The following is a 136623-nucleotide window of genomic DNA, read 5'->3' on the forward strand; positions in this document are numbered from 1 at the left end:
TGGAAACCCTTTCCACAGAGAACCCTCTGTGTTCTACATGGAACCCAGAAGATTTCTACCTAGAACCAAAAGGGTTATACATGTACCTGGAATCAAAAAGGGATCTTCAAAGGGTTCTCTTATGGGGACAGCCAAATAACCATTTTAGGTTCTAGATAGCACCTTTTTTCATAACAATTACATAAATATTTATCAATTAAGAGCTCACCTCTTTGGTTGAAGGACTGAAGCAATTCCCGGCACTATGTTGGCGTCAAATGGTATTTTATGTCCTACGGCTGAACATATTAAATTAAAGGTCGTTAATATTCTCCACTCCAACATTTGCCCTCAGATGCACCGACAAAGATCTCCCCATCTCGGTCTCCAACTCGGGCAGTTGGTTTTTAATTGCATCTTGAAGACCCTCCATCCTGACACTGGTTTAAGGAGAACACAACGAGTGATGCAGGGAAACAAAGAAACCTGACACTTTATAAATTGGTAGTGGGTAATAATTACTCAGACTATCTTCATTAACACACACATAATTAATCAGAGACTCTGGTATAAAATGAACCGCGACATCGATCAGTGACACAGACTGATACACCCCAACAATAAAATGAACATGTGATTCTGTGACCAATATCAGTGAGATCTTTCCAAATGTGTATCTGTCATCATTTTCTCCCATTAGAACAAGGCCTTTAGTGTGTTTTTACTTTGTATACAATTTTGAACATCTACAGTACTTTGCGAACACTTTTGACTGTACAGCTCCCTGAATGGCGTTATTAATAATTGCACCACAAATTAATTCATGACACCAACAACTTCAATACTATGTGGAAACAATTGGCAGCTGCATAAGTAAGACTGGAGTAACTGGTGGCTCTCAGACAAGTTTTCTGGCTCACTCCTTGAAGCAGGAGTGCTTGCTCTCAAACCTTGGTGTCCACAATCTAATGAGTCGCCCAAATTGCAGGATGAGGTCGTGGTAGTGCAACAAGTTGTGATGCTTTGGTGCAAGGTCACTCTACCCACAAGCAAAACTGTAGTTCGCCACATTTCTGTTTTTTTGCATGAGTAATGAATGCAGGGGCAAACATCTGTGGTGTGTGTGAGAGAGAGAAAGAGCGCTGTATCCCATTGTTGAAACCAAGACTGTTCTCAGGGAAGGTCTGCCGGTTTTGACTATCAGAAGTTGCTTTTCTTAGCAGGTACTACTGTAAAGAAATAAACTAAGAGTCATTTTTACAGGAGGCTTAAAATTAATAACAGTATTTTCCAGCATTTTACCCATATGCAGTGCAATCTACAGCATTAATGCTGTAAAACACATTTAAGGTGTTTTACAGTGGATTCTACAGTGTTTTACTGTTGAAATTACAAGGAAAACCAACATAGTAAAGAACATAATTAAAGCCGTTTTTATTGAATAGAAAGAAGTAACATATATGAGTAAAAATAAATACTTTCTTGCTGCATTTCCAGACAGTACACAAGTACGAACATAGGAGACAGATCTTTTTGAATAACTTCCTGTTCAAACAACACGTTTAGTTTAAAAACATTTGAATGCACAATGGAAGTACAGTATTATTGGAGAAAGTATTTTTCACCAAATATAAATCATACATATATATAAAAATATGTTGCAAATCTAACATACAAAAAAGCCTATTGATTAATAATGTTCTAAAATGCTTGATAAAATAATACATCTCAAGCAAGCCTTATACAGTGCCTTCAGTAAGTATTCACACCCCTCGACATTTTACACTTCTTGTCACTGGCCTGCACACAATACCCCATAATGTCAATGCGGTATTATGTTTTTACAAATGAATTAAAATTGAAAAGCTGAAATCTCTTGAGTCATTAAGTATTGAACCCCTTTGCTAAGGCAAGCCAAAATAAGTTCAGGAATAAACATGTGTTTACAAAAGGGACATTGAATATCCCTTTGAGCAGGGTGAAGTTATTAATTACATTTGGATGGTGTATCAATACACCCAGCCACTACAAACATACAGTGCCTTGCGAAAGTATTCGGCCCACATGAACTTTGAGACCTTTTGCCACATTTCAGGCTTCAAACATAAAGATATAAAACTGCATTTTTTTGTGAAGAACCAACAACAAGTGGGACACAATCATGAAGTGGAACGACATTTATTGGATATTTCAAACTTTTTTAACAAATCAAAAACTGAAAAATTGGGCGTGCAAAATTATTCAGCCCCTTTACTTTCAGTGCAGCAAACTCCAGAAGTTCAGTGAGGATCTCTGAATGATCCAATGTTGACCTAAATGACTAATGATGATAAATACAATCCACCTGTGTGTAATCAAGTCTCCGTATAAATGCACCTGCACTGTGATAGTCTCAGAGGTCCGTTAAAAGCGCAGAGAGCATCATGAAGAACAAGGAACACACCAGGCAGGTCCGAGATACTGTTGTGAAGAAGTTTAAAGCCGGATTTGGATACAAAAAGATTTCCCAAGCTTTAAACATCCCAAGGAGCACTGTGCAAGCGATAATATTGAAATGGAAGGACTAATGATGATAAATACAATCCACCTGTGTGTAATCAAGTCTCCGTATAAATGCACCTGCACTGTGATAGTCTCAGAGGTCCGTTAAAAGCGCAGAGAGCATCATGAAGAACAAGGAACACACCAGGCAGGTCCGAGATACTGTTGTGAAGAAGTTTAAAGCCGGATTTGGATACAAAAAGATTTCCCAAGCTTTAAACATTCCCAGGAGCACTGTGCAAGCGATAATATTGAAATGGAAGGAGTATCAGACCACTGCAAATCTACCAAGACCTGGCCTTTATGGAAGAGTGGCAAGAAGAAAGCCATTTCTTAAAGATATCCATAAAAAGTGTTGTCTAATGTTTGCCACAAGCCACCTGGGAGACACACCAAACATGTGGAAGAAGGTGCTCTGGTCAGATGAAACCAAAATTGAACTTTTTGGCAACAATGCAAAACGTTATGTTTGGCATAAAAGCAACACAGCTCATAACCCTGAACACAACATCCCCACTGTCAAACATGGTGGTGGCAGCATCATGGTTTGGGCCTGCTTTTCTTCAGCAGGGACAGGGAAGATGGTTAAAATTGATGGGAAGATGGATGGAGCCAAATACAGGACCATTCTGGAAGAAAACCTGATGGAGTCTGCAAAAGACCTGAGACTGGGACGGAGATTTGTCTTCCAACAAGACAATGATCCAAAACATAAAGCAAAATCTACAATGGAATGGTTCAAAAATAAACATATCCAGGTGTTAGAATGGTCAAGTCAAAGTCCAGACCTGAATCCAATTGAGAATCTGTGGAAAGAACTGAAAACTGCTGTTCACAAATGCTCTCCATCCAACCTCACTGAGTTCGAGCTGTTTTGCAAGGAGGAATGGGAAAAAAATTCAGTCTCTCGATGTGCAAAACTGATAGAGACATACCCCAAGCGACTTACAGCTGTAATCGCAGCAAAAGGTGGCGCTACAAAGTATTAACTTAAGGGGGCTGAATTATTTTGCATGCCCAATTTTTCAGTTTTTGAATTGTTAAAAAAGTTTGAAATATCCAATAAATGTCGTTCCACTTCATGATTGTGTCCCACTTGTTGTTGATTCTTTACAAAAAAAATACAGTTTTATATCTTTATGTTTGAAGCCTGAAATGTGGCAAAAGGTCGCAAAGTTCAAGGGGGCCGAATACTTTCGTAAGGCACTGTACAGGCATTCTTCCTAACTTAGTTGCCACAGAGGAAGGAAAACCGAGGATGGATCAACAACATCGTAGTTACTCCATAATACGAACCTAATTGACAGCATGAAACGAAGGAAGCCTGTACAGAATAAAAATATTCCAAAACATGCATCCAGTTTGCAACAAGGCACTAAAGTAACACTGCAAAAAATGTGGGCAAAGCAATACATTTTTGTCCCGAATACAAATCCAATACAACACATTACTGAGTACCACTCTCCATATTTCCAAGCATAGTGGTGACTGCATCATCTTATGGGTATGCTTGTAATCGTTAAGGACTGGGGAGTTTTTCAGGATAAAAAATAAACGTAATGGAGCTCAGCACAGGCAAAATCTGGTTCAGTCATAGGCAAAACCTATGAGCAGGACAATAACCTAAAACACAAAACCAAATGGCCGAGTTACAGTTTTGACTTAAATTTACTTGGAAAAATATGACAAGACCCTGAAAATGGTTGTCTTGCAATGATCAACAACCAATTTGACAGAGCTTGAAGAATTGTAAAAATAATGAGCAAATGTTGCACAATCTAGATGTGGAAAGCTCTTAGAGACTTACCCAGAAATACTCACAGCTGTAATCGCTGCCAAAGGTGCTTCTACAAAGTATTGACTCAGGGGTGTGAATAGTTATGTAAATGGTATATTGCATTTTCATTAAATGAGCAAAAATGTCTAAAAACATGTTTTACCTTTGTCTTTATGGGGTATTATGTGTAGATGGGTAAGGAAAAAAATATATTTAATCCGTTTAGAATTCAGGCTGTAACACAACAATATGCGGAATAAATCAAGGAGTATGAATACTTTCTGAAGGCACTGTATATATTGTGCTACTACTTCAGCTTTTGTTGCAAGTAAGCAGAAGATCTGAGTATATAAAACAAAAAATGTTGAAGGTGTTGTCATAAAAAGCCATAAAAAGAATAGAAAAAACATTTTGAATATTCAAAATCATAAGTATGACATTCATCAAAATGAAAAGGATACAGTGCTATTAATAAACATTTACATTACATTTATAAAGCATGTAAACATATTTTGTATTTTGGTATCTTAGAAAAATTAACCTTTGAAGTAATGCAAGTGCTGGTTATGACATATAGTCAGTGTTTTACTAAAGTAAGCTCTTTGAACAGACTGCTAAAAGGCACCATGAACGAGTGAGTAGTACTGAGTAGTACTCAGTAAAAAACAAATAACTGGCAGGTCTCCACTGTGAACATATGCTATGTAAAATCAGCAAAAAAAGTCCAATATTTTAAAACTGCACAGCAAACTCTCCACATTAATTTATCAAAACAAAAAATGGCTACAAAAGTAGCCAAAATGAGTAGCCAAAATAACTTTATATTGTACTTCAATCTGAAGTCCAGAGCATTTTAACAATGGTGAGGATATCTATGCACCATACTGGGGTTTATCAACCACTGACATTTACAGATTTAAAAATAGAAATTTAAGATGACATTGGGACAATGAAACTCCCAAAGTCCAATCAAATATTTTTTAAATCTTGTAAACATTTTCATATATACAGTATAAAAATGAAGTATACTATTTCTATAAAACATTCCAGTGACTTTTTGTACAGATAGCCAAGATGGGTTTTCAGATGCCCTGGATGATGAGGTAACTCTCACTTATATTTGGTGAAAGCAAAAACTAACTTCCAGTTCAAGAATATGGATACTTTAGAACCGTAGCACATGACAAATGTCAAAATGTCCAATATTGAGATGTCTTTACGTCTTTGTATTGATTTTACAGTACATTTTTTAAATGTATTTTGGCATGGCTGAGAATGGAGCGTTCTTGATTGTCTCTCAGCTCGATTGGACATTTTTGTATTGAATGGTTTCAAGTATTACTTCACATTGGCATTTGGGAGAAGAACACGTACATTTCCCAATGTTGACATCATGAAAATGAAACAAAAATGCCTACTCATTGATAAAGAGATCTATATAAATTGTTATATATAACTTTCTCTAGTTTTAGAAAATCAGTGTGGCATAAAAATATGTCTGACTTTGTGATTACAACAAATCCACTCAAAGACAACATGAGGGGAAGTAATTTGTTAACAAGTAAAAGCAGTGTATAAAACCTTAAAACCCTAAAATAACACTTTGGCTTTTGCCTACCAGGGGATAACAAGATTGTCTAACTTGACTTTGGCACTTCTGATTGAAGTGCCAATGTCAAGTTAGAACTACAGAGAGGTTGGTTAGGGAGGGCGCTATTCACATGCAAAGTAGTCCTTCAGAGGGGCAAACAGGTGTCTGATGACAGGTACGCTCCAGGACCTGCCCAGAAGCTTCTGCCTGGCACCGCGGCCCATGTTGGACACATCTGTGTAGTGGACCGGGAAGCCAAAGATCCTGGAGGGAACAGAGGATTAGAACAGTTTCTAAACGTGTGAGTGGCACAGTCTGAATAGAATTGTGGGTCTTGGTCTCACCCAATGATGTTTATAAAACCTGGATTGCTAATGCTATGTATTAGCCAATGAGAGGCTTTGAAGCTACCGGTTGGCCATATTGGCACACCCTTTTAGGAGCAGTCCTCCATAGGAATACATGGAATTCTACAGTATATGAATAAAATGTTCTAAGGACAGAAATGTGTATTTAAGTTGTTCTTTGTTGCAGATGGGACAGTAACATTAGTACTCTCGAAAATACATGAAGGAAAATGTTTTTATCTTTATGTTTAACTCACATAATATAATTTAAAAGCATACATGAAGGTGTTTGTAGTAGAATAAATGTGTCAAAAACAAATATAGACATTAATAAAAGCGTATTCTAAAGCTTCCAAAATCTTTTACAATTGAGGAGTACCAAGATGGCTGTGCGGTGGCTTCAATACAGCTCTTCCTGTTAGTCATCCAGGGTTTATACACATCATTGGTCTCACCTCTCCAGCTCGGTGCACCACAGAATGTCCTCTTTGCCATTCATCATGACGGGAAAGTGCTGGTCTTTGCCCTGCTTGATGGAGTTGGCGCGCGTGGTGATGGTGCGCACCTTTCCAAACTACAGGACAGAGAAAATACACACTCATATTAACACTATACAGATGCGATCAAAATATTGACCCTTTTGCTCGATTCACTATTTCTTCTAAAATAAGTGGAAATTACCAAGGCAGCAGCTACTCTTCCTGGGGTCCAGCAAAAGGAAGGCAGTTATACAATTTTACATTTTGTGTGTGCCCTCAGGCCACTATTCTACTACCACATATCTACAATACAAAATCCATGTGTACGTGTGTGTATAGTGCTTATGTTATCAAGTGTGTGTATGCATGTGTCTCTTCCAGAGGTGTGGACTCAAGTCACATGACTTGGACTCAAGTCAGAAATATGATAACTTGCAAATCGACTTTGACTTTAACACCAATGACTCGTTGTCACGCCCTGGCCAGAGAGGCTTTTTATTCTCTATTTTGGTTAGGCCAGGGTGTGACTAGGGTGGACATTCTATGTCCTTTTTTCTATGTTTTGTATTTCTATGTCTTGGCCTGGTATGGTTCTCAATCAGGGACAGCTGTCTATCGTTGTCTCTGATTGAGAACCATACTCAGGTACCCTTTTCCCCCACCTGTTTTGTGGGAAGTTAACTATGTAGTTGTTCAGGGCACATAGCCCAAAGCTTCACGGGTGGTTTGTTGTTCTTCGTTTTGTCTTTGTCATTTTGGTCCAGTCCTTCAGCCAGCCGTGACACTCATGACTTAACTTGCACTTGAGCCTTTTGACTCAAACCCACTTGATACCCTCCCCAAGCCCAAATATAAAATTGATGCTATTAAAAAAAAGTGTGCAGCGTGTCAACTCTTCATTTAACAGATTACAGTTTGAACTGGACAGCAGCCAATCAAATCGTGCCAGCTGAGAAAAAGTTGTGCGTGGCTGTACAGAGGAACGTCGGCGGGTGAATTCAGATGGAGAGCTTGGAAAGATGATACCCCAAATTATTATTTTCAGATATAAAGACGCTGCTGTATCAACAAAAAACAGATTGCAACGTGCAGGAAGAAAATTACAGAGGGAGGCGCAACAATTTCTAACTTTGTTCAACATTTGAAGCTGCACAAAGAATCGTGGCTAATATAGCCGACAGCTATATAATTTATAACTAGTGTAGAATGTAGGCTAACGTAACGTTAAATCAATGAGCCTCCACACAGTCATCAGTGCGGGAATGTGATCATTGCAACCAATTGCAGTTGGTAGCCTAAATCCTGCCCGACTTTACTGCTGTTCCTAAAACCATTGACATACCTTAGCCTACTGAAACCACATACAGAAAGGATGTATGGGTTAAGGTTGGGCAATTGTGTACAAGCCTACATCGCCTGATTGCGCCTCTTAGCGATCCTCGATAGTCAATCGCTATTGAGGGGGGGGGGAGGGGGGGGGGGGGGGGGGGGGTCACGCCCTGACCTGAGTATTCTTTGTTTTCTTTATATATTTTGGTTAGGACACGGTGTGACATCGGTGATGTATGTGTTTTTGTACTGTTTAGGTTTTTTTGTAGGTTCATGGGGTTGTTTACCATCTAGGTGTTTATGTATGTCTATGGTTGCCTAGATTGGTTCTCAATTAAAGGCAGCTGTTTATCGTTGTCTCTGATTGGGAACCATATTTAGGCAGCCATCTTCTTTGGGTATTTCATGGGTTAATGTCTATGTTATGTTGCATGTTAGCACAGTGTTTCGATAGCAGTCACGTTCATCTTTTTAGTTTGTTTTAGTGTATTTCGTATTTTTTTCGTCTTTCATTAAATCACACATTCACACGACGCTGCGCTTTGTTCTCCTCAATACGACGATCGTGACGGGGGGGGGGGGTCTTTCTCACGGTCTTTCTCCTGGCTACCCATATATTTCCATGGAAATATAAAGTTTATTTGGAAAGTAGTAAATAAATATATTTTTTTAAAGCATTCATGATTTGCGTAAATGTAATATACTAACTATTACTAATATGAAAAGGTATTACATTTGGTGAAGAGCACATTATGACTTGTTTAGGACTCGAAACTCAGTTTAGTAGTTGAGACTTGTCGGTCTTGACTTGAGACTTGACTTGGGACTTGAGTGCTAAGACTTGAGACTTACTTGTGACTTGTAAAACAATGACTTGGTCCCACCTCTGGTTTCTTCACAGTCCCTGCTGTTCCATAAGGTGTATTTTTTATCATTTTTTAAAATCAAATTTTACTGCTTGCATGAGTTTCTTGATGTGGAATAGAGTTCCATGTAGTCATGGCTCTATGTAGTACTGTGCATCTCCCATAGTCTGTTCTGGACCTTGGGACTATGACATTTGACCTTTACATTTTAGTCACTTAGCAGACACTCTTATCCAAAGCGATTGACAGTGCATTCATATTAAAGATAGCTAGGTGAGACAACCACATATCACAGTTGTAGAAAGTAAATTCTTCCTCAATAAAGAAGTTATCAGCAAAGTCAGTGCTAGTAGGAAAGGACAAGTGCTATTTTTTGTATTTTTTTTGGTGGGGGATATGATTAAGATATCTTATTTAAGATGTTCTTGACCGGAACTGTATATATTGAAGGAGACACAGAAGGACTGAGTGTGGTTTTATTCATATCTGTACTGTACTGTAATAGAATATACAATATATATATTCACATTAGTGGATTATGCAATTTCAGCCACAGTCGTTGCTGACAGGTGTATAAAAATTAATAAACACAGCCATGCAATCTCCATAGACAAACATTCGCAGTGGAATGGCCTTACTGAAGAGGTCAAAGACCTTCAACGTAACACCGTCATAGGATGCCACTTTCCAACTAGTCAGTTCGCCAAATTTCTGCCCTACTAGAGCTGCTTCGGTCAACTGTAAGTGCTGTTAGTGTGAAGTGGAACAGTCTAAGAGCAACAATGGCTAGGCCGCGAAGTCACACAAGTTCACAGAACCAGAAAGTGCTGAAGCGCGTAGCGTTTAAAAATCATCTGTCCTCGGTTGCAAAAATCACTACCGAGTCCCAAACTGCCTCTGGAAGCAACTTCAGCACCAGAACAGTTAGTCGGGAGCTTTGTGAAAAAGGTTTCTATGGCCGAGCAGCTGCACACAAGCCTAAGTTCGGCTGGAGTGGTGTAAACTGTCAAGTTTGGTGGTGGAGGAATAATCGTCTAGGGCTGTTTTTTATGGTTTGGGCTAGGCCCCTTAGTTCCAATGAAGGGAAATCTTAACGCTACAACATACAATGACATTGTAGACGATTCTGTGCTTCCAAATTTGTGGCAACAGTTTGGGGAAGGCCCTTTCCTGTTTCAGCATGACAATGCCCCAGTGCATAAAGCGAGGTCCATACAGGAATGGTTTGTTGAGATTGGTGTTGAAGAGTCTCCAGTTTGTCTCATTTCGAGTGAAAGTTGTGTTTTTTGTTTGCATTTAGTTACTGGATTAAAGACTCTGTTTTCTGTTCGCTTGACTGGCCTGCACAGAGCCGTGACCTCAATGAACCCTATCGAACACCTTTGGGATGAATTGGAATGCTGAGTGCGAGCCAGGCCTAATCACCCAACATCAGTGCCCGACCTCACTAATGCTCTTGTGGCTGAATGGAAGCCCTGCAAGTCCCTGCAGCAATGTTCCAACATCTAGTGGAAAGCTTTTCCAGAAGAGTAGATGCTGTTAGTGTAGCAAAGGAGGGACCAACTGCATATTATTGCCCATGATTTTGGAATGAGATGTTTGACGAGCACATACTTTTGATCATATGGTGTGTGTTTTCTGTGGGATATTGTGAAATATACACTCAGTGGCCAGTTTATTGGCTACAAAATCCCATTCACAAAAATGGTTCATGTGGCCGTGGCTTGCTATATAAAGCAGGCAGACAGGCATCGAGACATTCAGTTATTGTTCGATTGAACATTAGAATGGGCAAAACGAGTGACCAAAGCAACTTTGAGCGTGGTATGATCGTCTGTGCCAGGCGTGCCGGATCCAGTATCTCAGAAATGGCCGGCCTCCTGGGATTTTCATGTACAACAGGAGTTACAGAGAATGGTGCGACAAACATACAGTCAGCGGGCAAAAAACGCTACTTGATGAAAGGTCAAAGGAGAATGGCAAGAATCGAGCAAGTTAAATGGCGGGCCGCAAACAGGCAAATAACGAACACACTGGGTACCACTCCTTTCAGCTAAAAAAACAGAAGAAGCGGCTCCAGTGGCCACGCGATCACCAACACTGGACATTGAGGAGTGGAAAAACGTTGCCTGGTCTGACGAATTCCGGTTCCTGTTGCGTCATGCTGATGGCAGAGTCAGGATTTGGCGTAAGCATGAGTCCATGGCCCCATCCTTCCTGGTGTCAACGGTACAGCCTGGTGGTGATGGTGTAATGTTGTGGGGAATGTTTTACTGGTACACGTTGGGCCCCTTAATACCAATTGAGCAACATGTCCATGCCGCAGAAAATTCAGGCTGTTCTGGGGGGCCAAGGGGGGGTCCCATCCGGTACTAGATGGGGGTACCTTATAAACTGGCCACTGAGTGTATATTGTAATATACTGAAATAAAACCACTTGTTGATTTTTGTCCAGTTCCACTGATTGAAGAAAAGGTAGATAGTGTTACCTTAGCCACACGGCCATGTTCCAGACAGTCCTGTAGCTCTAGCTTGTCCATCCCAGATGCACACCGAGGCCTGGCACATGAACAATAGTAATGTGATATGGAATACGAGATATCCATAAATGGCCATTTAATTTACGGTAATGTTTCTACTAGATTTCAATTGGTAACCATGTGTACTTTCTGGCATTGACTTATTTCAATACAATTGACAACTACCAAAGTAAAGTAATTCATAGGATATAACTGTGTAGTTACCAACCATGCAATTAGGTCATTTTTGTATTGTAAATGAAAAACAGTAATATGAAAGACTGTGTTATTATAGGAAAACAAGTAGACTGTGGGCATCACTGAGTGTGTAATATACTGAAATAAAACCACTTGTTGATCCAGTTCCACTGATTGAAGAAAAAGGTAGAAGTGTTACCTTAAAGCCTGTTCATCCCTGGTAGGTTGCCCCAGAAGTACCTAGCCCTGTGAGCCGCAGACACCTCAATGGCATCGATCATCACTGGATTGCACTGTCGGACACACACACACACACACACACACACACACACACACACACACACACACACACACACACACACACACACACACACACACACACACACACACACACACACACACACACACACACACACACACACACACACACACACACACACACACACACACATATATACATTTAACATAGCACAGCTATCTATCATGGGTTACACATTTTCGCTTTTATGCCTTTGTGTTATGTTGTGAGTCCACAACGACATATAAAGACTACAACAACTTTAAAACGCTCTAATGAAGTAATGCCAAAGACCTCTGAGATTGTCACTTGTATTGTATTGATATTGTGGATATAACAAACCTCGAGGAAACGAGAGATGTCCCTCTTGTCATTGACGCCCATGGCGACCACATTCTCGAACATCCAGAAGAATGGGCGGTCCTCGCCCTCCTTGGGCTTGGCCTCACTCAGCAGGCGGTAGAATTCAAAGAACAACCTCCCTGTGCCCTCTGGACAGACAGACAGACGGGGGATGAGGAGATTTTTAATACCGTCCAATGTTGACTGAATAACAATATATATCAATTGCAAATATCTCTTTGATTGCTGTACCTTTAATGTATATGGAAAACAAAGTATAAGTTTATACTATGCATATAAGAGGGAATGTATAGAAATGACATTTTATTAGAACTACTTCCCTGCCACTTCAGCCTGTAACACTTGGCATGGAGTGTAATTGGAGTGAAGTGAAGCATGCTTCGTAACACATTTATTGAAGTTTGATTAAGATTAATAGATTTTTTTTGTGTGTGAATTTTTACCCTCTTTTCTCCCCAATGTCGTGGTATTCAATTGTTAGTAGTTACTATCTTGTCTCATCGCTACAAATCCCGTACGGGCTCGGGAGAGACGAAGGTCGAAAGCCATGCGTCCTCCGATACACAACCCAACCAAGCCGCACTGCTTCTTAACACAGCGCGCATCCAACCCGGAAGCCAGCCGCACCAATGTGTAAGAGGAAACACTGTGCACCTGGCGACCTGGTTAGTGTGCACTGTGCCCGGCCCGCCACAGGAGTCACTAGTGCGCGATGAGACAAGGATATCCCTACCAGCCAAACGATGCAGTGCCCTAGACCACTGCACCACCCTGGAGGCCCAATTGATATTTTTTAATTAAGTTTTTTACCGTACAGTCCCTTCCTGGCGGGGTTGACGATAGATAGGTCGTTACAGGGGCTTCCTCCTATCACCAGGTCAAATGGGCCCCACTCTTCTATCTGTGTGAGACAACAGCACCACCTACTGTCAGACTGAGTGTAACACAAGTCAATGCCCCAACATTTGTACCCATCTGTAGTCAGGGCCTTTTCTCATTCCCAATCCCCTCTACTCTATCCCTACATAGCGTCACCTCCCCCCATCCATATTACCAAACAACCCCAACATAGGATAGTATATAACCCCCAATGGAATCTCCAATTACATTGAATGAACAGGACAAAATGCAAACCCTTCAACCCAAAAAGGCCTGTGGTGTTGATGGATTTCTAAATGAAATGATCAAATATACAGACCACAAATTATAATTGGCTATACTGAAAACTTTCACATAATCCTCAGCTCTGGCATCTTCCCCAATATTTGGAACCAAGAACTGATCACCCCCACCCATAAATGTGGAGACAAATTTGACCCCAATAACTACCGTGGGATATGCATCAATAGCAACCTTGGGGAAAACCTTCTGCATTATCATTAACAGCAGGCACTTACATTTCCTCTACTAAGCAAATGTCATATTGTAATTTTACTAAATTAACATACGACAGACCACATATTCACCCTGCACACCCTTACTAACAAACAAACAAAACAAAACCAACGTTTTTCATTGCTTTGTTGATTTCATAAAAGCTTTTGACTCAATTTCGCCTGAGGGTTTGCTATACAAATTGATGGAAAGCGGCGTTGGAGGAAAAACATACAACATTATAAAATCAATGTATACAAACAACAAGTGTGCGTTAAAATTGACAAAAAAAACACACCTTTTTCTCCACAGGGCCGTGGGGTGAGACAGGGAGACAGCTTGAGCCCCACCCTCTTCAACATATATATCAACAAATTGACGAGGGCACTAGAACAGTCTGTAGCACCCGACCTCACCCAACTAGAATCTGAAGTCAAATGTCTTCTGATGATCTGGTACTTCTGTCCCCAACCAAGGAGGACCTAAAGCAGCACTTAGATCTTCTCCACAGATTATGTCAGACCTGAGCCCTGAGATTAAATGTTCCAAAAAAGTTCCACGAATACAAATTCCATCTAGACACCGTTGCCCAAGAGCACACACAATAACAGCACCCAGGGTAACTTCTGCAAAGCTGTGAACGATATGAAAGAAAAAGCAAGAAGGGCCTTCTAAGCCATCAAATGGAACTTAAAATTCAACATCCCAACTAGGATCTGGCTAAAAATACTTGAATACGTTATAGAATCCATCGCCCTTTATGATTGTGTGGACTGGGGTTCGCTCACCAACCAAAAATTCACAAAATGGGACAAACACCAAATTGAGACTCTGCATGCAGAATTATGCAAAAAAAACTCTGTGTGCAACATAAAACACCAACTAATGCATGCAGAGCAGGATTAGGACGATCCCCACGATTGATCAAAATCCAGAAAAGAGCTGTTAAATTCTACAACCACCTAAAAGGAAATTATTCCCAAACCTCCATAAAAAAAGCCATCACCTACAGAAATATGAACCTAGAGAAGATTCCCCCTAAGCAATCTGGTCCTAGGGCTCTGTTCACAAACACAAACAGACCCCACAGTGCCACAGGACAGCAACACAATTGAGAACAAACGAGAAAACAAAAAGATATTTACTCAACACTTTGGAAATAATTAACCAAAAGAACAGAGCAAACTGGAGTACACAGTGGCAGAATACCTGACCACTGTGACTGACCCAAAATCAAGGAAAGCTTTGACTATGTACAGACTCAGTGAGTTTTGCCTTGCTATTGAGACAGGCAGGCGTAGGCAGACCTGACTCTCAAGAGTCGCTATGTGTACACTGCCCACAAAATGAGTTGGAAACTGAGCTTCACTTCCTAACCTCCTGCCAAATGTATGACCATATTAGTGACACATATGTCCCTCATATTACACAGACCCACAAAGAATTTCAAAACAAATCCAATTTTGATAAATTCCCATATCTATTAGGTGAAATACAACTGTGCAATCACAGCAGCAAGATTTGTGACCTGTTGCCACAAGAGAAGGGACACCTGTGAAGAACAAACATTATTGTAAATACAACCCAAATTTATGTTGATTTATTTTCCCTTTTGTACTTGAACTATTTTCACATTGTTACAACACTGTACATAGCCATAATATGTATGGCATTATAATGGCGCCGGAGAAGAAGGCGTTTTACGTGTACCCAACCGATTGTGTTTTATTGCTTGTTTATTAGCATTTTCTGTAACTTATTTTTAAAATTGATTTTGTACATAATGTTGCCGCTCATCACGGACTGGCAGAATCCTTTATTTCCTTTAACGTGTGTGACGAGCCCGACGCGAACAATATACTGCTTTCTCGGGAACAGGCCAAGATCCCCGTGATTTGCGTGAAGAGGAGGCGGATAAAAAAGGCTGCCTTCTGAGAATTCTTAGGCAATCAAATAAAGCCCCACTTCCTTCCATTCTGCTAGCAAACGTGCAATTTTTATTGATTTATTTCACCTTTATTTAACCAGGTAAGCAAGTTGAGAACAAATTCTCATTTACAACTGCGACCTGGCCAAGATAAAGCAAAGCAGTTCGACACATATAACAACACAGAGTTACACATGCAGTAAAACAAACATACAGTCAATAATACAGTAGAAAAATAAGTCTATACACAATGTGAGCAAATGAGGTGAAATAAGGGATGTAAAGGCAATAAATAGGCCATGGTGGTGAAGTAAATACAATACAGCAATTAAAACACTGGAATGGTAGATTTGACAGTAGATGAGTGTGCAAAATAGACAAACTGGGGAGCAAAGGAGCAAAATAAATAAATAAATATAGTAGGGGAAGAGGTAATTGTTTGGGCTATTTATAGATGGGCTATGTACAGGTGCAGTGATCTGTGAGCTGCTCAGACAGCTGGTGCTTAAAGCTAGTGAGGGAGATAAGTGTTTCTAGTTTCAGAGATTTTTGTAGTTCGTCCCAGTCATTGGCAGCAGAGAACTGGAAGGAGAGGCAGCCAAAGGAGGAATTGGCTTTGGGGGTGACAAGTGAGATATACCTGCTGGAACGCGTGCTACAGCAATCTTTGGAGAATAAAATCCACGACCTACGCGCAAGATTAAACTACCAACAGGACATTCAAAACTGTAATATCAGTCGTGGCTGAACGACGACACTATCAACATACAGCTGGCTTGTTATACGCTGTACTGGCAGGATAGAATAGCGGCGCCTGGAAAGACAAGGGGGATGGACAATGTATTTTTGTAAATAACAGCTGGTGCACGATATCTAATGAAGTCTCGAGCTATTGCATCTCATGATAAGCTGTACACCAGACTATCTACCTAGAGAGTTTTCATCTGTATTTGTCATAGCTGTTTACATACCACCACAGTCAGAGGCTGCCACTAAGACAGCATTGAATGAGCTGTATTTCTGCCATAAGCAAACAAGAAAACGCTCACCCAGAGGCGGCGCTCCTAGTAGCCGGGGACTTTAATGCAGAGAAACTTAAATCTGTTTTTCCAAATTTCTATCGGCTGGTTAAATGTGCAACCAGAGGAAAAAAACCTCTGATCCACCTTCACTCCAAACACAGAGACGCATAAAAAGTTCTTCCTCGCCCTCCATTTGGCAAATCTGACCATAATTCTATCCTCCTGATTCCTGCTTACAAGCTTAAATTAAAGGAGGAAGCATCAGTGACTCGGTCAATAAAAAGTGGTCAGATGAAGTAGATGCTAAGCTACAAGACTGTTTTGCTAACACAGATTGGAATATGTTCCGGGATACCTCCGATGGCATTGAGGAGTACACCATATATGTCATTCGCTTCATCAATAAGTGCATCGATGACGTCGTCCCCACAGTGACCATACGTACATACCCCAAACAGAAGCCATGAATTACAGACAACATCTGCACTGAGCTTAAGGCTAGAGCTGCGCTTTCAAGGAGTGGGACTCTAACCCGGAAGCTTATAAGAAATCATACCCCCCCCGACGAACCATCAAACAGGTAGAGTCAATACAGGACTAAGATCAAATCGTACTACACTGGCTCTGATGCTTGTCGGATGGGCTTGCAAACCATTACAGACTACAAAAGGGAAGCACAGCTGAGAGCTGCCTGGTGACGAGCTAAACTACTTCTATGCTCGCGTCAAGGCAAATATCACTGAAACATGCATGAGAGCACCAGCTGTTCCGGAAGACTGTGTGATCACGCTCTCCGCAGCCGATGTGAGTAAGGTCAACATTCACAAGGCTGCAGGGCCAGATGGATTACCAGGACGTGTACTGCGAGCATGCGCTTACCAACTGGCAAGTGTCTTCACTGACATTTTTAACCTCCCCTGTCCAAGTCTGTAATACCAACATGTTTTAAGCAGACCACCATAGTGCCTGTGTCCAAGAACAAAGGTAACCTGCCTAAATGACTACCGAACTGTAGCACTCACGTCTGTAGCCATGAAGTGCTTTGAAAGGCTGGTCATGGCTCACATCATCACCATAATCCCAGAAACTCTAGACCCACTTCAATTTGCATACTGCCACAGCAGACCCACACCACAGATGATGCAATCTCTATTGCACTCAACAATGCCCTTTCCCACCTGGACAAAAGGAACACCTATTGGAGAATGCTATTCATTGACTACAGCTCAGCGTTCAACACCATAGTGCCCTCAAAGCTCATTAATATGCTAAGGACCCTGGGACTAAACACCTCCCTCTGCAACTGGATCCTGGACTTCCTGATGGGCCGCTCCCAGGTGGTAAGGGTAGGTAACAACACATCCGTCACTCTGAAACTCAACACGGGAGCCCTTCAGGGGTGCTTGCTCAGTCCCCTCCTGTACTCCCTGTTCACTCATGACTGCATGACCAGGCACGACTCCAACACCATCATTAAGTGGTAGGCCTGATCACCGACACATTGTTGTCTATGTAATGTAGTGTTTAATTCATTTGTCAGGTCAAGCCATCTCTGGTAACCATACACCCAGATTATCTGCAGGGAACTAGAGAGGAGAACATAAAAACAGACACTAGTAGGACAGAAATGTCTTACTATTAGTTAAATATTAATTGTTAACCTTTAATATCAAATAGATCAGGTAAATATGTAATTTGTCTACCACACGTCTTGGTCAGTGTTGTATTCGGCACATGTGACTAATATAATTTGATTTGACATTTGAAATGTCTCGATTCCTTTGAAACTTTTGTGAGTGTCATTTTTACAGTTAATTTCTGATGGTTAATTTGTTTACTATCTATTCCACTTGCTTTGGCAATCTAAACATTTTCCCCATGTCAATAAAGCCTGTTGAATAGAATAGAGAGAAAGAGAGAGAGAGAGTAGTAGTGCTACTGTGCTGCTGAGACTCTTACGCCACTTCGAGGGGGTGGTGGCCGTTGACTACCTACTGCCTAAGGGTTATGTGAGAGGGGTTGTAGGTTCCCAAAACAGCCAGGCCGACGCTCTTCAGGCCCAGACCCTCTTTGAGGAGTGCTCTGAATCGTTGACAAAGGGATGAATGAGTTCTGGGGGATTTACTCTGACAAGAGGCTGTGCTTTGTCCTCTAACCCAGATGACGTCAAGGACTCGCATGCAACCCGGCAACGCGTCCCTCTCTGCCACAGTGGTGGAGCGTTGTGTTTAGCTATGACTTGGGAGTAGAGGGGGAAGTTGTATTTTGTTATGAACAGGGATGAAAGCTGGGTGGATCAAGGTTTGTGTGGTTAATGTTGTGTGTTGCTGTATTGTGTGTGTGTTGTGTTAAAGCACTCAAAAGAGCCCCCAAGAGCCCATGTGTCTGTATATGTTTCATTGTGGATCCACAAAGTAGGGCAGGGGAGCATTCACGATAACTATAACAGGTGAGGCTCATTAAGCTACAATAAGGCACTACTGTCCTGTCTGGACAGGCAATAGCCCACAGAAAAAGCAGTAAACGGGTGTGTCATATGTGCAAATGTTTGCATTTCGAAAGACGCTGAGGACTACTCCATGAGACATAAAGGCACTAGCCCTTGGTTCTTGGCAATTTATTCCCATATGATAAATAATATGAATAATGTAGACCAGTTCAGATGATAATCCTCAGATGTTGAATAAAGAGAAGGACCAGAAAGAAATGTTTCATGAAGCACCTGCTTTACACAACAACAAAATCAGTCATTGGGGAAGGGATTGGATTTTTGCTATAGAGACAAACTTAGTACTATCCCTTCTCACTCCTCCCTCTATTTGACTTGACTCAGATTAAGTTTGCTCTACCCATCCAGTTGTCAGTAATGCGAAGAGAGAAAGACAGGGAAAAACATGTGTTCTGCTTACATTTTTTCTGGTGATGTTGCGCACGTCGTGCACGTACTGGATTCTTCCTTCATGTCGGACGACCCCCACCGATATGGAATCCTCACACACCTCTGATGCAATATAATGGTCCACTTTGAATCCTAGGTCTCGTAGGACTAAGTAGCCTAGACACATGCACCCACACACATGGAAATATACAGTACCAGTCAGAAGTTCAGACACACCTAATCATTCAAGGGTTTTTCTACATTGTAGAATAATAGTGACGATATCAAACTATGAAATAACACACATGGAATCATGTAGTAAGCAAAAATGTGTTTGACAAATCAAAATATATTTTATATTTGAGATTCTTCAAAGTAGCCACCCTTTGCCTTGATGAAAGCTTTGCACACTCTTGGCATTGCACACAACTTGCAAGCACTCGGCCCGACACAAGGAGTCGCTAGAGCGCAATGGGGACAAGGAAATCCTGGCCAGCCAAACCCTCCCTTAACCTGGACGACGCTGGGCCAATTGTGCGCCGCCTCACTGGTCTCCCGGTCACGGCCGGCTGTGACACAGCTCGATCCCGGGTCTGTAGTGATGCCTCAAGCATTGTGATGCAGTGCCTTAGACCGCTGCACCACTCGGGAGGCCCTCTGAATATTACACTTGACACCTACGCACACACACTTACCAGTGGCGATGCCATCAAACAATGAGAGCACGCGGATGGGGTGCCTCTGTTCTGCAGGGACAGCCCGGTAGATATTTGGGCTTTCCTGAGAAACATATAGACCAAATCACAATGTTTATATAAACAACCACATCTACAGTGCCTTGCGAAAGTATTCGGCCCCCTTGAACTTTGCTACCTTTTGCCACATTTCAGGCTTCAAACATAAAGATATAAAACTGTATTTTTTGTGAAGAATCAACAACAAGTGGGACACAATCATGAAGTGGAACGACATTTATTGGATATTTCAAACTTTTTTAACAAATCAAAAACGGAAAAATTGGGCGTGCAAAATTATTCAGCCCCTTTACTTTCAGTGCAGCAAACTCTCTCCAGAAGTTCAGTGAGGATCTCTGAATGATCCAATGTTGACCTAAATAACTAATGATGATAAATACAATCCACCTGTGTGTAATCAAGTCTCTGTATAAACGCACCTGCACTGTGATAGTCTCAGAGGTCCGTTAAAAGCGCAGAGAGCATCATGAAGAACAAGGAACACACCAGACAGGCCCGAGATACTGTTGTGAAGAAGTTTAAAGCCGGATTTGGATACAAAAAGATTTCCCAAGCTTTAAACATCCCAAGGAGCACTGTGCAAGCGATAATATTGAAATGGAAGGAGTATCAGACCACTGCAAATCTACCAAGACCTGGCCGTCCCTCTAAACTTTCAGCTCATACAAGGAGAAGACTGATCAGAGATGCAGCCAAGAGGCCCATGATCACTCTGGATGAACTGCAGAGATCTACAGCTGAGGTGGGAGACTCTGTCCATAGGACAACAATCAGTCGTATATTGCACAAATCTGGCCTTTATGGAAGAGTGGCAAGAAGAAAGCCATTTCTTAAAGATATCCATAAAAAGTGTTGTTTAAAGTTTGCCACAAGCCACCTGGGAGACACACCAAACATGTGGAGTGGAAGAAGGTGCTCTGGTCAGATGAAACCAAAATTGAACTTTTTGTCAACAATGCAAAACGTTATGTTTGGCGTAAAAGCAACACAGCTCATCACCCTGAACACACCATCCCCACTGTCAAACATGGTGGTGGCAGCATCATGGTTTGGGCCTGTTTTTCTTCAGCAGGGACAGGGAAGATGGTTAAAATTGATGGGAAGATGGATGGAGCCAAATACAGGACCATTCTGGAAGAAAACCTGATGGAGTCTGCAAAAGACCTGAGACTGGGACGGAGATTTTGTCTTCCAACAAGACATTGATCCAAAATAATATATAATAATAATAATAATAATATATGCCATTTAGCAGACGCTTTTATCCAAAGCGACTTACAGTCATGTGTGCATACATTCTACGTATGGGTGGTCCCGGGGATCGAACCCACTACCCTGGCGTTACAAGCGCCATGCTCTACCAACTGAGCTACAGAAGGACCAAGAACATATCCAGGTGTTAGAATGGCCAAGTCAAAGTCCAGACCTGAATCCAATCGAGAATCTGTGGAAAGAACTGAAAACTGCTGTTCACAAATGCTCTCCATCCAACCTCACTGAGCTCGAGCTGTTTTGCAAGGAGGAATGGGAACATTTTTAAGTCTCCCAATGTGCAAAACTGATAGAGACATACCCCAAGCGACTTACAGCTGTAGTCGCAGCAAAAGGTGGCGCTACAAAGTATTAACTTAAGGGGGCTGAATAATTTTGCACGCCCAATTTTTCAGTTTTTGATTTGTTAAAAAAGTTTCAAATATCCAATAAATGTCGTACCACTTCATGATTGTGTCCCACTTGTTGTTGATTCTTCACAAAAAATACAGTTTTATATCTTTATGTTTGAAGCCTGAAATGTGGCAAAAGGTCACAAAGTTCAAGGGGGCTGAATACTTTCGCAAGGCACTGTATGTAGTAATGTTGCTATGAGTGGAACCCTGAGGTTTTCCAGACCCTGTGACCTGAGCAAGGAGAATGGCAGGCCCTAGATGCTGTATGAGATAAATTGTTTTGTGATCAGTATTGTGACAAGGGCCAATGTGAGGAGTGAAGTATCTTGATGGGACTCACAAACTCCTGGCCGTTGTCGTTGATAAAGAACTCCTGCAGCTTCATGCTCCAATTGTGGCGTTGTTTGAGCACACCGTAGGGCTGCAGGGGCTGGCACATGTAGCAGCACCATGGGTCCAGGTTACGGGCACTGTTCGACGCCCCCGCACCCACCAGAATGTCCAGGCATTCTACACAGAAACACCTGCATGGGGAGGAAGGAGACAGACGGAGATGTGTGAAATAAGGTTGAGGGGGAAGGAGGGGAGAGAGGGAGATGAATGAATAAGGGAGGGGGTAGGGGGGAGAGACAGATGGAAAGCAACGATAGGAGGCAGGAGGAACTAACTAGTGGTAAAAAAAAAAGTTGACACGAGAAAAAAAAATACTTCTAATCAACAGGTGAAAGAAAGTAGAAGCTGACTGAACATACAGAAGTTAAAAATTAACTAAGATACAGTCTGTGTTCCCTATATAGTGCACTACTTAGTAGTTGACAATAAAGGGAAAAGGGTGCCATTTGGAACACACTCAGTAGAATACAGAGTTACAGTTGAAGAAGTGAGTGTTGAGTCCCACCTGCAGCAGTTGGCGTTCCCACACAGTAACACCTCGCGCCCCCCGCAGCACACGGTACAGTACGATTGGTAGCCATCGTCATCATACATGTAGGAGATCTCAAGATACACGTCCTAACACACACAAAGATAAACACAAATTAACAACAATATCCAGATGCCAGTGTTCTACATACTGACAAACAGAACCACATTTTCAAAATGCAAATTCTTGGCACCAGGATTAACTAGGTGCATGTCTGGTGAGCCAGGAGATCAAACAAGAATGTGAATGCAAACAGGACCGGCCCTCACATTAGGCCCTCACATTAGGCCCTCACATTAGGCAGGATTAAGCAGCCGCCTGGGGCTGCAGATTGATGAGGGCAGCATTTTCCGAGCTAAACTGACCAAGACGTGTGGTTGACAAATTACATATTTACCTGATATATTTGATATTAAAGGTTAACAATTAATATTTAACTAATAGTAAGACATTTCTGTCCTACTAGTGTCTGTGTTTTTATGGTCTCCACTCTAGTTCCCTGCAGATAATCTGGGTGTATGGTCACCAGAGATGGCTTGACCTGACAAATGAATTAAACACTACATTACATTAGACAACAATGTGTTTTACTAGAGATGGATTGTTCTACTCCCAAGATCTCATTGTCTCAAAATCATCCTGGCAACTGGGAAACTAAGCCAGGGGTTAAGACAACAACCCCATGCAGATGACGACAGGATGAACCCAGAGTGGTTTATAATGTCCTAATCTGCATGGGAGTGTAAGGACTGACGCTGGAGTCGAGAAGCAGGTACGAGGAGTCAACATTTAATTAGGGACAGACACGGAACAGGACATTAACAGCTTCAGAACTGGGTAAAACACAGACGTAAGACAATGAATGCAGCAGCGGGGAAACAGAGATGGGGAACTGACAAATATAGGAGAGGTAATAAACAGGTGATTGAGTCCAGGTGAGTCCAATGAATCGCTGATGCGCGTGATGAGGGAAGACAGGTGTGTGTAACGATGGTGGCAGGAGTGCGTAATGCTGGGGAGCCTGGCAACCTCGAGCACCAGGGGGAAGAGCAGGAGCAGGCTTGACAGGGAGGTGTGGAACCAACCGTGAGTGAGCATTCAGCTATATAAAGAACTCTGCATTTGTGTAAAGGTTAGGCTACTCAGCCCAAAGGTCAAGACTGTGGGATAGTCTCATTACTGCAATAATGAATCGATAGTAAATAAAGATGATTGTTTGAAGAAATGACAGTCTTTCTCAGTATGAATTTCCTCCTCCAACAACACATAACGTAATTCTGCCCAAAAACAATGAAAACATAAATACAGGCAAGTGTCTGGAACTCTATATCGGAGGGATGCAACACCATTCTTCCACGAGAAATTCTATCATTTGGTGTTTTGTTGATGGTGGTGGAAAAAGCTGTCTCAGGCTCCGCTCCAGAATCTCACATAACTGTTCAATTAGGTTGAGATCTGGTGACTGAGACACACAAACACACAATTATCTGTGATTCATTGTGATTATCAGTTGCGATTTTCAAACAGTTGGTTGAAAACTTGGTAATTCTGTCAGACATGGTTAAAACAAGAGTCAGGGTCTCTCTAAAATGAGATCATATGAATTTATTCAAACTGTGCTAACTGTGCAAAACCAACACTGTTTTATTTACCTTTTTAAATACTGCCATACCACTGAAAATGTGCCCTTTGTCACGCCTTGGTCATTGTATTTTGTGTTTTTGTTATATGTTTGGGTAGGACAGGGTGTGACATGGGTTTATATGTTGTTTTCGTATTGGGGTTTGTATTATTTGGGATTGCGGCTGATTAGAGGTGTTGTATAGGCTTGGCTGCCTGAGGCGATTCTCAATCAGAGTCAGGTGATTCTCGTTGTCTCTGATTGGGAACCGTATTTAAGGGGAGCCATAGTTTCGCTTTGTATTTCGTGGGTGATTGTTCCTGTCTCTGTGTAGTGTTCACCAGATAGGCTGTAATAGTTTCACGTTCCGTTTTGTTGTTTTTGTATTTTGTATCAGTTATTTCATGTTACGCTCTTCATTCATTAAAGTCATGAGTAACCAACACGCTGCATTTCGGTCCGACTCTCTTCCTTCAACAGACGAACGTCGTTACACCCTTCTTTGGCACAAAATCGACATTCTCGTTAGCACTAGCAACAATCATGTTTCCGTCACTTACTCTGCACTCAGGTTTTTAGACAGAAATACCTTATTCACATAAGTATTCAGACATTTTGCTATGCAACTCGAAATTAAGCTCAGGTGCATCGTGTTACCATTAATCATCCTTGAGATGTGTCTACAGCTTGATTGGAGTCCACCTGTGGTAAATTCAATTGATTGGACATGATTTGGAAAGGCACACACCTGTCTATATAAAGGTCCCACAGTTGACAGTGCATGTCAGAACAAGAGCTCCATGACAGGATTGTGTCGAGGCACTGCTCTGGTGAAGGGTCACAAACATTTCTGCAGCATTGAAGGTCCCCAATAACACAATGGCCTTCATCATTCTTAAATAGAAGTTTGGAACCCCACGACTCTTCCTAGAGCAGGCCGCCCGGCCAAATTGAGAGAAGAAGGGAGAAGGGCCTTGGTCAGGGAGGTGACCAAGAACCCAAAGGTCACTCTAACAGAGCTCTAGAGTTCCTCTGTGGAGATGGGAGAACCTTCCAGAAGGACAACCATCTCAGCAGCACTCCACCATTTAGGCTTTTATGTTAGAGTGGCCAGACGGAAGCCACTCCTCAGTAAAAGGCCAGGTCGCTAGGAGTTTTCCAAAAGGCACCTAAAGGACTCTCAGACCATGAGAAACAAGATTCTCTGGTCTGACAAAACCAAGATTGAACTCTTTGGCCTGAATGCTAAGCGTCACGTCTGGAGGAAACCTAGCACCATCCCTATGGTGAAGCATGGTGGTGGCAATATCATGCTGTGGGGACTGTGGAAGCCTAGTCAAGATTGAGGGAAAGATGAACGGAGTAAAGTACAGAGAGATCCATGATGAAAACCTGCTCCAGAGCGCTCAGGACCTCAGACTGGGGTGAAGGTTCATCTTCCAACAGGACAACGACCCTAAGCACATAGCCAAGACAATGCAGGAGTGGTTTCGGGATAAGTCTCTGAATGTCCTTGAGTGGCCCAGTCAGAACCCGGACTTGAACATCTCTGGACAGACCTGAAAATAGCTGTGCAGCGACGCACTCCGTCCAACCCGACAGAGGTTGAGAAGATCTGCAGAGAAGGATGGGAGAAACTCCCCAAATACAGGTATGCCAAGCTTGTAGCATCATAACCAAGAAGACTGAAGGCTGTAATCGCTGCCAAAGGTGCTTCAACAAAGTTCTGAGTAAATGGTCTGAATACTTTTGTAAATGAGAATTTTTATCGAATACATTTGCAAAAATGTAAAAAAGAAAAACTGGTTTTGCTTTGTCATTATAGGGTATTGTGTGTAGATTGATCCCATTTAGAATAAGGCTGTAATGTAGAAAACTGTGGAGAAAGTCAAGGGGTCTGAATAATTTACAAATGCACTGTATATATGTATATTGATAGACTTTCCATATCGGTGCCTATCACTAATAGTATGCTATTACGTCCCCAATTTGTTTTACACTAGCCAAAGGGAAATCTACTTGCTTTGAGAGGAAATATGTTAAACTATGCTTATGGTGGCGCAATGCGCTGGATGATGGCATGCAATAGCGCTCTGTTATTCATGACAACTGACCTCTGTTCTGAGACCAGTGACTTGGCAGGTGTTGTCCACGTACACTATATATACAAAGTATGTGGACACCCCTTCAAATTTGTGAATTCGGCTACTTCAGCCATACCCATTTTTGACAGGTGTATAAATAACGAGCACACAGCCAAGCAATCTCCATAGCCAAACATTGTCAGTCGAATGGCCTTACTGAAAAGCTCAGTGACTTTCAACGTGGCATAGGATGACACCTTTCCAACAAGTCAGTTCGTCAAATTTCTGCCCTGCCAGTTACCCTGGTCAACTGTAAGTGCTGTTATTGTGATTATTATTTCCATTGCAAAAATTTCGAACAACTTGTTTTTTCTTTGTCATTGTGGGGTATTGTGTGTAGATTGATGAGGGGGGAAAAACAATTTAATCCATTTTAGAATAAGGCTGTAAGGTAACAAAATGCAAAAAGTCTGAATACTTTCCAAATGCGCTGTATAAAGGACAAATTGGAAATACCAAAACTGTAAATTGGTGCATGTCATTCTCCTTATTTAAATTGTTACTAAAGCCAGAAACAATCTCTTTTTTATGTTTTGTCTAGGCGACAGAACGATTTTCATATTGGTAGGGCTATGTTTCTCTCATCCATAAAAACACACAGATATCAGTTATATTAGCCTACCTTTAAAAAAATGAATATTATATCCATATTAGGTGTTGTTATCTTGATCGTCTGAGTAAACAAGCACATTTGCAACATTCTTCTATTAGGCTACTTTCTGACAGTATCAGACTTTAAAAAAGTGATAGATTTACTGGGGGGGAGGGGCTGATCCAAATCTAAGTGTCAGGAAAAAAATGCCCCACTCTTCCCAACATTAAAAATATTTTGACAGGACCCTGCCCTTGTACTGTAAAATAAATGGAATACCCCTCCCCCGGGATGGCACAACAAAGTCGGGGACTTATTTCCATTATGGTCTTTTTTTTTTTTTTTTTTACAAAAACACAATTACATAGAAACAGACATTACAAAGAGATGAAAAATGCTCAACCTTCAGATGAGCATGAGGGGGGAGTTTAAGTACCATTCTTACAAGCTTGTTTGGCTGGTAGCTTATTCTTTAAATATTTGGGGCTGCTGGTGAACCATGATGTGCAGGCATCATCAAAGTGACACAGGACTAGCGCACTTGCCAGAGTCTTTATATATATACCAATTGGCGATAGATTTTCATGTGAATATTCAAAAATCTTCCTAAAAACAATATGCTATTTCAGAGTTTCTCTTTGGAAAATTTGGCGCCAGACAACTTGACAGGGAAGACTTAAATTCACCTGACATTTGAGAAATTTTATAGACATCCATATGCATTCAGATCAGACTAAGCGCCATCAAAAAATGAGGGATGTTGGCCAAATGAGCCATATTTACGTGTCATTAACAGCTATAACAAATGACAAAAACACTATTCCTTGTGTTTCGATGTGTAGCATATGTAAAACTTTATAGCCACATTTTTTTATTGGTTTTTAGGCTACTTTCCTAAAATAATATTTGTCCACCTCACGGTTCAGCTGTCAGAGATTTGAGCACTAAATGCATCATGGAATTGCATGCATATGCCTATAGGCTTAGGTGTCCACTGTTGATATTAATATGTTTATAAATATATACAGTACCAGTCAAAAGTTTGGACACCTACTCATTCAAGGGTTTTTCTTTATTTATACTATTTTCTACATTGTAGAATAATAGTGAAGACACCAAAACTATGAAATAACACATATGGAATCATGTAGTAACCAAAAAACTGTTAAACAAATCAGATACATTTTTGATGACAGCTTTGCACACTCTTGGCATTCTCTCAACCAGCTTCATGGGGTAGTCACCTGGAACACATTTAAATTAACAGGTGTGCCTTGTTAAAAGTCACTGGCTTACTGGGGCTCTCTCATGCAGTCCCTGCAGGGGGTGCATCACCTGAGTGGGTTGATTCACTGTTGTGGTCATCCTGTCTGGGTTGGCGCCCCCGCCCCCCCCACTTGGGCTGTGCCGTGGCGGAGATCTTTGTGGGCTATACTCAGCCTTGTCTCAGGATGGTAAGTTGGTGGTTGAAGATATCACTCTAGTGGTGTGGGGGCTGTGCTTTGGCAAAGTGGGTGGGGTTATATCCTTCCTGTTTCGCCCTGTCCGGGGTTTCCTCGGATGGGGCCACAGTGTCTCCTGTCCCCTCCTGTCTCAGCCTCCAGTATTTATGCTGCAGTAGTTTGTGTCGGGGGGCTAGAGTCAGTTTGTTATATCTGGAGTACTTCTCCTGTCCTATTCGGTGTCCTGTGTGAATCTAAGTGTGCGTTCTCTAATTCTCTCCTTCTTTCTTTCTCTCTCTCGGAGGACCTGAGCCCTAGGACCATGCCCCAGGACTACCTGACATGATGACTCCTTGCTGTCCCCAGTCCACCTGGCCATGCTGCTGCTCCAGTTTCAACTGTTCTGCCTTACTATTATTCGACCATGCTGGTAATTTATGAACATTTGAACATCTTGGCCATGTTCTGTTATAATCTCCACCCGACACAGCCAGAAGAGGACTGGCCACACCACATAGCCTGGTTCCTCTCTAGGTTTCTTCCTAGGTTTTGGCCTTTCTCGGGAGTTTTTCCTAGCCACCGTGCTTCTACACCTGCATTGCTTGCTGTTTGGGGTTTTAGGCTGGGTTTCTGTACAGCACTTTGAGATATCAGCTGATGTACGAAGGGCTAAATAAATCAATTTGATTTGAAAAGTTGATTTGTGGAATTTCTTTCCTTCTTAACACGTTGAGTAAAATCAGTTGTGCTGTGACAAGGTAGGGTTGGTAGACAGAAGATAGCCCTATTAGGTAAAATACCAAGTCCATATAATGGCAAGAACTGCTCAAATAAGCAATGAGCAACTACAGTCCATTACTTTAAGACATGAAGGTCAGTCAATCAGGAAACACATGCAACCCTACCCAAAGCAACAAAAACAAGTTTGACAACCCTCCCCTATTTTGGACCACCCCTCCAACCCCAGTAAATTTAGATCTGTCCCGTAGTAACTCAAGTGTAGTCTGCCTTAGCTTAATCAGAAAAAGAATGATGGCTGACTTGGTGGGAAAGAAAAGCATGACTTTGCCTGTATGGCAGTTCTTCGATTTCAGGCCGAATTATAAAGTTGAGCCAGCAGACCTGACCGAATTCTTGCAGACTATGCTAACAGATTATCAGGGCAAGGGATGGGCAGACCACAAACCTCCGTTAACATTTACAAGTCCATCATCCTGCTGAGTTCGCTTCTCTGGGCAGAAAAGGTAAACATGCTGGAGTTTCTTGCCAAAAACATTTAGGTAGGCCTAAGAAATGGTAAAAAAACAACTAGGTCTAATGGTTTCTCATTGCACCTTTACTATTTAATTTTAAATGGAGAATATATTAAAATCCAGATGCATCTTATTTGAAAGACATAGCCTATAGGATAGGCTAAAATATTCTGTCAAACCTTGAAAGGCTTATTTGCACAAAAATAAGTTATTTTCATACTTAATTTGTTAAGGCAGTTTATTTATTTTGTAGCTTGTAGGCATATATGTAGGATTTGTACAGTTCAATAGGCGGGAGATAAATCCCAATTGCCTGTTGCACAATTCAAGGACATCAATAAACACTTTGACAATATTAGAAATATTAGTTTATAAGTTTAACTTGTCAATGTAATGTTTAGCCTACTGCGACTTTTATTGACAATAGCCTATGTGTAGGCCTAAAGCCTTGGCTGTTTGGTTTGCAAGGAAGGATTTTCAGGATTGTTTAAACTTAGCCTGGTCTCATACACTAGATGTAACATAGTAAATCAGGGGCACTCAAATTACTATGATATGCTATGTTTGGTTACATAACGTAAAAACAAACCCAAAGTGTGCAAGTTCGAATCTCATCACGGACAACTTTAGCATTTTAGCAACTTTTCAACTACTTACTACTTTTTAGCAACTCTGCAACTACTTAGCATGTTAGCTAATCCTTCCCCTAACCCTAACCCTTTTAGCTAACCCTTCCCCAAACCTTAACCCTTTAACCTAACTCCTAAACTTAACCCTAACCCTTAGCCTAGCTAATGTTAGCCACCTAGCTACAATTAGTAACATATCATAAGTTTTGCAAATTCTCAACATATTGTAAAATTTAGTCAAATTTGTAACATTTTTCAAACCAACAAACCAAGTGAAGACAAGAATGGTCAAATGCACTTGAAAGATGGGTGGAACACAAAGAATTTCTAAAAAGACAAACACCAGCAGAAACCTCAAACATATCCAGAGCTGAAATACTGCTGAATGTGAATTCCGAGAGACCAATAAAAGCTGCAATTAAAGTACAAAAGAGTGGAAAGGCAGCTGGAGCCGACAACATTCCATCGGAGGCCTTTGAGGCGATATCAACGCATCTACAGACATGCTCTATGAGGGGTCTGGGAAGAGGAGAAAACACCCAAAGAATGGGCTGAGGGGCACATTGTCAAGCTTCCGAAAAACGACCTAATGGAATGCAGGAATTACTAAGGGATTACTCTGTCTATACCCTGCAAATGCTCCGGAACTTTAGCGACTACTAAGTATTTTTGGGCTAGATGTGTCAATGTGTAGTTCATGCATGCATAATATATGACCAGAATTACTGTTTTACCTCAAATAGCCACGAAATCCCTAGTTTGATAGCAATTGTTTTTCTGGAAGCTGTGCTGCACCATTTTCCCCCACGTTTCCGAGCCCCGAGCAATTCGAGTTCAACCAATGAGCTTCAGCTTCTAGCTATATGAGTGACAGCTAGCAAGATGCACATGATACACACACAGAAGAGCGAGAGAGAGCAATGACATAATGCACATACAGTGGGGAGAACAAGCATTTGATACACTGCCGATTTTGCAGGTTTTCCTACTTACAAAGCATGTAGAGGTCTGTAATATTTATCATAGGTACACTTCAACTGTGAGAGACGGAATCTAAAACAAAAATCCAGAAAATCACATTGTATGATTTTTAAGTAATTCCTTTGCATTTTATTGCATGACATAAGTATTTGATCACCTACCAACCAGTAAGAATTCCGTCTCTCACAGACCTGTTAGTTTTTCTTTAAGAAGCCCTCCTGTTCTCCACTCATTACCTGTATTAACTGCACCTGATTGAACTCGTTACCTGTATAAAAGACACCTGTCCACACACTCAATCAAACAGACTCCATCCTCTCCACAATGGCCAAGACCAGAGAGGAAATCAGGTATACAATTGTAGACCTGCACAAGGCTGGGATGGGCTACAGGACAATAGGCAAGCAGCTTGGTGAGAAGGCAACAACTGTTGGCGCAATTATTAGAAAATGGAAGAAGTTCAAGATGACGGTCAATCACCCTCGGTCTGGGGCTCCATGCAAGATCTCACCTCGTGGGGCTATAATCCAAGTTTATCATTTTAAAAGGATAATGAATCATTAGATAACCCTTTTGCAATTATGTTAGCACAGTTGAAAACTGTTCTATTAAAGAAGCAATAAAACTGTCCTTCTTTAGACTAGTTGAGTATCTGGAGCATCAGCATTTGGGGGTTCGATTATAGGCTCAAAATGACCAAAAACAAAATACTTTCTTTTGAAACTAACTCGTTAGTCTATTCTTAAACTTGGATTAGCTAGAGCGTTTGACTAGTAACCAGAAGGTTGTGAGTTCAAATCCCCGAGCTGACAAGGTACAAATCTGTCGTTCTGCCCCTGAACAGGCAGTTAACCCACTGTTCCCAGGCCGTCATTGAAAATAAGAATGTGTTCTTAACTGACTTGCCTGGTTAAATAAAGGTGAAAAAAAAAAAAAAAAACATTGGAACACAGGAGTGATGGTTGCTGCTAATGTGCCTCTACGCCTATGTAGATATTCCATAAAAAATCAAGACTTTTTCAGCTACAATAGTCATTTACAACATTAACAATGTCTACACTGTATTTCTAATACATTTTGTTATTTTAATTGACAAAAAAACGTGTTCCTTTCAAAAACAATGACCTTTCTAAGTGACCCCAAACGGTGGTGTACATATACCCCCAAAAATTACTTAAGTACTTTATACCACTGGCTGGTCGTAACGGTATTGTTTATTGTTGTTCTTAAAATTTGAATTCTATATTGCTCCAAATTTGTACACACCCCATGTTCCATAACATTGTCATGGAAAATATTCATTATGTTTCCAACTACCAATCAGTCAGTAACTGCGCCTTAAATCCAGCTGTATATTGAACGTTGAGATTTCTGAACGGCCAGTCTCTTTGGCAAATAACAGGAGTGTTAGCTAAAAAGACTGGTACCCAGACTGATCTATTGGACTGGAGGTATTCGATAGAAGCAGCCAGCCAAGCCTGGTATCGATGCCTCTCGTCCAGGGGGTACCAACCTTTTCTTTTTTTTACCCCTTTTTCGTGGTATCTAATTACTAGTTAACAGTCTTGTCCCATCGCTGCAACTACCGTACGGACTCGGGAGAGGCGAAGGTCGAGAGCCATGTGTCCTCCGAAACACAACCCAGCCAAGCCGCACTGCTTCTTGACACATTTACATTTAAGTCATTTAGCAGACGCTCTTATCCAGAGCGACTTACAAATTGGTGCATTCACCTTATGACATCCAGTAGAACAGTCACTTTACAATAGTGCATCTAAATCTTAAAGGGGGGGGGGGTGAGTAGGATTACTTATCCTATCCTAGGTATTCCTTAAAGAGGTGGGGTTTCAGGTGTCTCCGGAAGGTGGTGATTGACTCCGCTGTCCTGGCGTCGTGAGGGAGTTTGTTCCACCATTGGGGGGGCCAGAGCAGCGAACAGTTTTGACTGGGCTGAGCGGGAACTGTACTTCCTCAGTGGTAGGGAGGCGAGCAGGCCAGAGGTGGATGAACGCAGTGCCCTTGTTTGGGTGTAGGGCCTGATCAGAGCCTGGAGGTACTGAGGTGCCGTTCCCCTCACAGCTCCGTAGGCAAGCACCATGGTCTTGTAGCGGATGCGAGCTTCAACTGGAAGCCAGTGGAGAGAGCGGAGGAGCGGGGTGACGTGAGAGAACTTGGGAAGGTTGAACACCAGAATGCCCACTTTACCCGGAAGCCAGCGGCACCAATGGGTCTGAGGAAACACTGTACACCTGGTGACCATGTCAGCATGTATTGCGCACGGCCCGCCACAGGAGTCGCTAGTGCGCGATGGTAAAAGGACATCCCTGCCGGCCAAACCCTCCCCCTAACCCGGACGACGCTGGTCCAATTGTGTGCCACCCCATGGGTCTCCCGGTCGCAGCCGGCTGCAACAGAGCCTGAACTCGAACCAGGATCTCTAGTGGCACAGTTAGCACTGCGATGCAGTGCCTGTTACCAACCTTTGAGTCAAGATCACTTTTGGAGTCAAAAGGCAAGCCGAGATCTACGGCTCAGATTTCTTTTTAAACATGACAAAAAAATAGAACCCTATGCAACATTAACCTAATAAAGATAGTTCTGTAGAAATTAGGTTTGTGCATTAGGCCTTTTACATTATCACAGCATATTGGCTATGCTTGGTCTGCCAATATTGTTATTCAGACCATATTATATTTCAAAACTCGAGCTTGATAACAAAATAGATCAGTTGTTGTATCACTTGCGAGGCACAGCTGAGCATAAATTTAAATAATTCACTTTTTTATTTTACTGGACTGATGGTACCCGCATCTGATGGTCAGTCTCAGCGGAGGGAGAGAGCAGCAGAGGGTTCGCCTCTCACGTTCCCCGCTCTCTCCTTTCCTCCGGTGTGATTGACTAGAGAGAGGGGACACCGTCTTCCACCTGGTGGCGAGACTGGAGTTGCACCACATTATTTCTGACTCGTGCACAAATTCATGTTCTTCCTTAGGATGAAAGAAAGTGAAATATTCCTCGATATTAAAATAGACACGACGATCTGCTAATAATAAAAACACAGGCCTATCGATACACCTGGCTACTCATTGATTGCAGCTGCAGTGCTAGTTGTAGCATGAGTGGAAGTAGGGCGTTTTATGTTTTGTAAAAGTGTTGAATAAAAACAGTGTTGACAGTGCTGAATAAACAAACAAACAAACTCATAAAAATATTAGCTCTGTGCTGTATTTGTTGACAGTTTCTCTCTGGTCATGGTTTTAAAAGTTATAAAATCTCACGTAGGAGGATATCAAACTTTGCCGTGGGATCGTGGAAGCTGTTGGCACGGTGATTTGAGCTATCCGATTGGCCAGCGCAGTAAGCACACTTGATTTAGTTATCCTGGTCCACCGGGTAGGTGGAGTTTGTCCCTTCAGACAAATGAAATGGTTGAAAATGGGAACTCTTTGCCTACCCAGTGTGCAGAGCTTCTGAATAACGTGCACCTACCACCAACAGAGCAAGACAAATTGAAACAAAGTAGGAGCGCAAGGATTTATCGCTGGAATTTCTATAGAAATGTTTGGTGATTGACTAGGAATGCCTTGAAGATTGACCAGTTGGTCGACCCATTGGTGACCACTGCTCTAGTCCCTTACACAACAAAGAGAGGCAAGCCCAGGCATTGACAACTCTAAAATTTTGAACACATTGGCTCTATTGACAGAATAGCTCTAGATGACTATTGTGGAAATCCTGCTTCCAGAGAGCAGCACAAACACATTAATACACATTGTGACACATCGTAGGGCTCGGAGTGGATTAAATATTTAGGTAGGTAGATAAATGTCTGTATGTCATTCACCTCGGGGTGTCCTGCTTTTTTCAACAATTCTTTTCTACTCTACAAGTAAAACGTGGGATCTACTGTATAGTCAATGGGTGTTGTAAGGATGGTTGAGTGAGAGTGATGACAGTTAAAGATAATATTGGTGTATTTCTTGGGAGTGTGCCGTTTCTGACTGAGAGAAGTGCACTAACCTTGCATGCTTGGCAAAGGCCTCCTTCAAAAAGTGGGTGGAAGGTTGCCGCTCGTGTTTTCCCACATGAGAGGCAAAACTCTGCCAGAAAAAAGACAGGTAGATGAAGTCTTCAGACTAAAGCACTTTCGCAGTTTATGTTCCATAGCTACATCAATTAGAGATCTTTTTAGAGAAATGTCCAAAACTAAAATGAGAACATACCTTCTATACTTCTGTTATTCTTCAAAACTTCATGCACCATTTGTTCTGAAGGGCAGAGAGGATACACAGAGTGTGACACACACATTCAAGTCAATAATCAAGACAGTTCTTGAACCATAACATACTACTGTATAGTAATAAAGAACAATCTTAAGGGAATTAGCTACATATGTTTGAAACAGACAACTCCAGGTTCGTATTCATTAGGGCATAACATTTTGAAAATGTTTTGCAACAGAAATGGGAAATTAATGTTTCTTATAGGACAAATCTAAGTAGTCCCTCCCTGTTTCAGTCTGTTTTCTTCTGTTTGGTGCCTAATGAATATGACCCTGGTACCCCAGGTTGACCTCTGACCTCTACTGTAGACCTCCTCTGGGCTGCTCTTGGCCTTACAAAGGCTGATGCGGGGCCTCTTGGCTGTGGGGAAATACTCTAGCAGACTGACGTCCAACACTTTGTGGTTTAACGGGTTGCTGTCTAGAGAGGACACATACAGAACAAAAACAATAGTCAAATTATAAGACAGATGAAGTTATACCAGCTTACTTTCAGTGAGATAAAAAAATGTAATACAACATTTTGTTTAGGCAAATGTTGTATTACTTTTTAAAATCTCACTGACAGTAAATTATTGGCCAAGTAATATCAGGGTGAAATGAAGCCGGGACAGTCCGGTACGGAGTAGACGTTACGGCGTACCAGTATAACATGAGCCTATCACAATAATTAAAACAAAAATGGCAAGAAAACTGAAGGCAATTACAATATTATTTATCATTACTGCATGTCAGCTGCATGACAAATGAAAGAATGGACATAACAACGTGTAGAATACACTCCAAAATGCAGTGTGGTTTGACTATAAAAGTTACGTTTTGCGAAGGCAGAGGTGAATGTCAGAGACTGAGACTCTTGCGGACAGCAGTGGACGCATCATTTCAGGTTACAAGTGTAGGCCTAATGAATGTGTCACACCCTGATCCGTTTCACCTGTCCTTGTCTCCACCCCTCCAGGTGTCGCTTATTTGTCCTGGTGTATTTTTCCCTGTGCTTCCTGTCTCTCTGTGCCAGTTCGTCTTGTACGTCTTTCAAGTCAACCAGCGTATTTTCCTGTACTCCTGTTTCTATTCTCTTTTTACTAGTCCTCCCGGTCTTGACCCTTGCCTGTTTTCTGGACTCCGTACCCGCCTGCCTGCCCTGACCTCGAGCCTGCCTGCCACTCTGTACCCCCTGGACACTGAACTCCTGAACACTGAACCTTTTGCCTGTCCACGACATTTCTCTTGCCTACTCCTTTTGAAACTAATAAATATCAAAGACTCAAACCATCTGCCTCCCGTGTCTGCATCTGGGTCTCGCCTTGTGCCCTTAAAGAATGACAATCACTGATGGTCATTCATTATACTTTTTGGTGTTTTGTATCAGATGTTTCTTTCCATTTATCAATTAATCAAGCAAATGCATTTATAAAGCCCTTTTTACATCAGCAGACAAAGTGCCACAAAGGGCTTTCTAGAAACCCAGCCAAAAACCCCAGGGAGCAAGCAATGCAGATGTAGAAGCACGGTAGCTAGCAAAAACTCCCTAGAAAGGCAGAAACCAAGGAAGAAACCTAGAGAGGAACCAGTGTCACACCCTGATCTGTTTCACCTGTCTTTGTGCTTGTCTCCGCCCCCCTCCAGGTGTCACCCATCTTCCCCATTATCCCTTGTGTATTTATACCTGTGTTCTCTGTTTGTCTGTTGACAGTTCGTTTTGTTTGTGAAACCTACCAGAGTTTGTTCCCCTGCCCCTGCCTGTTTCTTACGCCTGTTTTCTAGTCCTTCCCGGTTTTGACCATTCTTCCAGCCCTGAGCCTGCCTGCCGTTCTGTACCTTGCCCCACCTCACTGGATTATTGACCCCTGCCTGCCCTGACCCTGAGAGGGCCTGCCGTTCTGTACCTTGCCCCACCTCACTGGATTATTGACCCCTGCCTGCTCTGACCCTGAGACTGCCTACCGTTCTGGACCCTTTGCACCCTCTCTGGATTATTGACCCCTGCCTGCCCTGACCTTGAGACTGCCTGCCGTTCTGGACCCTTTGCACCCTCTCTGGATTATTGACCCCTGCCTGCCCTGACCCTGAGACTGCCTACCGTTCTGGACCCTTTGCACCCTCTCTGGATTATTGACCCCTGCCTGCCCTGACCTTGAGACTGCCTGCCGTTCTAGACCCTTTGCACCCTCTCTGGATTATTGACCCCTGCCTGCCCTGACCTTGAGACTGCCTGCCGTTCTGGACCCTTTGCACCCTCTCTGGATTACTGACCCCTGCCTGCCCTGACCTTGAGACTGCCTGCCGTTCTGGACCCTTTGCACCCTCTCTGGATTATTGACCCCTGCCTGCCCTGACCTTGAGACTGCCTGCCGTTCTAGACCCTTTGCACCCTCTCTGGATTACTAACCTCCACCTGCCTTTGACCTGTCATTTGCCTGCCCCTGTATTAGAAATAAACTTTTGTTTCTTCGACACTGTCTGCATCTGGGTCATACCTGAAACGTGATAACCAGGCTCTGAGGGTGGCCAGTGCTCTTCTGGCTGTGCCCGTTGGAGATTGTAAGAGTACATGGCCATTCATGAAATGGTAGTTGCACGGTGTACTGTATGGATTTATTCTAGAGTGGATGAAGGTGAGCAGGTGGCGAGGCTTACAGGAGCCTAATTGAAGTGATTGTTTGAAAATTAGATGAAAACATTATGACTTGTTTTTGTTTATGCCACAAAAAATAATATTGACTATTAGTTCAGACATCATATTAAGGGATTCATTCTATATACTTTCACACCTGGCTAATCCCCTGACAAACCCATGGAACCCTAACCAATGGAGTACTGTGGATGACATGAAGCATACTAAACAGGAGGCAGCCCGTAGCCACCCCGATTAAATAGTGTGTGAACATACAGTTAACAGACAATGTGCAAACAAAGACTGGGGGAGAAAGACAAAGAGAAGGGCAAGATGCCAAGTAGAGACTTTTTTTAACCTTTATTTTACTAGGCAAGTCAGTTAAGAACAAATTCTTATTTTCAATGACGGCCTAGGAACAGTGGGTTAGCTGCCTGTTCAGGGCCAGAACAACAGATTTGTACCTTGTCAGCTTGGGGATTTGAACCTGCAACCTTGCGGTTACTAGTACAACGCTCTAACCACTAGGCTACCCTGCCATAAATAAATTACGTAAGTATTCTAAAAACAGCTTATCAAGAAGCAAATGATTAGAATCAGTTGTGCCAGATTGTGGTTGGAGCTAAAAACTACAGTACGGTAGCAGGAACAGGGTTGGAGGACCTGATCTAGAGAAAGTAACGGTGGAACTATTTTAAATCTGTCAGCAACTATTGTTCACAGCACTAAACGGGGATATCATTTAAGTTTGGTGCTATAACAGTGATACATTGGACTACAGATATGCTTCCTAGCTTATTCTAGCAAATTCACAACTATTGTATGATGTGAAAACTAAAAAAAACCAGCAGCTATCCCTTTAAGGGGCCCATAGTGGACAAGACTGGACAGAAGGGGGCCAGGAGAAAACCCCAGCCATGGCATTAAGACCTTATATTGACTTTGGTTGGTGAGTCTCACCAGGGTTCTCTGTGGGTTTGAGGCCCTCCTGGCCCTTAGGCAGGAAGCCCCCGTTGGCCCAGTCCAGCATGGGCTTGACCTGGTCCTCTGGCCCCTCTGACTCACACGGAGGGAATGGCTTCTCAGCACGCAGACTGGCCATCTGAGAGAGGGGGAAAGAGAGGAAAGGGAGGAGGCAGGGTTGTGGAAGAGGGAGAAAAGGTGGGTTGAGGGAAGGAGACAGGGAGGGGAGGGAGAGGTAGGAGGTTAGGTGGAAGATAGAGAGGTTGTAAATGAGAACTTGTTCTCAACCAGCCTACCTGGTTAAATAAAGGTGAAAAAAATAATAATAATAATTTTAAAAAATACAATTGCTTGTGTGAGTATACCTTTTAGGGGAAATATTATAGGCCTATTTAACAATGAAAAGGAAAATTAAAGAGTTAAGTTAAATTAAAATATCCATGTGACATTGTCACATACAAATATATAACCTGACATTTGATATTGTTAATTTAATAAAACAACAAACTTTTAAATGTAGTTTTTATCCTCTGCACCCCATAAAAAACATATCCCACTTGTTGTGTCTGCCAATCAAAGCGGCACTACAGTCATAGAGGCTCCATGTGTAGCAAGTCAAGTGAGAGATCATTGTTATTTGTTGCTATTTGTAGACAAGGACAGGAAGCAAAGCAAAATGTTGCCTCAATTAGCCTAGCTGGCTAGCTGGCTAGTTTAGGTAACTTCTCTTCTCTGACTTGATGCAGTCAACACAGGCACTGTCAGATGGGACTATAAATAACATATATCATCAACAAGTTAGCGCGAGTTGACTAGGCTACATTGCATCTCTCTCTGCCTCTCCCTGTTTGCTCAGCACACCCCTTACACACACACTGGCACCTCCCCCCGCCTGCTTTGCTGCAGCAGAGCGCATTGCCTCTACCTTGCTGAGCAAGTGTTCAGGTTAAAAACATAGCGAAGTTAAGGAAACACATGTATTACGAAAATCTGAATACCCCCCAAAACTATGAAATAACACATATGGAATCATGTAGTAACCAAAAAAGTGTTAAACAAATCTAAATATATGTTATATTTGAGATTCTTCAAAGTAGCCACACTTTGCCTTGATGACAGCTTTGCACACTCTTACACACTCTGTGGTAAATTCAATTGATTGGACATAGGGCTGTGGCGGTCACAAAAATGTCGTCAGCTGGTGATTGTCAAGCAAATAACTGTCGATCTCAAGGTAATTGACCATTAATTAACACACACTTTTATTTTTAATGCAATTCTAAAAATGGCTAAAAACCTGTTTTTGCTTTGTCATTAGGGGCTATTGTGTGTAGATTGATGATGGGAAGAAACAACTTAATCCATTTTAGAACAAGGCTGTAATGTAACAAAATGTCACGCCTTGGTCGAAGTATTTTGTGTTTATCTTCATGTTTGGGTCAGGCCAGGGTGTGGCATGGGGTTTTTGTATTGTGGTATGTTTTGTCTTGAGATTTTGGTATGTATTGGGATTGTAGCTAGTGGGGTGATCTAGCAAAGTCTATGGCTGTCTGGAGTGGTTCTCAATCAGAGGCAGGTGTTTATCGTTGTCTCTGATTGGGAACCATATTTAGGCAGCCATATTCTTTGGTTGTTTTGTGGGTGATTGTCCTTAGTGTCCTGATGTCCTTGTTCTGTGTTAGTTTACACAAGTATAGGCTGTTTTGGTCTTCGTTACGTTTATTTTTTTGTAGTGTTTGTGTTTAGTGTCTTTTTTCATTAAACATGAATCGTAATCTCCACGCCGCATTTTGGTCCGACTCTCCTTCACCACAAGAGAACCATTACACAAAATGTGGAAAAAGTCAAGGGGTCTGTACTTTCTGAATGCACTGTAGAGTAACCAAACCCTCCCCCACACATCACACACATATATATATATATACACACACACACACACACACACACACACACACACACACACACACACACACACACACACACACACACACACACACACACACACACACACACACACACACACACACAAATGAATCTCTACATTCTTCTTTGCCACCCTCCTCCTCCCCCTCCTTACCTCCAGTGTCTGGAAGATGGCCCTGCGGTAAGATGCCAGCTTGGCGTAGGAGGCTTGGTTGAAGAACTTGGGGAAAGCAGTGATGGAGTCCAGCTTGTCAGCTGAAACCTGGTGAGGATGATGTGTAGAAGCCAAGGACAAGACATTAGCAGGTGGAGATATGGAAGGTTAAAAGCTCATTCATTGCTTTACTGTAAAACAAGGTCCATATTCACAAAGCGTCTCAGAGTAGGAGGGCTTAACTAGGATAAGGTGCCCCCTGTCCATGTAATGTTATTCTTTATGATCTACAAGAGGACTGATCATCGACCAGCACTCCTACTTCGTGTCGCATAAGCCTCGTTTACACCTTGCACTAATATGTGGGGTTCATGATCTTATCAATATGATCCAATCACTATCTAATCAAGGTTTATCTTTCATCCATCCACTGTGTCTGCATTTTGACCAGATTTCCTAGTCCCTCCCTGTATGCAATGTCTTTGCATTCAGATAATATGGATGTATTTATTTTAAGAGACAATTATTGGTATCCATATTTGTATACACTTGATTGATTTCCAGACACAATGCTTGCCTGACTACCTCCAGATGTGGTCAGGAAGATCTGATCACAACCAGATCACAATTGTCTACACCTGTCTAAAAATGTGGGCACAATCAGAATGTGGACAAGATAACGACAAAAGGATGAATGTTAGCCCTGGGTATAAACGGGGCTTTTGTCAATGCTGACCCTGAAATATAGCACGCTTTATGACAGACATGATAACATCCAAAATGTTCCTCTCTGCCAAAACAATGATGGAGTGTTGTGATTGTTGTGAGTACACAGGGTGGGAACCATCCTCAATTCTCACCTCAGAGAACTTGCCATCACCGAACCACTGCAGCCACCTCATGCCATGAGTGGCTTGTCGTTTGCCCGTGGCGCGCCAGGTGACCACGATGCCTGGCCACCAGGAGAACCCCTTGATCTTCCCCCACACCAGCTCCCCAATGCCAAAACCCTTGTTGTCCTGCGAGGGGAGAGGACGGGGGACAGTTTGAGGGGTAAAGAGGTGTGTGTGTGAACTAGATTTGGAGTTTGAAACAGGTGGGTCTTTGACTCTAGGACATGTCAGCGCATAGACAATCTGCCAGGTGCACATCATTATAATGGATATACCACTGCTAGGGGACTGTGGGTTCCATTAGTCCTGTTGTGGATACAGGTCGGCCACCAAACACACATTACAAAGACTCAGTCTTACTATGAGACTATATTATACTTCATTTGCTTCATGTGCCACTGCCACTGACTAACCGCACACCACACAGCTCTGTAGACCTGTGAGGTTACAGACATCAAAGACAATGGAGGCAGAGATGTACAAACACACACAGTCAGTCATGCTCCAAACACACATTGTCTCTGCAGGTGGACAAACAGAAGGGATGGGAGACTTCTATGATATTATCCACATTCTCCTCTCGTTTTCTGTTAACTTAACTCCCTCTTCTATTGGCCCTATATTCCCCCCTTTGTCCTCTCCCTTCTCTCTCCCCCTTCCTCACTTCCTCCCCTCTCCCTGTCTCTCTCCTCCCTCTCTCCCCTCCTTCCTTCTCCCTTCCTCTGTCCTCTATCCCCTTCCGTTACCTTGTACTCTGGCTGGCAGGCAGGCTCTGTGGTGTTGGAGGCCAGGGAGGTGGAGGAGGTGCTCTGGGCCGAATCCTTAGAGTCCTGCTCAAGGAGCTCCAGGGAGGGGCTCTCAGGGACCACGGACACCAGGGGCCCGGGGCCAACACTGCAGGCCAGGCTCTGTGGAGAGAGAGACAGGTGGGAGGGGGAGAGATGGGAAGGAGAGAAGGACATAATGCATTAAACATTAGTTGGGATTAAGGTTGCAAAATTCCAGGAATGTTCAATAAATTCCCTGGTTTTCCCGGAATCCCGGTTGGAGGATTCCTGTTTATTCCCTCCAATTCTGAGAATCTTCCAACTGTGATTTCGGGAAAACCAGGGAATTTATTGAATGTTTCCGGAATTTTGCAACGAGCTTTATGAGAAGGTTACATGTTTTGAAGTGTGTTAAAACCTATCTGTAATTACACAATGTTACCAAGTATGAACAACTGCTAAATCTGTATGTGTTTTTTTTGTTTAATTTGGTCCCTATCCAAATCAAATCAAATTTGATTTGATTTGTCACATACACATGGTTAGCAGATGTTTGTGCGAGTGTAGCGAAATGCTTGTGCTTCTAGTTCCGACAATGCAGTAATAACCAACAAGTAACCTAGCTAACAATTCCAAAACTACTACCTTATAGACACAAGTGTAAGGGGACAAAGAATATGTACATAAGCGGTGATACAGCCTGACAGGATGCTCTCGATTGTGCATCTGTAGAAGTTTGTGAGTGCTTTTGGTGACAAGCCAAATTTCTTCAGCCTCCTGAGGTTGAAGAGGCGCTGCTGCGCCTTCTTCACGATGCTGTCTGTGTGGGTGGACCAATTCAGTTTGTCTGTGATGTGTACGCCGAGGAACTTAAAACTTACTACCCTTTCCACTACTGTTCCATCGATGTGGATAGGGGGGTGTTCCCTCTGCTGTTTCCTGAAGTCCACAATCATCTCTTTAATTTTGTTGACGTTGAGTGTGAGCTTATTTTCCACCTGATGTTCTCCACTCCACCCAATCCTAGTTCTTAGCTCCATCAGTGTGTGTTTTAGCATAGTTCTCTTGACCCAAATGGACTCTCACATCTACCCAGATAATCCCGACCATCAACTTGGCACCTACTTAGTGTCCTTTAATCCAGGCCATCACCTTGGAACCTACTCAGTGTCCTTTAATCCAGACCATCACCTTGGAACCTACTCAGTGTCCTTTAATCCAGACCATCACCTTGGAACCTACTCAGTGTTCTTTAGTCCAGACCAACACCTTGGAACCTACTCAGTGTCCTTTAATCCAGACCATCACCTTGGAACCTACTCAGTGTCCTTTAATCCAGACCATTACCTTGGAACCTACTCAGTGTTCTTTAGTCCAGACTAACACCTTGGAACCTACTCAGTGTTCTTCAGTCCAGACTAACACCTTGGAACCTACTCAGTGTCCTTTAATCCAGGCCATCACCTTGGAACCGACTCAGTGTCCTTTAATCCAGACCATCACCTTGGAACCTACTCAGTGTTCTTTAGTCCAGACTAACACCTTAACCTACTCAGTGTTCTTTAGTCCAGACTAACACCTTGGAACCTACTCAGTGTTCTTCAGTCCAGACCATCACCTTGGAACCTACTCAGTGTTCTTTAGTCCAGACTAACACCTTGGAACCTACTCAGTGTTCTTTAATCCAGACCATCACCTTGGAACCTACTCAGTGTTCTTTAATCCAGACCATCACCTTGGAACCTACTCAGTGTTCTTTAATCCAGACCATCACCTTGGAACCTACTCAGTGTTCTTTTCTCTTTTTGATGTAATCTCACTGGTAACTGAAATAAAGCAACCTTTTTGCAGGTACTGTAGACTGAGAGATACACAAGGTATGAGAGAGACAGAGAGAGAGGTGATGAGAGAGTGAAAGACAGAGAGGGGGAGAGACGTATAGAGGGACAGAAAGCAAAAGAGAAAGAGTACAAGATGGAGAGTGAAAGAGACAGGGAAAGAGGTGATGAGAGAGACAGAGAGGGGGAGAGACATAAAGAGGGACAGAAAGCAAAAGAGAGAGTACAAGAGGGAGAGTGAAAGAGACAGGGAAAGAGAGAGGTGATGAGAGAGTGAGAGACAGGGAAAGAGGGACAGAGAAAGAGGGAGAGTGAGAGACAGGGAAAGAGAGAGGTGATGAGAGACAGAGAAAGAGGGACAGAAAGCAAGAGAGAGAGTACAAGAGGGAGAGTGAAAGAGACAGGGAAAGAGAGGTGATGAGAGAGTGAGACAGAGAAAGAGGGACAGAGAAAGAGGGAGAGTGAAAGAGACAGGGAAAGAGAGGTGATGTGAGACAGAGAAAGAGGGACAGAGAAAGAGGGAGAGTGAAAGAGACAGGGAAAGAGAGGTGATGAGAGAATGAGACAGAGAAAGAGGGACAGAGACAGAGGGAGAGTGAAAGAGACAGGGAAAGAGAGGTGATGAGAGAGTGAGACAGAGAAAGAGGGACAGAGAACGAGGGAGAGTGAAAGAGACAGGGAAAGAGAGGTGATGAGAGAGTGAAAGAGACAGGGAAAGAGAGGTGATGAGAGAGTGAAAGAGACGGAAAGAGAGAGATAAAGAGACAGGGAAAGAGACAGATAAAGAGAAAGATAAAGAGACAGGGAAAGAGAGAGATAAAGAGACAGGGAAAGAGAGAGATAAAGAGCCGTTGAACATTGTCAGTCACGAAGGGCAGATGCCGAGCACTTAAGAAGGCACTTTTGAAATCTCATCACATGATGGACAGCAGACAAGCATGTTTTAACTGGCTCACGCTGCAAACAAGAGACTTCAGAAAATAAACCACGAGGATCCAATTATACACTGACTGTCACTCCTTCCAGGCCGCAGCGTTTCACACAAAGGCAGCCCCTATGGTTGCTGTGTGTGTCTCCAACGGTTTGGTTTCTCCTCTGTACCTACCCTCTCATAGCTGCTGTTTGAGCGTGGCAAGTGTGTGTGTGTGTGTGTGTGTGTGTGTGTGTGTGTGTGTGTGTGCGTGCGTGCGTGCGTGCGTGCGTGCGTGCGTGTGTGTGTGTGACTGTTTCAGAGTGACAAGTCATTCTTGTTGGATGGTGTGTGTTTCTACAGGTGCTGTCTCATAATTTCTCAGAGAACTGACAGAAGACACACAGAGCTACATTCCTCCAGCCACATGTCATGTCTTGTCCTGTCCTACTCTGTTAGTGGTGTTAGTGGCAAGGATGTTGCCATGGTTCAGAGTGATTGTTTTTATTTCACCTTTATTTAACCAGGTAGGCCAGTTGAGAACAAGTTCTCATTTACAACTGCGACCTGGCAAAGCAGCGAGACAAAAACATTACACATAGGATAAACAAAAGTACACTCAATACAACAATAGAAAATCTATATACAGTGTGTGCAAATGGAGTAAGGAGGTAAGGCATAGTAGCGAAGTAATTACAATTGAGCAAATTAACACTGGAGTGATAGATGTGCAAAAGATGAATGTGCAAGTAGAGATACTGTTATTTACAGATGGGCTATGTTCAGCTGCAGCGATTGGTAAGCTGCTCAGATAGCTGATGCTTAAAGTTAGTGAGGGAGATATGTCTCCAACTTCAGCGATTTTTGCAATTCGTTCCAGTCCTTTGCAGCAGAGAACTGGAAGGAAAGGCAGCCAAAGTGTGTGTTGGCTTTGGGGATGACCAGTGAGATATACCTGCTGGAGCGCATGCTACGGGTGGGTGTTGCTATGGTGACCGGTGAGCTGAGATACGGCGGCGCTTTACCTAGCAAAGACTTATAGATGACCTGGAGCCAGTGGGTCTGGCGACTAATATGTAGCGAAGGCCAGCCGACGAGAAAATACAGGCCACAGTGGTGGGTGGTATATGGGGCTTTGGTGAAAAAATGGATGGCACTGTGATAGACTGCATCCAGTTTGCTGAGTAGTGTGTTGGAGGCTATTTCGTAAATGACATCGCCAAAGTCAAGGATCGGCAGGATAGCCAGTTTTACGAGGGTATGTTTGGCAGCGTGAGTGAAGGAGGCTTTGTTGCGAAATAGGAAGCCGATTCTAGATTTCATTTTGGATTGGACATGCTTAATATGAGTCTGGAAGGAGAATTTACAGAATAGCCAGAAACCTAGGTATTTGAAGTTGTCCACAGATTCTAAGTCAGAACCGTCCAGACTAGTGATGCTAGTCGGGCAGGCGGGTGTGGGCAGTGATCGGTTGAAGAGCATGCATTTAGTTTTACTAACGTTTAAGAGCAGTTGGAGTCCATGGAAGGAGAGTTGTATGGCATGGAAGCTTGTTTGAAGGTTTGTTAACACAGTGTCCAAAGAAGGGCCAGATGTATACAGAATGGTGTCGTGTGCGTAGAGGTGGATCAAGGAATCACCCGCAGAAAGAGCGACATTATTGATATATACAGAGAAAAGATTCAGCCCGAGGATTGAACCATGTGGTACCCCCAAAGAGACTGCCAGAGGTCCTGACAACAGGCCCTCCGATTTGACACACTGAACTCTATCTGAGAAGTATAGTATGACTACCTAGTCATGTGTCACAGACAGGATTGACATAATATATATTTTTAATATCAAATGTCTAAGGTACTGTTAGAACAGAGTAATTCATTTCTGTGGGGGTGTCAAATTTGAATGAAAAAATATGTCAAATATGACAGAAGTGGATTTGTTTTTCTTCGTGAGAACATAAAACAACAGTGCTGAATATTTTTGACAGACTAGATGTGAGCCCTGGGGTATATAGTGTCTGTTCATTACGTTGCTGCATATTCAGTCTACTCTGAATGGCGTGTGTCCACATGTAGTGTGTGTTCTCACCAGAGGACTGCTGTGGTGCTCCAGCTTGTTCTGGCGTCCTCCCCTTCTCTGCTCACGGCTGCGTGGTTTGTTGTGAGGGGCTAGCAGACCGGCCTGGAAGATGGTCCTGGGAGAGGGTCTCTGTCTCAGACCCGAGCCAGACTCCGAGCCCCCCACTCCTGCTACCTTGGCCCTCTGCTGTAGAGAAGACACAGCACTGCTAAACCATGGTTGACCAACTCCCTGCCCAATCTGGCTGACGTTTGGACCATCATAAGAAGGTTCATGTCCATTCCTGTATCCTAATTCTACAGCGCACAGTGTCTGGCTACGAGACAACATCATCACCCTTCTGATTTTGTTGATGAGATGGGGTTCAATACAGACTAACAGCAGGGCTAACTGGTTCTCCTGTTATGATCATCACTTTAAGCACTATGCATTTGTGCAGATAGTGTTCTCCTGGCATTGGGCAAACCCAGATTCGTCTGTCGGACTGCCAGATGGTGAAGAGTGATTCATCCCTCCAGTGTTTCCACCGCTTCAGAGACCAATGGCGGCGAGCTCAACACCATTCCAGCCGACACTTGGCATTGCGCATGGTGATCTTAGTCTTGTGTATGGCTGCTCTGCCATGGAAACCCATTTCATGAAGTTCCCGACAAACAGTTCTTGTACTGACGTTGTTTCTGTCATGTTTGTCATTTATTGTCATGTCTTGTCCCTGTGCTCCCCATGCTATTCGTTTCCCTCTGCTGGTCTTGTTTGGTTCTATCCCTCTCTCTCCCCCTCCCTCTCTCACTCTCTCGCTCTCTCTTCTCTCTGTCGTTCCGTTCCTGCTCCCAGCTGTTCCTATTCCCCTAATCATCATTTAGTCTTCCCACACCTGTTCCCGATCCTTTTCCCTGATTAGAGTCCCTATTTATTCCTTTGTGATCCGTTCCTGTTCCGTCGGTTCCTTGTATTGTATTCACCATGCTGTGATTGCGTTTCGCCCTGTCCTGTCGTGTTTTTGCCGTGATTGTGTATCACCCTGTCCTGTCGTGTTTTGTGCCTTCTTCAGACGCTGCGTGTGAGCAGGTGTCTCAGTCGACTACGGCCTGCGCCTACCCGAAGCGACCTGCAGTCTGTGGCCGCTTCTCCAGTTGTTTTCCCCTCTACAAATCTAGAGGATTTCTGTTATTCTGTTTTGGACTTTAATAAACTCTGTTTCTGTTAAGTCGCGTTTGGGTCCTCTTTCACCTGCATGACAGTTTCCAGAGGCAGTTTGGAACTCGGTAGTAAGTGTTGCAACCGAGGAGAGATTATTTTTTACGCGCTACGCACTTCAGCACTCGGCGGTCCCGTTCTGTCAGCTTTTGTGGCCTACCACTTCGCGGCTGAGCAGTTGTTGCTCCTAGACATTTCCACATCACAATAACAGCAATTACCAGGGCAGCTCTAGAAGGGCAACTGACTTGTTGGAAAGGTGTCACGTTAAAAGTCATGGAGCTCTTCAGTAAGGCCATTCTACTGTCAATGTTTGCCTACGGAGATTGTGTGCTCGATTTTATACACCTGTCAGCAACGGATGTGGTTGAAATAGCCAAATCTACTAATTTGAAAAGGGGTATCCACCACAGGAGGTTGCTGAGGGGAGGCCGGCTCATAATAATGGAGCAAATGGAATTGCATCAAACACCTGGATACCATGTGTTTGATGTATTTTATACCAATCCACATATTCCGCTCCAGTTATTACAATGAGCCCATCCTCCCCAATTAAGGTGCCACCAACCTCATGTGGTGTCCACATACTTCTGTACATATAGTGTACCTTGAGAAGCAACTGCTCTCGATGTATCCCCTCTTGATCCCGCAATCTTTTGTCTCTTATGTAGCAGGTGTAAAAGAAACACAGACCTGACAAGTAGATTATGGTTGGATTGGATTATGGTCATTGTAGTTCAGTATCACGTATTCTGCGCTCAACTATGCAGAACATTGGCCTGTTGGAAACTACAACCCCATACAGTTTGGGCATGATCTGATTTATTTCTAGAGAAACTGCAGCACAATGTGCAGAGTCTGGTGGAGTAGAGTGTTGGGCAGGGTGTGTTTTTGTGTGTGTATATGTGTGTGTGTGTGTGTGTGTGTATGTGTCTACATGTGTGTATCTATGTATGAGTAAATTGTCTGCATGCATGTGTGTGTATGTGGGTCTATGTAGTGTGAATACTCACCTCACTATAGGAGGAGTCCCAGCTGCAATCTTCCTCCTCAGAGGACCTCTTCCTGGTTCTCTTCCTGCTCCCAGACAACTGGTTAACATCTGAGTCTGGGGAGAGAGATGGTAGGAGAGAGAGCGAGAGAGAGCGAGAGAGAGCGAGAGAGAGAGCGAGAGAGAGGGAGAGAGACATGGGGAACTGAGTAAAAATGGTGACTTATGAAAACACAGGGTACAGAGAGTGTGTGAGAAGTTTAGACTTGAGAGGTGAGAGGAAGCTGCTACTTAATGCGGTAGTCAAGTGTAAGGTGAGAATTTGGTCAAACGAATCAAATGTATTTATAAAGCCCTTTGTACATCAGCAGATGTCACAAAGTGCTTACAATTGAAGTTGGAAGTTTAAATAAACCTTGGCCAAATATATTTAAACTCAGTTCTTCACAATTCCTGACATTTAATCCTAGTAAAAAATTCCTGTTTTAGGTCAGTTAGGATCACCACTTTATTTTAAGAATGTGAAATGTCAGAATAATAGTAGATAATTATTTATTTCATCACATTCCCAGTGGGTCAGAAGTGTACATACACTAAATTAGTATTTGGTAGCATTGCCTTTAAATTGGTTAACTTGGGTCACACGTTTCGGGTCGCCTTCCACAAGCTTTCCACAATAAGTTGGGTGAATTTTGGCCCATTCCGCCTGACAGAGCTGGTATAACTGAGTCAGGTTTGTAGCCCTCCTTGCTCGCACATGCCTTTTCAGTTCTGCCCACACATTTTCAATAGGATTGAGGTCAGGGCTTTGAGATGGAAACTCCAATACCTTGACTTTGTTGTCCTTAAGCCATTTTGCCACTACTTTGGAAGTATGCCTGGGGTCATTGTCCATTTGGAAGAGATATTTGCGACCAAGCGTTAACTGATGTCTTGAGATGTTGCTTCAATATATCCACATAATTTTCCATCCTCATGATACCATCTATTTTGTGAAGTGCACCAGTCCATCCTGCAGCAAAGCACCCACACAACATGATGCTCCCACCCTCGTGCTTGTCACACTCTGACCATTATTTGCATTGTTTGTTTCTATGTTTTGTTTGGTCAGGGTATGGGCATTCTATGTTGCATGTCTAGTTTGTCTGTTTCTATGTGTTTTGGCTTGATATGGTTCTCAATCAGGGGCAGGTGTTTGTTGTCTCTGATTGGGAACCATATTTAGGTAGCCTGTTTTGTATTGTGATTCGTGGGTTATTGTCTATATGAAGTTGCCTGTGTTGGTCATAGCGGCACGTTCGTTTCGTTGATTTTGTTTAACTGTTCTTCGTGTTCTTCTTTCAATAAAATAATTTTTCTAATCACGCTGTGCTTTGGTCTCCCCATTACGACGATCGTGACAGTGCTTCACAGTTGGGATGGTGTTCTTCGGCTTGCAAGCTCCCCATTTTTCCTCCAAACATAACGATGGTTATTATGGCCAAACAGTTCTATTTTTGTTTCATCAGACCAGAGGACATTTCTCCAAAAAAGTATGATCTTTGTCCAGTTGCAAACCGTAGTCTGGATTTTCTATGGAGGTTTTGGAGCAGTGGCTTCTTCCTTGCTGAGCGGCCTTTCAGGTTGTCGACATAGGACCTGGTTTACTGTGGATATAGACTTTTGTACCGGTTTCCTCCAGCATCTTCACAATGTCCTTTGCTGTTGTTCTGGGATTGATTTGCACTTTTTGCACCAAAGTACGTTCATCTCGAGGAGACAGAATGTGTCTCCTTCCTTAGTAGTATGACGGCTGCGTGGTCCCATGGTGTTTATACTTGCCTTGAAACACATCCCCAGGTACACCTCCAATTGACTCAAATTATGTAAATTAGCCTATTAGAAGCTTCTAAAGCCATGACATCATTTTCTGGAACTTTCCAAGCTGTTTAAAGGCACAGTCAACTTAGTGTATGTAAACTTCTGACCCACTGGAATTGTGATGCAGTGAAATAATCGGTCTGTAAACAATTGTTGGAAAAATTAGTTATGTTATGCACAAAGTAGATGTCCTAACCGACTTGCCAAAACTATAGTTTGTTAACAAGACATTTGTGGAGGGTTTGAAAAACGAGTTTTAATGACTCCAACCTAAGTGTATGTAAACTTCCAACTTCAACTGTACATACTGTATGCGGCTACAGTAGAAACGACAACACGATATACAGAAAATAAAGAAATGACTTTGATAGGAACGAACACATGTCCAAAGTTATTATGTGTAATGAAAACAACAAGGAAGGCAAAGTGAGCGCCAGCAAGAAAACATTCAAATTCTTGCAAGACTGTGCAAATATACTCATACTTGATCTGCACAAACATGAGTGAAGTATGGTGGGTTCTCCTGGAAGAGAGAAGTTTATCTGGCTCAGTAAAGCCTCAAACATAAATTGCCCGCAATGTTGAAATGGACTACTTCTGTGTGAATTAATGAGGCAGGACACACCTCAATTCAAACTGTTGTTAGAAAATACAACTTGTTCGAAAATAATTTGAAATTGACAAGTTCAAACATAGCCTATAGATAATTAGCAGGAAGCGCTTGTTAACTGTCCTGTTGCGTAATAATCATATTTTGGAACAGTGAGTGAATTCTGACATCACGTGCATAAAACAACTCACACTGGGGTGACCATTAGAGATATTTGGAACTCACATGTGAAAAGGTTCATGCATTTGAGCCAACCATTTGCACACACTGTATATAGACTTTTTATTTTATTTTGTGTTATTGACTGTACGCTTGTTTATTCCATGTGTAACTTTTGTGTTGTTGTTTGTGTCGCACTGCTTTGCTTTATGTTGGGCAGGTCGCAGTTGCAAATGAGAACTTGTTCTCAACTAGCCTACCTGGTTAAATAAAGGTGAAATAAAAAATTTAAAAAATCAGTTGTGTTGTCACAAGGTAGGGTTGGTAGACAGAAGATAGCCCTATTTGGTAAAAGAAAAAGTCCATATTATGGCAAGAACTGCTCAAATAAGCAAAGACAAACCATCATTACTTTAAGACATGAAGGTCAGTCAATCCGGAAAATGTCAAGAACTTTGAAAGTTTCTTCAAGTGCAGTTGCAAAGCCATCAAGCACTGAAACTGGCTCTCATGAGGACAGCCACAGGATTGGACGACCCAGAGTTACCTCTGCTACAGAGGATAAGTTCATTAGAGTTACCAGCCTCAGAAATTGCAGCCCAAATCAATTCTTCACAGAGTTCAAATAACAGAAACATCTCAACATTAACTGTTCAGAGAAGACTGCGTGAATCAGGCCTTCATGGTCAAATTACTGCAAAGAAACCACTACTAAAGGACACCAATAAGAAGAAGAGACTTGCTTGGGCTAAGAAACACCGGTGGAAATGTGTCCTTTTGTCACGCCCTGACCTTACAGATCGCTGTTTATTCTCTAAATTTTGGTTAGGTCAGGGTGTGACTAGGGTGGGTACACTAGTTTTTGTATATCTATGTTTTCTTTTTCTTTGTTGGCCTAGTATGGTTCCCAATCAGAGGCAGCGGTCTATCGTTGTCTCTGATTGGGGATCATACTTAGTCAGCCCTTTTCCCCATCTTCAGTTGTGGGATCTTGTCTTTGGTTGCATGTATTTTTGCACGACGAAGCTTTTCGTTCGTTGTACTGTTTTTTTTTTTTTTGTTGGTTCACATTTTAATAAAATATAATAAACTTCAATCACGCTGTGCCTTGGTCTACTCTTAACGAAGAACGTTACACCTTTGGTCTGATGAGTCCAAATTTTAGATTTTTGGTTCCAACCGCCTTGTCTTTGTGAAACGCAGAGTATGTGAATGGATGATCTCCGCATGTGTGGTTCCCACTGTGAAGCATGGAGGAAGAGGTGTGATGGTGTGCGGATCTTTGCTGGTGACACTGTCAGTGATTTATTTAGAGTTCAAGGCACACTTAACCAGCATGGATACCACAGCATTCGGCAGCTATACCCCATACCATCAGGTTTGCGCTTAGTGGGACTATCATTTGTTTTTCATCAGGACAATGACCAACACACCTCCAGGCTGTGTAAGGGCTATTTGACCAAGAAGGAAAGTGATGGAGTGCTGCATCAGATGACCTGGCCTCCACAATCACCTGATCTCAACCCAATTGAGATGGTTTGGATGAGTTCGACCGCAGAGTGAAGGAAAAGCAGCCAACAAGTGCTCAGCATATGTGGGAACTCCTTCAAGACTGTTGAAAAAACTTTCCAGTGAAGCTGGTTGAGAAGTGTGCAAAGCTGTCATCAAGGCAAAGGGTGGCTACTTGGAAGAATCTCAAATCTCAAATATATTTTTTATTTGTTTAACACTGTTTTGGTTACTACATGATTCCATATGTGCTATTTCATAGTTTGATGTCTTTACTATTATTCTACAATGTAGACAATAGTAAAAAATAAAGAAAAACCCTTGAATGAGTAGGTGTGTCCAAACTTTTGACTGGTACTGTATATTTTTTTATACTTCAATGGCTCTTAAAATTCTAAATAAAATAACATAATGATCCTTGGTGTGACTTTCTTAAAACAATTCCATATAGCTCAGTAGAACCACCCCCTCCCCCAGTTTAGACAGGGTTTAGACTGTAATGGGTTAATTGACCAATTTTCTACGCTAATGTCACGCCCTGACCGTAGAGATCCTTTTATTCTCTATGTTTGTTTGGTCAGGGTGTGACTCGGGTGGGCAACTCTATTTTCTTTGTTTCTATGTTTTGGCCGGGTATGGTTCTCAATCAGGGACAGCTGTCTATCGTTGTCTCTGATTGGGAATCATACTTAGGCAGCCTTTTTGCCTTTTTGTATTTGTGGGTAGTTGTCTTTGTTAGTGGCATTATAGTCTAAGTAAGCTTCACGGTTGTTTCCTTGTTCTTTGTTTTGTTGGCGACATTTATCAATAAAAGAAACGTGGCTGGGTCTTTCGTGACAGCAAAACTATGTAGAATATTGGCCTGCTGGAAACTACAACTCCCTACTACATTACACAGTTCGGGCTTAATCTGATTTATCTCTAGAGAAACTGCAGCACTATGTGCAGAGTCTGGAGGAGTAGAGAGTTGGGCTGTGTGTGTGTGTGTGTGTGTGTGTGTGTGTGTGTGTGTGTGTGTGTGTGTGTGTGTGTGTGTGTGTGTGTGTGTGTGTGTGTGTGTGTGTGTGTGTGTGTGTGTGTGTGTGTGTGTGTGTGTGTGTTCAAGTATGAGTATGTACAGTGGGGCAAAAAAGTATTTCGTCAGCCACCAATTGTGCAAGTTCTCCCACTTAAAAAGATGAGAGGCCTGTAATTTTCATCATAGGTACACTTCAACTATGACAGACAAAATGGATTAAAAAAAATCCAGAAAATCACATTGTAGGATTTTTAATGAATTTATTTGCAAATTATGGTGGAAAATAAGTATTTGGTCAATAACAAAAGTTTATCTCAATACTTTGTTATATACCCTTTGTTGGCAATGACAGAGGTCAAACGTTTTCTGTAAGTCTTCACAAGGTTTTCACACACTGTTGCTGATATTTTGGCCCATTCCTCCATGCAGATCTCCTCTAGAGCAGTGATGTTTTGGGGCTGTTGCTGGGCAACACAGACTTTCAACTCCCTCCAAAGATTTTCAATGGGGTTGAGATCTGGAGACTGGCTAGGCCACTCCAGGACCTTGAAATGCTTCTTACGAAGCCACTCCTTCGTTGCCCGGGTGGTGTGTTTGGGATCATTGTCATGCTGAAAGACCCAGCCACATTTCATCTTCAATGCCCTTGCTGATGGTTTTCACTAAAAATCTCATTTTTGCTCACCGTTCTTGTGATCATTTTGACCCCACGGGGTGAGATCTTGCGTGGAGCCCCAGATCGAGGGAGATTATCAGTGGTCTTGTATGTCTTCCATTTGCTAATAATTGCTCCCACAGTTGATTTCTTCAAACTAAGCTGCTTACCTATTGCAGATTCAGTCTTCCCAGCCTGGTGCAGGTCTACAATTTTGTTTCTGGTGTCCTTTGACAGCTCTTTGGTCTTGGCCATAGTGGAGTTTGGAGTGTGACTGTTTGATGTTGTGGATAGGTGTCTTTTATACTGATAACAAGTTCAAATAGGTGCCATTAATACAGGTAACAAGTGGAGGACAGAGGAGCCTCTTTAAGAAGAGGTTACAGGTCTGTGAGAGCCAGAAATCTTGCTTGTTTGTAGGTGACCAAATACTTATTTTCCACCATAATTTGCAAATAAATTCATTAAAAATCCTACAATGTGATTTTCTAGATTTTTTTTTTGTCTGTCATAGTTGAAGTGTACCTATGATGACAATTACAGGCCTCTCTCATCTTTTTAAGTGAGAGAACTTGCACAATTGGTGCCTGACTAAATACTTTTTTGCCCCACTGTATGTGATGTCAGGTCAATTACAGTAGTTGTTTAAAAACAGTAAAATAACCTACATTTCTGTTCATCACTTAGCTCTACTGTAAACCAACTAGAGAGCTTAAAATATTTCAAATGTTCCTTTCCAATCTTGCTGCCATGCATGTTTGCTACTATCAGTGTTGTATGTGTTCCTGACCTGCAGGTGAGGCAGCGTCTCCGTTCTGCTTGGGGCTGAATGGGGAGGGCGGCTCAGCAGCGGTCAGCGGGCTGTTCTCATTGGTCATCTCTGCGCCACTGTCGTTCTCTGATGGTCCCTCGGCTGCAGGAATGTCCCCGTTCACCTCAGCCTGGGGACGACAGAAGATGTGCTATCAACTCAGTTAAAAAAACAGCAAAACAGTCCAAACAAACCACCCCAAACAGCAGCCAACTACCTATAGACCAGTCAGCTTCCATCACAAACCACCCCAAACAGCAGCCAACTACCTATAGACCAGTCAGCTTCCATCACAAACCACCCCAAACAGCAGCCAACTACCTATAGACCAGTCAGCTTCCATCACAAACCACCCCAAACAGCAGCCAACTACCTATAGACCAGTCAGCTTCCATCACAAACCACCCCAAACAGCAGCCAACTACCTATAGACCAGTCAGCTTCCATCACAAACCACCCCACCTAACAAATAGAGCCTATTCACTTAACATAACACAACAACAATTGTCATCAAAAAAGCTCGGAGCATTCATCAGAAAACGTGCACATTAGCAAGTCAAGCTAAGGGCAGTAATTTCTAAGTGTGCTATATGTGCTTTCACTGTGCATGATTGGTGTATGTACAGTATGTAAGAAATGATGCAGATTCAGAAATGGTGTCAGTCTCGTGGCAAGAACCAAACGTTTCTGGACTGCTAGATTTGAATGACTCAGCTGTGGTGCCTGTGTCCCACTTCAGCACTCATCTCTTCCCCTTGAATTACACCCTTTAATCTAGAGAGACAGCCAGTAAAGGAGTGATGAAAAATTAGGCGGTCTCTCTCGCCGTGGCTTCAATAGCATTGTGGGTCTATAAATCACATGACCCAGCATACTCTTTGCTAATTCTGCCACTGAGACAACACTACAGTTTTTCTCAATCGCGTACAAGCATTTTTGGAACAACGTTGTCAATTATCAAAACAATCCACTCTGTGTTTTTTTGCAAGACAGTACATGTGTTTTCCAAATTAAGTTGTCAAAATTGCAAATATATACATAAAAACAACACGACTGCCAACAAAAAGATTAACGCAACCATATTTATCTCGAGTCCAAGCAGACAGAACAGAAAGTTAGTCTGTGTTTAAAAAATCCCAGGAGATCAATAAATTTTCTTTGCAGTCACTAATGATGATACAAATGTCTACCCTTGTTTGGACCCCAGGAAGAGTAGGTGCTGCCTTGCCAACAGCTACTGGGGATCCTAATAAATACTACTAAAAGTACAACAATGCAAAGGTGAAGAATTATGGGCAATTACTCTCCCTTTATGCATATGCCATCTATTTTGTGAAGTGCACCTGCCCCTCCTGCTGCAAAGCACCCACACGACATGATGCTGCCACCCCCGTGCTTCACGGTTGGGATGGTGTTCTTCGGCTTGCAAGCCTCCCCCTTTTCCTCCAAACATAAAGATGGTCATTATGGCCAAACAGTTCTATTTTTGTTTCATCAGACCAGAGGACATTTCTCCAAAAAGTACAATCTTTGTCACCATGTGCAGTTGCAAACCGTAGTCTGGCTTTTTTTATGGTGGTTTGGAGCAGTGGCCTTTTCCTTGCCTGAGCGGCCTTTCAGGTTATGTTGATATAGATACTTTTGTACCGTTTCCTACAGCATCTTCACAATGTCCTTTGCTGTTGTTCTGGGATTGATTTGCACTTTTCACACCAAAATACGTTCATCTCTAGGAGACAGAATGCATCTCCTTCCTGAGCGGTATGACGGCTGCCTGGTCCCTTGGTGTTTATACTTGTGTACTATTGTTTGTACAGATGAACGTGGTACCTTCAGGCGTTTGGAAATTGCTCCCAATGATGAACCACACTTGTGGAGGTCTACAGTTTTTTTTTTGAGGCCCTGACTGATGTCTTCTGATTTTCCAATGATGTCAAGCAAAGAGGCACTGAGTTTGAAGGTAGTCCTTGAAATACATCCCCAGGTACACCTCCAATTGACTCAAATGATGTTAATTAGTCTATCAGAAGCTTCTAAAGCCATGACATCATTTTCTGGAATTTTCCAAGCTGTTTAAAGACACAGTCAACTTAGTGTATGTAAACTTCTGACCCACTGGAATTGTGATACAGTGAATTATAGGTGAAATAATCTCTCTGTAAACAATTGTTGGAAAAATGACTTGTGTCATGCACAAAGTAGATGTCCTAACCCACTTGCCAAAACTATAGTTTGTTAACAAGACATTTGTGGAGTGGTTGAAAAATGAGTTTTAATGACTCCAACCTAAATGTATGTAAACTTCCGACTTCAACTGTAAGTCAGGTAAAAAGGCAAGAAAATAATCACATGGTGCCATCTTTAATGTTAATGTTATTATTGACATTTTTATGCACACAAAAAGTACATAGTGCTGCTAATTGTTGTTTGTTTATTTAATTTGCTTACTTAAGGTTGTGTTCATTTAAACCTGCACTAGGGAAACTTTTGTTGGTTGTTTTTTTTCAATATAAAACTTGATGAAATGATTTCAGTATGTGTATCAGTACTTTTTGAACATTTCCAGCACATTTTAACAATACCGCAATAATACTGATAACCGTAATAATTTTGGTCACTATAATCGCGATATGAAATGTTCCTACCATTTCATCTCTATCAATGGGTATGCATACTTTCTGAAGGAACTGTAAATCCCCCTCTGTAAATGATATGTTCCCACTGCAATGAGCCTATACTCCAGAGTTTGTTTATTGTTCTGATATTGTATATTCTGTATGATGTCTATGTTGGCTTGTGTCTGTATTCCGTTAGTATATTTTTTATTGCTGGTAGTACCTTCTCACTAAGTCAAGTTACGGGTGTATGTAAATATACTTGGCAAATAAAGGTAATTCTGATTCCGATTAGTAGCTTTGTAGTCTTCTGTGGAAGGCATTTCTTCATAAAAAGACCCATGAGGATTAACATGTGAAATTGATAGGAGCATATCAAATTGGATGTAAAAACAAAGCTCAGTCTATATTTTGGGGAAATTAAGGCATACATTTTTCTAAAATGTTCCATCTTAAAAATGTGGAATGAGTAAAGATTCATATGGAAAAGGGGTCTTAGAAAACATGTACCGGAAAAGGTCTCAAAAGGTATTTGAAATACATAACACAGTAATATTTCATTAAAGACCCTTATCAACTAATATCAACACTGACATTTAGTTTTGGAGAAGTTATTTGACTTCTGTAAGTTTAAGAAAAATGACCTAAACTCTTGTCATTCTGTTAGCAAAAACCCACATACATTTATGATAATTTCTAATTTCTCTCCCTCATGATGGAGGATAATGAAGGTTCACATACAGTGGCTTGTGAAAGTATTCACCCCCTTGGCATTTTTCCTATTTTGTTGCCTTACAACCTGGAATTAAAATAGATTTTTGGGGGGTTTGTATCATTTGATTTACACAACACTTCGAAGATGCAACATATTTTTTATTGTGAAACAAACAAGAAATAAGACAACAAAAAAACAGAACTTGAGCGCACATAACTATTCACCCCCCCCAAAGTTAACACTTTGTAGAGCTATCTTTTGCAGTAATTAAATGTGCAAGTCTCTTGGGGTATGTCTTTATAAGCTTGGCACATCTAGCCACTGGGATTTTTGCCCATTCTTCAAGGCAAAACTGCTCCAGCTTCTTCAAGTTGGATGGGTTCCGCGGGTGTAGCAATCTTTAAGTCATACCACAGATTCTCAATTGGATTGGTTTTGACTAGGCAAGGCATTTAAATGTTCCCCCTTAAACCACTCAAGTGTTGCTTTAGCAGTATGCTTAGGGTTATTTCCTGCTGGAAGATGAACCTCCGTCCCAGTCTCAAATCTCTGGAAGACTGAATCGTTTTTCCTCAAGAATTTCCCTGTATTAGCGCCATCCATCATTTCTTAAATACCGACCAGTTTCCCAGTCCCTGCTGATGAAAAACATCCCCACAGCATGATGCTGTCACCACCATGCTTCACTGTAGGGCTGACCTTCTCAGGGTGATGAGGTATTGGGTTTGTACCAGACATAGCGTTTTCCTTGATGTCCAAAAAGCTCAATTTTTGTCTCATCTGACCAGAATAACTTCTTCCATATGTTTGGGGAGTCTTCCACATGCCATTTGGCGAACACCAAACGTGTTTGCTTATTTTCTTCTTTAAGCAATGGCTTTTTCTCTGGACACTCTTCCATAAAGCCCAGCTCTGTGGAGAGCACAGCTTAAAGTGGTCCTATGGACAGATACTCCAATCTCCGCTGTGGAGCTTTGCAGCTCCTTCAGGGTTATCTTTGGTCTCTTTGTTGCCTCTCTGAATAATGCCCTCATTGCTTTGGTGGGCAGCATTCTCTTGGCAGGTTTGTTGTGGTGGCATATTCTTTCCATTTTTAATAATGGATTTAATGGTGCTCCGTAGGATGTTCAAAGTTTCAGTTTTTTTTTTATAACCCAACCCTGATCTGTCCTCCACAACTTTGTCCCTGACCTGTTTGGAGAGCTCCTTGGTCTTCATGGTGCTGCTTGCTTGGTGGTGCCCCTTGCTTAGTGGTGTTGCAGATTCTGGGGCCTTTCAGAACAGGTGTAAATATACTGAGACCATGTGACAGATCATGTGACACTTAGATTGCACACAGGTGGACTTTATTTAACTAATTATGTGACGTCTGAAGGTAATTGGTTGCACCGGATGTTATTTAGGGTCTTCATAGCAAAGGGGATGTACGTACCACTTTTCTGTTTTTTTAAACAAGTTATTTTTTAAATATCACTTCATCAATTTGGACTATTTTGTGTATGTCCATTACGTGAAATCCAAATAAGAATATATTTAAATTACAGGTTGTAATGCAATAAAATAGGAAAAACACCAAGGGATGAATACTTTTGCAAGGCACTGTAAGTAACAAGGTAGTCCTACCAATTATGTGTAGTGATTTTCCTGATTTTAATTTAGTTTATGAATTATTAAGTGATTAAAACTCTTTCTGTTACTAAATTGGTTAAATAATTACTTTAAATAATTGATGTAATTCCTGCAATTAAATTGACTACAATTGGAAATCATAGTAGTCACAAACAACATTTGGGTCACATGCTACTGTCCTCCCTTCCACTGGCAAACTGTTATATTCAGTTCAGCTCTTAACAACCTCTCTCAATTTTTATCTTTTCTCTCTCACTCAATTTAAAGGGATATTGTGAAATTCTGTCAATTAAGTTGTTCTACTTACCCAGAACTAGTGGATACCATTTTTAGAGGTAGTTCAGCAAGCTAATTCTAACTACTGTAGCGTTAGCGCAATGACTGGAAGTCTACAGGTACGCTAGCATATGAATAAAAAGGTTAGCTAGCTGCAAGACTCAGTGACTCTATATGCCAGAAGGAGTGAGTGGGGCCAGGGGTGGAGGAGTGTATGGATACATGTTTGTTTTTTCCTTTCCCTGTCTTTTTCTATGTCTCTCTCTATCTCTATTCAAGCGAAGCCATTACAACCTGGTATGGCAACTGCTCAGCATTTGATCGTAAGGTGCCCCAGAGGGTAGTGCAAACAGCCCAGTACATCACTGGGGCCAAGCTTCCAGCCATCCAAGACATATATAATAGGCGGTGTCAGAGGAAAGCCCATAAAATTGTCAGAGACTCCAGTCACCCAAGTTATAGACTGTTTTCTCTGCTACTGCACGGCAAGCTGTACCGGAGCACCAAGTCTAGGACCAAAAGGCTCCCCAACAGCTTCTACCCCAAGCCATTAGACTGCTGAACAATTCATAAAAATCGCCACCGGACAATTTACATTGACCATCCCCTTGTACACTGCTGCTACTCGCTTTTTGTTTGTTGCCTATGCAGTCACTTCGCCCCCAACTACATGTACAGATTACCTCAACTAGCCTGTACCCCTGCACACTGACTCGGTACCGGTGCTCCCTGTAAATAGCCTCATTATTGTTATTCTTAGTGTTACTTTTTATTATTACTTTTTATTTTAGCCTACTTGGTAAATATTTTCTTCTTCCTGAACTGCACTGTTGGTAAAGGGCTTGTGAGTCAGCATTTCACAGTAAAGTCTACACTTGTTGTATTCAGCGCATGTGGCAAATAAAGATTGATTTGATTTAAACAGGACTGCAAGACTCCAGTGCTTTGCCAAATGCCAGCTAAAGATGTGGAGTTTCAGCAGCATCAACTGCAGCCTTGTTTTTTTACCCTAAAACGGAACCCAAACCGGTTGTGCGTGTGCGCCATCATGCATAAAAACGAGATCACGATACGCAGGTTCAAATTCAAAACAGACTCTGACTCAATTACATTAATTTGGGGACAGGTCGAAAAGCATTAAACATTTATGGCAATTTAGCTAGTTAGCTTGCACTTGCTAGCTAATTTGTCCTATTTAGCTAGCTCGCTGTTGCTAGCTAATTTGTCCTGGGATATAAACATTGAGTTGTTATTTTACCTGAAATGCACAAGGTCCTCTACTCCGACAATTAATCCTCACATAAAACGGTCAACCGAATCGTTTCTAGTCATCTCTCCTCCTTCCAGGCCTTTTCATCGTTGAACTTAGAACTTTCATAGTATTACCACAACGACCGGCAAAACATTTCATCTTTCAATCACCCACGTGAGTATAACCAATGAGGAGATGGCACGTGGGTACCTGCTTCTATAAACCAATGAGGAGATGGGAGAGGCAGGACTTGCAGCGCGATCTGCGTCAGAAATAGGAATGACTTCTATTTTAGTCCTCGTTGGCGCACGCGACGCGAGCGGTGTGGTCGGCCTATAAGCCTCCTTGACTTTTCTGAGCTCAAGGGACTAAACTGAGGAGATACTAATTTCTATGTATTTATTTTGCCTTTATTTAACCAGGTAGGCCAGTTGAGAACAAGTTCTCATTTACAACCGCGACCTGGCCAAAATAGAGCAAAGCAGTGCGACAAAAACAACAACACAAGAGTTACACATGGGATAAACGAACGTACAGTCAATAACACAATAGAAAAGTCTATATACAGTGTGTGCAAATTGAGTAGGATTAGGGAGGTAAGGCAATAAATAGGCCATAGTGGCGAAATAATTACAAATGAGCAATTAAACACTGGAGTGATAGATGTGCAGAGGATGAATGTGCAAGTAGAGATACTGGGGTGCAAAAAGAACAATATGAGGTAGTTGGGTGGGCTATTTACAGTAAAACTTTAATTAATAGCCCAGGTGTTTATTTGCTTAAATCACTGAACACAATAGGCACTTATTAGAGACAGGCTTCTATTTGAGCCAGGCCTCTAACTTATTTCCTTAGTGCACACAACCTTTGCTCATTTTCTAGTTCATGTTTAATTTCAGCATTCACTTTCAGCAATTTTATCAATTTATTCATTTCCTGCACTAATGTGTTATCATTTACACAGTGTCACGTTTGCTTTGTCTTAGTATGCCTATATTTAAAAAAAATATACATAACAATTAATTGAGAATAATTATTCTCCTCTTTGACAGTGCTTACTTCTACCGATTTCTAGGGCTCTGTACTCCTGAAGTTGTTGACTGTTTTTGTGCATACCAGTAGCAGTGCTCAGCTGTTAGGAGCCAAAAAATAAGCTGATTGCAATCATTTTTCCAGGCATTACTGAATTATTGAACGATACAAATAAAACATTAAACCTCGTAAACAATTAACCCACTGTTTATTTGAAACAGTGGTTTATTTGCTGAAATGTGTGCCGTTGCCCAGCTATTAAAAGGGGCAGGTGGCTATTTGAGACTTGCTATTTAATTTAAAATTTACAGTATGCATATATGTGTGTGTGTGTGGGGGGGGGGTTAACAGTGAGAGTGATGGGATCTGCTGACTTGATTAAAGGTAAAGGAGAATGTTATTTGTTAGTTCCAGCTGTGTAATAGATGCAGAGGTAGCTATAGGAACACACACACACACACCAAAATAAAACAAGACCACAAAAAAAATATAACAACATAGAGAGATACAGAGTTAAAGCATCTATCCAACATCTTTATGTTGAACACCGGGCTGAGGCCGGAAGAGGGTGAGAGAGGTAGAACTCCCTGAGGGGGAGACAGCCAGGGAGTTGGGGGTGAGAGAGTTAAGGGCCTTCACCCCATTGGCAGGCTTCCTCCTGAGGAAGCGTAAGCCCTTGGCCTTGGGAACAATGCATGCGGTTGTGGGATATCAGGAATCTTCCTCTGGAATGCCAGTCTGAGTCACGGTTCCCTTACCGCCATAGCTATCCTCCAGTGGCACAGTCACTTGCCAAAGCTAACACAGCCAACCAGCAGGCACAGGGGAAGACACAAGCCAACCCAGGCTAGCACAGCTGCACAGTAGCGCTGAGCATAGTTCAATGACATACCACACACTGTGCACTCTCTCACTCTAGGAAACCAGCACTGCGATACAAATGCCATTTAAAAGAAATAAGCAGCCCCCCCCCCCCCCCTCACAGGCAGCACTCAGGCAGTGAGATTCTTTCTCACGCACCTGCAACCGTGTCAGCTCAAATCACACCTAAGCCAACCTGGGCCGCACAGCACAGTATAACATAGTAGAGCACGACACAGTACAGTTATAGACCCCAAAGCACTCAATGCACCGTGGATAAAGGGATTATTAAGGCCACAGGGGCAAAGAGAGAGAGAGAAAGAGAGAACTAGAGAGGGGGAAAGAGAGAGACATAGTGAGGGTGAGAATGAGAATGAGAATGAGAGAGAGAGAGAGAGAGCGCGCGCGCGAGAGAGAGAGAGAGAGACAGACAGAGACAGAAAGAGAGGAGACAGCGTGAGGGTGAGGGTGAGAGAGAGAGAGAGAGAGAGAGAGAGAGAGAGAGAGACAGACAGACAGACAGACAGACAGACAGACAGACAGACAGACAGACAGACAGACAGACAGACAGACAGACAGACAGACAGACAGACAGACAGACAGACAGAAAGAGAGGAGACAGAGTGAGGGTGAGAGAGAGAGAGCGAGAGAGTGAGAGAGAGAGACAGCTAGGTCAGCAGGTCAGTGCCAGAGTTTCTCTCATTAGTGAGATTAGACCTGAGAGAGACACCTTTTTCCAGACCAGGAAACCCCTCTACACCTGTCAACACTTCGTCTGCTACCCCCATTGCCCCTCCCTACCCTCCTGTCTGCACTCTTTCACCCCTCCTTCCCTCTCAGCCCCACATCTGGCTAGGAGAGGCTCAGGCAACATCTCAGGGCAGACGGCTATGAAAACCGTGTCTGACATAAGACAATGCACGTGTGGATTGATTAAAAGTGTGTTGACAGATTAAAAGAGCAAGACCTTTGGTTGATCTATCTGTCTGTCCATCCGTCTGTTTATGCCCACTCAAACGTCCTCAAAATAAATATTCCCTGACAAAGTACATCTTCACCCCCCCAGCCCAAGCTGAAGGGGCCCAGACAAGGCTCTGCCACAGCCCCTGCTTTTGTAAAAGGAGAACAAAGTATGAGTGGAAACTAAAAGCTGGGGCTCAGACCAGGTGGCTAGGAGCCCTTTCAGTATCTCTGCCTCCCTGACACCTCAGCCCTTGATCTGCTTTCTGGGTTGGACACAGATACGGGAAACAAAGGAGAGGTTAGGAAGGAATGGACTCAGTTGGAGAGAGATACTCCCTTTCAATGGACCCATACCTGACCTACAGTATAGCACACACACCTTCCAGACACATTTACAACATGAGGCACTGGCTAGCCATGTAAATGTGCTTAGCTGATGTCAGTTACTCTCATCCCTGGCTTGGCACAAAGACACCAAGATAACAGCGTGACAGAAAACCCTAAAGGGGAACTACATAAACTATATACCTGTGAATACCATGTCTGTGCTTTAACTGCTTTCTATAGAACAATTTTATTCTTATCTGGGATCACAGATTCACATAGTTGAGAACCAGTTTGCCAGGAAGACCCAGGAATGATTTAAAAAAAAACTATTGTAAAAGCATGTAGAAACCCATAAGGCATTTCCCAGGGTATCACTGTACACTAGTGTTCCAAGGTATACCGAAACTACTGTACTTTTCTAATGAAATAAAAATACGTTCAGTACTTCTGTCAAAAGTGTTTCTCGGCATTGAGAGTCTGTCTATCAGCGGAGTGAAGCAAAGTAGCTGCTCTACTTCCTCATTCATTGTTAGAGCTGTCTGGGCTGCATTGTTACCTCCCCACTCATGCTGCACAGAAATTAACACAATTTAATGTTTGACCTTTATTTAACTAGGCAAGGCAGTTAAAAACAAATTCTTCTTTTCAATGACGGCCTAGGAACAGCGGGTTAACTGCCTGTTCAGAGGCAGACAACAGATTTGTACCTTGTCAGCTCGGGGGTTTGAACTTGCAACATTTCGGTTACTAGTCCAACGCTCTAACCACTAGGCTACCCTGCCGCCCCTCAATAACGCAACACCATATGTAGAAATGTTGACACTGTTCATTAACATTCATTAATGTTGACACTGTTCGCAAAACAATGTCCTTACAGGCTAGAACACTTTTACAATGCAAGACAATGCCGGTATCTTTCAGCTTTAATTGAAGGCTAAATTTCCTTCCTAGTTTACAGATTAATTCACTACTCTAGTACTTTGTTTGTGATAATATGCTAACATAACGCAAAATATGCTGATTTCAAAGCTGATTGTCACCAAAAACGTTACTAATTGACTTTTTCTCCCTTGCCAACAAAAAGTAATTCACTTCTCCCTCGTCTCCCGTCTGGTTTCCACTAGATTCCATGGCCACAATGTCAGATTCCACAGCCATGTGAATGATGTCATAACTTTCTAAGAGACAGCATACACTTTTATAAAAGAAGAGATCGCTTCTTCTATGCAAATGTTATACAATAAAATAATGTGTTCTCCTAGCAGTTGCCAATAAAATAACTCTTAAATTGGAGGTACTGTTTGTCATCTGTAGCCTCATGAAATCAGTTTAACCTGTTGATCTTACCCCCTACCTTTTTGAACATTCTGTTAAAAATCGCGCAACATTTCAGCGCCCTGCTACTCATGCCAGGAATATGGTATATGCATATGATTAGTATGTGTGGATAGAAAACACTCAGACGTTACTAAAACTGGTTAAATCACGGCTGTGACTATAACAGAACGTGTGTTTCATCGAAAAGTGCAGGAAAATCTGATCACTGAAAATTGGAAAATATATCAATGCGCCACTTTAATGTATTGTTGAATGGAAACCACATTACCTGGAGCCGAGATTGCAATTCCTACAGCTTCCACACGATGCCACCAGTCTTGTCAATTGCCTAGGCTTTGTTTCTTGGTCAAACGAAGAAGAGACAGCCCATTTCTTCTGGTCTCCGACCGGATGTTTTGGAGTAGAAATTTCTGAACTTGATTTGAAGACGTGAAGCTATTGAATATACATCGCCCCGTGATCAATTTGATAGATTATTAACGTTTACTAATACCTAAAGTTGCATTACAAAAGTATTTCGAAGTGTTTTGTGAAAGTTTATCGTCAACTTTTTTAATTTAAAAAAATGACGTTGCGTTATAAAACTGTGTTTTTTCTTGCTCACACAGTCTTCATAGATCGATATCTAGGCTATATATGGACCGATTTAATCGAAAAAAAGACCCAATAGTGATGTTTATGGGACATCTAGGAGTGCCAACAAAGAAGATCGTCAAAGGTAATGAATGTTTTATATTTTATTTCTGCGTTTTGTGTAGCGCCGACTATGCTAATTATTTTGTTTACGTCCCCTGCGGGTCTTTTGGGGTGTTGTATGCTATCAGATAATAGCTTCTCATGCTTTCGCCGAAAAGCATTTAAAAAATCCGACTTGTTGGCTGGATTCACAACGACTGTAGCTTTAATTCAGTACCCTGCAGGTGTGTTTTAATAAACGTTTGAGTTTTAACGAGTGCTATTAGCATTTAGGGTAGCGCATTTGCATTTCCGGATGTCTAGATGGGACGCCTGCGTGTCGGGTGGACGCAAGAGGTTAAACAAGCTCAATTATTTTTTTAATTTTAATTTTAATTTAACATTTATTTAACTATGACAGCCTAGAAACAGTGGGTTAACTGCCTTGTTCAGGGGCAGAATGACACATTTTTACCTTGTCAGCTCGGGGATTCAATCTAGCAACCTTTCGGTTCCTGACCCAACGCGCTAACCACTAGGCTACCTGCTGCCCCTCAATAACTGAATGCATGCACACTCCTATTGAATCATATGAATTCACCTGTATTGTGAATAGACCTAGGCTAAATCTTCATTTACCCAGTTTATCAACAGAGATTTACCATTCAAATAAATTATTACCACTATGTTGTTTTGTAAAAACGAAGTCAAATTGATTGCATAATTGATTAAATAATGCATATATGGCTGTAGGGCTGGGCAATATGGCCTAAAAGTAATATCTCCATTTTCTTACGAGGTTCAGATGAGTCACTATATATATCTCCATTTCTTGTTTTTCTCTAAACAAATTAAAAAAGGCCAAGATTGTCACGACTTCCACCGAAGGTGGCTCCTCTCCCTGTTCTGGCGGCGCTTGGTGGTCGTCGTCACTGGTCTACTAGCTGCCACTGATTCTTTTTGCTTTTCTGTTAGTTTTGTCCTGATTGTTTTCACCTGTTACTTAGTTTTCGCAGGCGTCCAGAGCGGGTCCTGTTTGTTCTTCCCCCCAGCACTCCCGCTCCAACACCCATGGAGTTAGGGGGTGCTGCATCTAGGGTAACCGGAGGAGGAATCTCCTCCTGCACCAATTGTGGTTGGAGAGGCCACACTGCCAATCGGTGCTTGAGGAGCTTGTCTGGGAGTCGAGAGGGCAGGCAGAGCACTGCTCGGACACCCAAGGTGAGTCAGCACCAGACTCACCCAGAGCTTGGTCATATGTTTGTACTAATCTATTTTCCTGAGTTTTCCCCCTCTTCCCAGCATTGGGCGCTAGTCGTTTCAGGTGCAGCTGGGAGTTTTATGGACCAAGGGTTCGCTCATAGGTTAGGGATTCCGTTGGTGTTCACTCCTAGGTTAGGAATTCCGTTGGTGTTCGCTCATAGGTTAGGGATTCCGTTGGTGTTCGCTCATAGGTTAGGGATTCCGTTGGTGTTCGCTCATAGGTTAGGGATTCCGTTGGTGTTCGCTCATAGGTTAGGGATTCCGTTGGTGCAGTTAGGCCAACCTTTCCCCGTGCACTCTCTAGATAGTCAACCGTTAGGGTCAGGGCTGGTCAGGGAGGCCACGGTTCCACTGGACATGATTAGTCTCTTCCTCATTGATTCTCCTGCGTTTCCAGTGGTGCTGGGGTTCCCTGGTGCTGGGGTTCCCTGGTTGGCTATTCACAACCCTCCGCCCCCTCTGGACATCGAGGGGCCCCCGGCATACACAGTACGTTCCATCCTGGACTCTAGACGCCAAGTGAGGGGCCTGCAGTACCTCGTGGATTGGGAGGGGTACGGTCCGGAGGAGAGGTGCTGGGTACCGGTGGACATCTTGGATCCACCACTGCTGAGTGATTTCCACCGCCTCCATCTGGATCGCCCTGCGCCTCGCCCTCCGGGTCGTCCTCGAGGCTGGTGTCCGCGCGCTGCAGGAGCCGCGCGTCAGGGGGGAGGGTACTGCCGCGACTTCCACCAAAAGTTGAGGTAGGTGATTGAGGTAGGGGGTTAGGTGATTGAGGTAGGGGGTGAGGTGATTGAGGTAGGGGGTGAGGTGATTGAGGTAGGGGGTGAGGTGATTGAGGTAAGGGGTTAGGTGATTGAGGTAGGGGGTGAGGTGATTGAGGTAGGGGGTTAGGTGATTGAGGTAGGGAGTGAGGTGATTGAGGTAGGGGATTAGGTGATTGAGGTAGGGGATTGGGGAGTTCCGGTGGCTGTGTGGTTTATTGTACTGTAGCAATAGTGCAGGACCGGAAGCAACAGGATGAGAAATGGGGAGAGAGAGAGAGTTCCCTGATGCCGTAAAGACTAGTGTGGGCTCTGAGCCATAAATCACACTGAATCATAGTTAAGAACTCTCTCACTCTGGGATAGAGCAACAGCCAACACTACACTACCACAGACGGTCATGTATTACATTTATTACAATGATATGCAGATTTATCTAGATAGTCCTTATAACAACATTTTTAAACATACGCATGGTACTAATGGTATAATCCAGGAGTGAAGGCCAAAACCCAACTGGCAAAGGATGCTACTGGGGCTGCCTGGAAGTAACTTTTTTCTAATGTAACTAACGGGGCAGAAATATTGTCCTACTGAATGGAAAAGGGGGATCTGAGGGCAAAACGGATCCAACCAAAACTTTCAGTCACAGAGTATCATGGTCCAGTTTTGTGTGAGAGTGTTAGTGGGTGAACCAGTAGGCGTGCTATCTGGCAAAAATTGGACCTAGTGGCATGCTGTTGAGTTGTGGACGCAGGAGAGAACAATCATCCTAAAATCTCATTAGAAATGAGGTGTTTCTTTGTCTTACAGTAACATTATACTTTGCTATTATATTCGGTTCTGTTATGTACAATGCTATCATTATGTGATTTTGCAGACATTGATTCAGCTTTGATGTAACTATTAAACAAGCACCATTCACCAGAGTAGCCTGTTCTCTACGAGTAGCACAAGCTTCAGGACCTTTAGCAGTTGGGAAGAAAGGTCCAGAAAAGTCAGCTCTGCAGCCACTCTTTAAAATAAAAATGGAGACCCACATGACTTACTGTTGCCGTCATCTTGCCACTCTCAACCATGATGGCTGAAGAATACTTGTTGGATGGCATTACTGTTGCAGTTAACTTCGTCAATTATTGTTATTTTGATTATCTTCTAACCTGGAGGCAAAACAAACAAGACAATGCAGTAGTTAGGAGAGTACACAAAACAGTATGTTTAAATGTGCAATATTCATGCATAAAATCACACTGAATCACTAGCTGTGACATTGTTTCTGAGTAACATCTGTTTCTCAAACTAGACACTCTAATGTACTTGTGCACCAGGATCTCCCACTCCTCTTTCTATTCTGGTTTGTCACGCCCTGACCTTAGTTATCTTTGTTTTCTTTATTATTTTGGTTAGGTCAGGGTGTGACGAGGGTAGTATTGTGTGTTTTTGTCTTGTCTAGGGTTTTTTTTTTGCATTTCATGGGGTTTTGGTATGTCTAGGTATATGTAGGTCTATGGTGGCCTGAATTGGTTCCTAATCAGAGACAACTGTTTATCGTTGTCTCTGATTGGGGATCCTATTTAGGTTGCAATTTTTCATTTTGGTTTTGTGGGTTATTGACTATGTGAAGTTGCATGTCAGCACTAGTTGGTTATAGCGTCATGGTCGTTTTGTTAGTTTGTTTAGTGTTCTTTGTTTAATAAAGAAGAATGTATTCATCTCACGCTGCGCCTTGGTCTCCTCGTTATGATGAATGTGACAGAATAACCCACCAAACCAGGACCAAGCAGTGTGAAAAGGAGGAACAGCGCTTAACTTCTTGCGTCGAGCCATCCCGGATCCGGTATCGTGACTACAGCCTCAAGCTCATTACCATAACGCAATGTTTAACAATTCATGAAAATCGCAAATGAAATGAAATTAATCTATTTGCTCTCAAGCTTAGCCTTTTGTTAACAACACTGTCATCTCAGATTTTCAAAATATGCTTCTCAACCATTGCAAAACAAGCATTTGTGTAACAGTATTGATAGCTAATGTAGCATTTAGCGTAGCATTTAGCGTTAGCATTCAGCAGGCAACATTTTCCACAAAAAACAGAAAAAGCATTCAAATAAAATAATTTACCTTTGAAGAACTTCGGATGTTTTCAATGAGGAGAATCTCAGATAGCAAATGTTCAGTTTTTCCTGAAAGATTATTTGTTTAGGATGAATCGCTCCGTTTTCTGCGTCACGTTTAGCTACGAAAAAAAACCTGTATCCAGGATTGTGTAAATCTATCCGCAAGCTCATTAGCATAACACAATGAAATTAAATTCATCTATTTGCTCTCAAGCTTAGCCTTTTGTTAACAACACTGTCATCTCAGATTTTCAAAATATGCTTTTGAACCATAGCTAAACAAGCATTTGTGTAAGAGCATTGATAGCCTAGCATTGCATTGCATTAAGCCTAGCATTCAGCATGTAACATTTTCCACAAAAACCAGAAAAGAATTCAAATAAAATAATTTACCTTTGAAGAACTTTAGATGTTTTCAATGAGGAGACTCTGTTAGATAGCAAATGTTCCATTTTTACAAAAAATATTATTTGTGTCGACTAATCGCCCCATTTTGTTCATCACATTTGGGGAGGGAAAAAAAATATATATATTAAGTCATTAATACGCAAACTTTTTCCAAATTAACTCCATAATATCGACAGAAACATGGCAAATCGATGTTTATAATCAATCCTCAAGGTGTTTTTCACATATCTATCGACGATAAAAATCCATCGTGGCAGTTTACTTTCTCTTCTGAAGAAATGGAACGCGCATGGACCTACAGATTACGCACACAGGACACCGGGCGGGACACCAGGTAAATGTAGTCTCTTATGGTCAATCTTCCAATGATATGCCTACAAACACGTCACAATGCTGCAGACACCTCGGGGAATAGACAGAAACCGCAGGCTCATTCCTGGCGCATTCACAGCCATATAAGGAGACATTGGAACACAGCGCCTTCAGAATCTGGGGCATTTCCTGTATGAAACTTCATCTTGGTTTCGCCTGTTGCATTAGTTCTGGGGCACGCACAGATAATATCTTTGCAGTTTTGGAGACGTCAGAGTTTTGTCTTTCCAAGGCTGTCAATTCCATGCATAGTTGAGCATCTTTTCGTCACAAAATATCGCGCTTAAAAACGGGCACGTCTTTTTATCCAATAATGACATAGCGCACCCATAGATTGAAGAGGTTAATGGGGAAATGGACCTGGGAGGAGATATTAGATGGAGCAGTACCCTGGACACAGCCGGGGGAGTATCGCCGTCCTAAGGAAGAGATGGAGGCAGCGAAAGCGGAACGGCGATACTACGAGGAGAAATACAGGAGAATAGAGGAACGGCGACGATATGAAGGTACACGGCTAGCACGGAAGCCCGTGAGCCAGTCCCAATAAAACATTTTTGGGGGGGACACACAAGGAGATTGCATGAGTCAGGTCGGAGACCTGAGCCAACTCCTCGAGCGTGTAACTGGTCAGGCACCTTGTTATGCAGAGATGCGCATGGTGTCTCCAGTGCGCTATTCTAGCCCGGTGCGCTCTATTCCAGCTCCTCGCATTTGCCGGGCTAGAATGGACATCCAGCCAGGACGTATTGAGCCAGCTCTATGTTCTGGATCTCCAATGCGTCTCCATGGTCCAGTGTATCCTGTGCCTCCTCCCCTCACTCGCCCTGAGGTGCGTGTCCCCTACCTGGTACCACCAGTTCCAGCACCATGCACCAGGCCTACAGTGCGCCTCGGCAGTCCAGAATGTCCGGCGACAGTACCCAGTCCAGAGCGTCCGGCTACAATTCACAGACCGGAACCTCAAATGACGGGCCACAGTCCAGAACCTCAAACCATGGTCCCCAGTCCGGGGTCTCCAGCGACGGTCCCCAGTCCGGGGTCTCCAGCGACAGTCCCCACTCCGGGGTCCCCAGTCCAGAACATCCGGCGATGATCCACGCAGCGAGGGTCCCCAGCCCAGGGCTTACAGCGAGGATCCACAGTCCAGAGCCTCCGACGATGATCCACGGGTCAGTGCTACAAGAGCGGACTCAGGGTAAAGAAGGGGGGCGGCGTCCAGAACCAGAGCCGCCACCGAGGTTAGATGCCCACCCAGACCCTCCCATACAGGTTTAGGTTTGCAGCCGGGAGTCCGCACCTTTGGGGGGGGGGGGTACTGTCACGCCCTGACCGTAGTCATCTTTGTTTTCTTTATTATTTTGGTTAGGTCAGGGTTTGACGAGGGTGGTATGTGTGTTTTTGTCTTTTTCTAGGGTTTTTGTATTTTATGGGGTTTTGGTATGTCTAGGTATATGTAAGTCTATGGTGGCCTGAATTGGTTCCCAATCAGACCCAGCTGTTTACCGTTGTCCCTGATTGGGGATCCTATTTAGGTTGCCATTTTGGTTTTGTGGTATATTGTCTATGTGTAGTTGCATGTCAGCACTAGTTGTTTATAGCGTCTTGTTAGTTTGTTTAGTGTTCTTCGTTTTATAAAGAAGAATGTATTCATATCACGCTGCGCCTTGGTCTCCTCGTTATGACGAACGTGACATGGTTAGAGACAGGTTGTGCTGTTCTGTGAAGGGAGTAGTACACAGCATTGTATGAGATCTTCAGTTTCTTGGCAATTTCTCGCATGGAATAGCCTTCATCTCTCAGAACAATAATAGACGGAAGAGTCTTTGTTTCTGGCCAATTGAGCCTGTAATCGAACCCACAAATGCTGATGCTTCAGATACTCAACTAGTCTAAAGAAAGACAGTTTTATTGCATTTTAATCAGGACAACAGTTTTCAGCTGTGCTAACATAATTGCAAAAGGTTTTCTAATGATCAATTAGCCTTTTAAAATGATAAACTTGGATTAGCTAACACGACGTGCCATTGGAACACAGGACTGATGGTTGCTGATAATGAGCCTCTGTACGCCTATGTAGATATTCCATTAAAGAAATCTGCCATTTCCACCTATAGTCATTTAAAACTTTAAAATGTCTATACTGTATTTCTGATCAATTAGATGTTATTTTAATGGACAAAAAAAACTTTTCTTACAGATTTCTTAAATTAATATCACTTGGATCTGATTTCCTGATGTTTTTACAGTCTTTTGTACAACAATAAAAATGTAAAATAAATAAATAAATAAATAAACAAAAATAAATAAATAAATATATATATAAGTTTTTTGCTCAGAAAACTTGTGGGGACAAATAAAACTTGCATGCTGCCAGTTGGAGATCCGTGGCATAGCCTATATTATAGCGTTTCCCAAACTCGCTCCTCAGGTGCACGTTTTGTTTTCTGCCGTAACACTACACAAATTATTAAAACGATCAAAGCTTGATGATTAGTTGATTATTTGAAAGCTGTGTAGTGCTAGAGCAAAAACCAAAACGTGCACTCCTTGGGGTCACGAGGACCGAAACCCTGAATTAGCAATTGCGGTTTGGTGCGGATGAACAAACAGCTGACACGCGCACGACTAACGCGGGCACTCACGACTAACGCGGGCACTCACGACTAACGCGGGCACTCTCCGAGAATAAAGACCCAACTTCAAAAACTGCAAATTTGATTGAAAAAAATCCACGCAGGTGCACCAGCAGTCCACGAAATTGTGTCATACTTAAGCGACTAGCCTGTGGTTATAGGCGTATTATATTATGTTTCAGCATTCGAATTGAAATTCCACTACTGGGAATGATTATCAAGGCATACAGAAGACAATTATTTCAAATAAGCCATACAAAAATACTAAACTATCTGTCTCTAACGGCATGGAGTAGGAAACATGCACTTGTTTGTATGAAAAACAACGAAATCACGCAATCGAACTTATAGCGATTTTGAAGAAATTGTGCCAATACCACAAGAAAAATCTAACACTTCATTAGTGAAGTTGAAGTTCAACAAACGTTGAAATAAACGTCCAAGACACGCTAAAAATAAATAAATCACCACCTGATTGGAAACCACAAACTACCCACGCATAAAAATCCATTAGGTTCCACTCGCGCGTTGACGCAGATCAACTCTGAATTGAAACTATGCAATAACATATGCAATAACATTCCCAAACAAAAAAAATATCATATAATTTTATTATAGGATAAATATACTTATTTACCATGTTTGAGGATATGTAGGGTATTTTCCCTTCCTTGTCTCCAATTTACATAATCATCGACGCAACATTGTTTCATCAATTGAATCGAAATGTAATGTTACCCTACGTCTTTCCGCAAAACAGTTTAAATTAAATTGACTCTATCGAGAAAATTACTGTAACAGTAAGAAAGTTATCAAACCTCATGCATGAATTCTTCCAGTTTCTGACAGCATGCTGTTAACTGATCTCATAAATAATGCTCTGCAGACTAGCATGCATAAACACATCATAAATGGCAACCGCACAAAATGTACCTGTTGCAGGGGTAGTCGTTCGGTGAGCGGGGAAGAGTTGAGATTGATTGGTCCTCTCTCACTGCTTGCCAAGGTGCCACGAAGTGTCACGCTATTTACCTCAACATATGCATGCCTTTATACCCTGTGGGGCAAATATCTAAGTGGAGTTCGTTTTTTTCCACAATGTGCCACAATGTTCAGGCGTAACTTTTCCCGGGTCTCGAATCACACTGTAGCTGAATGGAAACTAGATTTACCTTTTCCAGTGTTAACCCTTAATACAAAGGTATTGCATTTATACACCATTTATATGCAGTTCTGCCAATGGTCTACTACCCTGCTGGCAAATACAAATACTTTAAAGTGCTACTTAAGTCGTTTTTGTGGGTATCGTTACTTTACTATTTAGATATTTTTCAACTTTTACTTCACTACATTCCAAAATAAAATGATGTACATTTTCCTCCATACATTTTCCCTGACACACAAAAGTACTCATTACATTTTGAATGCTTAGTAGAACAGGAAAATAGTTCAATTCACACACTTATCAAGATAACATCCCTGGTCATCCCTACTTCCTTTGATCTGGTGGACTCACTAAACACACATGCTTAGTTTGTAAATTACATCTGGGTGTTGGAGTATGCCCCTGTCTATATGTAAATAAAACAATTGTGCCTTCTGGTTTGCCTAATATAAAGGTATTTACAATTATTTATACTTTTACTTTTGATGCTTAAATACATTTTAGCAATTACATTTACTTTTGATACTCGAGTAGTATTTTACTGGGTGACTTTCACTTTTACTAGAGTAAATTTTACGACTGTATCTTTACTTTTACTCAAGTATGACAATTGGGTACTTTTTCCACCACTGGTCCTTATTAGGAGAGTGCATGAAGCCTAATGTTCACAATAAACCAACCCATCCAAACATTTGATGTTGTCACTGGAAAAGGATAGCTCATTGAATGAATATACTGAAATAGTATAAAGGGTAGAGTCAGCGATATGAAATGTAGATACTCAAAGTAAACAGCATAGTGGGTCAATTTCCACAACAACTAAGAGTGTTGGAGAGCAAGGCTAAACTTCTCCACTGTTTTAATCCCGTAGCTACCACATTCCAAAAGCATGAAGCGAACCCGTGCACATGTGCAGATACCCTGTGTGATTGTGTGAGAGCGAAGTCTTGTATCTTGCTCATCGCAATATCTGGCTACCTTATTGCTCATCCCAATATCTGACTACCTTTAAATCCATTGGTATAATAACAGATACATAATCATATAATAATAATCATAACTGTGCCCATTTAAATTATATCACACTATTGTCTTACGTGTCTCTGTTATTGCATTGTAGCCTGTGTAATGTTCTGTGTTCATCCTACTTGCAAACCAAACCTGACCTTTGACCCCTTCTGACCAGATGCAATTTCTGAAACCCAGAACTAAAATATTGCATAATTGCGTCAGCTGCTCGATACCAGTTAGGCTATGTTATGTGTGTCTGTCCATGAGATATTAGATCAGATATAAACCAAAAGATTATAGGGGGATATGACAGACTGTGTATAACCTCTGCTGAGGGTGCATACACCCACTTATTATATGGTTGCCACTCAAATCAAAAGCAGACCACAAAGCCCACAGCCTACTGAACAGTCACAACTCACCACATTGTCTGTGTATTGTCGTCATTCATAAGTAGGCTCTATTGTCACGAATGCAATAGATCAGTATTAGAGTATTGCTATGACTCATGACTGAAATAAAACTTTTGAATTGGCTTTCCTTATTGAATCCAATAATGTGTGTAGCAACTAACCATACCTTTTACCTATTGGTACAAGCAAAATACAATATGTGGATGCTATAATATAAATCATAACCACTTAATTTAACTGATGCTGTCGCCCCGTAGCACTCACTTCTGTCAACATGAAGTGCTTTGAGAGACTATTCAATGATCATATCACCTCCACCCTACCTGTCACCCTAGACCCACTTCAATTTACTTACCGCCCCAATAGGTACACAGACGATGCAATCACCACCACACTGTACACTGCCCTATCCCATCTGGACAAGAGGAATACCTATGTAAGAATGCTGTTTATTGACTATAAATCAGCATTCAACACCATAGTACCCTCCAAGCTCATCATTAAGCACGAGGCCCTGGGTCTGAACAGCGCCCTGTGCAATTGGGTACTGGACTTCCTGATGGGCTGTCCCCAGGTGGTGAATGTAGGACACAACACCTCCACTTTGCTGATCCTCAACGCTGGGACCCCACAAGGGTGCGTGCTCAGCCCCCTGCTTTACTCTCTGTTCACCCTTGATTGCATGGCCAAGCACACCTCCAACTCATTCATCAAGTTGTCAGACGACACAACAGTAATAGGCTTGATTACCAACAACAACGAGACAGCCTACAGGGAGAAGGTGAGGGCTCTGGGAGTGTGGTACCAGGAAAATAACCTCACTGTAACAAGCTTCGTCTGTTGTTTGAAGAGAGTCAGACCGAAATGCAGCGTGTAGGTTACTCATGACTTTTAATGACGATAATACGGTACATGAAATAACTGAAGAAGAAAACAACAAACGAGTGAAACTAATTACAGCCTATCTGGTGACTAACACAGAGACAGGTACAATCACCCACGAAATACAACGCGCACTCAGGCTACCTAAATACGGTTCCCAATCCGAGACAACGAGAATCAGCTGACTCCAATTAGGAATCGCCTCAGGCAGCCAAGCCTAACTAGACACAGCCTTAATAATACACACTCCCAATTAATACAAACCCCAATACGAAATACAACATATAAACCCATGTCACACCCTGGCCTACCCAAACATATAACAAAAACACAAGATACAATGACCAAGGCGTGACAGAACCCCCCCCTAAGGTGCGGACTCCGGGACGCACCTCAAGAGAATAGGGAGGGTCCGGGTGGGCGTCTGTCCATGGTGGCGGTTCTGGCTCGGGACGTGGACCCCACTCCATAAATGTCCTAGTTCCTCCCCTTCGCGTCCTAGGATAATCCACCTTCTCCGCCGACCATGGCCTAATAGTCCTCACCCTGATCCCCACATAACTGAGGGGGAGCTCGGAACCGAGGGGCAGCTCGGGACAGAGGGGCAGCTCGGGACAGAGGGGCAGCTCGGGACAGAGGGGCAGCTCGGGACAGAGGGGCATCTCAGGACAGAGGGGCAGCCCGGGACAGAGGGGCAGCCCGGGACCGAAGCAGCCCGGTACTGAGGGAAGCCCGGTACTGAGAGGGAGCCCAGTACAGAGAGGAAGCTCAGTACTGAGAGGAAGCTCAGGCAGGTAGTAGGCTCCGGTAAATCCTGGCTGGCTGGTGGAACTGGATGATTCAGGTTGTCTGGCCGATCTAGAAGATCTTGGCAGACTGGCACTTCTGGCGGATCCTGGCAGACTGGCACTTCTGGTGGATCCTGGCAGACTGGTGACGCTGGGCCGACTGGCGGCGCTGGGCAGACAGGAGACTCCGGCAGCGCAGGAGAGGAGAAAGGCTCTGGCTGCGCTGAACAGGCGGGAGACTCCAACAGCGCAGGAGAGGAGAAAAGCTCTGGCTGCGCTAAACAGGCGAGGCGCACTGGATGCGCTGGGCCGACTGGGAGCACTGGTGGCGCTGGACAGACAGGAGACTCCGGCAGCGCAGGAGAGGAGAAATGCTCTGGCTGCGCTAAACAGGCTGGAGACTCCGATAGCACAGGAGGGGAGAAAAGCACTGGCTGTGCTGAACAGGTGAGGCGCACTGGAGGCCTGGTGCGTGGTGCTGGAACTGGTGGTACTGACGCGAGGATACGCACAGGAAGCCTGGTGCGGGGAGCTGCTACTGGAGGACTGGTGTGTAGAGGTGGCTCTGGATAGACCGGACCATGCAGGCGCACTGGAGCTCTTGAGCACCGAGCCTGCCCAAGCTTACCTGGCTCGATGCCCACTCTAGCCCGGCCAATAGGAAGGGCTGGTATGTGTCGCAGCTGGCTCTGCACCCGCACTGGAAACACCGTGCGCTCCATAGCATAACACGGTGCCTGCCCAGTCTCTCTAGCCCAATGGTGAGCACAGGGAGTATGCGCAGGTCTCCTACCTGGCATAACTATTCTCCCTTTTAGCCCCCCCCAATATTTTTTTGGGGGTGACTTTCCGGTTTCCAACCGCGTAGCCGTGCTACCTCCTCATACTTGCGCCTCTCCGCTTTAGCTGCTTCTATTTCCTCCTTGGGACGGCGATATTCTCCCGGCTGCGCCCAGGGTCCTTTACCATCTAATTCCTCCTCCCATGTCCAAATCTCCAAATGATGCAGTCTCTCCCATTGCAACTGCTCTTCACGATTAATGGGAGAGTAGGCTCAGGTCTGATTCCTGACTCAGCCACTCTCTCTCTGCGCTTTCCTCGTTACCTTCGGTTTTCGCTCTGTATAACCGTGCTTTCCTTTTCGATTCCATACGTGTATAGCCCTCTTCGCATTGCTGTAGGGAATCCCAGGCGGGCTCCTGCACTCGCTCTGGGTCGGCCGCCCACCTGTCGATTTCTTCCCACGTCGTATAATCCCTGCTTCTGCCGTCCATAACGTCCTCCTTTAGATCCTGCCAGTTCACACGCTGCTCGGTCTGTGAATGGTGGTGGGTGATTCTGTAACGAAGTTAGTCTGTTGTTTGAAGAGAGTCAGACCGAAATGCAGCGTGTAGGTTACTCATGACTTTTAATGAAGATAATACGGTACATGAAATAACTGAAGAAGAAAACAACAAACGAGTGAAACTAATTACAGCCTATCTGGTGACTAACACAGAGACAGGTACAATCACAGGTACAATCACCCACGAAATACAACGTGCACTCAGGCTACCTAAATACGGTTCCCAATCCGAGACAACGAGAATCAGCTGACTCCAATTAGGAATCGCCTCAGGCAGCCAAGCCTAACTAGACACAGCCCTAATAATACACACTCCCAATTAATACAAACCCCAATACGAAATACAACATATAAACCCATGTCACACCCTGGCCTACCCAAACATATAACAAAAACACAAGATACAATGACCAAGGCGTGACACTCACTCAACGTCAACAAAACAAAGCAGATGACCGTGGACTTCAGGAAACAGCAGAGGAAGCACCCACTTATCCACATCGACTGGACAGCAGTGGAGGTGTAAAGTTTTAAGTTCCTGGGCATACACATCACTGACAAACTGAAATGGTCCACTCACACAGACAGTGTGGTTAAGAAGGCGCAACAACGCCTCTTCAACCTCAGGAGGCTGAAGAAATTTGCTTGTCGCCTAAAACCCTAACACACTTTTACAGATGCACAATTGAGAGCATCCTGTCGGCTGTATCACCTCCTGGCATGGCAACTGCACCGCCCACATTCGCAGGGCTCTCCACAGGGTGGTGCAGTCTGCACAACGCATCACCGGGGGCAAACCACCTGCCAAAAAGATCATCAAGGACAACAACCAACTGAGCCACTGCCTGTTCACCCCGTTATCACCCAGACGGCAGCATACCATTGCTGGCTTGCCTCTGAAGATAAACAGGGTTGATCCTGGTCAGTCCCTGGATGGGAGACCAGATGCTGCTGGAAGTGGTGTTGGAGGACCAGTAGGAGGCTTCCTTTCCTCTGGTCTAAAAAAAAATATCCCAATGCCCTAGGGCAGTGATTGGGGACATTTCCCTGTGTAGGGTGCCGTCTTTCAGATGGGATGTTAAATGGGTGTCCTGACTCTCTATGTTCACTAAAGATCCCATAGCACTTATCGTAAGAGTAGGGGTGTTAACCCTGGTGTCATGGCTAAATTCCCAATCTGGCCCTCATACCGTCACGATCACCTAATCATCCCCAGTTTACAATTGGCTAATTCATCCCCCTCCTCTCCCCTGAAACTATTCCCCAGGTCGTTGCTGTAAATGAGAATGTGTTCTCAGCCAACTTACCTGGTAAAATAAGGGTTAGATCAAAAAAAGTGAGGTCCATACAGGTGCATCAAAACTGGGACTGAGAGAATGAAAAGCTTCTCTCTCAAGGCCATCAGACTGTTAAATAGCCATCACTAGCAAAGAGAAGCTGCTGCCTATATACACAGACTTGAAATCATTAGCCACTTGAATAAATGGAACACTAGTCACTTTAATAATGTTTACATATCTTGCATTACTCATCTCATATTCCATATACTGTATTCTACACTATTCTACTGTATCTTAGTTCATGCTGCTCTGACATTGCTTGTCCATATATTTTTATATTCTTAATCCATTTCTTTACTTGTTAGATATTGTTGCACTGTCGGAACTAGAAGCACAAAATCTATTCGCTATATCGGCAATAACATCTGCTAAACAAGTCTATGTGACAAATAACATTTGATTTGATGAATAGCCATGCCATGTCGTAAATTGTAGCGGTGAAGATTGAACAAGGTGCAACTCCCTTTGTATTGCACCTTGTTCAATCTTCACTGCTACAATTTACCACATGGCATGGCCATTCATCAAATCAAATCAAATGTGATTGGTCACATAGACTTCATTTCATTGTAATTACAGCACCATTTAAGGCCAAATCTGCTTCAATAGGCCTATGTTATCCAAGGCAAGTTATCTTTAATGCATTAGAGGTGAGGATTGTCACATTTACATTGTATTTAACTATTGACACACTTGTAACAATCCTTGAACAAATAAAGCATAAAATACTTTACAACAGATTGTGTATTTTTGAAATAAATATATTTTCAATTAGATTATTATTATTTTTTAAATAAAATTGATAGTTTTCCCGCCTTGAATGCACTGTATAGGCAAGATAAAAATATGGAATGTGCTGAGTTGAATAGCAAGATAGCTTCATTTGAGTATACCATCACGGAAGTAGCCACTAAAGTAAACATTTCCAGGCCGACAGCTATAATGTTGCAACTGCAATTTACCAAAGATACTTTACCAGATTCTGTGAGCAATGACTTTCAGAACTTGAACAAATTCAACGAACAGGTGAGCATTCAATTACTCGAAATTTTCGTTTTGAGCGTTAGATAAGAACAGTGAATTTCATGCAAATCTTAGCTGTATGCTTGTAGTCAATATAATAGACAAGCTTTGCTCAGGAACAAATGAATTGACATACCGGTAGGAGTCAAACTGTTATACAATCATGCTGTTTTTAGTATGATACAATGTCGCAAAATGAAGATAACACATTTGTGTCGACAAAGATAGACATTTGTTCCTTAGCAAAGATTGTCTATTATATTGACAAGATAGTCAAGTGACTGCTCTAACAATGGAAATACATGTCCTCAAAGATGGAAGGCAGGCGAGATCAGACTGGGCAGATACACGTGCAAAGAACAGGTCTAAGAGATAGAGGAGGACTCTTTGTATCGGTGTCATTATAGTGTCTGTGACAACATGGGCAGCGCCATTGAGGCCACCTCCATTTTATTTAAAGTATTACAATTTTTTTCTTCATTGACTGATTGCTCCCAACTCATAGGAATCCCCACCCAGTTGACTACTTTAAAATGGTGGAATCCCTAAATGGCAATGTCTATGCTAAAACGGGTTGTATCCATGAGTCCTCTATTTTTCTCTATGAAAATGGGCACAACAAGTTGCAGAAATGCTCACTTATATCAGTGCATTCGTAACAACCTAACCATTATGACATTTTTATTAGATCAAATAAGCCTCACGTAGCAAATTAGCAATTACATTTTGTTGTTGACCAAATTCAACTCTCTCATTGACCTCAATACAAAAATTCCTCACTTTGTGGGCATATTTTCATAGACAGATTTTAGGCAGAGTAAAACCTCTCACGTTGTCTCATCCTCTCTGGCCTGAGTCAACATCCCAGGTCACATGACTAGCAAGTGTCACATGATTCATAATTCCAATTAGGTCTTACCTGCCTTACATGTCAACAAAGTAGATCTGTGGCAAAATAGCAATTACTGTATTGAGGAGGCCAATAAACACATTTTAAACTGTTTCCCTGTAGCAATTCACAAGTCTGACTGAGATTCTTTTCAATTTCCTGTTGGAGCCAAAAGAGGTAAACACACCCCTGCATGAACTTATTTTTGACATTTTAGTCATTTTGCAGACGCTCTTATCCAGACCGACTTAGTCAGTGCATTCATGTTAAGACAGCTAGGTGAGAGAACCACATATCACAGTTGTAGTAATGCATGTTTTCCTCAATAAAGCCGTTATCAGCAAAGTCAGTGCAAGTAGGAAAAGTCAAGTGCTAGTTTTTATTTTTGGGGGGAGGGAGGAATAAGACTTATTTAATATATTATTTGAAGAGCTTTTTCATTCATGGTGTGCTGTGTGGACAGACAGCCACTTGACTGGTGTTTCATTCATTGTGTTGTGTATGCAGGCGGACAGGTTCTTGCATCAGCTGAGTGAGTTTGCAGGAGAGAATGGGATGAGTGCAGGCCCACTGAGGAACCTCATGAAGAGCTTCCTGCTGCTTCCCCATGGTGAGACTGACCGAGCACTCACAAATAAGCATATTTTTTAAAAACAACTTTTGTATTTAGCTTCAAATGTGTACAACATGAAATACACATACACCAAAATATTGTAAAGATTCCATCACACATCTTAGATATATGGTATATCAAGGAAAATGTCATTTTGTTCTGGTCCATACTGTTACCACCATAGAGAGCAAAAATGTAAATGCAAAATGTAACAATTTTAAAGATTTTACTGAGTTATAGTTCATATAAGGAAATCAGTCAATTTAAATAAATTAGGCCCCAATCTATGGATTTCACATGACTGGGAATACAAATATGCATCTGTTGGTCACAAAAAAAAGGTAGGGGCGTGGATCAGAAAGTCTGTCAGTATCTGGTGTGATTGTCATTTGCCCCATGCAGAGCGACATACAGTGGGGCAAAAAAGTATTTAGTCAGCCACCAATTGTGCAAGTTCTCCCACTTAAAAAGATGAGGCCTCTAATTTTCATCATAGGTACACTTCAACTATGACAGACAAAATGAGAAAAAGAAATCCAGAAAATCACATTGTAGGATTTTTAATGAATTTATTTGCAAATTATGGTGGAAAATAAGTATTTGGTCACCTACAAACAAGCAAGATTTCTGGCTCTCACAGACCTGTAACTTCTTCTTTACACATGGGTACAAATATTGTACTTTTTGGAGAAATGTCCTCTGGTCTGATGAAAAAAATATATAACTGTTTCGCCATAATGCCCATTGTTATGTTTGGAGGAAAAAGGGGGAGGCTTGCAAACCGAAGAACACCATCCCAACCGTGAAGCACGGAGGTGGCAGCATCATGTTGTGGGGGTGCTTTGCTGCAGGAGGGACTGGTGCACTTCACAAAATAGATGGCATCAGGAGGAAACAAATTATGTGGATATATTGAAGCAACATCTCAAGAGCTCAGTCAGGAAGTTAAAGCTTAGTCGCAAATGGGTCTTCCAAATGGACAATGACCCCAAGCATACTTCCAAAGTTGTGGCAAAATGGCTTAAGGACAACAAAGTCAAGGTATTGGAGTGGCAATCACAAAGACCTGACCTCAATCCTATAGAACATTTGTGGGCAGAACTGAAAAAGCGTGTCTAAGCAAGGAGGCCTACAAACCTGACTCAGTTACACAAGCTCTGTCAGGAGGAATGGGCCAAAATTCACCCAACCTATTGTGGGAAGCTTATGGAAGGCTACCTGAAACTATTGACCCAAGTTAAACAATTTAAAGGCAATGCTACCAAATACTAATTGAGTGTATGTAAACTTCTGACCCACTGGGAATGCGATGAAAGAAATGAAATCTGAAATAAATCATTCTCTCTACTACTATTCTGACATTTCACATTCTTAAAATAAAGTGGTGACCCTAACTGACCTAAGACAAGGAATTATTACTGGAATTAAATGTCAGGAATTGTGAAACTGATTTTAAATGTGTTTAAAAACGGATTTTTTTTAAATTCTAGGTTCCCTGAAGAAAAATCTGACAGAAGACCAAGTCAAAGAGGACCTTCTCACTTTAGGTCTGTTGTAATATGAAATACCATATGCTGTATGTATCAAAGCTAATTCATACTCCTGTCTCCACAGTCCTCATTATTAATGAGTTTTACAGTGTCACTGCGCAACATAGATAATGTTTTCATTTTTAGGAGTCAGTGAAGACAAGGCAGACCATTTTTCACAACAGGTATATTTGATATCATATCATCCATGCGGTGTCAGTACTCTATTTAAGTACAGTTCTGAATTGAGAAAAAAGGTAATTGATTGACTTTTTATATATATATATTTTTTTCAGTGGAGCCTCCACTACCCTGTGTTGTCCAGGCTGGCTGTAGGACAGACACTGATGGTCAACCAGCTGGTGGACATGGAGTGGAAGTTTGGTGGTAAGACTTAATCAGGGACTGACATCTTATGTCCTTCTGTAGCTCAGTTGGTAGATCATGGCGCTTGTAACGCCAGGGTAGTGGGTTCGATTCCCGGGACCACCCATACGTAGAATGTATGCACACATGACTGTAAGTCGCTTTGGATAAAAGCGTCTGCTAAATGGTATATATTATATTATTATTATTTAACAGAAGACCAGGGCCTGTAAGAACAGTAGTGCTGATCTAGGATCAGTTTAGCCTTTTAGATAATAATGAATACTTATTATATGGCCAGGATGGACCTGATCCTAGATCCGTACTCCTACTCTGAGATACTTTCCGAATAGGGGGCAAGGATAGAATTGCCATTGTAAATAACCCTCATCGTATTATAGATAGATGGATGTTGTGTGCATTTGGGATGGATGAATTACCCTATTCCTGGTCCTCTCCATGAAGGATGAGGGTGAAGGGGAGAGAGAGACAGGGGGCAATACAGAGCTTATCTTTGGAGAGGCACAGCTTTCTCTTTTCTCGTTGAGATGTACAAAGGCCACTAAATTGCTCTATACACTTGAATAGGCACGAACAGAGCCATGTATTTAGAGAGTTGGGCCAATGCAGTTTCTACATTATGATGCATTTACATGAACGCTTCTTGCTCCGGGCCAAACTCTACGCCACACCCACGGACTTTAGTTTGTTCTCCGCAATGGGTTGAGACAGAGGCAGAACACACGTGGGTAAAGCGTGGGTAAAGCAACGTTTTGAAAATGTTATTGCTTAGAGCAGTGGTTCCCTAACTTTTTATAGTCCAGTACCCCTTCAAACATTCAACCTCCAGCTGCTTACCTCCTCTAGGGTCAGCACACTCCCAAATGTTGTTTTTTGCCTTCATTGTATGCAGCTGGAGGTTGAATGTTTGAAAAGGTACGGGACTATAACACGTTTGGGAACCACTGCCTTCATTGTTAAACATAAGAATGAGTGAGTTTTTGTCACAACCCAGGTCGTGGGAAGTGACAGAGTTCTTATAGGACCAGGGCACAAATAATAATCAATAATTTTGCTCTTTATTTAGCCATTTTACATTTTAAGTCTTATTTGTTCCTCAAAAATTGTGAATAACTCAACACAGGTTAATGAGAAGGGTGTGCTTGAAAGGATGCACATAACTCTGCAATGTTGGGTTGTTTTGGAGAGATTCTCAGTCTTAAATAATTTTCCACACACATTCTGTGCCTGTATTTAGTTTTTCTGATCGTGAGGGCCGAGAATCCAATCTCGCATAGGTACGTAGTTGCAAAGAGCATCAGTGTCTTAACAGCAAGTTTTGCCAAGGCAGGATACTCTGGGCACATCCCAATCCATAAATCTGGCAGTGGCTTCTGATTTAAATGACATTTTCACAGAACCGCTTGTTACAATTTCGATGAGGTTCTCTTGTTCAGCTATCAGTAAATGGACTGGAGGCAGGCCATGGAAAGGGATAACGACTCCAGTTGTTTGTGTCGTCCTTTTCGGGAAAGTATCTGCGTGATTGCGCACCCAGCTCACTCAGGTGCTTCGCTATAGCACATTTGACAAGCTTGAGTTCATTTGCACACAAAAAATCATACAATGATGGAAGGACCTGTGTGTTGTCTTTGTTAATGCAGACAGAAAAGAGCTCCAACTTCTTAATCACAGCCTCAATTTTGTCCTGCGCATTGAATATAGTTGCAGAAAGTCCCTGTAATCCTAGATTGAGATCATTCAGGGGAGAAAAAACATCACCCTGATAGGCCAGTCGTGTGAGAAGCCCGTCATCATGCAAGCAGTCAGACACGTGAAAATGATGGTCAGTGAAAACTTTAAGCTCGGCTCTCAATTTAAAAAACATGTAAATTCTTTGCCCCTTGATAACCAGCGCACTTCCGTATGTTGTAAAAGCGTTACATGGTCGCTGCCCATATCCATTGCATAGTGCAGAAAATTAACGAGAGTTCAGGGGCCTTCCTTTAACAAGGTTATCCATTTTCACTGTAGTGTCCAAAACGTCTTTCAAGCTGTCAGGCATTCCCTTGGCAGCAAGAGCCTCTCGGTGGATGCTGCAGTGTACCCAAGTGACATTGGGAGCAACTGCTTGCACGCGCGCTACCACTCCACTATGTCTCCCTGTCATGGCTTTTGCGCCATCAGTACAGATACCAACACATCTTAACCACCAAAGTCCATTTGATGTCACAAAGTTGTCCAGTACTTTAAAAATATTCTCTCCTGTTGTCCTGGTTTCCAGTGGTTTGCGGAAGAGGATGTCTTTCTTAATTGACACCCCCACCCCCCCCCCCCCCCCCCCCCCCATAAACGGACGTATACCAGGAGCTGTGCCAGGCCCGCCACATCTGTTGACTCATCCAGCTGTGACGCATATAATTCACTGGCTTGTATGATAAGCAGTAATTGTTTCAAAACATCTCCTGCCATGTCACTGATGCGTCGTGAAACAGTGTTGTTTGATGAAGCCATTGTCTGCATAGTTTTTTTTTTTTTTTCCCCCAGCATTGTCCCAGTCATATCCGTGGCAGCAAGAACAATTAAGTCCCCCACAATAGTATGGGGCTTGCCTGTCCGAGCCACTCGGTAGCTCACCGTATAAGATGCTTCTAGTCCCTTCTTGTTAATGGTATCTGTTGCTTTTATACGTCTTACTACTCGAAAGTTGTCTTTATTCTTCCTCAAACTCCCGTGGCTTATTTTTCCCGCGAGAGTAATGGTTAATTATTTAACTAGGCTACCTGTATTTGACATCGTTTTTATTTCTCTGAACACTAGATGGTTTAATTTTATTGTTGGCAGTGAAATGAGGCTACTCAGGCGAGAGAAAAACCTCACCTAAATGTATAGCCCTGTTGAAAATATAAATGTACTGTATGAAAATGTTAAGAAATATTTTTTGTTGAAGAAAAAAAAATCACATTTTTATTTGGCGTACCCCAGACGGCATTGCGCATACCTCTGGGGAATACCCTGCTTAGAGGATCCAATCGCTGAATACTTTTTGTACAACAACCACCATCACAAACTACTTCAACGATGGCAGTCTCACTGAAGTATGTAGCAAACATAGAGCAGAGGAACCATTCCGTTTGAGTCGTCAGGCAAAATCATGTTAGCTCTCCATTAACATAGCACTGTTTAAATATTCCCCATGTTATGGAACTGAAAGTCTCAAATTAGAACAATATTCAAAATTCTAAAAGTTGACCTAACTCTCTAAATATATGTCTCTGGGCACGACAACATGAGCAGAGCATGTTATTGTGGTTTGTTGGCTTTAGACTCATTAGGTTATCTGTTGTGATTAGGTGTACAACGATACATAAAATGTTTGTGATCAGTGAGTGATCTAAACTGAAAGATTTAACAGTGGCCTAATGACTCAACCAATCAGTATTCACTATGCTAAGTAACGATTATGCTAAGTACTATACGTGAGTATGCTAAGTACAATCTTCATTTAACAAATTACTGCTCAGGCATGCCTATTATTGCTTAGGCATCTGCGCATGTCTATAATCCACGTGTCTCGAGCACTTGGCTGAAGCCAAGCTAAATGCCTCCCTCTCTTGATAGTTAAAAGTGCAGTTCAATTACAATATGGACAATAAGGCATTGTGATTGAATGTTGTCTGTCTCCATAGTGACCGTGGGGACGAGTGAACTTCAGAAAGTTGGAAACACCTTTCTACAGGTATTATTTGTTGCCATTATGATTACATATAGAATACATGTACAGTGCCTTCAGAAAATATCCATACCCCTTGACTTAATCCACATTTTATTGTGTTACAGCCTGAATTGAAAATTGATTTAAAATTGTCAAAAATCTCACCCAACTACACACAATACCCAATAATGATAGTGAAAACATGTTTTTAGAGATGTTTGCTAATTTATTGAAAATTAAATACAGACATATCTAATTTACATATGTATTTACACCCCTGAGTCAATACATGTCACCTTTGGCAGCGATTACAGCTGTGAGTCGTTCTGGAAAGTCTCTAAGAGCTTTGCACACCTGGATTGTACAATATTTGCACATTATTCTTTTTTTTCTTTTTCTTTTTAATCTTCAAGGTCTGTCAAGTTGGTTGTTGATCATTGCTAAACAGACATGTTCAAGTCTTGCCATATATTTTCAAGCTGATTTAAGTCAAAACTGTAACTAGGCCACTCATGTAACGACGTTCTTCAGTTGTAAGAAGAGAGTCAGACCGAAATGAGTAGGTTACTCATGACTTTAATGAATGAAAACGGTACATGAAATAACTGAAATACGAAAACAACAAACGAAACGTGAAACTAATTACAGCCTATCTGGTGACTACTACACAGAGACAGGTACAAACACCCACCAAAATACAACGCGAACTCAGGCTACCTAAATACGGTTCCCAATCAGAGACAACAAATCACCTGACTCCAATTGAGAATCGCCTCCGGCAGCCAAGCCTAACTAGACACACCCCTAATCAACACAATCCCAATTAATACAAACCCCAATACGAAACACAACATATAAACCCATGTCACACCCTGGCCTACCCAAACATATACCAAAAACACAAAATACAATGACCAAGGCGTGACAGAACCCCCCCCCCCCCCATAGGGAGGGTCCGGGTGGGCGGCTGTCCATGGTGGCGGTTCTGGCTCGGGACGTGGACCCCACTCCATAAATGTCCTAGTTCCTCCCCTTCGCGTCCTGGGATCATCCACCTTCTCCGCCGACCATGGCCTAATAGTCCTCACCCAGATCCCCACATAACTGAGGGGCAGCCCGGGACTGAGGGGCAGCCCGGGACTGAGGGGCAGCCCGGGACTGAGAGGAAGTCCAGTACTGAGAGGAAGCTCAGGCAGGTAGTAGGCTCCGGTAAATCCTGGCTGGCTGGTGGAACTGGATGATTCAGGTTGTCTGGCCGATCTAGAAGATCTTGGCAGACTGGCACTTCTGGCGGATCCAGGCAGACTGGCGGCGCTGGGCAGACTGGCGGCGCTGGGCAGACTGGCGGCGCTGGGCAGACTGGCGGCGCTGGGCAGACTGGCGGCGCTGGGCAGACTGGCGGCGCTGGGCAGACTGGCGGCGCTGGGCAGACTGGGAGCACTGGCGGCGCTGGGCAGACTTGGAGCACTGGCCGCGCTGGGCAGACTGGGAGCACTGGCCGCGCTGGGCAGACTGGGAGCACTGGCCGCGCTGGGCAGACTGGGAGCACTGGCCGCGCTGGGCAGACTGGGAGCACTGGCCGCGCTGGGCAGACTGGGAGCACTGGCCGCGCTGGGCAGACTGGGAGCACTGGCCGCGCTGGGCAGACTGGAGACTCCGGCAGCGCAGGAGAGTAGAAAGGCTCTGGCTGCGCTAAACAGGCGGGCGACTCCGGCAGCGCAGGAGAGGAGAAATGCTCTGGCTGCGCTAAACAGGCGGGAGACTCCGGCAGCGCAGGAGGGGAGAAAAGCGCTGGTTGCGCTGAACAGGTGAGGCGCACTGGAGGCCTGGTGCGTGGTGCTGGAACTGGTGGTACTGGATCGAGGACACGCACAGGAAGCCTGGTGCGGGGAGCTGCTACCGGAGGACTGGTGTGTAGAGGTGGCTCTGGATAGACCGGACCGTGCAGGTGCACTGGAGCTCTTGAGCACCGAGCCTGCCCAAGCTTACCTGGCTCGATGCCCACTCTAGCCCGGCCAATAGGAAGGGCTGGTATGTGCCGCAGCTGGCTCTGCACCCGCACTGGAAACACTGTGTTCTCCATAGCATAACACGGTGCCTGCCCGGTCTCTCTAGCCCAACGGTGAGCACAGGGAGTATGCGCAGGTCTCCTACCTGGCATAACTATTCTCCCTTCTAGCCCCCCCCAATAATTTTTTGAGGCTGCTTTTCCGGTTTCCAACCACGTCGCCGTGCTGCCTCCTCATACCTGCGCCTCTCCGCTTTAGCTGCGTCTATTTCTTCCGTGGGACGGCGATATTCTCCCGGCTGCGCCCAGGGTCCTTTACCGTCTAATATCATCTCCCAAGACCAGAAGTCCTGATATTGCTGTTCCTCACAATTAACAGGGAGAGTAAGCTCATGTCTGACTCCTGACTCAGCCATTCTCTCTCTTTACGCTTTCCCCCGTTACTTTTGGTTTTCGCTCTGCGTCGCCGTGTTTTCCGTTTTGACTCCATTAGCCTGTAGCCCTCTTCGCACTGCTGAAGCGAATCCCAGGTGGGCTCCTGCACTCGCTCTGGGTCGGCCGCCCACCTGTCGATTTCTTCCCACGTCGTATAATCCATGCTTCTGCTGTCCATAACGTCCTCCTTTAGCTCCTGCCTGTTCACACGGTGCTCGGTCCGTGAGTGGTGGGTGTTTCTGTAACGACGTTCATCTGTTGTAAGAAGAGAGTCAGACCGAAATGCAGCGTGTAGGTTATTCATGACTTTAATGAATGAAAACGGTACATGAAATAACTGAAATACGAAAACAACAAATGAAACGTGAAACTAATTACAGCCTATCTGGTGTCTACTACACAGAGACAGGTACAAACACCCACCAAAATACAACGCGAACTCAGGCTACCTAAATACGGTTCCCAATCAGAGACAACGAAAATCACCTGACTCCAATTGAGAATCGCCTCAGGCAGCCAAGCCTAACTAGACACACCCCTAATCAACACAATCCCAATTAATACAAACCCCAATACGAAACACAACATATAAACCCATGTCACACCCTGGCCTACCCAAACATATACCAAAAACACAAAATACAATGACCAAGGCGTGACAACTCAAGAACATTTTATGTCGTCTTGGTAAGCAACTCCTTGTGTATATTTGGCCTTGTGTTTTAGGTTATTGTCCTGCTGAAAGGTGAATTTGTTTCCCAGTGTCTGTTGGAAAGCAGACTGAACCAGGTTTTCCTATAGGATTTTTGCCTTTGCTTTATTCCATTTCTTTTTATCCTAAACTCCCTAGTCCTTGCCAATGACAAGCATACCACAACATGATGCAGCCACCACTATGCTTGAAAATATGAAGTGTGGTACTCAGTGATGTGTTGTTAAATTTGCCCCGAACATAACACTTTGTATTCAGGACAAAAAGTACATTTCTTAGCCACATTTTGGAAGTTTTACTTTAGTGCCCTATTGTAAACAGGATGCATGTTTTGGATTATTTGTATTCTGTGCATGCTTTCTTCTTTTCACTCTGTCATTTAGGTTAGTATTGTGGAGTCAGTAATCTCCACAGCCATTCAACTCTGTAACTGTTTTAATGTCACCCTTGGCCTCATGGTAAAATCCCTGAGCGGTTTCCTTCCTCTCCGACAACTGAGTTAGGAAGGACACCTGTATCTTTGTAGTGACTGGGTGTATTGACACACTGTCAAAAGTGTAAATAATAACTTCACCATGCTCAATAGTCAATGTCTGTGTATATATATATTTTTTAAACCAATCTACCAATAAGTGCCCTTTGCGAGGCATTGGGAAAACCTCCCTGGTCTTTATGGTTGAATCAATGTTTTTAATTCACTGCTCGAATGAGGGACCTTACAATTATCTGTATGTGTGGGGTAGCGAGATGAGATGGTGTTTACAATGATTTTTGAAAGACTATTATTGCAGTCCATGCAACTTATTATGTGACTTGTTAAGCACATTTTTACTCCTGAACTTAAGCTTGCCATAACAAAGAGGTTGAATACTTATTGACTCAAGACATTTTAGCTTTTCATATTTTATTAATTTGTAACTTATTCTAATAAACATAATTCCACTTTGATATTATGCAGTATTGTGTGTAGGCCAGTGACACAATCTCTATTCAATCCATTTTCAATGCAAGCTGTAATGAAACAAAATGTGGAAAAAGTCTAGGAGTGTGAGTACTTTCTGAATAGATTGACCAGGTTCTCAAATATGGCTAATATTAATCTGGATTCAGTGTGTATCTACTGTCTAGACCATAACGTAGAGGTTAAAATAAGGATGGATGGACAGTAACATTTTATTGTAAGAAGTGTGAATTATGAATGTTACAGCTTTATGGACTAACTGACTGACCGATGAAGGTGTAATAGATCGCTATGACAACAGACTTAGCCGTTAGTTTTCGTGGTCTGCCTTCCTACTTGTCAAAATTCCTGCGGACTGCTAATACTGTATTTCTCCCCTTCAGCCGCTTTAATGTGTTGACAAGTATGTCCACACACAGTGAAAGTAGCACTCTGAATGACCATAGCATGAGCATATGTTTACCACTAGCACAATATACACAATCTGTCCTCACCAATGTCTAATATTTCATAGACATTGGCACATTGCTGTTTTCTACTGCACTATTTGAAAATATATCTATGTCTCTTCCAGCTTAAGTTGGTCATCAGAAAGGGGAACTCAACTGAAAATGTCTACATGGGTGAGTCTCTAACTCGTACTGTACCCCAGTCAGTATGTAATTGGTTCACTTTGCTTATTGTTCTTGGTATCATTCACAGATTTGTTCTTTTTTTTTTTTTTTTTTTTTTTTTTTTTAGAGTTGACCCTCCCCCAGTTTTACAACTTTCTCCATGAAATGGAGAGGGCCAAAGCCAGTATGGACTGTTTCAGCTGAGCCTGATCGCCAGTAGCAAGAGCATGTACTGAATATGTGTCCTAGAGGGGCACCAGAAAACAAAAGAGGAGATGGAAGTGATTGACACTGGATGGATCCCAATTGGCACTCTTCCCTTTATAGTGAACAGGGGCAATTTGGGGCATGCATGCAGTTCAAAATAGAACATACTGAATCTGAATTAACCTTCCAGGTTCTCACATACCAAGATTTCAATATATCTTTTGTGTTATTTTGACATTTTGTCTTTTGAAATGTGCACAATTGTTTTGCAGTAGTGATTTTATGTGCATTAGTAACTGTCCGTTTGTTTTGTGAGAAAGTATTATATTGTAACCCAATGACTTTAATTCCATTGGCTGTCACGACAAGTGATGTGAGGCATACATGTCACAATTTTTTGCAATCTCATTTATATTACTGATTTGCTTAACTTTATTTTTAACAAAATCAAATGGAACATGATTCACACTTGCACTTACTTTTTTCTCTCCAAATAAAGTATTCAGATGTCGTATTGGTCTGCTGTAAGTATTCACATAATAATGAATGATTGATAGAAATTCTGAATAATATCCTCAGACAATTACACCAAGATAGTCAGTTATTACGCTGATATAGAACATACTGTCAAACTGGTTCTAATAACAGGTTTCAGTAGATAGTCCACTGACACCAATATGAGACAACAATGGGGAGCCAAATACACTGTAGAGAGAAGCATGTGAATACTAGTTGTTATTCCATCCTACTTTTATACCTTAATTAGCCAAGAAGTCACATTTAAATGTACACCCATCCATAGTTCATACTAGCATCTGGGCCTGCAACAATGATCTGTCATTTGTGGACATTCTGTATTCATTAAATGTTGTGAATAAGAGCTTGAAGCAGAAGACAACTTTAATATTGTAATCTCTACCATCCTTACCCTAACTGGAGTAAACTAACAGACAGCAATACTTCTACTTCACTCACATCTATGGTACCTGTAGTTAAATATTTATAGATGTATTCCTAATTTCCTCAGGTGCTTGATCTTTACCCACAGCGTCCACTCCACTATTCATTCTGATCTTAACTCCAACTCTTTATTTTACCTTTATTTAACTAGGCAAGTCAGTTAAGAACAAATTCTTATTTTCAACGACGGCCCTTGTCCAGGGGCAGAAAAACAGATTTTTACCTTGTCAGCTCGGGGATTCGATCTGCAACCTTTCGGTTACTAGTCCAATGCTCTAACCACTAGGCTACCTGCTGGCCTGGATTGATTTGTCAATTATTGTTTTATATGTCAGTCCATAGACCCTATGCCACGGTATTGGGACATCAAACTGTCCAACTGTCTTGAATTATATACGGTATTACTGTCAAACTTTTTGACTTTAAGTGAAACTGATACATTTAGTCAATTTTATAATTTTAACAAAAACAACCTAACACTGCCTGCATTGCTGCTTACATGGTTATTATGACAAATAGGATGTTGAGCAGAATATGTGATTTGTTTTTGGAGAAGTAAAACTTGTCTGTCTCTACTTGTCTCAGTGAATGTACAGTATATGATCTTGCATTTGTTTGTATTAAGTAACTTATCAGCCATAGGCTTTCCATGTTTAATGACAATGTCATCAATTCATTCGATTACTCATTCAGTCATGTTGGGTTTAATGTCTTCTTTATGAACACATCTTCTGTCTGACCCTACTCACTCACTCTTTCAGTTTCTCAAGTTGCTGGCCTCCTCCCAAAATCCCCCCTCTTCTCCTCTTTCACTTTTCATCCACTCTTCCCTCCCTGACAATCCCTGCATGTCGGTGCTTGTCCCAGCCAATACTAAGTCTATTCAGAAGAAGAAAGGAGGGAAATATTGGTCTCTACTTAAGTGAGCTCCAAAAGTTTTGGGACAGTGACAATTTTGTTGTTGTTTTGGCTCTGTACTCCAGCACTTTGGATTTGAAATGACACAATCACTAAGGTTATAGTGCAGACTGTCAACTTTAATTTGAGGGTATTTTCATCCATATCGGGTGAACTGTTTAGAAATTACAGCACTTTTTATACATAGTCCCCACATTTTAGGGGACCAAAAGTATTTTGATGAATTTACTTGTAGTAAAAAGTTAAGTATTTAGTTCCATATTCCTTGCACAAAATGACTACATCATGCTTGTGACTACAAATTTGTTGGATGCATTTGCTGTTTTTTGGTTGTTTCAAAATATTTTGTGCCCAATAGAAATGAATGGTAAATAATGTATTTTCGCATTTTGGAGTCGCTTCTGCATTAAATCCAATTTTATTGGTCACATACACATGGTTAGCAGATGTTATTGCAAGTGTTGCGAAATGCTTGTGCTTCTAATTCCGACAGTGCAGCAATATCTAACAAGTAATCTAACAATTCCACAATGACTACCTAATACACACATCTAAGTAAAGGAATGGAATAAGAATATATAAATATATGGATGAGCAATGACAGAGCGGCATAGGCAAGATGCAATAGATGGTATAAAATACAGTATATACATATGAGATGAGTAATGCAAGATATGTAAACATTATTAAAGTGGCATTATTAAAGTGACTAGTGACCGATTTGATTAAAGTGGCCAATGATTTCAAGTCTGTATGTAAGCAGCAGCCTCACTGTGTTAGTGATGGCTGTTTAACAGTCTGATGGCATTGAGATAGAAGCTGTTTTTCAGTCTCTCGGTCCCTGCTTTGATGTACCTGTACTGACCTCACCTTCTGGATATTAGCGGGGTGAAAAGGCAGTGGCTCGGGTGGTTGTTGTCCTTGATGATCTTTTTACATTTACATTTACATTTAAGTCATTTAGCAGACGCTCTTATCCAGAGCGACTTACAAATTTTTGGCCTTCTTGTGACATCGGGCGCTGTAGGTGTCCTGGTGGGCAGGCAGTTTGCCCCCCTGGTGATGCGTTGTGCAGACTGCACCACCCCCTGGAGAGCCCTGCGGATGTGGGCGATGCAGTTGCCGTACCAGGCGGCGATACAACCCGACAGAATGCTCTCAATTGTACATCTGTAAAAGTTTGATGGTTTTAGGTGACAAGACAAATTTCTTCTGCCTCCTGAGGTTGAAGAGGCACTGTTGCGCCTTCTTCACCACACTGTCTTTGTGAGTTAACCATTTCAGTTTGTACGCCGAGGAATTTAACTTTTCACCTGCTCCACTGCTGTCTCGTCGATGTGGATAAGGGTGTGCTCCCTCTGCTGTTTCCTGAAGTCCTGCTTTTGTTTTGTTGATGTTGAGTGAGGGGTTGTTTTCCTGGCACCACACTCCGAGAGCTCTCACCTCCTCCCTACAGGCTGTCTCGTCATTGTTGGTAATCAAGCCTATTACTGTTGTCGTCTGCAAACTTGATGATTGAGTTGGAGGCGTGCACGGCCACGCCGTCATGGGTGAACAGGGAGTACAGGAGGGGGCTGAGCACGCACCTTTGTGGGGCCCCAGTGATGAGGATCAGCGAAGTGGAGATGTTGTTTCCTACATTCCCCACTTGGACGGGCCCGTCAGGAAGTCCAGTACCCAATTGCACATGGCGGAGTTGAGACCAAGGGCCTCAAGCTTAATGATGAGTTTAGAGGGGACTATGGTGTTGAATGCTGAGCTATAGTCCATGAACAGCATTCTTACATAGGTATTCCTCTTGTCCAGATGGGATAGGGCAGTGTGGAGTGTGACGGTGATTGCACAGTCTGTGGACATATTGGAGTGTCTGTGGACCAAATGTGAATTTTACCATGATTACAGATAGTCTTGAATGAATAATGATGAGTGAGAAAGTTAGACGCAGAAATATTATACCCCCCCAAGACATGCTAACCTCTCACCATTACAACAGGGGAGGTTAGCATGTTTGGGGGGTTGTGATTTTTTTGCATCAAACTTTTTCACTGGTCATTATTCACGATTCATTCAGGATTATCCGTAGTCATGGTAGCATCTACTTTAATGCAGAAGTGTTTAGAAACATTCTATTCTTATTTATGATAAAGGTATACGAGATATATTGATGCACATGATGCAGTTTTGAAAGGGGAAAGAGGGACGATAGTTCTATTAATACCTGCATATTGTCAGAAATCTGCCTTTCTAAGAAATCCAGCTATGTCCTATTTCCAGTGTATTATATGAGGAAAACCCCTTGGCGAGAAATATCCATAATAATTCAAATGAAAGCAAACCCTTTTTTGCATGTGTGTGTGCTTGTGGGTGTGTGAGAGGGAGAATACCGTTGGTGAGTACAGCACAGAAGAGGAAGTAGAAGCTTGATTCAGGTTAGTTATTTCTCAGAACCTACTGCCATTACTTATGCCTTTTACACTTTGTTGACGTTGGTACTTTGAGCAGTTTCACAGTTGGGTGTATCCTCTGGTAAGTCCCCTGAGAGAGACGGTATCAATACAAGAGTTCAAGAACTTGCAGCTACTGTACAGCTTTCCTTTTTTCCAATGATTCTTTTTGTCAAAACATTTCTCAACTTCATGTATGTTCAACATTTCCACCAGGTTCAACACCACTCCTCTAGTTCTCATCCTGCCCCTAAATGAAATCAAATCCTATTGGTCACGTACACGTGTATAGCAGATGTTATTGTGGGTGTAGGGAAATGCTTGTGTTTCTACTTCCGACAGTGCAGTAATATCTAACAATTTCCCAATACACACAACATATGCCCAATACACACAAATCTAACTAAAATAATGGAATTAAGAATATATAAATAAATGGATGAGCAATGTCAGAGACTAAGACACAGTAGAATAGTATAGAATACAGTATAAAGATATGAGATGAGCAATGCAAGCATAATTAAAGTGACTAGTGTTCCATTTATTAAAGTGGCCAGTGATTTGAAGTCTTTGTATATAGGCAGCAGCCTCTATGTGCTAGTGTTGGCTGTTTAACAGTCTGATGGCCTTAAGATAGAAGCTATTTTTCAGTCCCTTGGTCCCAGCATGATGTGGTAATGGCCCACATCAACACCATTATCCCAGAAACCCTAGACCCACTCCAATTTGCATACCACCCCAACAGATCCACAGATGATGCAATCTCTATTGAACTCCCCACAGCCCTTTCCCACCTGGACAAAAGGAACACCCATGTGAGAATGCTGTTTATTGACTACAGCTCAGTGTTCAACACCATAGTGCCCTCAAAGCTCATCACTAAGCTAAGGATCCTGGGACTAAACACCTCCCTCTGCAACTGGATCCTGGACTTCCTGACGGGCCACCCCAGGTGGTAAGGGTAGGTAACAACACATCTGCCACGCTGATCCTCAACATGGGGGGCCCCTCAGGGGTGCTTGCTCAGCCCCCTCCTGTACTCCCTGTTCACCCATGACTTTATAACCAGGCACCACTCCGACAACATTAAGTTTGCCGACGACACAACAGTGGTAGACCTGATCACCAACAACGATGACACAGCCTATAGGGAAGTCAGAGACCTGGCCGTGTGGTGCCAGGACAACAACCTCTCCCTCAATGTGATCAAGATAAAGGAGATGATTGTGGACTTCAGGACGAGGAGGGCAGAGCACGCCCCCATTCCCTTCGACGCAGCTGTAGTGGAGCAGGTTGAGAGTTTCAAGTTCCATGGTGTCCATATCACCAACAAACTATCATGGTCCAAACACACCAGATAGTTGTGAAGAGGGCATGATAACACCTATTCCCCCTCAGGAGACTGAAAGGATTTGTCATGGATCCTCAGATCTTCAAAACGTTCTACAGCTACACCATCGAGAGCGTCCTGACTGGTTGCATCACCGCCTGGTATGGCAACTACTCGGCCTCAGACCACAAGGCACTACAGAGGGTAGTGCGTAAGGCCCAGTACATCACTGGGGCCAAGCTTCCTGCCATCCAGGACCTCTATACTAGTGTCAGAGGAAGGCCCTAAAAATTGTCAAAGAGTCCAGCCACACTAGTCATAGACTGTTCTCTCTAATACCGCACAGCAAGCGGTACTGGAGAGCCAAGTCTAGGTCCAAAAGGCTTCTTAACAGCTTCTACCCCAAGCCATAAGACTCCTGAACAGCTATTCAAATGGCTACCCATACTATTTGCATTGTTCCCAACCTCCCACCCTCTTTTACGTTGCTGCTACTCTCTGGTTATTATCTATTGTTGGGTTTGAGATTTTGAACATTGAGATATTAAATACATGATAGAATCAAAGGAGAAAGTGAAGGGTTCTCTGTAGAAGGACAGATAGCTGTGGAATGTGTTGGGTGGACGGGAGCAGAGCACCGTGTTGATACAGGAAAGACAGATGGACATCTGTGGATTAGATGAAGGAGGGGTTGAGGTCAGGAGGTGAGGACAGGTCACCTGAAGGGAGTAATAAGGGTTTGGGATCTTGTTACTCTTTTCCTGTTAAACCATAAGAAGAATTGGAGAGAAGAAGGAGTGTTTTAAGTGGGATATAAATATCTGGATGGGACAAATGTTGGGTTGTCTGATTACAGCTGTACAGAACCTTTGGGAGGAATTAAACTTGGTTAAAGCTTCTCTAGTGTCTGTGGGTTATTTACTCTGAAAAATAAGAAACTAACACTATGCATAGTCACTTTAACTCCACCTACATGTATATATTACCTACCTCAATTACCTTGACTAACCTGTGCCCCCACACAGTGACTCTGTACCGGTACCCCCTGTATATAGCCTCGTTACTGTTATTTTACGGCTGCTCTTTAACGATTTGTTATTTACATTTTTTACTTATCTATTTTTTACTAATACTTATTTTTCTTAACTGCATTGTTGGTTAAGGGTTTGTAAGTAAGCATTTCACTGTAAGGTCTACTACACCTGTTGTATTCGGCAAATGTGACAAATTCGATTTGATGCACCTGATATGACCTCGCCTTCTGGAAGATAGCGGGCTGTACAGGTAGTGGCTCAGGTGGTTGTTGTCCTTGATGATCTTTTTGGCCTTCTTGTGACATCAGGTGCTGTAGGTGTACCAAGTGGTGATACAGCCCGACAGGATGCTCTCAATTATGCATCTGTAAAAGTTTGTGGGGGTTTTAGGTGACAAGCCAAATTTCTTCAGCCTCCTGAGGTTGAAGAGGCGCTGTTGCGTCAGTTTGGCAGTGATGTGTACGCCGAGGAACTTAACTTTCCACCTTTTCCACTACAGGTCTCGTCGATGTGGATAAGGGGGTGCTCCCTCTGGTGTTTCCTGAAGTCCATGATCATCTCCTTTGTTTTGTTAACATTGAGTGAGGGGTTATTTTCCTGGCCCCACACTCCCAGAGCCCTCACCTCCTCCCTGTAGGCTGTCTCATCATTGTTGGTAATCAAGCCTACTACCGTTGTGTTGTCTGAACTTGATGTTGGAGTTGTGCTTGGCCACGCAGTCGGGTGAACAGGGAGTAGAGGAGGGGGCTGAGCACAGACCCTTGTGGGGCCCCAGGATTGAGGATTAGCGAGGTGGAGGTGTTGTTTCCTCCCTTCACCACTTAGGGGCGGCCCGTCAGGAAGTCCAGGACCCAGTTTCACAGGGTGGGGATCCGATCGAGGGCCTTGAGCTTAATAATGAGCTTAGAGGGTTCTATGGTGTTGAATGCTGAGCTATATGAACAGGTCCATGAACAGGTTTCTTATATAGGTATTCCTCTTGTCCAGATGGGATAGGGCAGTGTGATGGAGATTGCATCGTCTGTGAATCTATTGGGGTGGTACGCAATTTGATGTGGATCTAGGGTGCCAGGTAAGGTAGATGTGATATGATCCTTGACTAGTCTCTCAAAGCACTTCATGATGACAGAAGTGAGTGCTACGGGACGATAGTAATTTAGTTCAGGTGCCCTTCTTCCCGGGGAGATATTTTTTCCTGTTTGGCGATGAACTGAGAACCCAACTGGCTGGAACGACTCAGACAGTATATCCCGAGAGAGGCATGAAACAGAGTACGTTACAATCCCTGATGTCTGGAAAGAAACCCTCGCCCTGAGCTTGTCAACTTGATTATACGGAGACTGAACATTAGCGATGAATATACTCGGAAGCGGTGGGTGGGGTGCGCGCCTCATAAGTCGGACTAGAAGACCACTCCGAGTACCTCTCCTCCGTCGGCGTTGTTTTGGGTCGGTCTCTGGAATCAGTTCAATTGCCCTGGAGGGTGCGAACAAAGGATCTGCTTCAGGAAAGTCGTATTCCTGGTCGTAATGCTGGTAGTGCTGTTGAGTTACCGCCACTGATATCCAACAGTTCTTCCCAGCTAAGAATGTAAAAAATAATACATACAAACACGAAATACTGCAAAGTTTACTAAGAGCTAGAAGCGAGGCAGCCCTCTCTGTTGGCACGATTTCTGTGTATGTGTGTGTGTGTGTGTGTTATGTAGTTAAGAATTTCCAGAAGGTTTAAAACCAACTTCCCCTGACTTGTGTGTCATTACCTGAGGGTGTGTGTGTGTGTAATTGTATAACATTTCCCAAAAGTTAAAAACCTTTCTGTTTTTCATTGCACCCTAAAATAAGGGTGTGCACGTGTATGCAAATCCATGTTTTGCTCTGTGTGTGTGTGTCTGTGTCTTTTGAGTCTCACATGACGAGACAGTGGAAGCAGCCATGAATCCATCAAACTGCAGTCTGGGAGCACAATGTCACTGCTAGACCACTGTACTTTTTGAAGTATAGAGGAAAACACTGGTCTTCAAAGAGTCCTTTGAGAGCAATGTGTCGAATGTCTTTACCAGTATACCACTATACTCATACCTGATTTACACTATAGTGCCAACCCGAACTGTACTGGGCTGGCTTGAATATTTTATTTACCATGTTGTTCTTTCCAGCACGGTTCCAGAAACGATGGTGGTAACTATGGTTGGTCTCAGTAGTGTTAGAAGGGTGTTAGATAAGCATCCCATTCCTACAGAAACCTTTGGTGGCATACCTGTATAAAGTATGAAACCGATAACGTCCTTGTTTTCTTACTCCTCTGCACCCCATATAGCCCAGAGGAGCCCAGCTGTGAGGGAGGTGGGGTCATTAGGACAGGCTTCTCCCAGCCCACTCAGCCCAGAGAGCCTCAGCAGGTTGGTGCTTGTCGGGGCGTATCGTCTGGCTGCAGAGGCAAGAGTCAGAGAATTGAAAACATCTTAGAACATTTGTAATAGAAACCTCCATCCTTATCTTTGGAATGTATACTTGTGTGAGACAAGAAATTAACCTTCTCCGAACTGGAAATCCTCAAGGGACTGCATCATAACCCACTGGACACTGACGTCAATTCAACGTTTATTCCACGTTGGTTCATCTTCATTTCATTGAAACGACGTGGAAACAATCTTGATTCAACCAGTGTGTGCCCAGTGGAAAGTCTTTGTTATTGGTGCAAAAACTATTTTGCGATATCAAGAATTTGGCTCAGTGAAAAGGAAAATCAGAAGGGACAGGGGGTCATCTACACAAAAGTACTACAGAAGCAAGGCTTTTGAAATAGAGTTGGAAGAATCCCTTATCATTCTCATACCATTGCATCTGTTTGTCAGCCCTCTGCTTCTACAGAGGGAGACAAGAGGAAGCCAAAAGTAAAATAGCACATTCCTGATCAGAACCTAGGATACTGTAGGCAGGGTGACATCCTGGAGGCAGAACTAAGCGATTTAACCTTAGATAGGCCAGCTGCAGTCCAAATTTATAAAAACAAAAATCATATTTTTGATCTTAACCTGCGCTGTTGTAGCCTGATCCTTGGCATGGTGGCCAGCAGTACACCAGAGTCAGCAGGGGCTGTGTATAGTGGACCCGGGCCCCCAGGATGTGTGTGTTTTTGAATGGGAGTGTATGTGGGGAGGGGAGGGGGTCGTAGGTGTGTGTGTGTTTATGAGTGTGTGTGAATGGGGGGGTAAGTATAGTAGGCCGCTCACCGCAGGGCGAGACTGACCCGGGGGATAAGAAGTGTTCCTTCTCCCTCCATCATGTGGTTTCAAAGGGGAAACAGACGTCGGCTCAACATGTCTAACTAATCCCACTTCCTCTATGCCTATTACTATTACCCTCTCTCTCCGCCTTGTCTCTCTCCTTTTCTGTCTTTGTGTTCCTGTCTGTCTTTCTTTTACGCTCTCTCTCCATCACCCTCACACACGTACAGACGCACGTGTGTGCAGATACTCAAACACACACACACACACACATACACTGCTCAAAAAAATAAAGGGAACACTAAAATAACACATCCTATATCTGAATGAATGAAATATTCTTATTAAATAGTTTTTTCTTTACATAGTTGAATGTGCTGACAACAAAATCACACTAATGATCAATGGAAATCAAATGTATCAACCCATGGAGGTCTGGATTTAGAGTCACACTCAAAATTAAAGTGGAAAACCACACTACAGGCTGATCCAACTTTGATGTAATGTCCTTAAAGCAAGTCAAAATGAGGCTCAGTAGTGTGTGTGGCCTCCACGTGCCTGTATGACCTCCCTATAACGCCTGGGCATGCTCCTGATGAGATGGCTCTCACCTGTGGACGTCGGGCCCTCATACCACCCTCATGGAGTCTGATTCTGACCGTTTGAGCAGACACATGCACATTTGTGGCCTGCTGGACGTCGTTTTGCAGGGCTATGGCAGTACTCCTCCTGCTCCTCCTTGCACAAAGGCGGAGGTAGCGGTCCTGCTGCTGGGTTGTTGCCCTTGTCGTGGAAGATTCAGAATTTGTTGGTAACATATGTAAGATGTTTTTTATTCATCAAATGTGTATAAGTTACTTCTCATCAGAATGGTATTTTTGTGTAATACTGTGGCGAGGTTGCAGTTATCTGTTCTATGTCAAGACTAAGTTGCATGGGCCCAGAGAGGGGAGAGATCAAAGTGTCATCATGTGTAAACATATCTTTTACTCCCTACCTTTTTCTAGTGGGGAAAGGAGGGTGGCAGTGTCTGGAATCATTCTCATGCTCCCTTTTATCTTAACCTATAGCCTCACTCTCCTCTCCGTGAGCTTGTCCAGGATTGGTTGTATTTAGGGTTGGTTGTATCTAAATGACAATTTGATATATGCCTGTTGATATGGAGGATTGGTTTATGGTTCTGGGGTTTGAGAAAGGAGACAAAGCTGAACGATTTATTATGTCTATGCTGTCTGATTATGTGTGTTCTTTGCTATTAAAGGATCTCAGTTGCATTGTAAGGTGGCTCCAGAGAATTCATTGAGAGACACTGAATTTATCTGAGAGTCACAGGATTGTGATAGAGCTCATATAATTAAAGATGGACTTTTATAACTAACTCTGATTTGTGTGTGTGTGGTTTGCTCCCATGATTTGGTAAAAAGAGGAAATGTCCACGACACCCTCCTAAGGCCTCCTACACGTCCCCTGATGTACTGGCCTGTCTCCTGGTAGCGCCTCCATGCTCTGGACACTACGCTGACAAGACACAGCAAACCTTCTTGCCACAGCTCGCATTGATGTGTCATCCTGGATGAGCTGCACTACCTGAGCCACTTGTGTGGGTTGTAGACTCATGCTACCACTAGAGTGAAAGCACCGCCAGTATTCAAAAGTGCCCATTACATCAGCCAGGAAGCATAGGAACTGAGAAGTGGTCTGTGGTCACCACCTGCAGAACCACTCCTTTATTGGGGGTGTCTTGCTAATTGCCTATAATTTCCACCTGTTGTCTATTCCATTTGCACAACAGCATGTGAAATTTATTGTGAATCAGTGTTGCTTCCTAAGTGGACAGTTTGATTTCACAGAAGTGTGATTGACTTGGAGTTACATTGTGTTGTTTAAGTGTTCCCTTTTTTTTTGAGCAGTGTATATGTAATGACCCTCGGGAGCAAGGGTCTGTTGAGGGAAATTGATGGCTTCCTGCCCAGCACTGTGAATAACATGCCAGTGAGCCTGTCTCTCCCTGACCTCAGGACTAACAGTACTGCCAAGCCCAGACCTCTGTGTGTGTTTGACAGCCCAGGCCTATGTGGTGGATAGGGGGCATCCTGTCGTATTTCACCCCACACTGAGGCCCTCCAATCTGGGCAGGACAGAGGCACAGGACTAGGTCCCATAGGAAAGAGACACTCCAGCATTCAGACTCTGGCTGTGGAGAGATTATACTCTATTTCTCTCTCTCTCTCACACACACAGTGGCAGGGTTATCTTGATGCCACACTATAGAATATGTGACAGCCAGGCACTCTCAGCTGCAAGCTGTGAGTTGGCCTCTATATCTGTTCTCATGAGCCTCTTGCACAACCATGACACGAGCACACACACTCTCCCCTGCACTGTGGAGCTCCTAGTTCAAACAAAGTCCTGTTCCAGCACGGTTGTGGACCACACAGCATGTCCCATAATCAACCAACTCTGGAAGTACCATTCGAATCTTTCTCTGTTGTGTGCTCCTGTTCCTTAGTTACCCGTTGCTGCGGTTTCCTGCGCTAATCACGTTTCCCTGGCAACCATGCCCATCCCAATGTCTGCGATCCTGCTGTGGTTTTTCTGGGCCTGTCCCAAGGTTACCCCTCCCCCACCCAGCCACCCACTCAGCCGCACTCCACTCCGCTCTGCTCTGCTCCTCAGGGGGAAGGCAGGGCACTGAGAGGGTGGTGCCCACACACACAAATGTACGCATACACACGCACGCACACACTTGCACGGACAACACACACAAATAAACAGGGCGTCCGAGTGCACTACATCTGTGACCTGGTAAATTCACACACACACACACACACACACACACACACACACACACACACACACACACACACACACACACACACACACACACACACACACACACACACACACACACACACACACACACACACACACACACACACACACACACACACACACACACACACACACACACACACCAGGTGCTTCTCTGTAGGCTATTGTGGAACCTGCAGCCTGTTTCTGCTGGTGGCAGGACGACAGGTGAATTCTCATGCACAGCATTTTTTTAGGCTAATCATTAACAATGCAGCCTGTTTGTGGTGCGGAACAAGTAAGGCGCTCTCTTGTCTGTTTTGTTTGTTAAATTCTCACGCTTTGAAAGGAGGACCAGTTAATTGAGCCTCACAGCTACAGTATCAAAGAAAAAACTAGTACTCCCGTGTGTAACTGTGTTAAATCTGGTGCTGTGTTGCAATTCTCCATGGAGACGCCAACACAATAAAAGCAGTTTCTGGGCTTCGACTTACTACCATTCACTCTCTATCATTACCATTCACTATCTATCACTACCATTCAATATCTATCACTACCATTCACTATATATCACTACCATTCAATATCTATCACTACCATTCATTATCTACCACTACCATTCACTATCTACCACTACCATTCACTATCTACCACTACCATTCACTATCTACCACTACCATTCACTCTCTACCACTACCATTCACTATCTATCACTACCATTCACTATCTATCACTACCATTCACTATCTATCACTACCATTCACTATCTACCACTACCATTCATTATCTACCACTACCATTCACTATCTACCACTACCATTCACATCTCACCATTCTACCATTCACTATCTACCACTACCATTCATTATCTACCACTACCATTCACTATCTATCACTACCATTCTATCTACCACTACCATTCACTATCTATCACTACCATTCACTATCTATCACTACCATTCACTATCTATCACTACCATTCACTATCTATCACTACCATTCACTATCTACCACTACCATTCACTATCTACCACTACCATTCATTATCTACCACTACCATTCACTATCTATCACTACCATTCACTATCTATCACTACCATTCACTATCTATCACTATCATTCACTATCTACCACTACCATTCATTATCTACCACTACCATTCACTATCTATCACTACCATTCACTCTCTACCACTACCATTCACTCCCTACCACTACCATTCACTCTCTATCACTACCATTCACTATCTATCACTACCATTCACTCTCTATCACTACCATTCACTCTCTATCACTACCATTCACTCTCTACCACTACCATTCACTCTCTACCACTACCATTCATTATCTATCACTACCATTCACTATCTACCACTACCATTCATTATCTATCACTACCATTCACTCTCTATCACTACCATTCACTCTCTACCACTACCATTCACTCTCTACCACTACCATTCACTCTCTACCACTACCATTCATTATCTACCACTACCATTCACTCTCTATCACCACCATTCATTATCTATCACTACCATCTACCACTACCATTCATTATCTACCACTACCATTCACTATCTACCACTACCATTCATTATCTACCACTACCATTCATTATCTACCACCACCATTCACTCTCTATCACTACCATTCACTATCTATCACTATTCCATTCACCATTCACTCTCTACCACTACCATTCATTCTACTACCATTCTACCACTACATTCATTACCACCACCATTCTCTACCACTACCATTCATCTATCTACCACTACCATTCACTCTCTATCACTACCATTCACTCTCTACCACTACCATTCACTCTCTACCACTACCATTCACTATCTATCACTACCATTCATCTATCTATCACTACCATTCATCACTACCATTCACTCTCATCACTACCACTACCATTCTATCTATCACTACCATTCACTATCTATCACTACCATTCATTCTACCATTCTCTACCACTACCATTCACTATCTACCACTACCATTCATTATCTATCACTACCATTCACTATCTATCACTACCATTCACTATCTATCACTACCATTCACTATCTACCACTACCATTCACTATCTACCACTACCATTCACTATCTATCACTACCATTCACTATCTATCACTACCATTCACTCTCTACCACTACCATTCACTACCATTCATTATCTACCACTACCATTCACTATCTATCACTACCATTCACTATCTATCACTACCATTCACTCTCTATCACTACCATTCACTCTCTATCACTACCATTCACTCTCTCACTACCATTCACTCTCTACCACTACCATTCATTATCTATCACTACCATTCACTATCTACCACTACCATTCATTATCTATCACTACCATTCACTCTCTACCACTACCATTCATCTCTCTACCACTACCATTCACTCTCTACCACTACCATTCACTCTCTACCACTACCATTCATTATCTATCACTACCATACACTATCTACCACTACCATTCATTATCTATCACTACCATTCACTCTCTACCACTACCATTCACTCTCTACCACCACCATTCACTCTCTACCACTACCATTCATTATCTATCACTACCATTCACTATCTATCACTACCATTCATTATCTATCACTACCATTCATTATCTATCACTACCATTCACTATCTATCACTACCATTCATTATCTATCACTACCATTCACTCTCTACCACTACCATTCATTATCTACCACTACCATTCATTATCTATCACTACCATTCACTCTCTATCACTACCATTCACTCTCTACCACTACCATTCATTATCTATCACTACCATTCATTATCTATCACTACCATTCACTCTCTACCACTACCATTCACTCTCTACCACTACCATTCATTATCTACCACTACCATTCATTATCTATCACTACCATTCACTCTCTATCACTACCATTCACTATCTACCACTACCATTCATTATCTATCACTACCATTCACTCTCTACCACTACCATTCATTATCTATCACTACCATTCATTATCTATCACTACCATTCATTATCTATCACTACCATTCACTCTCTACCACTACCATTCATTATCTATCACTACCATTCATTATCTACCACTACCATTCATTATCTATCACTACCATTCACTCTCTACCACTACCATTCATTATATATCACTACCATTCATGATCTATCACTACCATTCACTCTCTACCACTACCATTCACTCTCTACCACTACCATTCATTATCTATCACTACCATTCATTATCTATCACTACCATTCACTCTCTACCACCACCATTCACTCTCTATCACTACCATTCACTATCTACCACTACCATTCATTATCTATCACTACCATTCACTCTCTACCACTACCATTCACTCTCTACCACCACCATTCACTCTCTACCACTACCATTCACTATCTATCACTACCATTCATTATCTATCACTACCATTCACTCTCTACCACTACCATTCATTATCTATCACTACCATTCATTATCTATCACTACCATTCACTCTCTACCACTACCATTCATTATCTATCACTACCATTCATTATCTATCACTACCATTCACTCTCTACCACTACCATTCACTCTCTACCACTACCATTCACTCTCTACCACTACCATTCATTATCTATCACTACCATTCACTATCTACCACTACCATTCATTATCTATCACTACCATTCACTCTCTACCACTACCATTCACTCTCTACCACCACCATTCACTCTCTACCACTACCATTCATTATCTATCACTACCATTCATTATCTATCACTACCATTCACTCTCTACCACTACCATTCAGTCTCTACCACCACCATTCACTCTCTACCACTACCATTCACTCTCTACCACTACCATTCATTATCTATCACTACCATTCACTCTCTACCACTACCATTCACTCTCTACCACCACCATTCACTCACTACCACTACCATTCATTATCTATCACTACCATTCATTATCTATCACTACCATTCACTCTCTACCACTACCATTCACTCTCTACCACCACCATTCATTATCTATCACTACCATTCACTCTCTACCACTACCATTCACTCTCTACCACTACCATTCATTATCTACCACTACCATTCATTATCTATCACTACCATTCACTCTCTATCACTACCATTCACTATCTACCACTACCATTCATTATCTATCACTACCATTCACTCTCTACCACTACCATTCATTATCTATCACTACCATTCATTATCTATCACTACCATTCATTATCTATCACTACCATTCACTCTCTACCACTACCATTCATTATCTATCACTACCATTCATTATCTACCACTACCATTCATTATCTATCACTACCATTCACTCTCTACCACTACCATTCATTATATATCACTACCATTCATGATCTATCACTACCATTCACTCTCTACCACTACCATTCACTCTCTACCACTACCATTCATTATCTATCACTACCATTCATTATCTATCACTACCATTCACTCTCTACCACCACCATTCACTCTCTATCACTACCATTCACTATCTACCACTACCATTCATTATCTATCACTACCATTCACTCTCTACCACTACCATTCACTCTCTACCACCACCATTCACTCTCTACCACTACCATTCACTATCTATCACTACCATTCATTATCTATCACTACCATTCACTCTCTACCACTACCATTCATTATCTATCACTACCATTCATTATCTATCACTACCATTCACTCTCTACCACTACCATTCATTATCTATCACTACCATTCATTATCTATCACTACCATTCACTCTCTACCACTACCATTCACTCTCTACCACTACCATTCACTCTCTACCACTACCATTCATTATCTATCACTACCATTCACTATCTACCACTACCATTCATTATCTATCACTACCATTCACTCTCTACCACTACCATTCACTCTCTACCACCACCATTCACTCTCTACCACTACCATTCATTATCTATCACTACCATTCATTATCTATCACTACCATTCACTCTCTACCACTACCATTCAGTCTCTACCACCACCATTCACTCTCTACCACTACCATTCACTCTCTACCACTACCATTCATTATCTATCACTACCATTCACTCTCTACCACTACCATTCACTCTCTACCACCACCATTCACTCTCTACCACTACCATTCATTATCTATCACTACCATTCATTATCTATCACTACCATTCACTCTCTACCACTACCATTCACTCTCTACCACCACCATTCACTCTCTACCACCACCATTCACTCTCTACCACCACCATTCACTCTCTACCACCACCATTCACTCTCTACCACTACCATTCACTCTCTACCACTACCATTCATTATCTATCACTACCATTCACTCTCTACCACTACCATTCACTCTCTACCACCACCATTCACTCTCTACTACCACCATTCACTCTCTACCACCACCATTCACTCTCTACCACTACCATTCACTCTCTACCACCACCATTCACTATCTATCACTACCATTCATTATCTACCACTACCATTCATTATCTATCACTACCATTCACTCTCTACCACTACCATTCACTCTCTACCACTACCATTCACTCTCTACCACTACCATTCACTCTCTACCACCACCATTCACTCTCTACCACTACCATTCACTCTCTACCACCACCATTCACTCTCTACCACTACCATTCACTCTCTACCACCACCATTCACTCTCTACCACTACCATTCACTCTCTACCACTACCATTCACTCTCTACCACTACCATTCATTATCTATCACTACCATTCATTATCTATCACTACCATTCACTCTCTACCACTACCATTCACTCTCTACCACCACCATTCATTATCTATCACTACCATTCACTCTCTACCACTACCATTCACTCTCTACCACTACCATTCACTCTCTACCACCACCATTCACTCTCTACCACTACCATTCACTCTCTACCACTACCATTCATTATCTATCACTACCATTCACTCTCTACCACTACCATTCACTCTCTACCACTACCATTCATTATCTATCACTACCATTCACTCTCTACCACTACCATTCACTCTCTACCACCACCATTCACTCTCTACCACTACCATTCACTCTCTACCACTACCATTCATTATCTATCACTACCATTCACTCTCTACCACTACCATTCACTCTCTACCACTACCATTCACTCTCTACCACCACCATTCACTCTCTACCACTACCATTCACTCTCTACCACTACCATTCATTATCTATCACTACCATTCACTCTCTACCACTACCATTCACTCTCTACCACTACCATTCATTATCTATCACTACCATTCATTATCTATCACTACCATTCACTCTCTACCACCACCATTCACTCTCTACCACTACCATTCATTATCTATCACTACCATTCACTCTCTACCACTACCATTCACTCTCTACCACTACCATTCACTCTCTACCACCACCATTCACTCTCTACCACTACCATTCACTCTCTACCACTACCATTCATTATCTATCACTACCATTCACTCTCTACCACTACCATTCACTCTCTACCACTACCATTCATTATCTATCACTACCATTCATTATCTATCACTACCATTCACTCTCTACCACCACCATTCACTCTCTACCACTACCATTCATTATCTATCACTACCATTCATTATCTATCACTACCATTCACTCTCTACCACCACCATTCACTCTCTACCACTACCATTCATTATCTATCACTACCATTCACTCTCTACCACCACCATTCACTCTCTACCACTACCATTCATTATCTACCACTACCATTCATTATCTATCACTACCATTCATTATCTATCACTACCATTCACTCTCTACCACCACCATTCACTCTCTACCACTACCATTCATTATCTACCACCACCATTCACTCTCTACCACTACCATTCACTCTCTACCACCACCATTCACTCTCTACCACTACCATTCACTCTCTACCACCACCATTCATTATCTATCACTACCATTCACTCTCTACCACTACCATTCACTCTCTACCACCACCATTCACTCTCTACCACTACCATTCACTCTCTACCACCACCATTCACTCTCTACCACTACCATTCACTCTCTACCACCACCATTCACTCTCTACCACTACCATTCACTCTCTACCACCACCATTCACTCTCTACCACTACCATTCATTCTCTACCACCACCATTCACTCTCTACCACTACCATTCACTCTCTACCACCACCATTCATTATCTATCACTACCATTCACTCTCTACCACTACCATTCACTCTCTACCACCACCATTCACTCTCTACCACTACCATTCACTCTCTACCACCACCATTCATTATCTACCACTACCATTCATTATCTATCACTACCATTCACTCTCTACCACTACCATTCACTCTCTACCACCACCATTCACTCTCTACCACTACCATTCACTCTCTATCACTACCATTCACTCTCTACCACTACCATTCACTATCTACCACTACCATTCATTATCTATCACTACCATTCACTCTCTACCACCACCATTCATTATCTACCACTACCATTCATTATCTACCACTACCATTCACTCTCTACCACTACCATTCATTATCTATCACTACCATTCACTCTCTACCACCACCATTCACTCTCTACCACTACCATTCACTCTCTACCACCACCATTCACTCTCTACCACCACCATTCACTCTCTACCACTACCATTCACTCTCTACCACCACCATTCACTCTCTACCACTACCATTCACTCTCTACCACTACCATTCATTATCTATCACTACCATTCACTCTCTACCACTACCATTCACTCTCTACCACCACCATTCACTCTCTACCACTACCATTCACTCTCTACCACCACCATTCACTCTCTATCACTACCATTCACTCTCTACCACTACCATTCAATCTCTACCACTACCATTCACTCTCTACCACCACCATTCACTCTCTATCACTACCATTCACTCTCTACCACTACCATTCACTCTCTACCACTACCATTCACTCTCTACCACCACCATTCACTCTCTATCACTACCATTCACTCTCTACCACTACCATTCACTATCTACCACTACCATTCATTATCTACCACTACCATTCACTCTCTACCACTACCATTCATTATCTACCACTACCATTCACTCTCTACCACTACCATTCATTATCTACCACTACCATTCATTATCTACCACTACCATTCACTCTCTACCACTACCATTCATTATCTATCACTACCATTCACTCTCTACCACCACCATTCACTCTCTACCACTACCATTCACTCTCTACCACCACCATTCACTCTCTACCACTACCATTCACTCTCTACCACTACCATTCACTCTCTACCACCACCATTCACTCTCTACCACTACCATTCACTCTCTACCACTACCATTCACTCTCTACCACTACCATTCACTCTCTACCACTACCATTCACTCTCTACCACTACCATTCACTATCTATCACTACCATTCATTATCTACCACTACCATTCACTCTCTATCACTACCATTCACTCTCTATCACTACCATTCACTCTCTACCACTACCATTCACTCTCTACCACTACCATTCACTATATATCACTACCATTCATTATCTACCACCACCATTCACTATCTATCACTACCATTCATTATCTACCACTACCATTCATTATCTACCACCACCATTCACTATCTATCACTACCATTCACTATCTATCACTACCATTCATTATCTATCACTACCATTCATTATCTACCACTACCATTCATTATCTACCACCACCATTCACTCTCTACCACTACCATTCACTCTCTACCACTACCATTCACTCTCTACCACCACCATTCATTATCTATCACTACCATTCACTCTCTACCACTACCATTCACTCTCTACCACCACCATTCACTCTCTACCACTACCATTCACTCTCTACCACCACCATTCACTCTCTACCACTACCATTCACTCTCTACCACCACCATTCACTCTCTACCACTACCATTCACTCTCTACCACCACCATTCACTCTCTACCACTACCATTCATTCTCTACCACCACCATTCACTCTCTACCACTACCATTCACTCTCTACCACCACCATTCATTATCTATCACTACCATTCACTCTCTACCACTACCATTCACTCTCTACCACCACCATTCACTCTCTACCACTACCATTCACTCTCTACCACCACCATTCATTATCTACCACTACCATTCATTATCTATCACTACCATTCACTCTCTACCACTACCATTCACTCTCTACCACCACCATTCACTCTCTACCACTACCATTCACTCTCTATCACTACCATTCACTCTCTACCACTACCATTCACTATCTACCACTACCATTCATTATCTATCACTACCATTCACTCTCTACCACCACCATTCATTATCTACCACTACCATTCATTATCTACCACTACCATTCACTCTCTACCACTACCATTCATTATCTATCACTACCATTCACTCTCTACCACCACCATTCACTCTCTACCACTACCATTCACTCTCTACCACCACCATTCTCTCTACCACCACCATTCACTCTCTACCACTACCATTCACTCTCTACCACCACCATTCACTCTCTACCACTACCATTCACTCTCTACCACTACCATTCATTATCTATCACTACCATTCACTCTCTACCACTACCATTCACTCTCTACCACCACCATTCACTCTCTACCACTACCATTCACTCTCTACCACCACCATTCACTCTCTATCACTACCATTCACTCTCTACCACTACCATTCAATCTCTACCACTACCATTCACTCTCTACCACCACCATTCACTCTCTATCACTACCATTCACTCTCTACCACTACCATTCACTCTCTACCACTACCATTCACTCTCTACCACCACCATTCACTCTCTATCACTACCATTCACTCTCTACCACTACCATTCACTATCTACCACTACCATTCATTATCTACCACTACCATTCACTCTCTACCACTACCATTCATTATCTACCACTACCATTCACTCTCTACCACTACCATTCATTATCTACCACTACCATTCATTATCTACCACTACCATTCACTCTCTACCACTACCATTCATTATCTATCACTACCATTCACTCTCTACCACCACCATTCACTCTCTACCACTACCATTCATCTACCACCACCATTCACTCTCTACCACTACCATTCACTCTCTACCACTACCATTCACTCTCTACCACCACCATTCACTCTCTACCACTACCATTCACTCTCTACCACTACCATTCACTCTCTACCACTACCATTCACTCTCTACCACTACCATTCTCTCTACCACTACCATTCACTATCTATCACTACCATTCATTATCTACCACTACCATTCACTCTCTATCACTACCATTCACTCTCTATCACTACCATTCACTCTCTACCACTACCATTCACTCTCTACCACTACCATTCACTATATATCACTACCATTCATTATCTACCACCACCATTCACTATCTATCACTACCATTCATTATCTACCACTACCATTCATTATCTACCACCACCATTCACTATCTATCACTACCATTCACTATCTATCACTACCATTCATTATCTATCACTACCATTCATTATCTACCACTACCATTCATTATCTACCACCACCATTCACTCTCTACCACTACCATTCACTCTCTACCACTACCATTCACTCTCTACCACTACCATTCATTATCTACCACCACCATTCACTCTCTACCACTACCATTCACTCTCTACCACTACCATTCACTCTCTACCACTACCATTCATTCTCTACCACCACCATTCACTCTCTATCACTACCATTCACTCTCTACCACTACCATTCATTCTCTACCACTACCATTCACTCTCTACCACTACCATTCATTATCTACCACCACCATTCACTCTCTACCACTACCATTCACTCTCTACCACCACCATTCACTCTCTACCACTACCATTCACTCTCTACCACTACCATTCATTATCTATCACTACCATTCACTCTCTACCACTACCATTCACTCTCTACCACCACCATTCACTCTCTACCACTACCATTCACTCTCTACCACTACCATTCATTATCTATCAATACCATTCACTCTCTACCACTACCATTCACTCTCTACCACTACCATTCACTCTCTACCACTACCATTCACTCTCTACCACCACCATTCACTCTCTATCACTACCATTCACTCTCTACCACTACCATTCACTATCTACCACTACCATTCATTATCTACCACTACCATTCACTCTCTACCACTACCATTCATTATCTACCACTACCATTCACTCTCTACCACTACCATTCATTATCTACCACTACCATTCATTATCTACCACTACCATTCACTCTCTACCACTACCATTCATTATCTATCACTACCATTCACTCTCTACCACCACCATTCACTCTCTACCACTACCATTCACTCTCTACCACCACCATTCACTCTCTACCACTACCATTCACTCTCTACCACTACCATTCACTCTCTACCACCACCATTCACTCTCTACCACTACCATTCACTCTCTACCACTACCATTCACTCTCTACCACTACCATTCACTCTCTACCACTACCATTCACTCTCTACCACTACCATTCACTATCTATCACTACCATTCATTATCTACCACTACCATTCACTCTCTATCACTACCATTCACTCTCTATCACTACCATTCACTACCACTACCATTCACTCTCTACCACTACCATTCACTATCTATCACTACCATTCATTATCTACCACTACCATTCACTATCTATCACTACCATTCACTACCATTCATTATCACTACCATTCACTATCTATCACTACCATTCACTATCTATCACTACCATTCACTATCTATCACTACCATTCATTATCTATCACTACCATTCATTATCTACCACTACCATTCATTATCTACCACCACCATTCACTCTCTACCACTACCATTCACTCTCTACCACTACCATTCACTCTCTACCACTACCATTCATTATCTACCACCACCATTCACTCTCTACCACTACCATTCACTCTCTACCACTACCATTCACTCTCTACCACTACCATTCATTCTCTACCACCACCATTCACTCTCTATCACTACCATTCACTCTCTACCACTACCATTCATTCTCTACCACTACCATTCACTCTCTACCACTACCATTCACTACCACCACCATTCACTCTCTACCACTACCATTCACTCTCTACCACCACCATTCACTCTCTACCACTACCATTCATTATCTATCACTACCATTCACTCTCTACCACTACCATTCACTCTCTACCACCACCATTCACTCTCTACCACTACCATTCACTCTCTACCACTACCATTCATTATCTATCAATACCATTCACTCTCTACCACTACCATTCACTCTCTACCACTACCATTCACTCCACTACCATTCACTCTCTACCACTACCATTCACTATCTACCACTACCATTCACTCTCTACCACTACCATTCACTATCTACCACTACCATTCATTATCTACCACTACCATTCACTCTCTACCACTACCATTCATTATCTACCACTACCATTCACTCTCTACCACTACCATTCATTCTCTACCACTACCATTCATTATCTACCACTACCATTCACTCTCTACCACTACCATTCATTATCTATCACTACCATTCACTCTCTACCACCACCATTCACTCTCTACCACTACCATTCACTCTCTACCACCACCATTCACTCTCTACCACTACCATTCACTCTCTACCACTACCATTCACTCTCTACCACCACCATTCACTCTCTACCACTACCATTCATCTACCACTACCATTCACTCTCTACCACTACCATTCACTCTCTACCACTACCATTCACTCTCTACCACTACCATTACCATTCACCATTCTATCTACCACTACCATTCATTATCTACCACTACCATTCACTATCTATCACTACCATTCACTATCTACCACTACCATTCACTATCTACCACTACCATTCACTATCTATCACTACCATTCATTATCTATCACTACCATTCATTATCTATCACTACCATTCACTATCTATCACTACCATTCATTATCTACCACTACCATTCACTCTCTACCACTACCATTCACTATCTATCACTACCATTCACTATCTACCACTACCATTCATTCTCTACCACTACCATTCATTATCTACCACTACCATTCATCTACCACTACCATTCATTCTCTACCACTACCATTCACTCTCTACCACTACCATTCATTATCTACCACCACCATTCATTCTCTACCACTACCATTCACTCTCTACCACTACCATTCACTCTCTACCACTACCATTCACTCTCTACCACTACCATTCACTTCTCTACCATTCACCATTCATTCATTCTCTACCACTACCATTCACTCTCTACCACTACCATTCATTATCTACCACTACCATTCACTCTCTACCACTACCATTCACTCTCTACCACCACCATTCACTCTCTACCACTACCATTCACTCTCTACCACTACCATTCATTCTCTACCACTACCATTCACTCTCTACCACTACCATTCACTCTCTACCACTACCATTCACTCTCTACCACTACCATTCACTCTCTACCACTACCATTCATTATCTATCACTACCATTCACTCTCTACCACTACCATTCACTCTCTACCACTACCATTCACTCTCTACCACTACCATTCACACTCTACCACTACCATTCATTATCTATCACTACCATTCATTATCTATCACTACCATTCACTCTCTACCACTACCATTCATTATCTATCACTACCATTCATTATCTATCACTACCATTCATTATCTACCACTACCATTCACTCTCTACCACTACCATTCACTCTCTACCACTACCATTCACTCTCTATCACTACCATTCACTCTCTACCACCACCATTCACTCTCTACCACTACCATTCATTCTCTACCACACCATTCACTACCATTCACTATCTACCACTACCATTCACTCTCTACCACCACCATTCACTCTCTACCACTACCATTCACTCTCTACCACCACCATTCACTCTCTACCACTACCATTCACTCTCTACCACCACCATTCACTCTCTACCACTACCATTCACTCTCTCTACCACTACCATTCACTCTCTACCACTACCATTCACTCTCTACCACTACCATTCACTCTCTACCACTACCATTCACTCTCTACCACTACCATTCACTCTCTATCACCACCATTCACTCTCTACCACTACCATTCACTATCTACCACTACCATTCACTCTCTACCACTACCATTCACTCTCTACCACTACCATTCACTCTCTATCACTACCATTCACTCTCTACCACTACCATTCACTCTCTATCACTACCATTCATTATCTATCACTACCATTCACTATCTATCACTACCATTCATTATCTATCACTACCGTTCACTCTCTACCACTACCATTCACTCTCTACCACTACCATTCACTCTCTACCACCACCATTCACTCTCTACCACTACCATTCACTCTCTACCACTACCATTCATTATCTATCACTACCATTCACTCTCTACCACTACCATTCACTCTCTACCACTACCATTCACTCTCTACCACCACCATTCACTCTCTACCACTACCATTCACTCTCTACCACTACCATTCATTATCTATCACTACCATTCACTCTCTACCACTACCATTCACTCTCTACCACTACCATTCATTATCTATCACTACCATTCATTATCTATCACTACCATTCACTCTCTACCACCACCATTCACTCTCTACCACTACCATTCATTATCTATCACTACCATTCACTCTCTACCACTACCATTCACTCTCTACCACTACCATTCACTCTCTACCACCACCATTCACTCTCTACCACTACCATTCACTCTCTACCACTACCATTCATTATCTATCACTACCATTCACTCTCTACCACTACCATTCACTCTCTACCACTACCATTCATTATCTATCACTACCATTCATTATCTATCACTACCATTCACTCTCTACCACCACCATTCACTCTCTACCACTACCATTCATTATCTATCACTACCATTCATTATCTATCACTACCATTCACTCTCTACCACCACCATTCACTCTCTACCACTACCATTCATTATCTATCACTACCATTCACTCTCTACCACCACCATTCACTCTCTACCACTACCATTCATTATCTACCACTACCATTCATTATCTATCACTACCATTCATTATCTATCACTACCATTCACTCTCTACCACCACCATTCACTCTCTACCACTACCATTCATTATCTACCACCACCATTCACTCTCTACCACTACCATTCACTCTCTACCACCACCATTCACTCTCTACCACTACCATTCACTCTCTACCACCACCATTCATTATCTATCACTACCATTCACTCTCTACCACTACCATTCACTCTCTACCACCACCATTCACTCTCTACCACTACCATTCACTCTCTACCACCACCATTCACTCTCTACCACTACCATTCACTCTCTACCACCACCATTCACTCTCTACCACTACCATTCACTCTCTACCACCACCATTCACTCTCTACCACTACCATTCATTCTCTACCACCACCATTCACTCTCTACCACTACCATTCACTCTCTACCACCACCATTCATTATCTATCACTACCATTCACTCTCTACCACTACCATTCACTCTCTACCACCACCATTCACTCTCTACCACTACCATTCACTCTCTACCACCACCATTCATTATCTACCACTACCATTCATTATCTATCACTACCATTCACTCTCTACCACTACCATTCACTCTCTACCACCACCATTCACTCTCTACCACTACCATTCACTCTCTATCACTACCATTCACTCTCTACCACTACCATTCACTATCTACCACTACCATTCATTATCTATCACTACCATTCACTCTCTACCACCACCATTCATTATCTACCACTACCATTCATTATCTACCACTACCATTCACTCTCTACCACTACCATTCATTATCTATCACTACCATTCACTCTCTACCACCACCATTCACTCTCTACCACTACCATTCACTCTCTACCACCACCATTCACTCTCTACCACCACCATTCACTCTCTACCACTACCATTCACTCTCTACCACCACCATTCACTCTCTACCACTACCATTCACTCTCTACCACTACCATTCATTATCTATCACTACCATTCACTCTCTACCACTACCATTCACTCTCTACCACCACCATTCACTCTCTACCACTACCATTCACTCTCTACCACCACCATTCACTCTCTATCACTACCATTCACTCTCTACCACTACCATTCAATCTCTACCACTACCATTCACTCTCTACCACCACCATTCACTCTCTATCACTACCATTCACTCTCTACCACTACCATTCACTCTCTACCACTACCATTCACTCTCTACCACCACCATTCACTCTCTATCACTACCATTCACTCTCTACCACTACCATTCACTATCTACCACTACCATTCATTATCTACCACTACCATTCACTCTCTACCACTACCATTCATTATCTACCACTACCATTCACTCTACCACTACCATTCATTATCTACCACTACCATTCATTATCTACCACTACCATTCCTCTCTACCACTACCATTCATTATCTATCACTACCATTCACTCTCTACCACCACCATTCACTCTCTACCACTACCATTCACTCTCTACCACCACCATTCACTCTCTACCACTACCATTCACTCTCTACCACTACCATTCACTCTCTACCACCACCATTCACTCTCTACCACTACCATTCACTCTCTACCACTACCATTCACTCTCTACCACTACCATTCACTCTCTACCACTACCATTCACTCTCTACCACTACCATTCACTATCTATCACTACCATTCATTATCTACCACTACCATTCACTCTCTATCACTACCATTCACTCTCTATCACTACCATTCACTCTCTACCACTACCATTCACTCTACCACTACCATTCACTATATATCACTACCATTCATTATCTACCACCACCATTCACTATCTATCACTACCATTCATTATCTACCACTACCATTCATTATCTACCACCACCATTCACTATCTATCACTACCATTCACTATCTATCACTACCATTCATTATCTATCACTACCATTCATTATCTACCACTACCATTCATTATCTACCACCACCATTCACTCTCTACCACTACCATTCACTCTCTACCACTACCATTCACTCTCTACCACTACCATTCATTATCTACCACCACCATTCACTCTCTACCACTACCATTCACTCTCTACCACTACCATTCACTCTCTACCACTACCATTCATTCTCTACCACCACCATTCACTCTCTATCACTACCATTCACTCTCTACCACTACCATTCATTCTCTACCACTACCATTCACTCTCTACCACTACCATTCATTATCTACCACCACCATTCACTCTCTACCACTACCATTCACTCTCTACCACCACCATTCACTCTCTACCACTACCATTCACTCTCTACCACTACCATTCATTATCTATCACTACCATTCACTCTCTACCACTACCATTCACTCTCTACCACCACCATTCACTCTCTACCACTACCATTCACTCTCTACCACTACCATTCATTATCTATCAATACCATTCACTCTCTACCACTACCATTCACTCTCTACCACTACCATTCACTCTCTACCACTACCATTCACTCTCTACCACCACCATTCACTCTCTATCACTACCATTCACTCTCTACCACTACCATTCACTATCTACCACTACCATTCATTATCTACCACTACCATTCACTCTCTACCACTACCATTCATTATCTACCACTACCATTCACTCTCTACCACTACCATTCATTATCTACCACTACCATTCATTATCTACCACTACCATTCACTCTCTACCACTACCATTCATTATCTATCACTACCATTCACTCTCTACCACCACCATTCACTCTCTACCACTACCATTCACTCTCTACCACCACCATTCACTCTCTACCACTACCATTCACTCTCTACCACTACCATTCACTCTCTACCACCACCATTCACTCTCTACCACTACCATTCACTCTCTACCACTACCATTCACTCTCTACCACTACCATTCACTCTCTACCACTACCATTCACTCTCTACCACTACCATTCACTATCTATCACTACCATTCATTATCTACCACTACCATTCACTCTCTATCACTACCATTCACTCTCTATCACTACCATTCACTCTCTACCACTACCATTCACTCTCTACCACTACCATTCACTATCTATCACTACCATTCATTATCTACCACTACCATTCACTCTCTATCACTACCATTCACTCTCTATCACTACCATTCACTCTCTACCACTACCATTCACTCTCTACCACTACCATTCACTATATATCACTACCATTCATTATCTACCACCACCATTCACTATCTATCACTACCATTCATTATCTACCACTACCATTCATTATCTACCACCACCATTCACTATCTATCACTACCATTCACTATCTATCACTACCATTCATTATCTATCACTACCATTCATTATCTACCACTACCATTCATTATCTACCACCACCATTCACTCTCTACCACTACCATTCACTCTCTACCACTACCATTCACTCTCTACCACTACCATTCATTATCTACCACCACCATTCACTCTCTACCACTACCATTCACTCTCTACCACTACCATTCACTCTCTACCACTACCATTCATTCTCTACCACCACCATTCACTCTCTATCACTACCATTCACTCTCTACCACTACCATTCATTCTCTACCACTACCATTCACTCTCTACCACTACCATTCATTATCTACCACCACCATTCACTCTCTACCACTACCATTCACTCTCTACCACCACCATTCACTCTCTACCACTACCATTCACTCTCTACCACTACCATTCATTATCTATCACTACCATTCACTCTCTACCACTACCATTCACTCTCTACCACCACCATTCACTCTCTACCACTACCATTCACTCTCTACCACTACCATTCATTATCTATCAATACCATTCACTCTCTACCACTACCATTCACTCTCTACCACTACCATTCACTCTCTACCACTACCATTCACTCTCTACCACCACCATTCACTCTCTATCACTACCATTCACTCTCTACCACTACCATTCACTATCTACCACTACCATTCATTATCTACCACTACCATTCACTCTCTACCACTACCATTCATTATCTACCACTACCATTCACTCTCTACCACTACCATTCATTATCTACCACTACCATTCATTATCTACCACTACCATTCACTCTCTACCACTACCATTCATTATCTATCACTACCATTCACTCTCTACCACCACCATTCACTCTCTACCACTACCATTCACTCTCTACCACCACCATTCACTCTCTACCACTACCATTCACTCTCTACCACTACCATTCACTCTCTACCACCACCATTCACTCTCTACCACTACCATTCACTCTCTACCACTACCATTCACTCTCTACCACTACCATTCACTCTCTACCACTACCATTCACTCTCTACCACTACCATTCACTATCTATCACTACCATTCATTATCTACCACTACCATTCACTCTCTATCACTACCATTCACTCTCTATCACTACCATTCACTCTCTACCACTACCATTCACTCTCTACCACTACCATTCACTATATATCACTACCATTCATTATCTACCACCACCATTCACTATCTATCACTACCATTCATTATCTACCACTACCATTCATTATCTACCACCACCATTCACTATCTATCACTACCATTCACTATCTATCACTACCATTCATTATCTATCACTACCATTCATTATCTACCACTACCATTCATTATCTACCACCACCATTCACTCTCTACCACTACCATTCACTCTCTACCACTACCATTCACTCTCTACCACTACCATTCATTATCTACCACCACCATTCACTCTCTACCACTACCATTCACTCTCTACCACTACCATTCACTCTCTACCACTACCATTCATTCTCTACCACCACCATTCACTCACTATCACTACCATTCACTCTCTACCACTACCATTCATTCTCTACCACTACCATTCACTCTCTACCACTACCATTCATTATCTACCACCACCATTCACTCTCTACCACTACCATTCACTCTCTACCACCACCATTCACTCTCTACCACTACCATTCACTCTCTACCACTACCATTCATTATCTATCACTACCATTCACTCTCTACCACTACCATTCACTCTCTACCACCACCATTCACTCTCTACCACTACCATTCACTCTCTACCACTACCATTCATTATCTATCAATACCATTCACTCTCTACCACTACCATTCACTCTCTACCACTACCATTCACTCTCTACCACCACCATTCACTCTCTACCACTACCATTCACTCTCTACCACTACCATTCATTATCTATCACTACCATTCACTCTCTACCACTACCATTCACTCTCTACCACTACCATTCATTATCTATCACTACCATTCATTATCTATCACTACCATTCACTCTCTACCACCACCATTCACTCTCTACCACTACCATTCATTATCTATCACTACCATTCACTCTCTACCACCACCATTCACTCTCTACCACTACCATTCATTATCTATCACTACCATTCATTATCTATCACTACCATTCACTCTCTACCACTACCATTCACTCTCTACCACCACCATTCACTCTCTACCACTACCATTCACTCTCTACCACCACCATTCACTCTCTACCACTACCATTCACTCTCTACCACCACCATTCACTCTCTACCACTACCATTCACTCTCTACCACCACCATTCATTATCTATCACTACCATTCACTCTCTACCACTACCATTCACTCTCTACCACCACCATTCACTCTCTACCACTACCATTCACTCTCTACCACCACCATTCACTCTCTACCACTACCATTCACTCTCTACCACCACCATTCACTCTCTACCACTACCATTCACTCTCTACCACTACCATTCACTCTCTATCACCACCATTCACTCTCTACCACTACCATTCACTCTCTACCACTACCATTCACTCTCTATCACTACCATTCACTATCTATCACCACCATGCATTATCTATCACTACCATTCACTCTCTACCACTACCATTCACTCTCTATCACTACCATTCACTCTCTACCACTACCATTCACTCTCTATCACTACCATTCACTATCTATCACCACCATTCATTATCTATCACTACCATTCACTCTCTACCACTACCATTCACTCTCTATCACTACCATTCACTCTCTACCACTACCATTCACTCTCTACCACTACCATTCACTCTCTACCACTACCATTCACTCTCTATCACCACCATTCATTATCTACCACTACCATTCACTCTCTATCACCACCATTCATTATCTATCACTACCATTCACTCTCTACCACTACCATTCATTATCTACCACTACCATTCACTATCTACCACTACCATTCATTATCTACCACTACCATTCATTATCTACCACCACCATTCACTCTCTATCACTACCATTCACTCTCTATCACTACCATTCACTATATACTACTACCATTCACTCTCTACCACTACCATTCATTATCTACTACTACCATTCACTCTCTACCACTACCATTCATTATCTACCACCACCATTCACTCTCTACCACTACCATTCACTCTCTATCACTACCATTCACTCTCTACCACTACCATTCACTCTCTATCACTACCATTCACTCTCTATCACTACCATTCACTCTCTACCACTACCATTCACTCTCTACCACTACCATTCACTATCTATCACTACCATTCATTATCTACCACTACCATTCACTCTCTATCACTACCATTCACTATATATCACTACCATTCATTATCTACCACCACCATTCACTATCTATCACTACCATTCATTATCTACCACTACCATTCATTATCTACCACCACCATTCACTATCTATCACTACCATTCACTATCTATCACTACCATTCATTATCTATCACTACCATTCATTATCTACCACTACCATTCATTATCTACCACCACCATTCACTCTCTACCACTACCATTCATTATCTATCACTACCATTCATTATCTACCACTACCATTCATTATCTACCACCACCATTCACTCTCTACCACTACCATTCACTCTCTACCACTACCATTCACTCTCTACCACTACCATTCATTATCTACCACCACCATTCACTCTCTACCACTACCATTCACTCTCTACCACTACCATTCACTCTCTACCACTACCATTCATTCTCTACCACCACCATTCACTCTCTATCACTACCATTCACTCTCTACCACTACCATTCATTCTCTACCACTACCATTCACTCTCTACCACTACCATTCACTCTCTATCACTACCATTCACTCTCTACCACTACCATTCACTCTCTACCACTACCATTCACTCTCTACCACTACCATTCACTCTCTATCACCACCATTCATTATCTACCACTACCATTCACTCTCTATCACCACCATTCATTATCTATCACTACCATTCATTATCTACCACCACCATTCACTCTCTATCACTACCATTCACTCTCTATCACTACCATTCACTATATACTACTACCATTCACTCTCTACCACCACCATTCACTCTCTATCACTACCATTCACTCTCTACCACTACCATTCATTATCTACCACCACCATTCACTCTCTACCACTACCATTCACTCTCTATCACTACCATTCACTCTCTACCACTACCATTCACTCTCTATCACTACCATTCACTCTCTATCACTACCATTCACTCTCTACCACTACCATTCACTCTCTACCACTACCATTCACTATCTATCACTACCATTCATTATCTACCACTACCATTCACTCTCTATCACTACCATTCACTCTCTATCACTACCATTCACTCTCTACCACTACCATTCACTCTCTACCACTACCATTCACTATATATCACTACCATTCATTATCTACCACCACCATTCACTATCTATCACTACCATTCATTATCTACCACTACCATTCATTATCTACCACCACCATTCACTATCTATCACTACCATTCACTATCTATCACTACCATTCATTATCTATCACTACCATTCATTATCTACCACTACCATTCATTATCTACCACCACCATTCACTCTCTACCACTACCATTCACTCTCTACCACTACCATTCACTCTCTACCACTACCATTCATTATCTACCACCACCATTCACTCTCTACCACTACCATTCACTCTCTACCACTACCATTCACTCTCTACCACTACCATTCATTCTCTACCACCACCATTCACTCTCTATCACTACCATTCACTCTCTACCACTACCATTCATTCTCTACCACTACCATTCACTATCTACCACTACCATTCATTATCTACCACCACCATTCACTCTCTACCACTACCATTCACTCTCTACCACTACCATTCACTCTCTACCACTACCATTCATTATCTACCACCACCATTCACTCTCTACCACTACCATTCACTCTCTACCACTACCATTCACTCTCTACCACTACCATTCATTCTCTACCACCACCATTCACTCTCTATCACTACCATTCACTCTCTATCACTACCATTCACTCTCTACCACTACCATTCATTCTCTATCACTACCATTCACTCTCTACCACTACCATTCATTATCTACCACCACCATTCACTCTCTACCACTACCATTCACTCTCTACCACTACCATTCACTCTCTACCACTACCATTCATTCTCTACCACCACCATTCACTCTCTACCACTACTATTCATTATCTACCACTACCATTCATTATCTATCACTACCATTCACTCTCTACCACTACCATTCACTCTCTACCACTACCATTCACTCTCTATCACCACCATTCACTCTCTACCACTACCATTCACTCTCTACCACTACCATTCACTCTCTATCACTACCATTCACTATCTATCACCACCATTCATTATCTATCACTACCATTCACTCTCTACCACTACCATTCACTCTCTATCACTACCATTCACTCTCTACCACTACCATTCACTCTCTATCACTACCATTCACTATCTATCACCACCATTCATTATCTATCACTACCATTCACTCTCTACCACTACCATTCACTCTCTATCACTACCATTCACTCTCTACCACTACCATTCACTCTCTACCACTACCATTCACTCTCTACCACTACCATTCACTCTCTATCACCACCATTCATTATCTACCACTACCATTCACTCTCTATCACCACCATTCATTATCTATCACTACCATTCACTCTCTACCACTACCATTCATTATCTACCACTACCATTCACTATCTACCACTACCATTCATTATCTACCACTACCATTCATTATCTACCACCACCATTCACTCTCTATCACTACCATTCACTCTCTATCACTACCATTCACTATATACTACTACCATTCACTCTCTACCACTACCATTCATTATCTACTACTACCATTCACTCTCTACCACTACCATTCATTATCTACCACCACCATTCACTCTCTACCACTACCATTCACTCTCTATCACTACCATTCACTCTCTACCACTACCATTCACTCTCTATCACTACCATTCACTCTCTATCACTACCATTCACTCTCTATCACTACCATTCACTATATACTACTACCATTCACTCTCTACCACTACCATTCATTATCTACTACTACCATTCACTCTCTACCACTACCATTCATTATCTACCACCACCATTCACTCTCTACCACTACCATTCACTCTCTATCACTACCATTCACTCTCTACCACTACCATTCACTCTCTATCACTACCATTCACTCTCTATCACTACCATTCACTCTCTACCACTACCATTCACTCTCTACCACTACCATTCACTCTCTATCACTACCATTCACTATCTATCACCACCATTCATTATCTATCACTACCATTCACTCTCTACCACTACCATTCACTCTCTATCACTACCATTCACTCTCTACCACTACCATTCACTCTCTATCACTGCCTTTCACTATCTATCACCACCATTCATTATCTATCACTACCATTCACTCTCTACCACTACCATTCACTCTCTATCACTACCATTCACTCTCTACCACTACCATTCACTCTCTACCACTACCATTCATTCTCTACCACCACCATTCACTCTCTATCACTACCATTCACTCTCTATCACTACCATTCACTCTCTACCACTACCATTCATTCTCTATCACTACCATTCACTCTCTACCACTACCATTCATTATCTACCACCACCATTCACTCTCTACCACTACCATTCACTCTCTACCACTACCATTCACTCTCTACCACTACCATTCATTCTCTACCACCACCATTCACTCTCTACCACTACTATTCATTATCTACCACTACCATTCATTATCTATCACTACCATTCACTCTCTACCACTACCATTCACTATCTACCACTACCATTCACTCTCTACCACTACCATTCACTCTCTACCACTACCATTCACTCTCTACCACTACCATTCATTCTCTACCACCACCATTCACTATCTACCACTACCATTCACTCTCTACCACTACTATTCATTATCTACCACTACCATTCATTATCTATCACTACCATTCATTATCTACCACTACCATTCACTCTCTACCACTACTATTCATTATCTACCACTACCATTCATTATCTATCACTACCATTCATTATCTACCACTACCATTCATTATCTATCACTACCATTCACTCTCTACCACTACCATTCACTCTCTACCACCACCATTCACTATCTATCACTACCATTCACTATCTATCACTACCATTCATTATCTATCACTACCATTCACTCTCTACCACTACCATTCACTCTCTACCACTACCATTCACTCTCTACCACTACCATTCACTCTCTACCACTACCATTCATTCTCTACCACCACCATTCACTATCTACCACTACCATTCACTCTCTACCACTACTATTCATTATCTACCACTACCATTCATTATCTACCACTACCATTCATTCTCTACCACTACCATTCACTATCTATCACTACCATTCATTATCTATCACTACTATTCATTATCTACCACTACCATTCACTATCTACCACTACCATTCACTCTCTACCACTACCATTCACTCTCTACCACTACCATTCACTCTCTATCACCACCATTCATTATCTACCACTACCATTCACTCTCTATCACCACCATTCATTATCTATCACTACCATTCACTCTCTACCACTACCATTCATTATCTACCACTACCATTCACTATCTACCACTACCATTCATTATCTACCACTACCATTCATTATCTACCACCACCATTCACTCTCTATCACTACCATTCACTCTCTATCACTACCATTCACTATATACTACTACCATTCACTCTCTACCACTACCATTCATTATCTACTACTACCATTCACTCTCTACCACTACCATTCATTATCTACCACCACCATTCACTCTCTACCACTACCATTCACTCTCTATCACTACCATTCACTCTCTACCACTACCATTCACTCTCTATCACTACCATTCACTCTCTATCACTACCATTCACTCTCTATCACTACCATTCACTATATACTACTACCATTCACTCTCTACCACTACCATTCATTATCTACTACTACCATTCACTCTCTACCACTACCATTCATTATCTACCACCACCATTCACTCTCTACCACTACCATTCACTCTCTATCACTACCATTCACTCTCTACCACTACCATTCACTCTCTATCACTACCATTCACTCTCTATCACTACCATTCACTCTCTACCACTACCATTCACTCTCTACCACTACCATTCACTCTCTATCACTACCATTCACTATCTATCACCACCATTCATTATCTATCACTACCATTCACTCTCTACCACTACCATTCACTCTCTATCACTACCATTCACTCTCTACCACTACCATTCACTCTCTATCACTGCCTTTCACTATCTATCACCACCATTCATTATCTATCACTACCATTCACTCTCTACCACTACCATTCACTCTCTATCACTACCATTCACTCTCTACCACTACCATTCACTCTCTACCACTACCATCCACTCTCTACCACTACCATTCACTCTCTATCACCACCATTCATTATCTACCACTACCATTCACTCTCTATCACCACCATTCATTATCTATCACTACCATTCACTCTCTACCACTACCATTCATTATCTACCACTACCATTCACTATCTACCACTACCATTCATTATCTACCACTACCATTCATTATCTACCACCACCATTCACTCTCTATCACTACCATTCACTCTCTATCACTACCATTCACTATATACTACTACCATTCACTCTCTACCACTACCATTCATTATCTACTACTACCATTCACTCTCTACCACTACCATTCATTATCTACCACCACCATTCACTCTCTACCACTACCATTCACTCTCTATCACTACCATTCACTCTCTACCACTACCATTCACTCTCTATCACTACCATTCACTCTCTATCACTACCATTCACTCTCTACCACTACCATTCACTCTCTACCACTACCATTCACTATCTATCACTACCATTCATTATCTACCACTACCATTCACTCTCTATCACTACCATTCACTCTCTATCACTACCATTCACTCTCTACCACTACCATTCACTCTCTACCACTACCATTCACTATATATCACTACCATTCATTATCTACCACCACCATTTACTATCTATCACTACCATTCATTATCTAC

General features: G+C 42.5%; 2 protein-coding genes across 10 annotated transcripts; one reads left to right on the top strand and one right to left on the bottom strand.

Moving 5' to 3' along the window:
- Positions 1-3616: 3616 nt before the first annotated feature.
- On the bottom strand, positions 3617-77102 carry LOC124045762 (DNA (cytosine-5)-methyltransferase 3B-like). 9 transcript variants are annotated; one of them, XM_046365352.1, is made up of 22 exons: positions 76904-77102; positions 71490-71600; positions 56707-56857; positions 50128-50222; positions 47927-48103; positions 43070-43231; positions 42291-42449; positions 41431-41538; positions 39351-39492; positions 36075-36197; positions 35718-35762; positions 35515-35594; positions 22809-22921; positions 22251-22434; positions 20184-20277; positions 19520-19665; positions 13098-13188; positions 12267-12415; positions 11834-11919; positions 11399-11468; positions 6691-6809; positions 3617-6152 (listed from the first exon to the last, which is right to left on the bottom strand). In XM_046365352.1, the coding sequence occupies exons 2-22, from the start codon at positions 71547-71549 to the stop codon at positions 6011-6013; spliced, it is 2496 nt and encodes an 831-aa protein (XP_046221308.1). In that variant the 5' UTR covers positions 71550-71600; positions 76904-77102; the 3' UTR covers positions 3617-6010. The 9 variants fall into 9 exon arrangements, with proteins under 9 accessions (XP_046221308.1, XP_046221306.1, XP_046221307.1 ...); XM_046365350.1 differs by having other exon boundaries at positions 47927-48100; positions 71481-71600; XM_046365351.1 differs by having other exon boundaries at positions 20184-20268; positions 71481-71600.
- A 6680-nt stretch (positions 77103-83782) lies between these two features.
- Positions 83783-96498, top strand: LOC124045763 (COMM domain-containing protein 7-like). Its single transcript, XM_046365356.1, has 9 exons — positions 83783-83940; positions 84950-85003; positions 85334-85436; positions 86930-86986; positions 87116-87153; positions 87265-87355; positions 91024-91073; positions 95740-95788; positions 95907-96498. The coding sequence occupies exons 1-9, from the start codon at positions 83857-83859 to the stop codon at positions 95981-95983; spliced, it is 603 nt and encodes a 200-aa protein (XP_046221312.1). The 5' UTR covers positions 83783-83856; the 3' UTR covers positions 95984-96498.
- The last annotated feature ends 40125 nt before the right edge of the window (positions 96499-136623 follow it).

The sequence above is a fragment of the Oncorhynchus gorbuscha genome, linkage group LG10 (genome assembly GCF_021184085.1).
Source record: "Oncorhynchus gorbuscha isolate QuinsamMale2020 ecotype Even-year linkage group LG10, OgorEven_v1.0, whole genome shotgun sequence".
NCBI lineage: Eukaryota > Metazoa > Chordata > Actinopteri > Salmoniformes > Salmonidae > Oncorhynchus > Oncorhynchus gorbuscha.

Coding starts and splice junctions, on each gene's coding strand:
- LOC124045762 (XM_046365346.1), bottom strand. CDS start 71,549: ATGCCATCCAACAAGTATTCTTCAGCCATCATGGTTGAGAGTGGCAAG. Junction 35,763..36,074: donor AGAGGAGGTCTACAGTAGAG/GTCAGAGGTCAA, acceptor TCTGCCCTTCAG/AACAAATGGTGCATGAAGTT. Junction 19,666..20,183: donor GTTTGATGGCATCGCCACTG/GTAAGTGTGTGT, acceptor GCATGTGTCTAG/GCTACTTAGTCCTACGAGAC.
- LOC124045763 (XM_046365356.1), top strand. CDS start 83,857: ATGTTGCAACTGCAATTTACCAAAGATACTTTACCAGATTCTGTGAGC. Junction 86,987..87,115: donor AGAGGACCTTCTCACTTTAG/GTCTGTTGTAAT, acceptor TTTCATTTTTAG/GAGTCAGTGAAGACAAGGCA. Junction 91,074..95,739: donor TTGGAAACACCTTTCTACAG/GTATTATTTGTT, acceptor TGTCTCTTCCAG/CTTAAGTTGGTCATCAGAAA.